The sequence below is a fragment of the Delphinapterus leucas genome, chromosome 13 (genome assembly GCF_059928025.1).
Source record: "Delphinapterus leucas isolate spDelLeu-1000000601 "Yukka" chromosome 13, BTC_Dleu_Yukka2, whole genome shotgun sequence".
Lineage (NCBI taxonomy): Eukaryota > Metazoa > Chordata > Mammalia > Artiodactyla > Monodontidae > Delphinapterus > Delphinapterus leucas.
This window is the reverse complement of record NC_143141.1, coordinates 63,817,709-63,961,887: the sequence shown is the minus strand read 5'-3', so window position 1 is coordinate 63,961,887 and position 144,179 is coordinate 63,817,709. Positions and strand designations below refer to the sequence as shown.

General features: G+C 40.9%; 1 protein-coding gene and 1 pseudogene across 4 annotated transcripts; one reads left to right on the top strand and one right to left on the bottom strand.

Moving 5' to 3' along the window:
- Positions 1-48,533: 48,533 nt before the first annotated feature.
- On the top strand, positions 48,534-62,320 carry LOC111174727 (DNA polymerase subunit gamma-1 pseudogene; annotated as a pseudogene).
- Positions 62,321-68,067: 5,747 nt separating this feature from the next.
- ATL2 (atlastin GTPase 2) lies at positions 68,068-129,134 on the bottom strand. Of its 4 annotated transcripts, none has more exons than XM_022574051.3 (14): positions 129,001-129,134; positions 98,904-99,148; positions 82,736-82,870; positions 82,338-82,442; positions 78,963-79,013; positions 78,607-78,663; positions 77,060-77,152; positions 74,833-74,971; positions 73,925-74,052; positions 72,584-72,640; positions 71,587-71,658; positions 70,473-70,904; positions 68,867-68,881; positions 68,170-68,769 (listed from the first exon to the last, which is right to left on the bottom strand). In XM_022574051.3, the coding sequence occupies exons 1-14, from the start codon at positions 129,116-129,118 to the stop codon at positions 68,662-68,664; spliced, it is 1,755 nt and encodes a 584-aa protein (XP_022429759.1). In that variant the 5' UTR covers positions 129,119-129,134; the 3' UTR covers positions 68,170-68,661. The 4 variants fall into 4 exon arrangements, with proteins under 4 accessions (XP_022429760.1, XP_089779391.1, XP_022429759.1 ...); XM_089923266.1 differs by lacking the exon at positions 129,001-129,134 and adding an exon at positions 128,359-128,620; XM_022574052.2 differs by lacking the exon at positions 68,867-68,881 and having other exon boundaries at positions 68,068-68,280; positions 129,001-129,133.
- Between the last annotated feature and the right edge of the window lie 15,045 nt (positions 129,135-144,179).

Sequence of the window (144,179 nt, the reverse complement as noted above, 5' to 3'; positions counted from 1 at the left end):
TTTAATATTTTTTAAAACAATACCTACATATTCTAATATACTCTTCTATTCACCTTTCTTTTATAACTATATTTTTATGCATGTATTATTTTGGAGCATTATTATGAACTCATAGCCTTTCACACACTCACCCTGTACCAATTTGCCATAACTGGTTTTATTAGTTGATGTTCACATCTGCACATCTAGGCTAATAGAAACTCCTCAAGCATTGCTCTGATAGTCTTGAAAGATCCTTGTTTTTAGACCACAGCAATGAGATGTTTCAAGCCTGACTGTTTTTCCTGTCCCAAAACTGGAATCAACTAACTTCCAAGAAATTCTGATTGCTTTGAGCATTCATAAAAGAATAGTATTAGAAATGACAATCCAAGCTTCTCGCTGGTGCGTTGTAGAGGGGAGAAGTGCTAGGCCCTTGGCCATTGCTGCTTGGGGCCTGTTTTGTGACAGAGGCAAAGAAGATGTTTTTTAGGGTAGGAATTCATACTGATTTTCCTGATACAATGTGTTATGTTGCTATTCCTTGTTCTAGAAAAATAGAGTGAATATTCCTAGAAAGCCTAAAGGTAGGTCATTTCCCAGCCGGGCAGTGAGGCGGAGGCCCCCAGAGACACTGGCTCCTCAGGACAAGGTTACACAGCTTTGTCCTCAGGAGAGGAGAGCTGTGGGGCTCACAGCTTCCTTGGTGGCACCGCCTGGCTACCTGGTTCCTTCCCAGAGCTGCGTTTCTTTTTATCAGGATTAACGCTTCATCTCCAATTTGCTTCTTTACTCCTCCAAGTTCTTTCTTTGACTCCAAGCAGCCCCACTGCACCACTATACAGTGCCAACTGCCCAGTTTGCTCAAGACTGAGAGGGTTTCCAGGAGGCAGGACTTTCCGTTTTCAAACCAGAATAGTCCGGGGCCAACCAGGATGAGTTGGTCTTCCCATCGCCTGTGGGCAAAGGACCTTATCACTTCTGTACAGAGTGAGAAAAAGATGCTTCGAACTCTGCTCAGTAGAATCTTAAAGGATGGAATAAAACCATGTTTAGGATTTCCATGTAAGGCAATATTCATGTGAATTTAAGAGTCAGGCTGCAGTATTCCTCAGCACATACAGCCAAAATAATTACATGAAAACCTGGAAGAAGCTGAGCTGGTTAAGCTGGTAAACACACAGCTGTGAACAATCTTCTTATTCAAAAAGCCCTGGTCTTCGGGCTGCAGAGCCTGGTTTTCCTTCCCAATCTCAGAGGGCCCTATAGAAGGTAGGTGTGAAAAAACCAGTGGGACAGAGCAGATGCTCAAGGGGGGAAAGGTGTAGAGAGTAAAGGCTTTGTAAGCCCGTACTCTGAAATTGGGCCCCATATCAGTGGTCAAGAGTTTAAGTGAAGGTATATTCCACTGTACTCTCATGAATATTGGTCTTACAAACAACACTGCACTCAGAGCCTTGGCCTGCCCAAGAGCTGAGTGTGTTAATTAACTCTGAGAAGCTCCTAAAAGGGCCAGAGGACAGCTCCTGGGGCCTTGTATGAAGCACAGATAGCTTGAGTTGGAAGAGCCCCACCCTCTCCCACCCCTGGGATAACCTGGTCCAACCTCCCCTTACAGATGAGTAAACTGAAGCCTAGAGAGGTAAAGAGACTTACCCAAAAGACATAGCTGGACACTGTTAAAGTTGGAATTTAGAATCCAGATTTCCTGACTCTTTCCACTAAATAAATCCCACTGCCCTCCTGCTGCTCCAAATGTGTGTCTCGTCTGTCAGAGAATTCCAATAAAGGAACCAAAGAGAGTTTGAATACTGAGAGAGAGCTACTCTTCTGGACTTCTAATCTCTGAAGAACACATTTTACCAAAGGAAGAGAATTGTGAAATCATTTGGTCTATTACATGGGGCTTCAGTAAGATTCAAATAATTTCAGCTGAATTCTTGCTAATCAACAGTACAGCCTTGACCTTAGCAAACACATCAGGCAAATTGAGCGGATTCAGTTACACAATTATCTCCTCTTTGGTTTCTTTAGGCGTAAATGAAAGGAAATTGCTTTACCACCATTTCTAGTGAGGAAATTCACATCACAGAGAAACAGAAGCTGCCATTCTTTCTAAACACTGCACCTATTCTCATCTTAGGATCTGTGCTCTTGCTGTCCCTTCTGCTTGTTTATCCCAGAGCTTCAGATAGCTTCCTCCTCATCTTTGGGTCTCAACTCAAATACTCTTTCTCCAATAAGCCTTCTCTTGTTGCCTCAATTAAAGCAGATCTAGGGCTTCCCTGGTGGCGCAGTGGTTGAGAATCTGCCTGCCAATGCAGGGGACACGGGTTCGAGCCCGGGTCTGGGAAGAGCCCACATGCCGCGGAGCGGCTAGGCCCATGAGCCACAACTACTGAGCCTGCGCGTCTCAGCCTTTGCTCCGCAACAAGAGAGGCCGCGATAGTGAGAGGCCCGCGCACCACGATGAAGAGTGGCCCCCACTTGCCACAGCTAGAGAAAGCCCTCGCACAGAAACGAAGACCCAACACAGCCAAAAATAAATAAATTAATTAATTAATTAACTTTTTAAAAAGCAGTTCTATGCTCAGCCCCAGTCACACATCATCTGTAGTAGGTTGAAAGTGTCCCCCCAGAATTCATGTCTAACCAGAATCTCAGAATGTGACCTTGTTTGGAACAGATGTAATTAAGGTAACTATTGAGATAAGATCAGACTGACTAAGATGAGCCTTAAATCCAATGAGTGTATCCTTGTAGGAGACAGAAAAGTATACACAGAGACACAGAGAGAAGGTCATGTAAAGATGGAGGCAGAGACTGGAGTGATGCTGCCACAGACCAAGGAACACCAGGAGCCACCAGGAGCTAGAAGGGGCAAGGAGAGAGTCTCTCCTAGAGCTTTTTGATAGAGTGTGACCCTGTCGACATCTTGATTTCAGACTTCTGGCCTCCTGAAATATGAGAGAACATCCTATGGTTTTAAGCCACCAAGCTTGTGATAATTTATTACAGCAGCCCTAGGAAACTAATCCACCGTCATTCTACCACCCACATTATCTTCTCCACAGCCCTTAACCACTTGTGGTTTCTTCACAGCTGTTCCCGTCTTCCATCTCTTTCTTCTTCATAGAGACTCCTGCTTGTTTGGGGTGTTTATCCATCCTGTGTGTTCAGAGAAAATGAGCCCACCCCTGACCTGGGGGCAGAAGAATGACTAGTCTAAATCCAGTATAGTCATTTCACTCCTCTGACCCATGATTGATTTCAACATGGGCGTAAAATAAACCCCCGGACAAGCAGTAAGAGGAAGTCTGTGGTGAGGCCTCTGATTGTCTTAGTCTGCTGGGGCTGCCATGACAAACTACCATGGATCAGGTGGCTTACATAACAGAAATTTATTTTCTCAAGATTCTAACAGCTGAGAAGTCCAAGATCAAGGTGCCAGCCGGTTTGGTTCCCAGTGAGGCTTCTCAGCCACCATCTCACTGTGTGCTCACTTGACCTCTTCTCTGCACACATGAAGGGAGACAGAGAAAGCAAGCTCTCTGGTGTTTATTCTTATAAGGGCACTAATCCCATCCTGAGGGCCACAGCCTCATGACCTCATCTAACCCTAAGTACCTCCCAAAGTTCCCGTCTCCAAATACCACCCCCATTAGGGTTAGGGCATCAACATACGAATTTGGTGAGGACATAATTCAATCCATAGCAATGGTCATAAGAGATGCAATGAGGAGAAGCAACCATTCCTGTTTTGGGACACAACTATGTGAAGAGGTGGTACGTGGAGCTACAGGAACCAAACTGGTTTATGAGAGATAACCTCAAGGAGGAAGCCAACATCCTAAGGGTGGCCGTGCAGTGGATGGAAGAGCTAGGTCTTCAGTTACACTGTTGGGTCTATGGATTAACCATCTCTGGAATGGCCCTCTCTGGGTTGTTTCTTGTTTGGGAACGTGTGTGTATGTGTGTGTGTGTGTGTGTGTGTGTGTGTGTGTGTGTGAGTGATTATCCTTTAGGCCACTTGTAGTTGGATATTTTGTAACTTGAAAGCATCCTAAGTGATTCCTTGGTATCTATAGTTATGGAATATTATCTATTTCATTTCTTTGTGTGTTTCTGTGTTCCACATGTTGGGGTGTAGGCTCCTCAACAGCATGGTTTATCCGCCTTGCTCCTAGGACTCTCTAGTTTTTAGTCTATGCTTAGCACATAGCAGATGTTCAGAAAATATTTGCTGAATGGTCTTACTTTGACAATTCTTCCTAAATATGTTCCCTTATATTCCACTATCACCTTAGCATATCTTTATTAGCCCACACCTGGACTATTGCTAAAGGCTTCTAACTCATCACCCTCCCAACTTCTTCCCACATAAGAGCATATTAAACTCCTCTATTAGATTAACTTTATTAAAATCTCCAGTGGATATATCTCTTGCCTTTTTGAAAACATTTGGTGGCTCCCCAGTGCCTGCAGAATAAAATCCCAAATCCTTCTACCTTCCTTTAAACCCTCCATAACATGACTCTCATCTACCTTGCCAGTCTTAGCTTTGTGGATTGTCTACACTGACCGTCCACTCCTGGCAAACTGATCTTTCTACTGTCCCCAGACTTGGCTTTCACTTTTCCTCATGCATGTCTCTGTCACATCCATTTCTCTGCTAGGGAGCTTCTCCTCGCAATTGAACTTGTCCACATTTTACTCATCCTTCAAAGTATGGTTCCCATCACAAAAATTTCACCTCTTCCATGGAGTCGTTCCTGACATGGCCCCACAGGACGTAATGTCAGAGAGACTCTAGCACCATTATTTGCACACATACTCATGTTGCCCTGGTGTGTGTGTGTGTGTGTGTGTGTGTGTCTCCCCGTTGGGATTATGTGCTCCTGGAGAACAGGAGCCATGTTTCAAAGTTGTTGGTTTTTGTTTTGTTTCGCTTTTTAAATTTATTTATTTATTATTTTTGGCTGCATTGGATCTTTGTTGCTGTGCATGGGCTTTCTCTAGTTGTGGCGAGCGGGGGTTACTCTTCGTTGTGGTGCACGGGCTTCTCATTGCGGTGGCTTCTCTTGTTGCAGGACACAGGCTCTAGGTGCGCAGGCTTCAGTAGTTGTGGCACTCGGGCTCAGTAGTCACGGCACACGGGCTCTAGAGCGCAGGCTCAGTAGTTGTGGTGCACGGGCTTAGTTGCTCCACAGCATGTGGGATCTTCCCGGACCAGGGCTCGAAGCCGTGTCCCCTGCATTGGCAGGCAGATTCTTAACCACTGCACCATGAGGGAAGTCCCTGGTTTGTTTGTTTGTTTTATTTTATTGAAATATAGTTGATTTACAATGTCATGTTAGTTTCAGGTGTACAGCACAGTGATTCAGTCATATATACGTGTGTGTATGTGTATATATATATATATATATATATATATATATTCTTTTTCAGATTCTTCTCCCTTATAGGTTATTACAAAATCAAAGTTTTTGTTTTGTTTGTCTCTTTATTTTAGTTTTGTTGTTAGTGTCGTTTTCCGATTTATCCTTCCGGGGCCTTGAATGACATATAGAATAAGTGACAATATGTGAAATAAGTGACAGATTGCCTGTGTTACACAAACAGATGCACAGCATGATTCTTTGCTGGCTCTGACCCTAAAGCTTCCCCAAGTCCCCCTGGGAGTCTCCCCTGGAACTTAGGTGTGTTCTTACACAAGTACTCTCAGCCACCACCCACTGGAATGCAGTCTTCATGTGGCTTCTTGGACAACATTACCAAATGGATTCAGAGGTAGAGAAAAGGTCAGAAGGTGGGACCAGGTAGGACTGAGATAATTTGAGAAGACTCAGGAAATACCTCTTTGGGACTCCCAGAAACAACTGGGGAAACATTTGGATTGTCCCACACAATCAAGTGAGAAGAGTCAGAAGAATATGCTTTCTTACTTTGGGGTCCCCACTACTGCCACCCTCACTCCAGGACTTGCTTCCTGCTGTTGGCTGCCTGGAGTCACAGGGAACCCAAACCATATGTCACCGACCTACCTCTGCAGACAGAGAGCATACACTTTCTACACACACACAAACACCTAGATCATTCTCTGAATCAATAATCCTAAGCAGGGCTTAGGTCCTCCCAAAGTCTCAGAGATTTTGCATAACCACGAATTCAGTTCTGTGAGCTGCACCTCTGCCCCAGGACTCAGATGAAGCCAACAAGTGCTGACTCAGAATGAAATCTAGCCCAGACGCCTTAGTGTCCTGCATTCCTCTGCCCGTCCCTTAGAAGTTATCTTCTTTACCCCCAAACAACCTCCCTCCTTGCCCCAAACACCCTACTTTCTCTCACCTTTGCATGCTCACAGGCCCTTTAGATTCCACAATCAGTCATTTCAATACAAGATTTATTTTTCACTTTGAAACTTTAAAACTTGAAACCCAGGGATCAAATGTTTACCCACTGTCAGGTTGGATCTGTTCACTGCGAGATGCTGCACCACTGAATTTTGCCCGTGCAACCATCTGGTTGAAATACAAGTGAATGTGAACGTTCTATCTAAAATACTTCTTCAGGGCTTCCCTGGTGGTGCAGTGGTTAAGAATCCGCCTGCCAGTATAGGAAACAGGGGTTTGAGCCCTCGTCCGGGAAGATCCCACATGCCGCGGAGCATCTAACCCCATGCGCCACAACTACTGAGCCTGTGCTCTAGAGCCCGCGAGCCACAACTACTGAGCCCGTGTGCCACAACTACTGAAGCCTGGGCACTTAGAGCCCGTGCTCTGTAACAAGAGAAGCCACCGCAATGAGAAGGCTGCTCACCGCAACGAAGAGTAGCCCCCACTCACCACAACCAAAGAAAAGCCACACACAGCAACAAAGACCCAATGCAGCCAAATAAATAAATAATTTTTTTAAGTGGGTAGGTTTAAAAAAAATAAAATAAAATACTTCTTCATGAAATACTCAAGTCTTCAAATAATTGAAAGCCTAGACTGCTGATCAGGTTGTAAAACTGTGAAATTCTCTCAGTCGTCAGAAGTAGTTTGAAATTAAACTGAAAAACGTCTTATGGTCTCTAAAGAACAGATGTTAATTGTGGGAAGAGCTACAGAGAAAATGATGTCCTCCTGTAAGGTGCCAGCATTCTTCCTTAGAGTTCTTCCAAGGTCAGAGGGCTGATCACCTCTTTGCTGCCATCCATGGTCCCCGTGTGGCTGTGAAGAGCTCATTCACCACCGAGTTTATTTCCAAATAGTAGTTTACCATAACATACATAATTTTATTTTCTGAAAAAATACTTCAACCTTGTATATTGACCCAAGCTAACTATAAACATACCAAAGAAAAAGGTCCCATATAATTTGGCCATTTATGGACATAGTACCTGGGGGGTAACTTTAAATTCTCTGTGTCATAAATTAAGAAATTTCTCTAGAAGAGCTCTTGTTGAATTACAGCTGACAACAGTATGAGTAGCACAGGCACGCCACTGAATTCTTTCCAGCTCCAGCTCCGTAATTCACCCCCTCCCACATGTCCTCTCTTCTTGAACTTAGAAATTTTTTCTTAATAAGTGTCACTTATGTGATCCTAATGGGAGATATAAGAGGGGAAAATTTCAATAGCTATTCCAAGACTTACAACATTGTAGGGAACAAATGCTGGATTTAAAGACTAAAAATATAGGATTGAGTGCAGCTTCCACCAGATACTGGGTGTGTTACCCTGGGAAAGTCACTTGCCTTCTTTGAGCTTCAGTTTTCTCATCTGTTAATTGTTCATAGGTTCAGTCATTCGCAATCATTTTTATTATCTTCTCAAGTCCCCTTTAGCTATTGTGATAGAGAGAGAGATGACTGTATAGATAGATAGATAGATAGATAGATAATGGGTGGAAGAGATGGGAAGGTAGATGGAGGGATAGAAAGCATTATGAGCTGAATTGTGTCCCCTCAAAATGCATATGTTGGAGTCTTAACCCCAGTACCTTAGAATATGACTGCATTTGGAGATAGGATCTTTAAAGAGGTAATTAGCTTACAATGAGGTCCTTCGGGCAAGCCCTAATCTAAAATGACTAGTGTCCTTATAAGAATAAGAGGTTGAGACACAGATACACACAGAGAGAAAGCGGCCACTTACAAGCCAAGGAGAGAGTCCTGAGAAGAAATCAACCTTGATCTCAGACTTCTGGCCTCCAGAACTGTGAGAAAATAAGTTTCTGTTGTTTAGGCCACTTGGTCTGTGGTAATTTGCTATGGCAGCCCTAGCAAACTAGGATAGATGATGGCTAGATTGATAATGATGATAATGATAGATGATAGATAGATAGGTAAGTAGGTAGATACATAGCTAGATAGATAGATAGATAGATAATCTGGACCAGATAGAACAATCGTAATTAAGACTCTGGTGTTCAAAGTGAGCAAACCCAAGTAAGGAGCATCCCTTCTTGTAATGCTGTTCTGACAGAGTCAATAGTCTCTGTGTGGATGCGCGATAAATTACAAAGACTTGGGTTGCATTTTCAAAATGCAAAGAGCTAGAGAGTCAGAGGAGAACTCCAAATCCACATTTTTTTTAATCCATCAACTGCTTCCAAAGGCTCATGGGGGAATTATGAAGACAGATGGCTCCAAAATGATGTAAATTCCTTGTTGCCAACTGGACCTAGGGCCTGAGCCCTAGCCGTGCTGATGTGGGCCAGACATGTAAACAGGGAGGACTTCTGTTGCCCAGAAGGCTTGAACAGCCCAGATCAACAGCAGCATAGTAGCCAACTTGGCCTCTTCCCTATGGCTCACACTCTCACCTTGGCGGGGGTGGGGCAGTGCGCTATGGTCTTAACAACTTGGAAAAGGAAGGAAGGATGAACCCAGGAAACGAGAGGAAAGAGAGCTCTTCTCCCTGAGGCTGACAGCAGCTGCTCCAAATCATCATTCCCTGTGCCCTATCCTATTCCTGCCTGGCCTTCCCAGAACAAGACGCTCCACCATGTGAGGCAGCTCCGTGCCCTTTGTACTGCTCCAGAGGCCTGGGGAGTAGGACTCCAAGTGGGAGGAAAACGATGCAAGAAAGAAAATCCAAAGAGTCAACAACATAAATACATAAGCGCCTTTAAACTCCCCTAAAATCTCAATTGTATCCTGTCCCTGGATGTGGGTCACACGCCAATTTCCCAACAATGGAGTTGTGATGGGGGGATGGGCAACAGAGAAAGTAGACTGGAAAAAGCACTTTATGAATGCAAATAAGAAGGCATAGGGCTTCCCTGGTGGCGAAGTGGTTGAGAGTCCGCCTGCCGATGCAGGGGACGCGGGTTCATGCCCCGGTCCGGGAGGATCCCACGTGCCGCGGAGCGGCTGGGCCCGTGAGCCATGGCCGCTGAGCCTGCGCGTCCGGAACCTGTGCTCCGCAACGGGAGAGGCCGCAACGGGGAGAGGCCCGCATATCGCAAAAAAGAGTGTGATAATAAGGTATAGGACCTCAGAGCCTGGCACTAACTCGTACTCTTACCTCTCTTCTGGTATCTTATTGTCCTGTCCATTCTTTGTATCATTCTTTCTGTGTTGCCTTAAGTTGGCACCCTCAGTCCATTTTTCCCATTTGAAGTCCTCTGGGAATAAGGCTATGCTTCATTCACTAGTGATTGTCAACAGCTCCCAGCCCAACACCTACTCATAGAACAAGCAGGTTAAATGTTTGTGGAAGGAAAGAAGGAAGAAAGGAAAAAAAGGAAGATAGCTTCTTCTGGCTTTCTTCTGGAGACTTCTTATTATACTTATTCAAGGAAGAATTAAGTTTCAGTTATTATTGGTCATACATTTTGAACTCTTCACCTCACAACTGCCATACGTTTATACTGTGGACCAATCCAACTGAAACAAACTTACATTTTAAATGTGTCATTTTTCAGAGCAAAGAATAAATCAGCAAGGGGCTCTCAGACCATACTGCTGCATCACCAAGAGTGGTTATTTCAGCAGCAGGCCCTAGGGTCTCTGACATTGCATGTCCTTAATTTATTGGAGGGGCTTTCCCAAATGTTATTTTCGTAAACAGTCAGATTAATATAGGGGCTTTTTCTTGCATTCATTTGGAAAAATCTTATCCTGATGTAAAACATTCAAGCTCCACTGCCTACAAAGAAGCTAAAATCTTTCTTCTGAGTTGTTGCCGCTGAGACTTCAGTCTCATCTTGTCTGAAGCATAAAATGCGGGCTTAATTTTGTTTTGTTTTCCTTAAAATGTAGAAAGCACTTCAGGTCAAAGAACTGGAGAGAATGTGAATGCTGACTCTATATTATGCTTTTAGTTATTTTTGGTTTCCTTCTGTCCCTACTCTACTGTGGACTTTTTCCCCATTCATCCCCTTACCCCCTGGGTATCGTTCTGACCTTGAAGGAACAGCTTCTTAACCTACCTACAGCCATGAGAGGCCCACCAGATTCTCACTACCGTGGAATTCCATCAGGAGTCAAGATTTCCCAGTCACAAGTCCGAGGGGCCTTCCTGGGTAACTTGGGCTCCATGCTGCCTCCTCAGAGGCCCCATGAACCACCCAAGATGGCTGGTTGTCAGTGTCACCCTTTTCCTTTTCCAGCCAACTATCTTTGAAAGAAAGGAAAAAAAAAAAGGCCTCTTTGAACGCACCCATTTCTTTCCCAAATAATTCTGTTTAATGAATTCCCTATTAGGCCAAATCCAATGCGCTGAAATTTCTGCCACACGTGTCATTCTGCACAAAAGGGGTTTGAAAATAGCCAGAAGCTAGTTCGAGGAGAGAACATGTGAAGGGACTCGACGAGGAGTTTCCCATCCACGGTCGGAGGTCCACCACTGCCTCGCTGTGTGCAGATTTGGGCTGAGCTAAGCATCACATTGTTCACGTAAAGAAAAAGCAACTGTTCTCCCCTAGCACCCCTTCCCTGCTCCGAATGGCTGCGATCAACAGCCCCAAGACCCTAATTGCCACAGCCTATTAGAAATAATGAGACTTACATGGCAGAAGCCAAAGGTAAAAGCGACATCTCACAACACAAAAGGTTAATATCAACATATACTGCTAGTGAGTGCAAAGGGCACATCAACTGGTGACTCATTACTGGGGGTTGACCCATGGGGAACGTGTCATTCAGCAGAGAGGCTTTCTCAGGATGTGGCAGCAAAAGTTACAAAAGATAAGGACTTGCCTGTGGAACACGCTCAACTAATGAGAGCTGAAAATTGTTTGAAATATCCCGATGACCTCACAGATGGGGGATGCTGATTAAGGTGGCTACATGAGGCTCCTTTCTTGTCTGACAGCCCATTGAGAAGCTTTGGTGAGATGTGACTAACAGGCCGTGAAGGTGTCTCCATCTTCTCCGACATGGTCCAGGCTTTGGGCAAAACAAACACGAAAAATAAGTCCAAATTGACACACATGTTTGAGTTTAGTTTCCAGAGACGTGTTTTGGGAAAAGAGCACTGGTGGGGCCGTCAGCTAGGATTTCTTTATGGCCAAGGGGTTTTGTGACTCCTTGCGTGACTAATCGCATGACTGCGCTGGGGGTGAGCCAACGGCAAATTTAGGTCTTGAACACTCGACAAAACAACCCCACTGTTATGTGGGTGAAATTCTATGGAGCTTCATGTGTAATTAAATGAAAGTCTCACAAGGGTCTACACCTTAATCATTCTCAATGCTGATATGTGGCACAAAGGAAGGATTTTTTTTGCCACATCAGAACGCTTCCATGGAACAATGGAGAAATGGAATCAGATTTTTGTTTGCTTTGTCCAACATTTTCTGAGACAGAGACATGAAACCCTGAAGTTCTCTGGGTCTTCATTTAGTGCCTGGGACTTTGAAAAGAGACCACTTTTGTGGATGCCCTGGCCCTATCTCCTAATAGAGATGAGGATGAGGGCGCATCTCAGACTGTTCATCTCAACTCTTTCTCCAGCAAAACTAGAAGTAATACCTGCTCATTTGCCACCTCATTTAAAATGACAAGAATCACTCATGTCTTGCAAAAATAGTCACATCATCTCATAAAAAGAACTTACCACTGGGTTAAATAAGATTATACAAGGGTATTTTTGTTTTTTGGGGTTTTTTTTGGCTGTACGCGGGCCTCTCACTGTTGTGGCCTCTCCCGTTGTGGAGCACAGGCTCCGGACGCACAGGCTCAGTGGCCATGGCTCACGGGCCCAGCCGCTCCACAGCATGTGGGATCCTCCCAGACTGGGGCACGAACCCGTGTCCCCTGCATTGGCAGGCAGACTCTCAACCACTGTGCCACCAGGGAAGCCCTATACAAGGGTTTTTATAATAACATTTAGGAAAAAATTTCTCAAGCTTTCCTAACTAGTTGTACTAGTTATCAATTGCCTCTTAACAAATTATCACAAAGCACAGTGGCTCAAACAACAATTAACTTTTATTATCCCACATAGTCTCTGTGGGCAACCTCATGAGGTTGCAGTCAAGATGACGACCAAGGCTGTGATATCATGTGGAGGCTTGTCTGGGGCTGGAGGATTCACTTTCAAGCTGGCTCACTCACATGTCTGGCAAATTAGTGCCTGCTGTATTACAGAGGCCACAGTTCCTTGCCGCTCAGCCTCTCCGTAGAGCTGAGTGAGTGTCTTCAGGACATGGCAGCTGGCTTCCCCTAGAGCAATAATCCAAGAGAGAGAAAGATGGAACTTTCATGTCGTAGCCTCAGAAGTCATGTACCATCATATCCACAATATCCTAGTGATTACACAGGTCAGCCCAATTCGATGTGGGAGGGGACTACCTATGGGTATGACTCTCAGGAGGCAAGAATCTTTGGGTACTGTCTTGCCTCGATATTTAAAATATTAAAAGTATACCAGCCTGGGGCTTCCCTGGTGGGGCAGTGGTTGAGAATCTGCCTGCCAATGCAGGGAACAAGGGTTCGAGCCCTGGTCCGGGAAGATCCCACATGCCACGGAGCAACTAGTGCAGTGGTTGAGAATCTGCCTGCCAATGCAGGGAACAAGGGTTCGAGCCCTGGTCCGGGAAGATCCCACATGCCACGGAGCAACTAAGCCCATGCACCACAACTACTGAGCCTGAGCTCTAGATCCCGTGAGCCACAACTACTGAGCCTGCGCGCCTAGAGCCCACGCTCCACAACAAGAGAAGCCACCGCAGTGAGAAGCCCGGGCACCGCAACGAAGAGTAGCCCCCGCTCGCCACAACTAGAGAAAGACTGCTCGCAGCAACGAAGACCCAAAACAGCCAAAAATAAATAAATTTATTTTTTAAAAAATGATATGAACTGACTCCTCACCAAAGAGTAGATGTAAATAGCCAATAAATACATGAAAAGATGTTCAACATTGTTAGTCATCAGTTGTGACATATGTATAACAATGCAGATTAAAACCACAGTGTGATACCACTACACACCCATTAGTTTGGCTAAGATTAAAAAGATTGAATGTATCACCAAATGAATGAATATGAAATGAGTGAATATGTTAAGGGATTGAAACTCTTATACCCTGATGATAGGAATATAAAATGATATGAGCACTGCCAAAACAATTTGGCATCTTCTTAAAAGTTGAATATACACCTATCATGTGACAAAGCCATTTCACTCCTAGGTATTTAACCAAAAGAAATAAAAACATATATTTGCACAAAGATTATGCATGAATGTGCTTAGCAGGTTTATTTGTAAAAGCGAAAAATTGGAAACAATCCAAATATCTATCAACAGGTTAACGGGTTAGTAAATTATAGTCTCTCCATAGAGTGGAGTGCTACTCATCAGTTAAAGGGATGAATTATCAATACATATGACAACATGGCTGCATCTCAAAATCAGTATGCTGAATAAAAGAAACTGGGCAAAAGTAGACAGCTGGGCTCAAGTCCCAACTCCACTTGGCTATGCAGCATTGAGCAAGTGACTTAATACCTACCTGCTTAATTTTCTCACCCATTAAATAGGAATAAGAATAATAATAATTGCTACCACTTACTGAGTTCTTACTATGTTTCAAGGTCTTTACTTTCAATATCTCATTTAATCCTCTAAACTCCATCATATTTGAGATAATGCATGTTTAGTACTTACCATTATATGCAATAAATTGTAGTCATTATTATTACTTTCTTACTAATTTCTTATTAATAATAAATAAATGAATCAATATATGTTGATATATGTTTAACACAATAGATTAGTTTTTTCTGTTTTTGAACGTAAATGGAATCATATTTATGTATTTTGTGACTGCCTTTTTTCATTCATTATGTGAAAGACCCAGTGGAATGCCCTGTAGAGAGATAAGAAGATGAATAAGACAGAGTCCCTATCCTCCAGAATCTTATACTCTAGAATTGGAAACAAAACATACACAGATAACTATAGCACAAGATAGCAATAACTAGAAGCAAATATGGTATTATAAGAGAGGGTCGTGGAAAAATCTCATAGAGAAAATAGTGCTTAAGCTGAGCCTAGAAGGATGGTGGCATCTCACCAGGAAAAGCTGCTGGGGATAAAGAAACTCTGGATATAATAGCACAGAGAAAGAAAGCAGGAGCATTGAGAACAACAGCAAATAGTGCATCATTAGTGGAGCACAGGTTGTGTGAAAGCACGTGTGAGCAAGGAAGGTCAGATCCTGGAAGGTCTTGGATAGCAGGCAAGGAGTTTGGACTTCATTCTGGATACATTAGGGTACTTTGGTGTGTCTTGAGCCAAGGAGTGATATCGTGTTGTGTGTAAGCAGGATTACTATGGCAGCGATATGGCCAAAGGAGAGCTGAGAGGTGGGAAGAATGACTTAGAAGCTTTTGTGATGAGCTAAGTGGGGCCTGAACAGAGATGGTGGCTGAAAGAATGACAGGTCTGTAAGAATTGATTTTAAGGTAGCATCAAATTAATATAGTGACTAATTAAATTGGACCAGAGGAGAGAAACAAATCAAAGGGACTCCAAAATGGCAAACTTGCTTGACTGTAGAAATGGAAAGACCATTATTAGAAATACAGAAGTCAAGAATAAAAGGACATTTGAACAGGATAAAAGGAGTGATAACAAGAAACGGGGAAAATGAATATTTGGATTACATTAAAATTAACAGTTCTGTTCATCCAAAAAACACCATTAAGAGAATGGAAAGCAAACCACAGAGTGGCTGAAGTATCTAACAAAGGAATCATCTCCAGGATATATAAAGGACTGGTACAAATTAATATGAAAAAAACAAACAACCCAATAGAAAAATGGACAGAAAGACATGAATAGGTACTTCACAGGATGCTCTGCAAATGGGCAATAAACATATGAAAAGTTGCTTAACTTCATTAGTCACTGGGGAGATATAAATTAAAGCCTTAATGAGATAACATTGCACACCTACCAGAAATAACTAAAATTAAAAAGAAAAAAAACAGCCAATACCAAATGTTGGCAAAAGTGTGGACCAATTGGATTTTCATACATTGCCGGTAGAAAGGTCAGTTGGTATTGGTATAGCCACTTTGGAAAACTGTTCAGCAATATCTACTAAAAATGAACACGTATCCAGAGACCCAGCAATTCCACTCCTAAGCAGAACAGAAGAGAAAAGCATATGTCCACCAAAAAAACTTACAAGAATGTTTAAAGCAGCATTATTCATATAACAGCCTGAAACTGGAAACTACCCAAATGCCTTTTAACAACAGAATGGATTTTAAGAAATACGGTATATTTGCATAATGGAATATTATTTATTAATGAGAATGTAACATGTAACAACTTGGAATGATATTAAAAAGATGATGCTGAATGAAAAAAGACAGTCACAAAATACATAAATATGATTCCATTTAAGTTCAAAAACAGAAAAAACTAATCTATTGTGTTAAAAATCAGGATAGTGGTTATTTGGGGGTGTTTATTTGGGGTAGTGACTAGAAGGGGGCAGGAGGGGCATATCTGGGGGTGCTGGTAATGTTCTGTTTCCTGATCTTGGTGCTGGTTACAATGGTGTGTTCCCTCTGTGAAAATTCCTTGAATGTGAATAAACTTCTGTTATACATTAATAAAAAATGTATTCCTACAGAAAGCAAGTTTGGGGGTTAGATGATGCAGTCAGAATTAGAAATGATAATTTTTGTGGAAATACAGATATTAAACAAGGAGGAAATGTGGATCTATGTTAGGAGTTGACAGGATGTTACTGGAGATAAATGCATTTGTCACTCATTACAATAGTCATAGATAATGATAAAGAGAAAGGAGAGAGAAAACTAAAGAAAGAATCTTGGGGAATGTTTACCCATAGGTGTTGGAAAAAGAAAAATAGAGAAGAAAACAGATAGAAAAGGATCAAGAAATGAATGCACATAAGCCAACCCAGAAGAATGCTTCATAGAGAGAAGAGGGGCAGCTGATCAGCAACTGCAGGTGCAGGACAGGGAATTCCCTGGCGGTCCAGGGGTTAGGACTTGGTGCTTTCACTGCTGTGGGCCCAGGTTCGATCCCTGGTCAGGGAACTAAGATCCCACAAGCCACGTGGTACGGCCAAAAAAATTTTTTTAATAAAATAAAATTTTTTAAAAAACGCAGCACAGTGGTTAAGAGCATGGGCTTTGGAGTCAGAGTTTCTGGGTTCGAATCCTCCATTTCCTTGTCTGTAAAATGGGGCTACAAATGGACATTACCTCATTGGGTTAATGCATCTGAACAGTGGCTAACGGCTAGTGATCCGGAGAGCTCCAGGAGAATGAGAAAAGTGTGAGAAAAGGCTGTTTGATTTAGTAGTTAGGACTTAAGATGTTAGCAGAGTAATGGCAGGGGGAGGGCAGAAGCAAGATTCCAAAGTATGGTGAGAAAATAGATTTCAGAAAGAGTGAACCAGTTATGAGCTACCAGTGCCCAAAAGGCCACAAGTGGATCCTCCAGCTTTCTAGCACAACATTACTGTCAACCTCTCCAGTTCCCAAGTGTTCATTCACTCACATTCCAGCCAGGAGGGTGGAGGCCAGAGGTTGGCCAGGTTTCCCATTAGGCAGAGACCTCCAGGCATGTGGCCCAGAGAGAATCATTGGTTTTCTCAGTTGCCTAGAAGTTTGAAAGCAGCCATAACTATCCTACAGAAATGATGCTTGGGAAGAGTTCCTGTTTCTCAGATTAAGAAGCCTCCCCAACAAAACCCACCCAGGAAGGAGAGAAGAGCCCTAGACGATTGTCCACAAAACACCAACTCAGCGGTTCCATCTCAAGTTTCTTTTCCAGTGGGCCACTGAGTGGCTGCCCAAGGGATAAAATGCATATGATTTGGCAAAAGACACAAACCCACTTCTGACAAAAAAAACAACCTTAAAAGCAGCCAGAGAAAACTGACATTTTATCTATAGGGAGGAAATAATTAGGATGACAGCACACATTTCTCTCTTCAAAAATCATGGAGGCCAAAAGAAAGTGTTACAATATATTTCAAGTGTAGAAAGAAAAGAATTGTCGACACAGAATCCTATATCCAATGAAGATGTCTTTCAGGAATGAAGGGAAAAATAAGACACTCTCAGATGAAGGAAAACAGAATTTGTTGCTCAAAGACCTATACTAATGGATAGATAAAGGAAGTCTTCTAAACAAAAGGGAAATGGGGAAAAAAAGGAAACTTGGAACATCAGGAAGGCAGGAAGAACTCAGTAAGTAAAAATGTGGGTAAATATAATAGATTTTCCTTCTTTTGAGTTTTCTAAATTGTTTGATATTTGGAGAAAAATCATAACACTGTCTGATGAAGTTCTAGATGTACATACAGAAAATATTTAAGGCAATTATATTATAAGAAGGTAAAGGGACATAAATGGAAGTAAAGTTTCATTACTTCACTCAAACTGGTAAGATGACACTAGTAGCCTGTGATGCGTTATATATACATAATGGAACACCTAGAACAAGCCACTTTAAAAGACAGATACTTTAAAATACTACATATAGGGCTTCCCTGGTGGCGCAGTGGTTGAGGGTCCGCCTGCCGATGCAGGGGACGTGGGTTCGTGCCCCGGTCCGGGAAGATCCCACATGCCGCGGAGCGGCTGGGCCCGTGAGCCATGGCCGCTGAGCCTGCGCGTCCGGAGCCTGTGCTCCGCAACGGGAGAGGCCACAACAGTGAGAGGCCCGCGTACCACAAGAAACAAAAACAAAAACAACAACAACAACAAAAAAATACTACATATAAATCAATATAGAATTCTTTAGAATATTCAAGCATTTCATAATGCAAGAAAATGAAAACAAAGACATGAAAAACAGAGAATAAGCAGAAAACAAAATGGCACATTTAAGCCCTAAAACATCAATAATCCCATGAAATGTAAATGGTTTAAATACACCGATTAAAAGAGATTGGCAGAGTAGATTAAAAAACATGACCCAACTCTAATCTGTCTACAAGAAACTCACTTCAAACATCCTATAGACGGGTTGAAAGTAAGTCACACATGGGGTGTCACTACACGCCTATCAGAATGGCTAACATAAAAAACAGCAGTGATGCCAAACGCTGGCAAGCACGTGGAGAAACTAGATGACTCAGACACTCGTGGTGGGAACGTAAAATGGTACAGCCACTCTGGAAGACAACTGGATGGTTTCTAAGAAGCTAAACACTTAGTTTTCTTGTAAAACTAATCTATCATAAACCTCAGCAATCGCACTCTTGGGCGTTTATCCCAAAGAAATGAAGGCTTATGTTCACACAAAGGCCTGTATACAAGTGTTTATAGTAGCTTTATTCATAATAGCTCCAAACTGGAAACAACTCAGATATCCTTCAATGGATGACTGCTTTAAAAAACAACAACAACTGTGGTACATCCATATGATGGAATACTACTCAGAAATAAAAAAAAGAATACACTACTGATAGCCACAACAACCTGGACGAATCTCCAGAGAATCATGTTGAGTGGAAAAAGCCAATCCCTAAAAGTTACATACTGTGTGATTCCATTTATATACCATTCTGAAACTACAAAATTATAGAAATGGTGAACAAATTAGTGGTGGCCTGGGACTAAGGAGGGGGTGAGGGTGAGAGGGAAGTGTGTGTGGCTATAAAGGGGCAACATGAGGGATCCTCGTGGTGATGGAAATGTTCTGCATCTTGACTGTATCACTGTCAGTGTCCTGGTAATAGGATTGCATTATAGTTTTCAAGATGTTACCTTTGGGAGAAACTGAGGAAAGGGCACATGGGATCTCTCAGTATTATTTCTTACAAGTGCATGTGAATCAATAATTGTCTTAAAAAGCATTTCTTATGTCACACTCTTTTTTGTAACAAACACTTGATACTAAGAATAACATATCCAAAGCTTCAAGAATCCCCAAATATCAGAAAATGGATGTGCACCTACAGGCCTGCTCCCATATCACACTTCCTCTGGAATCACAGGTCCGCTGGAACATCTTCAGTTCACCTCACTACATTTTCAACTTTTGCTGGAGTTTTACCCTTCTCTTTATGTTTATTTGCACAGAGCCATCCTTATTTCCCAGAGTCGCTGCACGCAAGGACGAATCAAGAGCCATGGATCTGCTTCAGGGGGCAGCAGATGCCAGGTCTTGGGATGCTCAAATCTTGGCAGAAAAATTCCAAATTGCTGCACACATTAGTGAGGACCATAGTGCCAAATCTGGAGATGTCTAGGGCATGCCACGCCACTTCCTTTTTTCTGCATGAAAAAGAGGGGTCGTTAATATCTATTCAGAAGTGCCAAAAACATATATGATGGCAGAGAGCAATTATTCAAAAGTGAAGATAATGAAGGCCTTCTGTTTATGGCATGATTCTCTCAACCTGAAGTTTGAATATTTCAAGGTAGTGCTACATCCTAGACCTTCATCTCACACCATTCAACCTGCAAGTTAAACGTTAATCACACCCCGCTGAAAACATTTATGTAAGGTGTTGTCTTAGTCAGCTCGGGCTGCTGTAGAACAAAAATACCACAGACTTGCCATCTTATCCACAAGAGAAATTTATTTCTCACAGTTCTAGAGACTGGAATTCCAAGATCACGGTGCCAGCATGGTTTGGTTCCAGTGAGAGCCCATTTCCTGGGTTATAAACAGCTGTCTTCTCACTGTAGCTTCACATGGTAGAAGAGGCTAGAGAACTCTCTGGGGTCTCTTTTATAAGGGCACTAATCTCAGCCGCTTTCTAGATATTTATTTTTATACGAGAAAAACCAGGATCTGTGCCTTGCTGCTGTCAGAACCTCACCATAGCATCCAGAGGGGTGATACTTGCTGGTGGCAATAGGGAAAAAATGAATGGTTCTCCCCCCTGACTCACACTGACTGGGGGTGGGGTTCTCAGCAGGAGCAGGCTCAGAAAGACTGCTTAGCGGGCACCCGGGGCAGCTGTTCATGGGGCCCCATGGCTGTTTCTGAAGGCCCTCGGAGCACCTCCCCAGCTGAAGTCCCAGCTGGACGCCAGAGCTGTTTTTTTAACCCTAACAAGATCTGTCATTAAACGTTACTGGAGCCTGACTTTGCCTCTTTCCCTCCGGGCCTTGCTAGTGGAGGTCAAAGATCACATCATCCTTCCACACAGGCTCCTGGGAATCCGGCTTTTGTTTGCCAGACCTCATAGTGATGATGAGCAAGCATCTTGGTCCTTGGAAGACACACAAGAAACCAGCGAACCATGGTCTTTAACGAACGGGGCCCCTCGGAAGCCAGCCGGTAACAACCACTTATGATATTTACAGCTTTCTGTCCGTGCAGATTAAACATAGGGAACGAAAAATGGAACTCTTTTGTCTGGTAAACTTACGTCATTCCTTGTTAAGACAAATTGCGAACAAACCTAGATTTTGTTGGGAAACAACTTTTGCTTCCAAAGGCAGTCTTGGATGATGATGGGAGTGTTTCTGGGGACAAGGACATCCTGTACAATATTATTCTTAAGTGACAGTGTTTTTTGATAATTTCATAAACGCTTTAGCTGTATTGTTTTCTAGCAACAGACTATATTTTGGCCAAGAGCAATATTTCTCACTCGTTCATTGGCAATTATTGTTGAAACAGATACCTTGTGGGTGCATTCCTCAGCAGAGAAACACCACCAAAGCAACAAGAGCTTGGCAGCCTGAGTTATCACTTTTTGTTTGAATTATGGACATTTTTCTAAATATAAATGAGCACTTTGGGCGCTGAGGTCGAGGAAAGTGTTCGGTTTACTGTCTTTGCAATCTGAGAACCACGGAGTTAAGGGCAATGGATTTTGGCAGAGAAACTTCTTTTTTTTCAAAGAAGGCATATGTGCAAGCCCAATATGTCAATTTAAACCCAGAAGTGCTTTGATTCAAACCAGGTAGGAGACGAGAGCTCACCTGATCAGCAGCCCTACTCCTCATGTCCACCCTAACCCACTGCCCCCACCAATGGGGTCCCCTAAAGAGGCTCTGTAGAGTATGGCTTGAAAACCACAGGTCTGTCAAATGTGCCTGCACTGGTCGCTTAAAGACCTTGATGCCTAATAGACCTTCTGCAAAGCTGTTGTGAGCTTGGGGAAGCTCCATGGTCTCACTGTGTCTGGCTTTCTCACCTGGTAAATATGGATCCCTTATTCCACCTGCCCAATGGGGCTGGAATGGATTTGGAATAGAGAGGAAAATCCTCCCATAAGCCCATGGCACCCCACCACTGCCCATAAGGGTTGTTTCTTTTTTTTCTTTTTTTGGCCACAGCGCTCGAACCCATGCCCCCTGCAGTGAAAGCACGGAGTCCCAACCACTGGACCGCCAGGGAAGTCCCTTAATGGTTGTTTCTTAAAATAACTTTATATAAGTCACCCATTGAAAGAATACAACTCAATGGTTTTAATATATTCACAGAGGTTTACAACTATCACCACAGTCAATATTAAAACATTTTCATCTTTGCTGTGCAAAAGCTTTTAAGTTTCATTAGGTCCCATTTGTTTATTTTTGGTTTTATTTCCATTTCTCTAGGAGGTGGGTCAAAAAGGATCTTGCTGTGATTTATGTCATAGAGTGTTCTGCCTGTGTTCTCCCCTAAGAGATTTATAGTGTCTGGCCTTACATTTAGGTCTTTAATCCATTTTGAGTTTATTTTTGTCTATGGTGTTAGGGAGTGTTCTAATTTCATTCTTTTACGTGTAGCTGTCCAGTTTTCCCAGCACCACTTATTGAAGAGGCTGTCTTTTCTCCATTGTATATTCTTGCCTCCTTGGAATCTAAAAAAATAAACGGCTCTGAAGAATCTAGGGGCAGGACAGGAATAAAGACGCAGACATAGAGAATGGACTTGAGGACACGGGGAGGGGGAAGGGTAAACTGGGACGAAGTGAGAGAGTAGCAGTGACATATATACACTGGCAAATGTAAAATAGATAGCTAGTGGGAAGCAGCCGCATAGCACAGGGAGATCAGCTCGGTGCTTTGTGACCACCTAGAGGGGTGGGATAGGGAGGGTGGGAGGGAGATACAAGAGGCAGGGGATATGGGGATATATGTATACGTATAGCTGATTCACCGTGTCATACAGCAGAAACTAACACAACATTGTAAACCAATTATACTCCAATAAAGATGTTTAAAAAAAGAAAATATTTTTAAAGGAAAAACTAAATACATTTAAAAAAATAAAACATTTTCATCGTCCCCAAAAGAAACCCTGTTCTCATTAGCAGTCACTCCCCATTTCTCCCCACCTCACATGCAGCCTCAGGCAACCTCCAATCTAATTTCTGTCTGCACAGATTTACCTGTTCTGGACATTTCATATAAATGGAATCACATAATGTAGAATCCTTTGCGACTAGCTTTTTCCACTTAGCATGCTTTCAGGGTTCATCATTAGTTCATTTGTTTTTATTGAAGAACAATATTCCATTGTATAGATGCACCACGTTTTGTTTAGCCATTCATCAGTTGAAGGACACTTAGATTGTGCCCATGTTTCAGCTATTTTGAATAATGCTGCTCCGAACATAATTGAACACTAAAAACATGTACAAGTTTTTTGTTTTTTGTTTTTTTTTGTGGACATGTATTTTCATTTCTTCTGGATATGTACCTGGGAGTAGTTCTATGTTTAACCTATGGTAACTCTATATATAACCTTTTGAGGAGCTGCCAGACTTTTTCAAAACAGCTACACCATTTCACATTCCCACCAGCAGTATATGAAGGTTCCAATCTCTCCACATTTTTACCAACACTTGTTATTATTTGTCTTTTTGATCATAGCAGTCCTAGTGGATACAAAGTAGTACCTCATTGTGATTTTGATTTGCCTTTCCCTGACGGCTAGTAATGTTGAACATCTTTTCATGTGATCACAATGAGTCTTTATTTTTTAAGATAGTGGCAGGAAATTTAATAGTGTAAGATGTCAAGATAGATGAAACTCTGTAAGCATCAATTGTTTTCTATGTCTGTCAAGTGTACTTCTCATTTGAAGACTGAAAATGTTTTTACTTAAGTTATGGGAACTATCTCCCCCAGCGCTCCCCGCAATTCACCTAACTTCATTACTATGCCCTGAACTGAGCCAAACTCTATTGCAAAACACGTATTTCTACAAAACTCTGAAAAACAGATGAACTCCAAAATCGTGCCAATAATTCACTTTCTCAATAAATCCTAGCATGCCAGGTGACTTGAATTTCACAAGGCTGACACTCTGCAAAGCCCTAGAGTGCCATTCACAATGTCAGCTATGTGCCTGGAGCCCCCTGGAGCTGGGCAGTGCCCACTTTGTGAGGCAGCCTTTCCCAACACACCTCTAACAGGAAATGTCCTTGAGAGTTGCTCTTTAGTCAAACACGGGAGTGATTTGCACTGACCTAAGGGGCATCTGCAAAATGGCCAAGTCGGGTGAAAGGCGGAGTGAGATCTGTTTTGTTCATCTAACTGTTGATTTCACAGCCTTGCTTGGAGCAATGGCCACCCCAGCATCCTCAGAAAGCTCTTTCTCAGCCACAGCCAGTTTCTAAAGGCAGCTCTGTACAGAGGTTAGGAGAGAGCACTGGCTCTGGTACCCAACGAGTCTTGATGAAAGCCTCTACCACCACCCGTCAGCTCTGCGATCTTACAACGATTCCTTCATCATTCTGAATCTCAGTTTCTTTATCTGTACGCCTAATAATACATTGCTTAAAGAGCTGTGAGAATTAATAACACAGTGTATATACAGAATTTTGCAGCATGCTTAGGACACAGTAGGTCCACAACAAATGTTGCTATTATTGTTATTTTTATTACCAACAGTCCATTAATGCATAAGGATTTCTCACTTCCAGGTACTTACACTTATGGTTTCTTCTGTCCAATATACTGTCCCATACACTTGGCCCAAGTAATTCGTGTTAATCCTCTGACCTAGGTTTATAGGTACCTTCCCTGTACCACCAAGAGTAGGTGCCCCTTCCATGACCTCACAAGCACCCAATCTTACTCATAGTATGGTCACTATTACCCTGTCTCTAATTGCCTGTGTGCTCGTCTGCATCCTCCACCAGACCCTGGGCTCCTGTACTTGCTGGAAATTTCATAAATATTTGTCCAGTTTCTGCCTGTGCCCGACTCTGAGTTACGGTCTCTTTGCCATCCTCAGTACCTCCATGAAAGGAAAAGAAAATAACAGTGATTGAGTTCACCACGTGCCAGTACTGTCCATATAATCCTAACAGAAGGCTAGGTGAGGCAGGTGTTCCCTCCTCTAAGGATAAGGAACGGTTGGCATGGGAGTTTAATTAACTTGATTCACTCACCTTAACTTGCCTAAGGTCCCACAGGCACTGGGCTGGGGTTGGCATCCAGAGTAGGTGCTTCCTGCCCTATCCCCACAAAGATTCTCCCTGTCTTCTTTAAGATCTAGTTCCCAGTACTCCACAGGGCTCAACTCAGCTACTGCTGGTTTGGTGCTGAGGAACCAGGAACCATGTTGTGGGGTGGGTGGAAGAACACATTTTTTCCCTTTATCCTTTATTACAAAAACACTCAGTTATTTACTAATATCTGTTCCATTTGTTTAACTGATTTTGAACATTTAGAAGGAGGTGGAGCAAACCCTCTCTGGGGCCCTTTCTCAGGGAGGAGAGATCGGGTAGGTTTAGAAAGGGGGCTGAGGTCCGGAGATCAGGGATGGCTGCCTGGGGGCCAAAGATGGGGTGGACTGGCCAGAGGAAGGCAAAGGTTTTGTAGGAGACTGAAGACAAAAGCTCTGGTTGTGCATCTGACCAAGCCTGCAAACCCCACACCCATTTTCTGAGAGGCTTCGTGGTTTGAGACGATCGCACATCTGTGGGTCTGCATGCCACAGCATCCTGGGACCTTCTCTGTGCTGTCCCAGCCCTGCTCAGCAGACAGGACTGTGCATGCAAAACTGCATGGAATTGTAAAAGCCTGGGGTTCAGGGGCAACCTCCCCTCCTTATCTGGAGATGCTTGTAGAGGTGGCTCATCCCAGGGAAAAACTGTGGATATAAACAAGGACCCTTTTTTTTTTTTTTTGGTCAAAATGAAGGACTCCAGAAGCAGCACATCAACGCATCTGTATTGGAAGCACATCTGCTACGAGCCAGCATCTGCTTTGTGCGATGTGGTTGTTAACGAACTGAAAAGGATCCTGCTGCTCTTAGTTCCAGGGCACAGGAAGCAAAGTGAGGAATTTATTCGTTCCTTAGTTATTTTTTCAACAAATCCATATTGAGCACCTCCTCTGTGCAAAGTAGAGAAGAAAACTGGAATTAAGTTATGGTCTGTACTCTCTAGACCACGTGGGAGGAAAGGCCATGTGGTTGAGGAATTATACCGTTGATGTGTCTCATGTATGTTGAGCACTCAGCAGGGGAACTTATATTCTGCAAACTATAAGACATTGTTGAGAGAATTTATAAGATCTAAATCAATGAGAAAACATCCATGTTTATGGACTGGAAGACTTAATATGGTTTAGTCCCCAAAGTGATCTACAGATTCAATGCAATCTCTATCAGAAACCCAGCTGAATGCTAAAAATTCACATGGAAACAAAGGAAACCAGAACAGCCAAGACAAACTTAACAGAGAACAAATTTGGAGGACTTACACATCCTGATTTTTAAATTCATGATCAACAGTAATCAATACAGTGTGTTACTGGCAGAAGGACAGCTATATAGACGAATGAAATACAATTGAGAATCCAGAATTAAACCCATGTATCTACACAAAAACTTGTACATAAATGTTTATAGTGGCATTATTTACAATAGCCAAAAGGTGGAAACAACCCAAATGTCCACCAAGTGATGAATGGATAAACAAAATGAGTTATATCCATACAATGGAATTTTATTTGGCCATACAGAAGAATGAAGTACTGATACATATTATAACATAGATGAACCTTGAAAACAATACGCTAAGTGAAAGGGAGCAGTCACACATAACAAAACACATATTATAATATTCCATTTATATGAATTGTCCAGAATAAGTAAATATAGAGGGACAAAAGTAAATTAGCTTAGTGTCACATTTAGCTTAGCAAGAGGAATGGAGAAACTGAAGTATGACAGCTAGCGGATATGGAATTTAGTTTTGAGTTGATGAAATGCTCAAAAATTGATTGTGGTGATGCACAACTCTGAATATACTAAAACCATTGAATTGTACACTTTAATCGAGTCTGTGAATTATATCTCAATAAAGCTGTAACAAAAAAAGCCAGAAATGAACATTGCCTTAGAGCGCTTTATGCCCTTTTTAAAAAATGTCTTCAAATCGCATCTAGCTAAATTGTACATTAGGACCCTTACATCCCACAGAAGGACAGAAGCGCACAACTGACTTCTCCTGGCTTCTGTACCTGTAAAAGGGGTGAGAAGAACGTCTGCACTACACTGACTTCACTACCCAGAGTCTTCCTCACGGTTTATCCATCACACACAGTGTACTTCTGAGAGTCCCTGTTGTCTTGGGTGAAAAATGTAACAGGGTATTTTTGTGGCATCACAAGGACTGCTGTTCCCAAAGCACACTGCTTGGTACAGAGCTCTGGGGGAAGGAGATGGGAAATGTTAACGGGCCCAAGATACTTCTAAGGAGGAAACTGACCAAGACTTAACACCTGTTCCCTCGAGAAGATCAATGATATTAGACCTGTGTAACACAATGGGTTTTAACAGAGGTTCTCAGGCAAGAAAGGACACCAAAAAGAATCTCAACAAGAAGAAAAGAGAGTCTAGAACAGAGACTGCCTCAAGAGCAGGCTCTTGGTTAGGGTAGGGGTAGGGGTGCTTGTAGAGCCCATCCAGGTATCCCTCACGGCCCCAAGACAGGAGCAGGCAGAATGATAAAGAACACCCAGGGTCATGGGCCTATAAGGTAGAGGGAGAGTCTGAAATTCCTTGAGAGGGAGAGTCTGGAATTCCTGCCCAGAATACACATAAGTATATTGTACAAAATGGTATAACTGGATTAGGATATGGTATTGCTGGTTTAGGATATTGAGATCTCACACTTAAGGAAAACTCTGTCAGCAGGCAACTCTCCAATGCTGATTTTAATAAGGTGTTACCTGCTAATTATGTAAAGATGATTGTCTTCCATTGAAGACAAATTAGCATTGTGATATTACTGGAAGCAGCATGAAATGGATATCAACTTCATTATTTCTGGGACAGAAATTAGAAATGGAATTAAAAGGGTTTTTTAATGTGGTCATTGCCATGACCACTACAGTTGTCGTTATTGAGCTGCAGCAAGTCAGCACATACACAGACACACACATGGGCCCCCAACATGAATCCGGTTCTGTCTACTTCAGGGCAGGTTCTTTTGCACGTTGCATGATTTGTTCTCAAATTTCTCATGTGCTTATCCAATTCACTCTCCAATTTTTTACTTTCAAATTCCAAAAAAACCTAATTTGAAATCTTCATTTGACCTCATGAGCATAGACACAAGCACTGATGCTGATATCATGTGATCATAATCAACTAAAGATCTTCTAGAGCAAAGGTAGTGAACTCTTTCTGCAAAGTACCAGATGGTAAATATTTTAGGCATCGTGGGCCATACACTTTCTCCACTATTTTCAGCTCCACCATTGTAGCATGAAAACAGCCAGAAACATTACATAAACAAATGAGCATAGCTGTGCTTCAATAAAACTTGCTATACAGGGACTTCCCTGGTGGCGCAGTGGATAAGACTCCGCGCTCCCAATGCAGGGGGCCTGGGTTCGATCCCTGGTCAGGAAACTAGATCCCACATGTGTGCCTCAACTAATAGTTCGCATGCCACAACTAAGAAACCCACATGCCACAGCTAAGGAACCCGCCTGCTGCAACTAAGGAGCCCACATGTTGCAACTAAGACCTGGTGCAACCAAATAAGTAAATATTTTTTTAAATAAATAAAAATAAAACTTGTTATACAAATAAACAGGTAGAGGGCCAGATTTAGTCCATAGGCCATAATTTGCCAACCCCTGTTCTAGAATATCCTTAAACTATCCTAAATTTTATGTTATAATTAAAATGGTAACATGAAATTTTAAAGTGTTCTTGGAGAACTGTTGAGCTCTTGAGAATGTAGATCTATGGACTTGTTTGAGAAAAACTTGCCTGAGGAAGCCAGAATATAAACACACAGACCAGGAATGGGGAACCTTGGCCCAGTTTGAGAGACAAAGTATACACCATGAAAATAACCTCAGGGACTTCTCTGGTGGCGCAGTGATTAAGAATCTGTCTGCCAGTGCAGGGGACGCAGGTTCGACCCCTGGTCTGGGAAGATCCCACGTGCCGAGGAGCAGCTAAGCCCCTGCACCACAACTACTGAGCCTGCGCTCTAGAGCCCACGAGCCACAACTACTGAAGCCCACGTGCCTAGAGCCCGTGCTCCGCAACAAGAGGAGCCACTGCAATGAGAAGCCCACGCACCGCAACGAAGAGTAGCCCCCCGCTCACCGCAACTAGAGAAAGCACACGCGTGGCAATGAAGACCCAATGCAGCCAATAAAATAAAATAATAAATAAATAAATTTATTAAAAAAGAAAGAAAATAACCTCAGATGGTCCCTGAGGCTAGAGGCTCGGACTGGCTATGCCTGTGTCCCACACTAGATTAAGTATAATGTCCTAGCAACAGATAGTGCTCAATAAATGACCATTAAGTGAATCAAGTGAAAATCTAGAGGACCTTCTGGTTCAAACTCTGACATTTAAAGAGCTTGAAAGTCATCAGTCCTGTACTCACAACAAGAAAAAAAAAACTAAGCAAATTGAAAACCAACAACTTTTCTTAGGAACATCAGAGAATTTAAATCACAGGACAAACTACCATCTTGAAATCTGGAGAGACAGGTGCATATGGAAAATGAAAGCTGAGATCAGCTTACCTGAAGCAGAAGCCACTAGAAGCAGTGACCAGTAGGAACACTTTAATGGTAATTTCGAGGAATTAATGGAGGCTGAGTGTGGACAATTTTAGATTTAGAAACCCTGGTGTGGGTTGGGGGCAGATTTTGGGGGAAGGAGGTTAGGCTACCTTTTCATGGTTTTTACCTCAAAGATTCCTACCAGGTTCTCACAGTGAAGATTGGAGGACAATTCCCTCCTGTTTCCAGCAGAGGGAGGAGGGAAGTAACAATTTTTAATTATACCAGGGGAAAAGTAACCCTTGTGACATAAGTCCAGAGCATTCTCCATAAGTAAGACCTGTACTCTAACAGAAATTGACCTAAGAGGGCTTCCCTCGTGACGCAGTAGTTAAGAATCTGCCTGCCAATGCGGGGGACACGGGTTCAAGCCCTAGTCCGTGAAGATCCCACATGCCGTGGAGCAACTAAGCCCGTGCGCCACAACTACTGAGCCTGCACTCTAGAGCCCGTGAGCCACAACTACTGAGCCCACATACCACAACTACTGAAGCCCACGTGCCTAGAGCCCTTGCTCCGCAACAAGAGAAGCCACCGCAATGAGAAGCCCACACACTGCAACAAAGAGTAGCCCCAGTCACCACAACTAGAGAAAGCCCACACGCAGTAACGAAGACCCAATGCAGCCAAAAATAAATAAAAATAAATTAATAATAATAAAAAAAGAAATCAACCTAAGAAAAGGGAAATTAGCCACCTCTAACCCCCTCTAGTCTTCTTGTCTCAAATAAGGGGAGGGAGAAGGCTAAGGAACATTTCTGAAGGCCACAGCCCAGGGACTCAGGCCCACTAAAAACCTGACATTTAATCATAAAATTATAAAACACCTCCCCCCACCCACATCCAATCACTACACCAGCAGGGCTCCACTACAATTACAGTGGCATACAACCGAGAGCTGCAAGACACAGATTCTATTTAAGAAGTGCTTAGGGAGACATAAAGACAACACGAGAAGGAAAAACAACAAGGAAACCAGAAGAAAATAGAGCCTCTGGCACCTACAGCGGCAGAAGACATTAAACATAGCACAGCTCATGCTAAAAGCCTAATTATCTCAGTTTCTTTACCCAATATATCATGTCCAGCTTTCAGCAAAAAAAGGAGATGACATTCTAGAAAACAAGGAAAACCACAGTCTGAAGAGACAAAAGAAGCATAAGAGACTCAGGCATAACACAGTTTTTGGAATTATCAGACAGGGAGTTTAAAACAACTATGATTAATATGTTAAGGGCTCTCAAGGAAAATGAGACAACATGCAAGAACAGATGGGTAATGTAAACAGAGCAATGGAAACTCTAAAAGGAATCAGTGAGCTTGAAGATATGTCATCTCTAAAAAGAAAGGCAAAGAGAAAGAATGATTTTTTTAAATGGAACAGAATATCAAGGAACTGTGGAACAAGTACAAAAGGTAGAACAAATGTGAAGTGGAAATACTAGAAGAAGAAGAAAGAGAGAAAGGAACAGAAGATACATTTGAAGTAGTAATGGCTGAAAAAGTCTCAAAATTAATGACAGAGACCAAACCACAGATCCAGAGAAGCTCAGAGAATACCAAGGAGAATAAATAGCCAAAAAAATCTGTATCAAACTACAGAAAGCCAAAGAGAAAAAATTTTTTTAAGAAAAAAAGAAACCTGATCTGTAGAAGATCAAAGATAAAAATTACATTGGGGGCTTCCCTGGTGGCGCAGTGGTTGAGAGTCCGCCTGCCGATACAGGGGACACGGGTTCGTGCCCTGGTCCGGGAGGATCCCACATGCGGCGGAGCGGCTGGGCCCGTGAGCCATGGCCGCTGAGCCTGTGCGTCCGGAGCCTGTGCTCCGCAACGGGAGGGGCCACAACAGTGAGAGGCCCACGTACCGCAAAAAAAAAAAAAAAAAAATTACATTGGACTTCTCTTCAGAATACATGCAGGCAAGAAAAGAATGGAGTGAAATATTTAAAGTATTGAAGGAAAAGCCACCAACCTGGAGTTCTGTATCCAGTGAAATTATCACTGGATATACAAAGAACACATAAAACTCAACAATAAGAAATGAACAACCCGGTTAAAAAATAGGCAAAATATCTGAACACACCCCTCACTGAATAAAAATACAGACTTTAAATAATACATGAAAAGATGACGTCATATATCATTAGGGAATTGCAACAGTGAGCTACTAATACACATCTATTAGAGTGGTTCAAAACAAAACAAAACAAAAAAAAACTGACAGTACCAAATGTTCCACACTAATGCGAGATGTTAATAATAGGGAAACGGTTTTGGTGGGGAGGGACTGCATATGGGGACTCTCTGTATTATCTGCCCAATTTTTGTGTAAATTGAAAACTGTTCTAAAAACTGAAGTCTCCTAATTTTTAAAAAACCAGTACAGGGTAAATTGAGGATGCATGGAAGATTCACAGAGTAAAAGAATGACAAAGATCAAACGGGTTCAGAGCTAGAAGAGACCTTAGGATTGGTCATTCGTTCATCACATATTTATGGGACGCTTGCAGAGTGTCACTTTCTGTGTGAGGCATGGCAAGTTCAATGAGAAGAAGACGGCCCCATCGCAGTAGAGTACTAAGTGAACAAGGTCAAATTATCCCATTTTGATACGTGTGTGTGTGTGTGTGTGTGTGTGTGTGTGTGTGTGTATGTGTCAGGGGTGGAGGAGAGCTTTGAGAGGATGGTCACTAAGACAGTAACAGTAGTTATTTCTGGATGGGCTTTATTTCCTTTTACTGGTTCATCTCATTTCGTAGTGTTTCTATGATATGCATGCTTTGCCGTTGTAATAAGAAAATAAAATAATAAAAGTAATTTTTCTTTTATTCTAAAGATGCCACTTTAGAGAATACTCCCAGGCAAAGGTGAATTTGGAGCCAGGATTGTGAAAACATACGAATTGGAGTGGGGTGAGTGGGTGGGTGGAGAAAGGTCATTTCTTGCAGGGAAAGTACACAGCGAGAGCCCTGGTACTGCACAGAACTGTCTTTGGTGGCCCCAGAGGACAAGCCCAGTGGCTTCTGCAGTGGATTTCACTCAGTGGCAGCAACCCTTGACCACCACTAACCACAGCCAGCTTTGTGATCCTGAGAGTTTTTAACACTTGCTAATTTCCACTGAGTTTCCTCTACCCGTGTTTTCCAAAGGGTGTTTCACAGAAAACTAGTCCCCCAGGTATCAGTAGGTGGATTTCCATGGTTAGAGGCTTTTGATAAATGCTAGATCAAACAAAGAAGAGCACAGTTATTGAGAGCAGAACCTATCAAAGCCCTTTTTATTCTATGATACAATATGTAACTCCAAAACAGAGTATACAGTATTTCCCAAATTTATTTGAGAAAAAAATCACCCTCTCTACTTTGTTTGTTTGGGTGGGGGCAAGAGAATTTTACGGAATGGGCATCATCATTTGTTACACGCTTTGAGAAGTGTTACCCTGCCATACGTCACATCAGTGATTCATGCGCCATGATTTATCTTCTTTGTCTCTATATCCCCTAGTACCTTCAGCACCAAGCACAGCAGCTAGTACACAGAAGACTCTCAAATATTTGTTAAGTAAGTGAATGAATGAACTTCATTAAGAAAAATTGACTTAACAAAACTCTACACCTTCTGTTTCCCTTCCAGATTTTACTTACACTTCCCTACAGAGACCATCCCAACTGGAGCAATCCACATAGGCGTGGAAGAATTAAAAATCTAGACCCTTTCATCAGGACTGTCTTTCCCAAGGGTTTCTGTCCCTGACAAAAGAAATTCTCTTCCCAGCTGAGAGTTACGGACAAATCAAGGAAGATGGGTCTGTCGTTCATCTTACTGCTCCCCCTTCAACAAATTCAACTTGCTTCACAAGAGTCAGCTGGGAATGGCCTCCAAAGAAAACAACCAGTTGGATTATATGAATTCATGACTGTCAGAGCAATAAAGCCTTGCTCTTTCCCCTTCTCCTTCAAAAGTTTAGCAAGGACACGCTTTCCCCACATAGCCTGCATAGCCTCATAACAGCTGTCCCAGAGGATGGATTGCACATGGATTACAACTAATTGGGGTCAAGAAGAGATTGCCTACAGTTTTGCCCAGAGCTCTTCTTGGGCTGAGAAAGTGTGTGCTCCCTCAGATATTTTCCTACCCCCTATGGTACTAGTTCCTACCTTCTATGGATTTCTGTCATTGAACAACTAAGAAGCTATTAATTTTATTTCTTCTAAGGACTGAAGGAGCTCCTTAGTCCCTCAAAATACAACAGAGGAAAACTCTGTTCAGCCAAAATTCAAGCCTAAGTTTAAAATCCAAATATTTGAAGTGATCATGATGTCCACATGCTACAAAATACAACTTTATTTTGAAAAGAAAATCCTGGTGATTGTACTATTTTATGTAGAATGCTGTTCAGTCTAGAGCCATTTCAAACTCTCAAAACTTTATACATGCAAGGAAAGCAAACTGAAAGTGAAAGTCACTCAGTTTACTCTTATTTCTAAGATTAGTTTCAACCTCCCTGGTTTTCAACACTCATGACAGTGTCCAGACTACTAGATGCAGCCACAGCAAGGGATTTCCTCAGTCACAAGAGAACCTGGAATAAATTACTCTGGAGGAATGGGTGCCATTTCTAAGTTTGTGGTCGGCTTCACTGTATTTAAAGTAAAGGTTATTAGACACTAATGCTGCACAGATTTCCTAAATACTTTGTATTGCCAGTGGCAGAGCCAGATGTGAACCATATCAGGAGAGACATGCATGACAGCGTTTTCCTAAATGCCCGTGATGAATTATAATTTGCAAAGGGGAAAATTGCAGCTGTGTGGTGCCAGGGTAATTTCCTCCAAATACCACTCCCATCAGGTCATTTTCTCATCAGGGAGAGCTAGGGCTCTCTTTTGTGTGAAATCTAAAGGCTGGTATTAAAGACCTCAGTCGTCTGCCTGCCCTACCTTGAGACCAACCAAAAGGATCCCTACACCCCAGGACGACCTCTTTATTCTCCTCCTATATACTTTGCTTGGGTGGCTCCCTCGGGAATCCATAGCTCCAATGTCCATCAAAACCTGGCTCAAACCTCATTAATGTCAAGGCGCCTTCCCTATCCAGCCCATCTCCGTGCTGATCCTTCTCCTGTACTTGGCATTCCCTGTAGTTATCTGTAAGTTGTCACTATGACTATTGGTGGGGCCACTGGAAAGCTTAGCATGGAATATGTGCCCCCTTAAGGCAAGCGTGTGGAATGGACTCTCTGGTGTGCATTTTTCTGCACTTCCTCCTTACCACCTTCACTGTAAGCCTCACCCTTGATCTTGCTTTGCTTTTTCATCACTTTTAAGTTGTTACTTTGCTTTCATTTATCTATTTTATATGGCATCTCCAATCTTTTCTGGATCAAAGCAGAGTGTCAACGTGATTTTTTGGACCTTATTAGCATGTGCTTTTCCCTTAGTACATGTCCTCTTGGAGGGTCTTACCTCCCACTACTTCATATGCTCCTCTGAAGAAAAAATGATCTCAGAAACAATTTATCATCTTTTGTTCTAGTTTTTTGTTTGCATGTTAAACACGAGGTTTATTTTAAGTACGAGTGCACTATGTGCTATACTGACAGTAGATACAGGGCCAGAATAAGTTTGTAAATATTCATAAACGTGTAAAAAAGACTACAACTTACACATACTTTATTTACTTGATTGAAAGCCTTATTGGTACGTAAAATGCTTTCTATAGTTGATCTCAGCTTTGTTCCCACGGAAGTGAGTTGCGTCTGGGTGTTCCGTGCTCAAGGCTGCTCAATTGCTGCTGCTGCCGCTGTTGTTTTCTTTCAGGATCAAGGTGGGTACTTTCATATAAAATCTTGTTTTTAATTCCTTCTCTGGCAAGTCTTTCCTGGATTCTTAGCTTTGCATAATTATACCTACAATGGAACCAGCGTCCTAAAGTCACCAAGATAAATCCTCCTACTCCAATGTCACATGACGTAACTCTACCTTCCCCGTCCGGGGCTCCCCGGGCTCCGGCGCAGCCGCCATGGGGATAGTTGGCGCCTCCGCCCCACCCTGGCACCGCAGCTCTGTTCTAGTTTTTTGAAACTAACATTTTTTTTTTGTTCTTCCTTTGATTAAAATATTATATGTACATGGGCTTCCCTGGTGGCGCAGTGGTTGAGAGTCCACCTGCCGATGCAGGGGACGCGGGTTCGTGCCCCAGTCCGGGAAGATCCCACATGCCACGGAGCGGCTGGGCCCGTGAGCCATGGCCGCTGAGCCTGCGCGTCCAGAGCCTGTGCTCCGCAATGGGAGAGGCCACAACAGTGAGAGGCCCGCGTACCGCAAAAAAAAAAAAAAAAAAAAAATTATATGTACAAGAGCCTTTAAATATATTATCTGAACCCAGAATTATCATCTTTTGTTATACCCGAAGAACCACGTAATCAGGAAAATTAAATGGTTGGCCCAAGTCACCCAGCTAATAAAGACCCAAGACTCAAACCCAGGTCTGCCTGACCCCATATCCCTTGGCTCTGCATGCCCTGAAACTGCCTAGCCCCACAATAGGCACTCAGGGCTCTGTACTAATTGATTTTTGACGTACCACCAGGAAAACATGGTCTAGAAGGCAAAGCTATGGAAAGTTGAACTTGTAAAACTGAGTTGTAAAACAAATCGGCTTCATAAAAAGACTGAAGAGACCCTAAGCAGGTCTCTCTGGGAAAGACAAGTCAGACCTATGAAGGTAACCAACACGCAGGCTGTGGGGTGAACATAATACTGAAAGAGATACCATGTGCTGATGTCCAGGTTTGGATACAGAGAAAAGAAGGGATGGGGCATACTCGTTTGGGTTTAAGTCCAGGGCAAACTGATCCCACTGTGCAACCATCACAAAATTTCTAGGGTTTCAATGAGGGTAACCTTGGTGGTTATCTCCTGAGGGGGTCTGACAAAATGGGATAGACAGACTTTTTACATCTGAAGCCAGAATACAGAATCTTTGTTCACTGAGAGCCTTCACATATGTTATCTTCTCTATAACACTTTCCCTAGCTCCTCCTCTGGTTCATGCTTATATAATATTTACCACATGGTATTATACCAATGTGTCTATGTCTGTCTTCCCCACTAGACCATCAGCTATTCAAGGACCATAATATAATCTTTTGGAAACCTCATACATATGCACTTCTCCCCAAACTGCTCTAATGATTGGATACAATGCCTGTAAAAAAATTCAAATAGAATTGTTGAGGAATTTGACCAGTAATTCTCAAATTTATGTGGAGAAGCCAAGATCTAAGCGTAAACAAGGCACTCCTGAAGAGAAATATCAAGACTTATTACAAAGCTGAAGTAATGAAGACAGTGTTTGCTGGCACAGATATAGACAAACTGCTCACTGGAATAGACTAGAGAACCCAGAAACAGTGACAGAAAGAGGAGATGGGGGTGGGTGCTTGAGATATGATGGAGAAGGCACTGCAGATCACTAAGGAAACAACAAATTCTTCAGTAAATGGTACAGGATCCACTGGTTACTATATGGAAAAAAAAAAACCTGTAATCAGATCCTGCTTCACACCATACAGAAAAATCAAATCCTGGTGGGTCTTCAGACTCAGATGTAAAAGGCAAAACTCTAAAATATTTGAAGAAAATGTAGGAGAGTATCTTTAGGACCTCACGGTGGCAAAGATTTCTTAAAACATGAAGGTACAAACTACAAAAGAAAAAAAATTATAAATTTGGCCTCTTTCAAATTAAGAATTTCTGTTTCACAATGGATTCGTGATGAAAGTGATCAGAAAAGCCACAAACCAGGAAAAGATATTTGCAATATGTATGACCAATAAAACATATGTAAAGAGGATTTCTTTTAATCTTCAAAGTCCAATAATTAAATGAATAAATACAAAGCCAACAGCCCAGTAGAAAAATGGGCAAAAGACAGAAACAGGTAGTTCACAGAGTAGTAAACTTGAGTCATCCATAAATACATCAAAGAACACTCAATCTCATTAGTAGTCAGGGAGACAAATTAAGACACCAGTGAGATACCACTTTTCGCCCACTGGGTTGGCAAAAATTAAGAAGTCGGACACTGTCAAAATCTTGGAGAGGGTGTGAGTCAATCGGAATTTTTATACGCTGTTGACAGGAGTCTAAACTAGACCAACTCCTTTGGAAAACATAAATTGAACGTTCACATACTTTATAGCCTAGTAATTCTACCCTAGAGAAACTCTTGCACACGTGCCTAAGGTTCGTTTGATTCTACTTCTTTCTCAGTATAAACTCTGGAGAAGCTTTTGCACGGCATTTATGTATAGGAACATTCACAGCAATATTGTAATAACAACCAGACAACCCTTGTCCAAAGTATCTGGAGAATGAGAACAATTATTTATTCATACTTGTGCAATAAAATGTTACATACCATAGCGAAAATAATGAACTCCTTGCCACATGGATGAACCTTAGAAACATTAATACTGACTGAAAAAAAGCAAGTGAAAAGAAGCCTGGGTATGGTATAGTATAATATCATTTTTATAAAGCAAGCAAAATTAAATAGTATATTATTTGATGTTGTATATGTATGGGCTTATTTTTTAAAACCAGGAGTTTATAGAAATAAAATTCAGAATGCTGGTCACTTCTTGGGGTAGGCAGGGCGTGGTACAGGAAAGGAGCCCACAAGCTGAAGCAATGGTATTGGCTGTGATCTCTAAGGCCCACAGATCTTCCTGTTGCTATTCTTGTTCATCATTACCTGTGTGACAGTTACGTTCTTTTGCCAATATCAACTATGACATAATAATTATAAAAGGAAAAATCAGGTGGCCAGGCTTTTCTGAGAACACGGAAACAAGATTCTTCCAGTAGGGCTCCCCTGGTGGTGCAGTGGTTGAAAGTCCGCCTGCCGATGCAGGGGACACGGGTTCATGCCCCGGTCCGGGAAGATCCCACATGCCGCGGAGCGGCTGGGCCCGTGAGCCATGGCTGCTGAACCCGCGCGTCCGGAGCCTGTGCTCCGCAACAGGAGAGGCCACAACAGTGAGAGGCCCGCGTGCCGCAAAAAAAAAAAAGATTCTTCCAGTAACTGATGATTTTGCCGGTGCCCACAGGCTTGCCAACATATAATGTTAGAGGTGGACAGGGCAGCAAGGTCATCTAGGCCCATCACTAACTTTACAGATGAGGAAACTGAGGCTCAACAACCATAAGCGACTGTTCCGTGATCACCTGGCAGAGGCAGGAGCCACATCCAGCTGTTCTGACACTTCCTGCCTTGCACCAAGTCCCCAGGCCATTCCTTTGGTCTGGTGGATAATAAAAAGAAAAGGAAGCTCTAATCTTCTTTATCTTTGCCTCTCTAAGACCTGAAACAAGGCCTGACAATTTGTTGGCTCTCAAAATATCTGTTCACTGGATATTACGGAATTCTTGATGGATTGTCCACAAGGTGTCTCTCAAGTGGTAAAAGGTAATTCTCTCTCCTGGTTCAAGAGCTTCAAACCAAAAAAAAATTCCTGGAAGCAAAACAGAAGAAACTCTCAGTCCCGTCATTAGCAGGCATTCCCGGAACTCACATGTGTGGGCACACGGGAGGAGGCATCTGAGGGAAGGGAGGCCAGAGATCTCAGCAGTAGCCATGGATGGATTTCCCAGCTGGTCCCAGCAGGCTAGCCTCGCGTGACTGACTTCTGTAGCTTGAGGTGTAGATTTCAGAAGAAAGAAGCCAAGCCCTGTGAATGTGTCTTTGTTGCCTCAGAGGCAAGGAGTTGCCAGGATCTGTGGTTTGGCTGCGGAATGAGCAGTGGAAGCACTTTCTCTTCCATTAGATCTGCAATAACAGCCTGGCTGATCGCAGTCCTGTTAAGTTCCTGGCAAGGCAAGCGTTTTCCATCTTACTTCACTGATGGCTTCCCTGAACCTCGGGTTTCCCCAGTCCCAGAAGTCTGTGTGGTGAAAGTCCCCTCAGGTATCATCATCATTATACTTTTTTTTTGGAAAAGGTTTATTGAATACTCACCTTTTATTCATTCACTTAAAATATTGTTGGAGCCCTACTATGTTCTATATGTTTTAAACGTTCAGTTATTAACATGATTACAACCTCAAGTTGATTTTACCCACACATTACAGATGAAAAGGCTGAAGCCATGTGAGTTTTGATAAGAAGTCCGCAGTTGCAGAATTGAATCAGTTACTCTTGCTGTGGAATAAACTGCCCCGAAATACAGAGTGTTAAGATAATAGAAACACGTTAAGCTTAAAATTCTGTGCATCAACAACTTAGGATGGTTTCACAGTGTTGGCTAAGTTATGTTGTACATTGGTGGTCAGCTCTGGGTTGGTTAGGCAAGAAGCTGAATGGTTGGCTGGTAACTGGAGTCCCTCGGGTCTCCTCCACAGGATCACCTATCTTCCAGGAGACTGACGTGGCCTTGTTTTCACTGTGGATGCAAGAATCCAAAAGCAAATCAGCCTAATTCAAGTATCATTATTCTTCCTCCCCTGGTTTTCCCAGACCTTTCCTATCACCAGAAGGCTGAGACAGGATCCTCGTTTGTGGGGACTTGGCAGCCTCCTGCTCTAACTCAGCAAAGGCTCTTAAAGGCTCTAACTTCCCGTGAATTTTATTTGGTCACTTACACCTGTTTACATTTCAGCAACTTTTGTCATTGCAGCATATTTCCCCCGATCTTTTGTATCTCTACCTTGGGCTCTCGATTACTCTTGAAATTAATTCCAAAATGTTTTGTCATAATTGTTTAAAATAGACTCTATTTTTTAGAGAAGTTTTAGGTCCACAGCAAAATCGAGTGGAAAGTACAGAGAGTTCCCTTATACCCACTGCGCTCACACATGCGTGGCCTCCCCACTGTCAACATCCACAACCAGAGTGGCACATTTGTTACAGTTGATGAACCCACCCTGACACATCATTATCACTCAACGTCCTTAGTTTACATTAGGGGTCACTGTTGGTGTTGTACATCCTATGTGTTTTGACAAATGAATGATGGCATGTATCCACCATAATAGTATCATACAGAATAGTTCCACCACCCTAGAAAATCCACTGTGTTCCATCTATTCATCCCTCCCTCCTCACTAGCCCCTGGCAACCACAGATCTATTTTTTACTCTCACCACAGTTCTGCATTTTCCAGAATGTCATAGTTGGAATCATACAATATGTAGCCTTTTCAGATTGACTTCTTTCACTAAGTAATAATATGCATTTAAGGTTCCTCTAAATCTCTTCATAGCTTAATTGTCCATTTCCTTTTAGCACTGAATAACATTCCATTGTTGGGATGTACCACATCCATTCACCTACTGAAGGATGTCTTCATTGCTCCCAAGTTTTGGCAATTATGAAAAAATCTTCTATAAACATCAGTGTGCAGGTTTTTGTGTAGACATGCGTTTTCAACTCATTTGGGTAAATACCAAGGAGCACAATTGCTGAATCGTGTGAAACTGACAAACTGTCTTCCAAAGTGGCTGTAGCTAACTGAGTCACCTTGCTGTAGAGCAGAAATTAGCACAACATTGTAAATCAACTATACTTCAATTAAAAAAAAAAAAAAGGCTGTACCACTTTGCATTCCCATCAGCAATGAATGAGAGTTCCTGTTGCTCCACACCCTGTTCAGCATTCTGTACTGTCAGTGTTTCGAATTTGGGCCATTCTAATGAGTGTGTAATGTTGTTTTAATGTCATGATTTTATCAGCTAGACTGTAACATTTTTCTGGAGCTTGTACTTTCCTTGATATTTGTTTTTCCTGTTCCTTTCTTTCTTTCCTCTTATAATATCTTTGTACATTACAAGATGTTATGGTGGTTCCTTTTTAATTTCTTTTTATAGAAGCAGGTGATATTTTCCTGTATTAGATTTTTGCTTTCTTATGTTACTTGCCTGTGTTAGTCCACCATTTACGCTGAAAATGGTGACGCAGAAGGAAGGGGAGAGATAAGGCACTTCCATAGTTCTTTTCCTTTCAGTCCTTCCTTACTCATCAGGAAGTTGAGAGTGTAGGTAGAATGTGTGCATATCAGAAGTAAAGTGGGGTACTTCCCTGGTGGCGCAATGGTTAAGAATCCACCTGCCAGTGCAGGGGACACGGGTTCGAGCCCTGGTCCGGGAAGATCCCACATGCCACAGAGCAACTAAGCCCGTGTGCCACAACTACTGAGCCTGCGCTCTAGGGCCCGTGAGCCACAACTACTTAAGTCCACGTGCCTAGAGCCCGTGTTCCACAACAAGAGAAGCCACCGCAATGAGAAGCCCGCGCACCGCAACAAAGAGTAGCCCCTGCTCACCACAACTAGAGAATGCCCGCGTGCAGCAACTAAGACCTAATGCAGCCAAAAATAAATAAATAGATAAATAAATTTATTTTAAAAAAAAGAAGAAGTAAAGTGAAAAGAGCTGAGCTCATTGTGTGCAGTGTTTCTACTGTTCTGGTAAAGACCAAATATATCTGCACGTGTGAGCTACAAAATATGAATTGTGTAATTTCAGTGATTGTGCATATAAGTTAAATGCTCTTATATTTAATAACTTAAAAACAGGCATTGCACAATATAAGGATGAATGGTAAAATTCACGCTAATAATCTTAAATTTTAACTTTACTTACAAAAACATTAACTAGTAAATAAAAAAATCATAAGTCGAAAGAGAACACAGGAGAAAGGAAAAGCTTTATATTTTAGGACCTTTAATGGCACTTTTCCCCTCATTTTTGAACAAGGGTCTTGCATTTTCACTGTGCACTTGGCCCAACAAATTAGGTAGCCAGCCCTGCATAGGAGGTTAGTGCTGAAAAGACCCTACAGATTATCTAGCTCAATCCCTTCACTGGACAAGGAAGATGAGGCCCAGAGAAGTGAAGTGACATCTTGCTCAGGAAATGAAAAGAGAAGGGTAGGTTGGGAGGAACTTCATCCATCTTCAGACCTTGAGGAGTGAGCTAGGGGTTTACTGAAACGCGCTAAATCCAGAGGGACCCACATCTCCCGATCTGTCCTTGTCCAGGTTTCCTGGCGCCCACCGGCTCCCACATGATCCGAGGGTTTCCAGAGCCAGCCTTGTCTCCAGGGTTCAAGGGCAGTGGAGCCAAGCTCCCAGCATTCTTTGCAGCTCTGCGTATTTTGGCCACATTCTGACCATCCTTGATTCCCCCGCTAGGCATCACTCCCACACATCTAATGGCCAGACAATATCTTACACCACCAATTATGTCCCGCCAGCCCTGGGCGCCTGGGGACTTTCAACAGACACGTGTTCTGTTCTTGGGAATGCTAGGCTTCTAGTAAGTCCATAAGGCTTTTAAAAGTTTGGGAAATGCTGTATAGCACAAGGAACTCTTCTCGATGCTCTGTAATGACCTATGTGGGAAAAGAAGCTTTAAAAAGAGTGGATGTATGTATATGTATAACTGCTTCACTTTGCTGTACAGCAGAAACCAACACAACGTTGTAAATCAACTATATTCCAATAAATATTTTTAACATCTTTATTGGAGTAAAATTGCTTTACAATAGTGTGTTGGTTTCTGCTGTAGAACAAAGTGAATCAGCTATACATATACATATATCCGCATATCTCCTTGCTCTTGTGTCTCCTTCCCACCCTCCCTATCCCACCCCTCTAGATGGTCACAAAGCACCGAGCTGATCTACCTGTGCTATGTGGCTGCTTCCCACTAGCTATCAATAAATTTAAAACAATAAAATAAAATGGATACTTAAGAAATGAATTGTTCAAGGTGGGGTTTAGGGGAGAACAGGAAGTCCTGATGCAGTGTCCTGAATCCTCCTCCCTTGGACAAATGTCTTCTTTTCTATGAAGAAAAAACGGTAGGGGAATGAAGAGAGTGCTAGGAGGACTGAATTGGGAAAGATGTGAAGTCTTTTCCTGTTTTTCTGGTAAAATCCTTGCTGTGAGGCTCGGAAATGCTGATTTTGAAAGATTTAACAATTACTTTGCTGGCAACTGATTGAATAACACATGTAACAGGAGTCTTTTATCAGATGTCATGTCATATGATATTCCAGCCGGCACCACACACACACACACACACACACATACACACACACACACACACATTTTGTTTTCACTTCTACAGGGAATAAGAAGAAAATGGACACTTTCCCTCAAATTACAGTGAGATATTTTTACCCTCCCCTACATCCCTAGAGCCCACGTCATTCCCAAAACACAGCAATGTTTGAAAGGACACCATGTACCATTTCATTCCTTTGGGGGGAAACATGGTTTTGAACTCCACCCGGCCTTCCCTCCACCTTCATTAAAACTCTAGAAGTACATTTTCTTCGAATGATATGTTTTCTGGGCTTTCTTGATGTTGCCTGAAAACTACTTCTTTCAAAACGTTTTGGCCCAGGCCACGGCTAGCATGCAGTGACAAAGCCAGTTGGGACCGGGGTTGCGCAGAAGGGAAAAGGGCCTCCTCAGGGGCCATCACACGCTCTCTCAGCTTTCAGGCTGCTCACACTTTCTTGGGGAACGTCCTTTCCAGCCACCACCAGCCACAGGGTTTACAAACAAGCTCACAGCCTCTGGCTTCCATGCTGGGGGGATAGCTTCAGGCTCCACCCCTGACCCTCTGGCCCTGCCCAGATCGCACCTCTGCCACGCAGCCCTCCCACCAGACCCCTCGCTCTGGTCGGGCTCTTTCTGTCCACCGGCTCCTGTGTGCTGGACTTCAGGATTCTCACTCACTTCCTGAGCTTCCTCACCAGGACTCAGAATTCAGTCCTCCGCCCAGTTCTCCTCATGCTCTTGCAAGAACCAGTTCAAGGGAATTCCCTGGCTGTCCAGTAATTAGGACTTGGCGCTTTCACTGAAGGGGGCCCAGGTTCGATCCTGGTTGGGGAACTAACATCCCGAAAGCTGCCCAGCATGGCCAAAAAAACCCACAAAGGAACCAGTTCAAATGCAATGGCCCCTCCAGGCCTCCCTCATTGCTCCCAGAACCATCCTAGAGCATCTAAGCAAGGCCAGGATTCTAGCAATTATCTTCGCCTCATCTTTGCTTCTCCCACTCAGGCACAAGGACGTATTTTTCTCTGCCTCCCCGTCCACCCCAATGCCTAGCTCAGAATATGTATGTAGGTGCTCAATAAAGACTAGCTGTACACTACCAAATGTAAAATAGCTAGTGGGAAGCAGCTGCATCGCACGGGGAGATCAGCTCGGTGCTCTGTGACCACCTAGAGGGGTGGGATAGGGAGGGTGGGAGACGCAAGAGGGAAGAGGTATGGGGATATATGTATACGTATAGCTGATTCACTTTGTTATACAGCAGAAAGTAACACACCATTGTAAAGCAATTATACTCCAATAAAGATGTTAAAAAAATATATTAAAAAGATAAAATAAAATAAAATTAAAAGATTAGCTGTACAAATTAAAAGTTCTCCACTGCAAGCGCAGAGTTCTTTAACATACCTGCACAAAAACTCAGTAAACGTGCGTGGTGGGAACTTCGATTTCAGTTCGATAAACTGTCTCTCAGTTGTGTTCTCAAACGCGCCCACCCACTCCCCCCAGCATCACTGCAAAGGCCATCAGGGAGGTTGTCACACCTCTGAGATCTGAAAAGTCACATGGGCCGCTCTGCCCAGCTGTAGGGCGCTCAGGGCTGCTGGTGAGCTTTGAACAAATCCTGGGATTATTTATAATTGAACATCAGTCTCGGCGAGCCTCCAGAGCCATGAAGGAGTTTATTATTCTCCACCCCACAGGCTTCCCTCTGTCCTCTGGCCTCCCCCTCCGGCCTGACATCCTGCCGCACTCACAGCAGGCTCTCTGGCTTGCGGGGGCCTCAGGGCACCTGGGCTGGCCAGCGGCCACCTTCCCACCGGATTGTTCCAGGAGTCCGGAATCGCAGACCACCCGGGACGCCCACACATACCCTTCCGACTGGGATGCGGCATCCAAGGATGAGAATGGCCAGCTGAGGCGGAAACTCCACAAGACTGACTTACTCCAGGTTTATCTCGGCGGGGCCTGCAGAGTCGGGACAGAAACGGACGCCGCTGGGAGGGCCTGGGTGGGACCTCGCATCCCCTGGGCCTGGGCCTACCCCGCCCGTGAACATAGCAAGCTCTTAGGCCTGTAACGTGAATCATGCCCAGGCCAGGAGACTAGGAAAGTGAAACCATAAAGAACATTAGCCCTGGAGAGGCAGGTAAAGATCCTCTAAGAGGGTGAACGTAAAACTATTCTAGCTGCAGAGCCCTTTCTTCAAAAGAATCTTACCAGAAAACCCAATGAGCAAAACGGAAGAAACCCCAGGAAGAAAAGCCCTCCGCTTTCGCATCTATGGAGCCCAGGTGTTTTGATTTTATCTCCCTTCCATCTTGACCAGCTGGGGCCCCTGACATCTTGGAGCCCACCTACGGTGTGCCCTCAGAGACTCTAAAGCCAGGCCGGCAGGCAGCCTTCTCTTGCCCGTGCAGGAATGGTGTTTAAGGAAAGCCGTGGAAGATGGGCACATTGATGAAAGCGTTAGAATGTTCTCTCTTGAGAGTGGTAGAAGCCCAGTACAAACAAGCTTAATTAAGACGCAGCTTCGTTGTAAAGATCCTGGAGCGTCCAGACACATGTCTGGGCTCTCAGTGCCTAGAATTGGGCCTCGACGCCATGAAGACCCCTCTGTCTCCGCCTCCCCTCTCTCCCCGCCTCCCCTCTCTCTCCGCCTCCCCGCTCTCCTTACCTCTACTCAGCTTTATTACTCCAGTGAAGATGGATTTTCTCTACGTGACTGAAAACATAGCCTGGGGGGCTCTAGATTCCCAAACATCCCTCCAACCTCCCTGAGTTAGGATGACTTCACCACTAGCTCTTAGAACAGGGCCTCCGATTGGCCCAGATTCTGCCATCCCTGAACCAATCACTGTGGCCCAAGGGATGGGTACATGCCTAAGCCCTGGCCAAGAGCGTGGAGTTCTGGGATTGGCAGCCCCTCAGAACCACAGGGAAGGGGGACTGGGAGAAATAGTTCCCCAAAGAAAGTGGGGGCCCCTGTTAGGTTAATGATCGTGAACAGCCCAGATTCTCAACATTTGTGGCAAAGACTCTCTTGGAAACAGGGCCCTAACCCCAAGGAATGATCCCCATGAGTTGAACTTCAAGCATTAGAGACCGGGGCAAAGAGAGCCTTGCAGAGCCCCCGGGACCACCCACAGAGGGAGCCCTCTACCCTCTCTGCCCACACCACCAGAGCTAAACCCAAGCATTAGCTGGGAGCATGTGTGTTACTTTTCCATTTAAACTTAATTCAACTTGAAAGGACTCTCCATCATATCTTGTGCAAGTGAGCAAGGGAGAGTGTTGGTTCAGTGGTGCAATTAGTAACCTCTCGTTATGAGAAACATGATGCCTCAGTCCCTAAGCCATTTGGTAACCATAATCTGATATTACAGAAGCTTTTCTTGTGAGACCAGAGATATCTGAGCCACTTCCCTTTTCAAACAACTTCAGCTAATGGCTTTCCATGCTATTAGTGGAATGAGTCCAAGCTCTCTTTGATTTGTGGTCACTTGTTTGGATCCTGAAAGGGGAGGCTCAGATCTGCGAGCAGGAATAATTGCCTGGGAACACTGCAGAGTTATACAATTCCTGTGGAGTTGGAGGAACCACTCGTTTGGAGAAACTTGACTCCTCTACAGAGATGAAAATATTTGTCAAGGTTTCTCACTCCCATGCTGGCCCCTTCCTCTCTCTGACAGCTCACTTCAGCCCTCTCTCTCTCCCCAATGCTCCTGATGCTGAGAATGTTTTCTTAGAAAGGAGGGGGCTCTTCTTGGATCCTACTACGCAACGCCAGAAGCCATTTAGAAAGTGATGCAGCGGCACAGCCTGGCTGGCAGGTCCAACCACCGTACCCTTAGGCAAATGTCAGTCCTGGGAGTGCACCTAGAACTCTGCCTCTGAATTTCAAACTCCAGTCACTGTAGGGCAGGTAGAGTGGGAGCACAGCAGTGTGTGTGGCCATTAAACAGAGTTTCTCTTTCTAGTGGAAAGAGACGCCATTTTGTAAAGTTGCCTGACCACCTGCATGCTTCTGGGCTAACTCATTTTAGGAGTCCTTGTTCCCATTTGATCTGAAAGAAAATGATAGGAGAACTTGACACTGTACTAAGTACACTTCGCAGGGCGGGAGGGAGAACACCAGTGGGACAGCATTTGTTTTGACATTAGAAACCTGGCTTCATTTTCTGAACCATAACAACCGGAGGTTATCTCAGGCCTGGAAGGGACTTTTTCTTTTTAATAAGCTTTTGATTTTGGAATAAATTTAGATTTACAGAAAAGTTGCAAACGTAGTGCCAACATTTCCCATATACCCTAAGCCCAGTGTCCACTAATGATAAAATCTTTCCTGACCGCGCTGCATTTGTCCAAGTTAAGAAATTAACATTGGTACCCTGACATCAGCTACACTCCAGACATTAGTCAGATTTCACCCATTTCTCCATTAACGTTCCAGAATCCCACATGGCATGCAGTCATCATGTCTTCTTCGTCTCTTCCAATCTGTGACCGTTTTTCTGTGTTTCCTTGTTTATCATGACCTTGACCATTGTGAGAATTACTGGTCAGGTATGTCATACACTGTCCCTCGATTCAGGTTGTCTGATATTGTCTCAGAATAGACTAAAATTATGGATTTTGAGGAAGAGACCCAGAGGTGAAATACCTGGGAGGAATTCTTTTAAAGAACAGGTAGCTCAGAAGTTACAAACGAACCCGCCTTCAAATCAAATCATGTTTTGCTCGTTCTATCTGTATCTTTGAGAAATGTTCTGCCAATTTTGTGCCGAAGTTTTTCAATTTAGATTTTCAGCTCCTCTTAAAAAAATAGAAAGAGCTGGTGACTGCAGGCTTCCATGACGGTTAGAGGTGGGTGCCAGGAAGCTACGGCCCGCCGCGGGATGCGTCCTCTTCAGGAGCCATCGGTCCCGTGGCCTCCCCAGCTCTGAGCCTCGGCATCAGCTGCCATTGGTCGTCATGTCCACGGGGTTGATCTTCTTACGGTAAAGAGGAGGCGCCTGTGTTTCCACCACAGCAGAAATGAACCCCGATGGCCCCATGCTTCAAGAGAAAGAAGGCAAGGGCAAGAAACGTGGTGAGTCGAATCTCAAAGAAACTGCATGCTTCCTAATGACAGGAAAGGGTGTGAATGCACACCCCGAAAACTGCCTGTGATCCTCTGTGACTATCGTCACAGCCCTCACCACTCGTTTGGCAGCAAAAAGCAAGGGTGTGGGTCAAGAGGGAAGCCAGGGCTTCCCTGGTGGCGCAGTGGTTGAGAGTCCGCCTGCCGATGCAGGGGACACGGGTTCGTGCCCCGGTCCGGGAGGATCCCACATGCCGCGGAGCGGCTGGGCCCGTGAGCCATGGCCGCTGAGCCTGCGCGTCCGGAGCCTGTGCTACGCAACGGGAGAGGCCACAACAGTGAGAGGCCCACGTACCGCAAAAAAAAAAGAGGGAGGCCAGTCAAAAGGGAAGTAGATGTATGAAGGGAAAGGATGCTGCCCTGGGTTCCCTTCCCCAAGGTCAAATTCATGTCACTGCCCAGGGATGGCCCTGTTACCTACTGGACACGGCCATGCAGTAGGGTCTACGCAGCTGGGCCTACCCTGGGCAGGAATTTCCAGCACTGCCAATTCCACCTCAGAAGAGGTCCTGCTAGCAGAGAGAGGATCTTCCACATCTTTTGTACCCTCCCTAAACTATGGGCCTGCTGGAAGCACAGTGAGGGCCTGTCTGGTTATCCTCTACACCCCACCCTGCTGTCTGTGAGTCAGACATCCTCTGGCACATCATCTAGAGTTCTGAGCCCCAGCCTTTCCTGCCCCCTGACAGGTCCCCCAATCCCTCCTGCTTCTCCTCCTCCCCTTTCCTGTCCCACCCCGTCACCCCAGCCTTGAAAGGCTTTAGGATCTGAAGAGTGTGACCACACCAGGTGTTGAGGTGGTGACCAAACCAAGTCTCCAAGCGCTCCACTAATGTGCTGAGTCCTACCTGCTGCATCACCAAAGCAAACCTGGGGGGAGCAGGACCTTGAGTGAAAGGAGTGAGCACTGGACCAGGAGTCAGAGGATCTGGATCCAGTCTTGATTCCAGTGCTGTGCAGTGTTGGGCAAATCACCTAACCCCTCTGAGCCTGAGCTATCTCAGCTATCAAGTCCAGTGACATTTCTGTGATGTATAAATATGATCCAGGAACTTCCCTGGTAGTCCAGTGGTTAAGACTCTGTGCTCCCAATGCAGGGGGCCCGGGTTCGATCCCTGGCCAGGGACCTAGATCCTGCATGCCACAACTAAGAGCCCTCATGCCACAGCTAAAGATTCCACATGCCACAACTAAAAAAGATCTTGCATGCTGCAACTAAGACCCAGCGCAGCCAAATACATAAATAAACAAATAAATAAAGATGATCGAGCCACAGAGTCAGTTTCATGACTTGTTTCCTTTGCTCTCAAGCCCAAGTTATACCTTTCTCTACATGTCCAGAGCAGCCCAACTTTCTCCACCAGTGCCCCAACCTCACATTCCCTGCACCCCTACTCCTAATAGAACTGCCTGAGGACAACATACTCAGATTGGAACATGGGGCCCAGCTCATACATGAGGACTTGCCTGAGGCAGGGGTAGGTCTGAGGGCTCTTTTGTGGCCCAGGACAGACCCTAAATCCCAGAGTTGACAGTGGGAGTGGTGTCTCCCTAAGCTGACTCAAAGATACTTCTCTCAGATGAGCACAGAAGGCTGAGCCATAGGCTTTAAAAATGTTCCAGAGAAATAAACCTTCATTGTTATCGCTAGAGATGAGGCCCAGTAGTTAGTGGCCAGATCAGGAGGCCTCCCAGGACTCTCCGTGGACATGGGCTGCCTCTGAAGTGCTGGGAACTTACCAAACCAGGAGATGGCCAAGCTCACAATAGGCAAAAGGGCAAACAAATCATATGAGCAAAGTGACAAAACCAAGAGAGGGAGACAAAGCCCACTTTGGGACTGGCCAGTGGGATCCTGGTAAGAAAAGATTCCTCGTCCAGGAACTCGGATGGTGTTTGTCATAAGATTATGAAACACTGTGGAACTTGTTGTTCCTGTAATTTGTCTGCTTCAGAGGAGCTAATGTTTATTGATTTTCTTCTGTAAGAGGCAGAATCATCAATTTGGGTTGCCACTGTTGAAAGTTCTCAGGTTTCTGGAAGAAGCTTGAACAAAAAGAATTAGGCATCTCTATACTGGTTTTATTCTGAATCACAGAGGTTGCTATCGTGACAGGCTTCGCAGACATCCAAATCCTTATTCTTTTTCAAATTCTCAGAGGTTGAAAGTGTCAGAAGGAATGAACATTTGTGGAACACCGAACATGTGTCAGGCACTGAGCTGGGCCCTTTAACAATACCGCAGGAGGACTTCCCTGGTGGTCCAGTGGGTAAGAATCCGCACTCCCAATGCAGGGGGCCTGGGTTCGATCCCTGGTCAGGGGCCTAGATCCTGAGTGCCACAACTAAGACTGGCACAGCCTAAATAAATAAATATTTAGGCACTCGGGATCTTCGCTGAGACATGTTTAGTTGCGGCATGCGGACTCTTAGCTGCAGCATGCATGTGGGATCTAGTTCTCCAAACAGGGATCGAAACCAGGCCCCCTGCATTGGGAGTGCAGAGTCTTACCCACTGGACCACCAGGGAAGTCCCAGTAAATAAATATTTTTAAAAAAGCAAGACAGCAGGGAATTTAATCCGTGCAGGATCTCCAAAAATTATTATTATGCCTATTTCACTGAAGAGAAAATTGAATTGTAAAAGTTAAATAGCTTGCCCAAAGTTCCACAGATAAAATGGAGCCAAAGTGAGATTCTGATCCACGTCTGTGCGTCTCAAGTTCCTAATCTTTCCTTGGCTCATACCGCCTCTTTGTGACTGGTTTTTCTCTGACGTTTTACATATTTTATTGTCCTACTGCATTATTTGAAACTTCCAAAACAATACTAAATAACGATACAAGTGGTCAATGCTATTTGTTCCAGATTTTAAAATGGCTTCTCTATTTCATAGTTTGATACAGTCATCAGCATGTCTAAAAAGTTGTATTCTATCCCTAACTTACATGGAATTTTTATTAGTAATTGTTGCTAGATTTTATCAAATGCTTTTACTTTCTACTGCTATAATAATACAGGTTTCTTCTCTTTCAATCTAACACAGTAAATTTTTTTGATGAATTTCCAAATTTCAAACTATCTTTATAAACCTGAAATAAACATGGGCTTAATTTCCTTTCATTCTTTTTGTAACTTTCACTGGATTGTGCCTACTAATTTTTGTTTAGTATCTTAGCTTCTACATTCATACGTGAAATTTTCTAGTTTTCTTTTTCTATCCTCATCAAGTTTTAATATTGATATTACTTGGGAGCTATTTCCACCTGTTTCTCTGGCCTATGATGGTTTAAATAGTGACCTACAACAGTTTCATGGATGCTGGCACGAAACTCCTGGATCAGAGACAAAAGGCATCTTGTTACTCACAGCAATAGCAGTAGTGACAGATCAGCATTTTGGTGCCAGTTTCCTAAGGGCAATGTGAAGAGGACCAGATGACACCTGCACATGCAGTGGTTGGACTACAGGAGAGAAGAACCCTGGGTTTAAGGAACCTGATAATTTCACAATGGGCACTAAGCATACCTGCCATTTGCTCCATTGCGAGACACACTCTGTCTTCCAAGGTCATAAATAACCTGCCCTTTATTCTGAAGGGAGCCACCATCTCTACCTTCCACAGTCGTTCACCATCCAAACACCCTGGAAAAGATGGCCCAGTAGTTCACTCGCAAATGCACAAAAAGGTGAGAGACCCATGGAGAACTATATCCCAACAGTGGACAGCTGAGACCAAAAGGACAAAACATTAGTACTTGTTTATTCTTAGACAGTGGGCATGTGAAAGTCATTACATTCTTTTCTATATTTTTTAAACACCCCTTGCCAAAAAAATAAATAAATAAATAAGGAAAGAAAGAAAGAAAGAAAAAGAAAAAGGAAGAAGAGCTTTCTCGTAATGGAATCACTACTTCAAGATTTGGTGAGTGTTCCAGCAGAATAAGGTGACTTCCCTTTAGGGACATTGCAGAGTTCCTGAACTGGATGGGTGGGGCAGGGTAAGGCCCTTCTAATTCAAGGAACCTACAATATTAGGTCAACTTCGAAGGCATTTCAGAACTCCTTAGCTATTCTTACTCAGTACCTCTGCATTTCATCATACTCACAGGTGAACAGGGACAGGTGATTGGAAATCTCACACACACACAATTTCCAAATAACTCATGGCTGGGATTATCCACACTTCTTAATCTCTTTAGTCTTTTCTTAATGAGGTCAGTGGGAGGGCTGTTATTTTTGCTCCTAAGGCACTGGTGTATGAAAAATGTCATGGTCACAGGAAAGTCAGTGGTGAACAAGATAAACATGACCCTGTTCCACAGAACTTACTATGTACAGGAGAAGAGAAATAATTCAACAGAATAATAAGATTTGACTGGCTCTCAGATTCACTAGAAATTGATTTAGCCCTCTCCCCTCCCACCTCTACCCACCCACTGGCTCTCTAAGGAGCCTTTGCCAGAGGGAGTTGCTGTAGTTTTCCTGTGTTTGTCCCGTAGAAAGTAATAGAACAGGAGGCCCAGGAAAACCATAGATTAATAAAAGATCCAGTAAGGTGCTGGTTGATTAAAGGTATCTGCTCAGGTAACTCTCTTCTCTTTAGCTCAGATTTTCCTTTTCATAGGAAATTCCAATGTCTAGCTTCACAGCTCAGTTGAATACTTATTGCTTTAAAGGACCCAGCAAACCTAACATACCATTAAAAAGTCCAAAATTAGGATATTCTCTTGACATCTTTGCCCAAAATGCAACACCCCACATCCTTGGTCCTCTCCTTTCTTCTGCCCCTCTGATGCCATTCTTGTGGCCATAACAGTATGTCAAACACACACACATGCGCGCGCGCGCGCACGCGCGTGTGCATCTGCTTTCTCTACATTTCTAACATTTCCTCTTAATTCACTCCAAAAGGATGTAGGAGTGGCTACTATTTCTGAAATAGGAATAAGATTAGCTAATGAGGATGGTCTTTTTACCCATCCTCTCAGCAAAAATCAAAACACAGCTACAGTTCAACTTAAGCAAATACTTAAATGAAAATTCAGATTTATAGAAAATATTAAATTGAATTAATGTTAAATCCATTGAATAGTCTTTATTTTTGAAAGCATTCAGAGTAGAATTCCTTTACTTAGCAAGCGTCCCTCACAGCTATTTCCCAAAAATATTTACTCTGAAAGAGAAAATGTACCTGCAGTTTGGCTTTTTCCCAGATTTGATACCAGAGATACCGAAAGTCGGATAAGCAATGAGCAAAATGCAAAACCAGATTCTAGTTTCCTTCAAAAACTGAAGTGACAATTCTAATGGGCTGCCATTTAAATGCTGGGCTGCCGCAAATGATTTTGAAAGATGGACTTTATCTGCCCCCTGCTGTATTCTGGGTAAATGACAGGACATCCTAATTTAGCAGCAGGAGACAGAGCCAGACGTGGTGTGTACTAGCACCCCTTACTAGAATAGAAAGGCTATGGCAAAAAGACCGTGCCTGGGCTTCACCACTGTGTCTCCAGAACGGAGTGTCGCTGGAATGTAGCAGGCATGACATTAATATGTGCCGAATGCCTGCACATACAAGAAAGGAAGTTGTGCTTACATACTCTGTTTGCATAAGCATAATACCAAGCGCGTATAGGCCCAAGGGGAAAAAAAGATATTTTGCAATTCTCTGTTCATAAGTGTTTGAAATAAACTGGTGGCAACTGGGCATGACTGACGTCCTCTAATAATTCCACTGGGCTAAACAAAATAATAAATTGGAATATTCAGACTTAACAACAAAGATAGATTTTCTAAATGTTGCTTACTGCCAAGAAATAAGTCTTTGAGAGCTTAGGATCTAAAAGCCACAAGGTTAAAAGACCATATTATTGGGCTTCCCTGGTGGCTCAGTGGTTGAGAGTCCGCCTGCCGATGCAGGTGACACAGGTTCGTGCCCTGGTCCGGGAATATCCCACGTGCCGCGGAGCAGCTAGGCCCGTGAGCCATGGCCGCTGAGCCTGCGCGTCCGGAGCCTGTGCTCCGCAATGGGAGAGGCCACAACAGTGAGAGGCCCGCGAACCACAAAAAATAAAATAAAAAAAAAGACCATATGATTATTTCCAAGGTGGAGGACTGGTTGAGATATCATAAAATTCGCTGTGTTATCTCATTCATCCCTTTCTCCAGAGACGCCTGCTGCTACCAGCCCTCTAGTCATTATCCGTATATCTCTCAAACACTAGTGAAGGCAAGGACAAAAATAATAGGCATCTTCCTTAGTTGGGGGTGGATTTATTGAATACGAAAGAAGTCACGTTAGGGCTAAGATTTAGACATTTGATATACCTCCATACCTACCCTGAAGGTTAGGCTTCTCTGATGACTCAAAAAATCAGTGTATGCAGAACAGTTCTAAAGGGAAGATAATTAAGTGTCAATGGATGTGATATAGAAAATGTCGAAAGAGAAATGTTTCCACCAGGGGAATCTTACTACCAGTTGAGACTGGCACTTGGCCATTTCAGGTTCCTTGCACCACACCACTAAACCAGCAAATAAGATGGGGTGCAGTGGGGAGTGCTGACCATTTCAGCTGAGGCCGTTGATCTTGGGTGTTAGGGAAAATAGGAGTGCTTCCTTAGACAGGACGGAGCAATGTTCACAAACTGAGGGGTCCTCCTGGTACCTCCCCACAGAATGCTGCAAGTTAGCAGGACTAGAGCAACCTTAGAGAAGTAGAGGGCCACCAAGAACTCAGATGCTCAGGAATAAAGGTTAGGGTCACTCCGCCAGGTAAAGGCAGACCAAGTTGTGGCTGAGGGCAAAGGTAACATGGAGTGGGTAAATATCAACTCTAGCCTTATATTTCCCCTTGCAGGTGAGTTACGTTATATAAGAATATATGTTAAATTTTTCCCCTCTCCCTTCCCCAGATATATAGTGTATATAGCCTCTGTGGATTTATTCTACAATTTATCCATGACTAACAGGGCATTAAGAAAAGAGTGTGTTTAAATTAGAAGAATGAACATCAAAATTCTGAATATGGAGCTGAATGCAATCAACTGAAATTTGGGGCTTCCCCTTTTGAGGAAAGAGTAGCATATTTTGTATAAGGGATTGTTGCATTGTGTTCTGCAGGCTAGAGATTTAAGGATGGAGGGAGGGTGTACATTGATGTTGGGCCTCCAGAGGGTGACTGCGGTGGACATCTGTCCCTACCCCGAATCTTTCAAACAGCTTCTTCTCGCTTGGATAATTCTCCAAGTATAAATCCTACCTCCCTCATCTGGAATAACTTTAAAAATACATTGAAATTTTGAAATTAACACAACAGGTGTGTTAGAGTCTACCAATCAGATATACATGTGTAAGACTTTGTTTTGAAAGTGAATTTTCTGAGAAAACAGAGAAGGTCCAGGCCAGCAAAGGCAGCCAGTTCTGAAGTCAAGTGGTGACGGGACTGTCTCCAGCGTCCACAGCAGAGTCCATGTGTTTTGGCTGGGCTCCGTTACATGGTCAAATCTGAGGTGTGGTTCTGAGAGTTGTTCTGAGAAGCTCAACCTAGCTCCTCCAGAAATTCCACAAATTTCTAATAGCCTTTGTGAATCCCTTCCCACGTAGACTAGCTAGAGAGGATTCTATCTTAGAACTAAGACGTCTGATTAGAATAGAAAAAAGTTAGTAGCTATGTGCCCAAGGCAGTTTGCTTTGCCTCTCTCAGCCTCAGCTTTGTCATCCTTGAAAACTTTCAAGCACTGTTGTAAAGACCAGAAATAATACAAAATGTCTTATATGTAAAAAAACTCTATGGAGAACAGTATGGAGGTTCCTTAAAAAACTAAAAATAGAACTACCATGTGACCCAGCAATCCCACTCCCGTGCTTAATTCAAAAAGACACATGCACTCCAAAGTTCCTTGCAGCAGTATTTACAATAGCCAGGACATGGAAGCAACCTAAATGCCCATGAACAGAGGAATGGATAAAGAAGATGTGGCACATATATACAATGGAATATTACTCAGCCATAAAAAGAAATGGAGTTATTTGTAGTGAGGTGGATGGACCTAGAGTCTGTCACACAGAGTGAAGTAAGTCAGAAAGAGAAAAACGAATACCGTATGCTAACACATATATATGGAATCTAAAAAAAAAAAAAAGTTCTGAAGAACGTAGGGGCAGGACAGGAATAAAGACGCAGACGTAGAGAATGGACTTGAGGACACGGGGAGGGGGAAGAGTAAGCTGGGATGAAGTGAGAGAGTAGCAGCTGCATAGCACAGGGAGATAAGCTTGGTGCTCTGTGACCACCTAGAGGGGTGGGATACGGAGGGTGGGAGGGAGAGGCAAGAGGGAGGGGATATGGGGATATATGTATACGTATAGCTGACTCACTGTGTTATACAGCAGAAACTAACACAACATTGTAAAGCAATTATACTGCAATAAAGATGTTAAAAAAAGAGAAAAAGAAAATGGGGTTAGACTAGGTAGCGGTTCTCAGTCCTAAGTGCACAATAGAATCACCTGGGGAACTTTTAGAAAATGAATAACCGGGCTTCCCTGGTGGCGCAGTGGTTGAGAGTCCACCTGCCGATGCAGGGGACACGGGTTCGTGCCCCGGTCCTGGAAGATCCCACATGCCGCGGAGCGGCTGGGCCCGTGAGCCATGGCCGCTGGGCCTGCGCGTCCGGAGCCTGTGCTCTGCAACGGGAGAGGCCACAACAGTGAGAGGCCTGCGTACAAAAACAAACAAACAAACAAACAAAAAAAAAAAAAGAAAATGAATAACCAACAAGGACCTACTGTATAGCACAGGGAACTCTTCTCAATGTTATGTGGCAGCCTGGATGGGAGGGGAGTTTGGGGGTGAACGGATACATGTGTATGTATGGCTGAGTCCCTTTGCTGTGCACCTGAAACTATCACAACGTTGTTAATTGGCGATACTCCAATATAAAATAAAAAGTTAAAAAAAGGAAGAAGGTATCAGTGTTTATCTCCAAGAAGTTCAAAGTATTCAAGATAATTGGTTTTTATATCTTCTAAATTTCTTGCATTTTATAATGAAAGGAAAAAAAGATGTTTTTATTTAGGGGGATTGTTTAAAGAACTGAGTTTACAATATAGTCCCAATTCCCACTGTTTACAAGTGGAATTTGGTCTGTCTGACCCAGTCTGTTTCTGGTGACAGGAGCATGACATAGGCCTTGAAGTATTAAGAAAAATCATCCAAAACTTGGAAATAACCAAAAGACAGTTACAGCATGTCCTTTCAAGGTCATACTGGTGCTTTGTTTAACATGCCTGCCAGGGTATTTCTTAATCCAGGGCAGTGGTTCTCAAAGTGTAATCTAAGGACTGCTGAGGGTTCCCAAGACACTTTAGGGATTTTGTAAGGTCCTCCCTTTCCAACTACATAACTCTGTGAGGCCAAATTTTCCTCATATACTTCAACCAAAAACAACATATTGCAACATATGAACGCAGAAATTGATATAAGGATTCAGCTGTCTTCTGATAAGCCAATTAAGTGTTCTATTTGCAAAAGTGTAAAACAATGCCTTTTTTCTCAAAATATATCTGAAGTTATTTTTCATTAAAAAATGTTAACATATAATGGGCTTGTTATTTTTATTTTTAAAATACAGTTGACCCTTGAACACACGGGTTTGAACTGCGCAGGTCAACTTATAAACGGATATTTTCCCTTAGATACCAACTGCTGTGCTACATGATCCATGGTTGGTTGGACCCAGAGATGTAGAACCCAAGACAAAGGGTGGACTGTAAAGCTATTCCTGGATTTTTGACTGTGGGAAGGATGGGTAACCCTAACCCTCACCTTGTTCAAGGGTCCACTATAACTAATACTTAAACATTTGTGTTTTAGTTTCTAATAAGGTTAATATTGATAGATCATTGGGATCCTCAGTTTTTAAGAGTATTAAGGGATACTGAGAACAAAACTTTGAGTCTCGCTGAGCTACATGCTTGACTTTGCTATTCACTTTGGAGGGCTCAGATCACTCAGCACACTCATTTCAAAACACCCTTCCTGGTAGACCGCACAATTCCTGTTCCTCCGATTCTGCTTCAAACCAGCTTTGCCATCTTATCAGTTTCCTCATTAAGGAGGTGAATAAATTTGACTAATACTCATTATGTATGTATAACAGTCAAGTTTGATCTTTTGAAGATTATACTTCGATAGGAGGTGTAATCTCTGCTGATTCATAAAGACATTTACGATTTAGCCCTGGAGTTCTTTTCTTTGCATTCAAAGGTGGATGAAGCAAGGAACACTATGAAAATCTTACTCTTAAACATTTCCCTAATGAAATGAAATAAGACAACTGTGATGATCAGCTGTGCCTAAAACTACTTTGTTCCTCGAGGAAAGTGTTGAAGAGAGAACCAGTCCAAAGCTTGGGAAGCAGAGCAGCAGGGTTTTTTTTGTTTGTTTTTAATTTTATTTATTTATTTATGGCTGTGTTGGGTCTTCGTCTCTGTGCGAGGGCTTTCTCTAGTTGCGGCAAGTTGGGGCCACTCTTCATCGCGGTGCGCGGGCCTCTCACTGTCGCGGCCTCTCTTGTTGCAGAGCACGGGCTCCAGATGCGCAGGCTCAGTAATTGTGGCTCACGGGCCCAGTTGCTCCGCGGCATGTGGGATCCTCCCAGACCAGGGCTCGAACCTGTGTCCCCTGCATTGGCAGGCAGATTCTCAACCACTGCGCCACCAGGGAAGTCCAGAGCAGCAGTTTTAAAAGAATGTCTAAAGTTAAAAATGGGTCTGTAATTTGGGAGAGACAATATTCACTTTAATATGGAAGAATATACTTTTTTAAAAATTTATTTTATTTTTGGCTGTGTTGGGTCTTTGTTGCTGCGTGTGGGCTTTCTCTAGTCGTGGTGAGCGGGGGCTACTCTTCATTGCTGTGCATGGACTTCTCATTGTGGTGGCTTCTCTTGTTGTGGAGCACAGGCTCTTGGTGCGCGGGCTTCAGTAGTTGTGGCTCATGGGCTCTAGAGCGCAGGCTCCATAGTTGTGGTGCATGGGCTTAGTTGCTCCGCAGCATGTGGGATCTTCGCGGACCAGGGCTCGAACCCGTGTCCCCTGCATTGGCAGGCAGATTCTTAACCACTGCGCCACCAGGGAAGCCCTGGAAGAATATACTTTTAATCTACTGTTAATAGCTGTCCTTTCCAACACAGGCTCCACCTCCCTCTTAGGTAAACAACATAAGAACATAATTTCAGCTGTCTGCAGAACTTTCCTAGTCAGTATAAAATCAGCAGAAATTGATCACCCTACTACCCATTAGGAAACACTTCTCAAATCCTTCAGCTCCAGTGTGCATCAGAATGATCTGAGAGGCCTATTAGACATACAGATTTGAGTTCATCGTACAGTGTGGGGCGGGGCAATACTGTGCATTTAAAACAAGCACGCCGGGTGATTGATTTAAAAATACATAAAACCACACTTTGAGAAATTATCTAGACAATTAAAACCTGCTGAACTTCCATTTTTCTAAGAATCACCGTGTATGCTTAACATCTACATGCCAAGTCTGTCTACAGGGTCCGTAAGGCACTTCACAATCTGACTGGTGTCTCACAACTTCCTCTCCCACCACTCCATCCATCTCTGCCCTACAACCCCCTCCCATCCTGGAGCCCAACTGGCCCACTGCTGCAGTCCTCCTTGCTGTTGACCTCTTTCCCTCTCCCTTCCCCTGCCTGTGCAGGACTGTTTATTTTTCACAGCAGTGCAATAGCGTGGACAGTTCCTGGCTATTTGGACTCTGAAGCCAGTAGACTTGGCTTCCAATCCCAGAACCCTTTGGTAAAAGTGGCCGACCCTGGGGGCGCCTGCCCCTACATAGCCATCGAGTTCCTGTACAGGAAGCACTGTCTTGAACAGGGGAAGCAGCAGCTGGAGCCGCAGGAGGCAGACCTGGCTGAGGAGTTCCTGCTCACTGACAGCAGCGCCATGTGGCAGACGGTGGGAGAAATGGGCCGCTTAGAAGTGGAGGCCGAGGCCAGGATGGAGAACTTGCGAGTGGCAGTTCCAGGTCAGTCCCTAGCTCTGACTGCTGCTGGTGGCCCAAAAGCCAGCCAGCCAGCCAGCTTATCACCATGACAACGGACCCTACAATGATGTGGATATCCCTGGCTGCTGGTTCTTCAAGCTGCCTCACAAGGATGGTAACAGCTGCAATGCTGGCAGCCCCTTTGCCAAAGACTTCCTGCCCAAGATGGCGGACGGCACCCTGCAGGCTGGCCCAGGAGGTGCCAGTGGGCCCCGTGCCTTGGAAATCAACAAAATGATTTCTTTTTGTAGGAATGCCCATAAATGTATCAGGTCCCAGATGGTGGTGTGGCTGCCCAGGTCAGCTCTGACCCGTGCTGTGACCAGGCACCCAAATTATGATGAGGAAGGCCGCTATGGGGCCATCCTGCCCCAGGGGGTGACCGCTGGCACCATCACCATCTACAGCCCATCACGTGGTCTGTAGAGCCCACCTGGCTCATTGCCAGCAACGCCCGAACTGACCGAGTAGGCAGTGAGTTGAAGGCCATGGTGCAGGCCCCACCCGGCTACGCCCTCGTGGGTGCTGACGTGGGCTCACAGGCGCTGTGGATTGCAGCTGTGCTTGGAGACGCCCACTTTGCTGGCGTGCATGGCTGCACGGCCTTTGGGTGGATGACACTGCAGGGCAGGAAGAGCAGGGGCACCAATCTACACAGCAAGAGAGCTGCCACAGTGGGCAACACCCATGAGCACACCAAGGTCTTCAACTATGGCTGCATCTATGGGGGGGGCAGCCCTTCGCTGAGCGCCTCCTAATGCAGTTCAACCACTGGCTCACGCGGCAGGAGGCAGCTGAGAAGGCCCGACAGATGTATGCAGTCACCAAGGGCCACCGCAGGTATCGGCTGTTAGATGAGGGCGAGTGGCTGGTGAGGGAGTTGGACCTCCCTGTGGACAGGATGGAGGACGGCTTGGTTTCCCTGCTGGATCTACGCAAGATCCAGAGAAGCTTCTAGGAAATCACAATGGAAGAAGTGGGAGGAGGTTGCTGAATAAGCCTGGATGGGGGACACAGAGTCAGAAATGTTCAATAAGCTGGAGAGCATTGCGATGTCTGACACACCAGTACCCCGGTGCTGGGCCGCTGCAGCAGCCGAGCCCTGGAGCCCTCTGCTGTCCAGGGGGAGTTTATGACCAGCTGTGTGAATCGAGCGGTGCAAAGCTCCGCTGCGGACTACTTACACCTCGTGCTTGTGGCCATGAAGTGGCTGTTTGAGGTGTTTGCCATCGACGGGTGCTTCTGCATCAGCATCCATGATGAGGTTCGCTACCTGGTGCGGGAGGAGGACCGCTACTGTGCTGCCCTCGCCCTGCAGATCGCCAGCCTCTTGACCAGGTGCATGTTCGCCTACAAGCTGGGTCTGAATGACTTGCCCCCAGTCAGTAGCCTTCTTCAGTACAGCCGATATTGACCAGTGCCTCAGGAAGGAAGTGACCATGGATTGTAAAACCCCTTCCAACCCAACTAGGGTGGAAAGCAGATACGGGATTCCCGAGGGGGAAGCACTGGATATTTACCAGATAATTGAACTCACCAAAGGCTCCCTGGAAAAATGAAGCCAGCCTGGATGGTAGCTCTGCCTGGAGGCTCTGTATTTGCTCCTGTGGAGTTTCATCGGGGCGGTGCAGGCTCCTAAACTCAGGCTTTCAGCCGTGCTTTTTACAAAAGGGCTTGCCTAAGGCCAGCCATTTTTCAGTAGCAGGACCTGCCAAGAATGATTGCCTCTAATTGACGGTGCAATTGAGTTCAGAACCAAGATGCCAACGTTGGTGCAGGCTGTAGGACAAGGGGGCATTGTTGCTTGTTGGGTAAAAAGAAAGCAGAAGCCCCAAAGTTCACATTAACTCAGGCATTTCACTTCTTTTTCCTTTTCTTCTTGGCTGGTTCTTTGTTCTGTCCCTCATGCTCTGATGCAGTGCCCTAGAAGGGGAGAGAAGTAATGCTCTAAATGGAATAAGCCTGCTCGGAGGCAGTGGAAATAAAAACAAAGATCCTTTATCTTCTCACCAAAAAAAAAAAAGTGGCTAACCTCTGTGAGCCTCAGATGACTCCTCTATCAAAACGGAGATTAAAATACCCACCCCAAGGTTATTATTACACCAGCATTGGCGGTATTTCGTTTAGATGCTAAATGTGTTAGTTTGGGGGTTTTGCCTCCTGTGAAACCTTCAATCCTCCCTGGAAGAACTGCTCTCTCCTCTATTCTAAGCAGTGCTAGCATTTCTAGAGATACTCGATGTATATAAAAACCCTTATCTCCTTACTGCACAGGTCTATAAACCCAATTCTGTTAAGGACTTAAGAGCAGATACTTAAGCTGCATTAGATCAAATCAGTATACTAAAGTTCTAAAGATAATCCAAATCCTTAAGGGTAACCTAACCTCACTCTACCCCAAAGTTATTATACCAGATACTTTTTACTTAATGATCATGTTCCTTCGCATCTTGAGGCCAAGGGGAAATAATGCAAAACATTGATACTTTCGGGCCCATAGCTGCCACGTAACCACCTCGCTCATGTATAGCGGACGGTATATGTTTAAATACAGAAGGTGTGTGAAGGGGATGAAGTTGAACAGTCCAGCCCATGTTAAAATACTCTGAGGGCTTCCCTTGTGGTGCAGTGGTTGGGAATCTGCCTGCCAACGCAGGGGACACGGGTTCGAGCCCTGGTCAGGGAAGATCCCACGTGCCATGGAGCAACTGGGCCCGTGAGCCACAACTACTGAGCCTGCGCATCTGGAGCTTGTGTTCCGCAACGGGAGAGGCCGCGACAGTGAGAGGCCCAGGCACCGCGATGAAGAGTGGTCCCCGCTCACCACAGCTAGAGAAAGCCCCTGCACAGAAACTAAGACCCAACACAGCCATAAAGAAAGAAGCTTTCATTAAAAAAAAAAAAACAAAACTGAGCATTTACCATATACAAAAATACTAGATAATATGAAAGATTAAAAGATGCATGAAGTATGGTTTCTTCTTTCCAAGGAGCTTAATCCAGTTGAGGAAAAAAGAACTTACTGATACTGCTTTTCTCCATAGACAAAATAACAATGACCACCACCCTCCAAGATTCATCATGTTTTTTCTCTTCAAGAAGCAAAGGGTGTAAAATTAAGTACGTATGGTTTGGAAGGATAGATGCACGTTTCACAAATATCATCCCCATAAAAGGGATTCAGAAGAATGTCTACCAGGATTTTGATATATGTTTTCATCTCATCCTCCTCACAACCCTGAGAGGTAGGTATTATCTCCATTTTATAGATGAAGAAGGTGAGGCTCAGCTGTTACCTAAGTGTTTGCCCAAGTTCACAAAGCTTGGAAGTGGTGGTGCTGGGAACAAAGTTCCGTTTTAACTCCAAGGTCCATCTCCTTTTCCTGGAGTTGAAATTCAAGTATTCTTCCAGTTCTAGGTTACATAAGTGTTTACGGAGCCTTCACGTTTTGTGTTTGGGAAATCTAAACTATGCCATTTTAGATGACCTTTCTTGCTTGCTCTGTCAGTAGCTATAGACCCATTTTCCTCCACAATGACCGTGTTGTTTGCCATATAAACGTATTTGTCAGAAAGCTTAAAAATAACTGTTATTTAAATAACAGCCCAAATTACTCCCATGCCCCACCAAAAAAAAAAAAAAAAATCGTTATGGACAAGCTTCAGGAAGTAGTTATCAGACAGACTATTGGCCAAATAGAGCCAGCAGATGGAGACTTAAGACAAGCAAAACTGAGTACAAATTTTCTATGCTACCTGCTTCTTTTCATATTCGATTCTCTCACCAATCCTGTGAGAGGGCAGGAATTGTCATAAAAAGTAAGGAAACTGTTAGCAGAGATCCAAGGTCTAGTGCTCTCTCCTCAAAACCCCTCTTACCCTCAGAAGGGTCAAAGCAACCATGTGAGCATTAAAGAATTACTTAATGGCCTAGAATGTCAGTTATATGAAAAAAATATATCACGTACAGGGTAATTCTATTTTTGTGTAAAATAAAAATTGAGTATGTTTTATGCAGTATAGTGACGTGTCAATAAGCACAGGGAAAGATTTCCACAGCACACACACCAAATATACGGTTACCTCTGGGGTGTATCAAAAGGACCGGAAGATTTTCACTTCTTGCCTCATGTGACTTGTGTTTTTAATGTAGTATTATGGGTACTTTTCACCTTGTTTCAGTATTAACAGAATCTTTTTTCTCCACATTTAGTACTTTTCAGAATGCAGCTAAGACACAGCTTTGAGTTAGGAATGTTACTCATCTGTGTCTGAAACCTTCCACTGACTCAAACCCTTGGAGGTGTGGAGTTGCAGAATCCTGGTTTGCAAGCCTGAGATACCCGAGACACCTTTTTCGATAAAGTGGTTTCCTACCACACGACTGTTGTACAAAAAGTGCTAATGTATATTTAAGTGCTTGATTGAGCTATGCAAAGGCTATGATCCCCTCTTCTCCTAAGCTTTTTTACAATCTTTAGGCACTTCTGACCTGGTCAACTGCTAGCTTTGGCACTGAAGAATCGAAAACGTCACAAACCTAAAGAGAACATAATAGGAGCTGTATCACACTCAAGTATGTCAAGGGTAGATCAATTCTTCAGCCTAAATTCCAGCAAACTGCAAATCTGGAGAGAAAAATTCCTAGGATCTGATAGAAGACTTAGGTAGAGAAGGTGGCATTTCTCTGTCCTGCTTGGGAAAGCTCTGATGTAGCTTTGTTTGCCCAAAAGCCAAGTGGAAGGATTCTCTCTGACAGAGGCTCCAGACTGAATCCAAGTAAGACAGTCATTTGATTAGTAAACTCTGGCCAAGTAAGATGGCTGCCTGGAACAGCTGCCAGCTCTCCAAGCTGGTTCTCACCATCACCCCACAACCAGAACACAAATGGAAAAACACTTAGGTGCACAGATCAATTATGGTCAAAGTACGGGAAAATTCAAGCCAGGAATGGAGCTGCTGAAACCTAAAAGTGTGTGCAGCAGACCCAAGCAACCCCCACTAGCAGAGAAGCAGCTCATCAGAAAGCTTTCCATAAGGCCGTTTGACCTCAGTGGACCACTAACAGCAACGTCAGTGTTTTCTGAAATTTCATGGTATATTTTAATAGGTTCTTAACCAAGTTAAGACCAAAAAACAATTTTTTAAATCCCACAAAAATGAAACAATGTAACTAACACCAGCAGCACTCACGCCTACGGCAAGGTCAAGTCCCTAGTAGCTAGCCCAATTGTGGGAGTAAAATAACTAAAGGAAGTCCTGCTCAAAGTTCACCGAAAATATAAACCCTCAAAAATTAAATACTGCTCTTCAGCTTCACAAGTAGAATATGTTCAGTGAAGCAAGGATGACTAGCTATCTTCATGAGAGACATACAAGGCATACTCAATAGTAGGGTCACAAATGACTGTCCCTTCCACAAAAGTAAAGATAGACTGTTGGTTATTGGGTTTCTTTTTTAAAAACCTACCTTATAATATAAATTACTAAAAAATTATACCACAGAAAATATACTAACACAAAACTTATTTCAGCAAACAGTTTTGAGTTTGTCTTTATTCCCTTTTATTGCTTCTTGTGTAGCAATATTCAGAGTCTTCCAGCTGAAACCAAAGTACTTTCTTAGAATCCTTTATAGAATTGTATCTTTGGGGAAAACACTCTTTCCAACAAGAAATACTAAGAAATCCAATGGTTTAGATTTCACAGCACTTTTGCTTAAAAATAAATAAATAAATAACCAACCTGTCTTTAATTTCAGAAGAATTGCTATTATACAACAAACTTTTTATTTTTTCCATTCATAAAACAGGGTGGTAAAAGAAATAAAAAGAGACACATTTCAGGTGGATTCTGTTTAAGAACAGATGAGTTGGTAGCAGTTTAATACAGATGGAAACAAATACAATCCATATAAAAACAGGATTTGAAGCAGGAGGCAGATATATCAACCAAAGTAAATTTAGAGCTTTCGGCCATGCAACTCAACATCTGAGTTCTCTTCACTTAAAAACCAAACTAGACGCTTTAATAGGTGTTCATAGAGAAGGCTACAAAAGTATTACAGAATGTTAGCCTTACGTACACCACAAAAAAGAGAGAAACAAAATTAATAAATCCCCTAGGCTAATCACAACAAGTTTTCCATAACAGAGACAGACACAGAAAAATAACTTTTTACAAGCTTAGATTCGAGGTATGAGGTACGATACCTTACAGCTCTCACTTGGGTGTTTCCCACTCATGCTCTTTTCAGTATAAACAAATAGGTTTATGTAATGGAATACATATTTGAAGAATTCCTTAAAAAAAATCACAAGTTCCATTTTATATATACAAATTTTTAATTATGTACTGAAAATAAATTACAGGAAGGAACTTTAAAATGCAACAGAGGACAAAGTCACGATAAACATTCCCATTGAATTCCCCTGGGGGGAGGGGGTGGGGGGAGGGTGGTGAGACTGCAGTGCTCAAGAAGATAAATATCACAAATATATCAAAAACTTCAAATTGTCTATGCATTCACACACTGACATGAGCCACAAACATTCCTTCACAGGGACTGTGCTCCTTAGCCTACCACAGAACCAGGTTTTGTCATAAACTACAAAACTTTTAATACAAAATCGTATTTATATATTTATAATCCATATACATGCCCTACCTGTGATTTTAGAAAATAAAAGCTACACACTGTATAGACACTCTTAACTCATAGCTGTAGGCAACATTTTTGGATGGAATTTCTCCCCCAATAAATTAACGGCATGTTTTATGTACATGAAGGCTAAACTGCATAAAGACAGTTCAGTTTCCCAGATATGCATCTCCTTTTAGGGCAGGTTTATAAATTTAAAAAGGCAAGACAAATGTACACCTCAGAATCACTTTCTTAGCTACAAGAGTTGTCATGTAATTTCTGTGAAGTTTCTGATACATGCATTTATGTAATACTGGTATTGAAGGCAGTAAAGCAATATATACTTTTAATGTCGTGGCTCAATAAAGGCTTCTTTGTCATTCCAATCTGATTCTTGATACAATGATTCAAAACTTCTCTAAAAATTAAAATTTCAATGGGACACTGTGTTAAAGAGACTCTAAATAGATTTCTTAAAATATTTCCCTGAAATATCCTTTACATAAGACAAATTTCACTAACATTAGATTATGTAAAAAGGGGGAAAAAAGAATTAAACATGGTACAAGTGTGCATGAAAACTAATGCTCCTCAGCCAGTCTTCATACCTTAGGAGCCATGAACAGAATGCTTAAAACCAACAAACAATTTCACACTCTGTGGCAGCCATCTGTGAAGCCAGTTATCTAAACTACTTCTACAGTTGATTGTAAACTTTGGTTTATTTTTATTTGAGTTCTCATTGTACAGCAAGCATGAAAAAAAGAAAGAGTGGAGTCCATGAGGAGATGAACTGTCAGTCTGTCTTTAATCTGGCATGATGAGACACCTGGTCAGTCAGGCCTGCTTTGATAGAGTTTGTTACAGACTGCCTTATGTTTTCCTCCATCAAATTATCACCCAGGGGCTTCAATACCTGTGGTATGAGAAATGTGCAAAACAAATAAAAACATGAGGTAAAAAAAGAGTTACATATAAAAATAGATATAAAAATTCAATTCAAAGCAATGAAGAAAATAACCAGGAATGTGGGAAATAAAAAGGTGCTTCTCCCAAAAAAAGTTATGATGCTACAAATAATGCAGTTAGACATTTTATAATGCAACAAAAATTACTTTCCTCCTATTCAAACCATTTACAATTCCTATGAGATGGATGTGCAATTCCATACCCTATATGCAGCATCAAATCTGGTATGTATACAGCATTTATGCAGACCGGCCCAGACGGTCCTGCTTATTGTCCTACATGTGTAAGTGTGAACACTTCGGATAGAGAAAAAAGTTAAAAATACTGTCTAATTTTTCTTCTTGTTATTGTTGGATGACAGTCTCTGTCGCTGTGCTGATGAAAGAGCACGATGAACCATTCGACGTCTAGTAACTTCAAACAGTTTGGAAAACACCTAAAACATGGAGTGATTCGTTAGGAGAACGACTCAGAGTGCCTTGAAGTTAAAGAACTTAAGACTACAAGAATTTGAGACTTTGTAGGTTTCTCACCTTCCTGGGACTCCTCTGAAGCAAAAGAAAAGAGAAATGCAAAAAAATTTAGACAAGTGTTGACACAGCACAGATCTTCTGACTAGTGATCATCTTACCTCAACTATACTGAAAATAATTTTACACACTTTAGATTCTTCCATTTACTTGTTTTGTAATAATGGCACTTCTAAACTCCTAAAATCAATGCTGCATGGGAGATGAGTGGTTTTCAAAAGAAGACAATGTACAACTATCGAAATTCATGCTGCACAAAATTAGTAATGGTCCAACATTTTTAAAGTAGGTAATATTTTAAGTGACATTGTGATAGCTTTTTTTTTCTGAGGTTGTGATAGCTTTTAATCCATCTTCGGTCAGAAGATATCAAAGGAATATATGAATATTGAAATATATGAAATATATGAAAATATATTATATTTATGTGAATATAAAGAATGAGATTATTTTTGATATAAAAATTTAAATTTTACAAATATCCAGACACAAGCTTCCAAATCAGATCTGAATAAATAGAACATTTCTATAAAGAAGAAATATAAAATCCAAATTAATATAGTGGGTCACTGTATAAAATAATAACATTATTAATAGAAAAGTCAACATCCAATCAACTTCAGTCTTTGAATTTAAAGCCAAACCAACATGGACCTGCATATCTTAGATCTTCAAATAAGCCCAATACACTTCATCAGCCCAGAAATGGTATCTGAAAACACCTTTTATAACTGTCCATCGGTAATAACTGTAGTTTTCATTCTGGTCCTTGACATGATGCTCAAGTATTTCACGATGATCATTTTAATGACAACATCCTTAAATGAAATTTTCTGAACACAGGCAATTCCAGACAACAGTTGGCTGATATACAACAAGGCTTTCCTTAGTAGATACTTGTCAGGCCCAACTTTGAATTCTGGTTTGAGGTAAAAAATCATGATTTGAATTCTGGTTGAGATAACGGATTATGATTAAGAAAAGCTGGTTCTCTGTTTGTGGTGCTTTGCTTTGTTCATTAGTATTTCCACAGTATAGAGGTCAAACAAAGTTTCTTTGATGTAAGAATTCCCTATAAGATTGTTCCTTGCAGTACATCAGTAAATCACTACTAACTTCATGGAAGGCAATGAAGACACAATATTTTTCCTGGAATATAAGCATGCCTTGGTTCTTGCCAATATTAGTAAGAAACTTCTTTTGCTTTCCTAAAGCAAAAGAATTACACTTCCAAACTTCTTTCCTGACCTTCATAACTCTTGCACTAATTATATTTTCTTTTCTTAAAAAAAAAATCCTTAAAGACTCTGGCCCTGCCCACTTGTCTGGTATAATCAGGCCTATGACTAAGAATCTATCCAAAGGATATTACAGATGTAAGCCAACCAAAGCACACTATAATTACAACTTTAAAGGGGAGAAAAAACAGTTCATACTTTATATTCAAATTATGCATCTAAACAAAAAGGAAAATATCCTTTTACCATTCTCCAGATAAAGGAAAAGTAGGTGTGCAAATACTGGGGGTGGGGAATGGGGGACTGGAAGGAGGGGTGGGGAGTCACAGGGATAAGATTAGTCACTGAAAAACCAAAAGACAGATACCAACCTGTTCCCATAGTGTTTCAGCAATCTGATCAATCATTGTTCCAATTTCTCTGAACTCCCCAGAGTATTTAACATATGCCCAAGTACAAAGAGACGTCAGTGCTAACCCCATGACAAGGTTACACAAGACGGCTATAGAGTTTAGGCCAACGAAGCCAGTCAGTCCTGAGATTATATACATAGCAAACATGACTGCAAATAGTGTGGCAGGGGTACGAGCAGCATAGAAGATATTTTTGCCATCATTGTGCTTTATAAAATTTGCATAGGTTTCTTCTATTTCAGCCTCAAGCTGGTCCTGATAACGACGGCAGAATTCATCTCCACCCATTTTTTTTACTGAACGAAACTGTTTAATCGCCACTTCCTTGAGATCCAGGTGTCTTCGCTCCAGATCTGAAGGTGCAATGTAAGGCTTGTCCCCACCACATACCTGTACAGGCAGGGTTACATTAGGACAGATTACATGCTGGAAATAATTCACACTTGAAAGAAATTCCCTGATCATAATTTTTAATCTCAAAAAGTCAAACCACCTACATGGTTTAGTTTTACATCTGTTCATAATACGTCACACATTATCATAACCTACTTATTTCTTATATGTTTAACTGACTCAAGCAAAATAAACTTTCCAAAATTAATTATATTGGTATTAATTATATACCAATAAAGACAAAAAGAATTACACTGCAATCTGTACCTGACTTCACCTGACCCAGCAATACACCAAAAGAGTACAAAACACTGCTGGCAAGAAAGTGGGTAAAAGATAACATAAAAAAGGTACTTTAATGTTTGAGTTAGCAAGCTTAGCAAAGAAGCTGCTATTGCCCTTAAGCTGATGTTGCTTGCATCAGAAGCTACTAATAACAGCACTCTGAATCATGTGTCAGAAAAGATTTCAGTGTGGTCTATGTAATAACTTACTACCCATATCCTGCACTCTAACCATGGGAATTATATTCTTAGTTTATTTCCAGCAGAGATGATAAAGGGAAATTTGGGAATGATGTAACATGACAATGTAAAAGGAGCACAAATTGGTTCAATTATTTTAAATACAAAAATCTTCTATCTTACTCTAGTGTCAAATTTAAATTTTAGTTACAAACCTGCTCCATACTTTTGCAATAGATCTCTCTTGCCCCTGCTACTGCAGCAAGGTTATTAGCTTCAGCTGTTGCCTAAGAAATAAAATAAAATGTGCCAATTTTATGTGAAATACCTGATAACTATAAATTCTGATTAAGACAATAAATTATGTACAATGACCAAGTCTGAAAATGAATCAGAGAAAATATTATCAACTTCCAGTTTCCCTTTCTAATTGAAGGAAACACCAGTATAAAGGACATAATAATTGCTTCTAATAGGACTACCTGCTTAATCTTGTTTTGCTTAGGTTTGTTAAAGTGGGTTTGTAGAAAATACCACATATGCCCAGGAAATTATAGAAAATTAAACATATACAACCCTAAAATGTGTCAAGTCCCCAGGTGCAAAGAATCAAGAATTACTCATATGGTCCTCTCTCTCATAATCAGTATTACACACAAGATACATTTTTAAATCCACAAAACTGCTTATTGTATGGGTTTTATGAAAAAACAGTTTAATCTACTATAAAACTGAGAAATGCCCAAAGTAGCAAATTAAAAAAAAAATGAATTAGGTTAAAATAACATTGTCCCTAAAGAACACCTTTTTAAAAAAAATAAAAACAAAATCTATATTCACTAGAACCAGACGTGAATCATTAATATCAAGAGAAAATAAGCCTTATTTCAAACAACATTCGTTGTCAAAGACTCAGAAAGCAGAAGCAAGGCTCTTGGTTTGGCAAGGCCCATATGAAGCTATCTTCTGAAGCAGAAATTCTCCTACACTTTTTGAGCAACTGAAGAGAAGGCACCCAGGACCCTCATTTCTGGTGTGCAAGGTGTGCAACCTATAGTTACAAAAACTCATTAAAACTTCAGGACCCATGCCTTAGGTATCTAAAATGTATTTGCATGGAAAGAAACACTACCCCATTTCCAGCATTTATCTCTAAAGCAAAGATTTTTTTTTCTCCTTCGTAAATAAATGTATGTACAACACACACACTACCTGAAGCATGGACTTTGGATGTGGAAGTTCCTCTCCTTGATAAATTTTAATGTAAGCCTAAAAATACAGAAGACTCATTATATTCATAGGTTATGCAAGTTGGCTCCACATCCCCAAAGAAAGAAAAATCATTAAATAGAAAAATGATTCACACTATTATAAGGAAAGTCTAGGCTTTAAAAATCATATACTCTCATTCCAACAGAGTTAACCCTATTCTCAACATTATTAAGTGTGTATGTTGCTAAATAATATCCTAGAGAAATGTCTCTAAATGTAACTCCAACTTGGCATAAAAATTATGTCTCATATTTAAAAGTTATATATAAAATGTCATCTACTTATGAAAAGAAATCCATAATTCTCCCCTAATGCCAACATTTCAAATAAATATGTAAGAAAATATTTTAACTCAGTATTTTACTTTGACCAGCTTAAAATACACTTCAGTTCAAGGGAAAAAAAATTACTGAATTTGTGGTTTAAGAGTAAGAAAGAAAGATGAACGTTTTTAAGTAAGTTCTATATAGGAATCTTTCACCTCAACTTTCTACTGACTCTAAATTAATTCATAACTGAACAAAGATAGTATGAAAGTGATCAAGTGTCCATTAAATAATACAAAAATACACTCTTAGTTAACTGTATTTCCCTTCTGTCTATTTACAACTACAATGAATAAATACAAACCTCTACAATAGTCTTGCTCTGGCAAGCAAGCTATAAAGACTAGAGAACAGGGCTTCCCTGGTGGCGCAGTGGTTGAGAGTCCGCCTGCCGATGCAGGGGACACGGGTTTGTGCCCCAGTCCGGGAAGATCCCACATGCCACGGAGCAGCTGGGCCCGTGAACCACGGCCACTGAGCCTGCGCATCCGGAGACTGTGCCCCGCAGCGGGAGAGGCCACAACGGTGAGAGGCCCGCACTCGAGCTCAAACCCAGTCTGGATACTTTCAGCTGCTCTTATCAAGTCCCAGACTCTGAGAGAAGGCTTTTGTGAGAACTCAGGATACAGAATTATGCTCCCAATACCTATTATCATTCTCAAATGATAGAGTGGTATTGTAATACTATGGTGAATGGTTCTTCTTTCCATATCAGAGCTGGAGAAAAAGTAGGATAACTCTACAAAGAATAAAATCACTGTCTAGAAGATACATGTTGTCTGCTACAATGTTAAATATTCTTAAACACTGATACATCCAATTCAAGGCAAAAAAATATAAATTTTACTTTTTTGCTTTAAAATAAAGGTAAGAAATTTCTTGTACATACAAATGAGTTTTAAGTCAGCTATATTTCTAACTTAGACAAAGCCATTTAATGTAAGAATTTTCCTACCTTAAAGTATTCTACAAGATCTCTACAAGTGACTTTAGATCCACTTATCTCTTTTTCTACCAAATTTTCTGGGGCAAGCAGCAATGGAACCAGATTTCGAAGCTCTCGTTTAAACTCTTCATCAATATCTAGTGGACATGAAATTAGTCAATATGTCAGTAAAAAAAAAAAAAAAAAAAAAAAAGTAAAGTCCCCATTGGTAAGAGTTAATAAAATTCTATTTCATAAAATAAAAATATGCTACTTAAGTGTAGATTCATTTCAAAAAACTCATCCAAACACGTCACACTGTCACATCTCCTAGGAAAAAATATAACCACCCCTCCACTCTACCCCACTTCCTTCATCTCCCAATAATTCTTTCAGCCCAAATAACAAATAAAACTGTGGCCTACCAGAACAAATTCCACATCAAGTATTTTAACTAAACTATCCTTTCCAAATGGCAAGCAATTCATGAAATTGTATTACATTTTAATACTAAATTTTGTTTCTCCAGCCATACTGTTAAAAGTTTCGTCAATCCTCAAGCCTTTTGCCATCATGCTCAAAATAATCCTAAAACATACACAAAAAATTACACCATCACCCCCGAACAGACTTAAATCTAATTACATCAATATAATATATTAGTGATGCTTTTTAGCAGAGTGCAATCAGATGAAATACTGAAATGTTCTCAGCCTTCAGTATTTTTAGGACATCAGTGCTGAGCAACAGACCACCTTATAAAATGTTAATCAATATGCCAGGTGTTTGCAAGAAACCAATACATTACAATCACACCATTAATAATGCATCAAAACGTCCTCCAGTATAAAAGAAAAAACTTAAGGAACCATGTATTTTTTTTAACTTTCAGCCTCTAAAACTTAAGTTCTGATTTTAGCAAGAATGGGAATTCCCACCTTTCAATCTCCCATCAAAACTAGGATTAGTTGCAACTTTAAGACCAGGATGTGGCAAAAGGAAGCAACCAAGATTTGAGAAACAATTGTGAATGTGCTTCCTTACATTCTGTAGCTCTTCATGTTGATTTTGTTTTACCTGGGGACAGAAGGAGACAAGGTGAAGGTGCAAACAAGAGAAAAACACATTTTTTTAGGAAAACACACATACGTACTCACATGCACACACATTAACTCAGATGCTAGTCTAGGTGTGTGTTTCTTGACAATAAAATTTTACTAAAGGCCCATTTCTAACCATTTGATAAGACCCCACTCTGTCTTAAACCAAAAAAGACTTTTTTTCCCATGTTAGCTGCCAAGGATATAAATAAATACAAATAATAATTAATCATAATATCTAACACCAGAACAACAGGTGTGGTTGTGATTTATAAACCAGTAAGTAAATTAAGAATTTGCCTTTAAAGTACTTATAATGGCAAAGAGAAAAACAAAGTACTAATTTGCCTACAAATAAAAAGGTCAGCCCCTGAGCAAAACAACAGATAAGGCGAAAAGCGCCAATGCAGTCCAAAGAGCCTTAAAAATTTATTAGGATTTCGGCACTCACTCCAAATGATTATTTATGATTTATGCTAGTTTATCAGTGTTTTGCAGAAGAGAGACTGCTATGTATTTTCTGGAAGGAAATCCTAATGTTAGATTTTTAATAACTCCTTATCCCAATATAACTCACGTATTCTCCCAAACTCGTCTCAAAAACCATTCTAAAAAACATGCACCATTCGTAATCAGCAAAATCTGGAAACTACCTAAATCTCCATCAAGAGTAGAATGGAAAACCTGTTGCCTGTTCATACAATGGAAGACTGTATAGCAATGAGAATAAGTGAACTAAACTACATGCAACAATGGGGATTAATCTCAGAAATGTAATACTGGGCAAAAGAAGCTGGACACAAAAGAATACATACTGTATATGATTCCTTTCATAAAAAGTCCAAAAACCAAGCCTGTTGGAGGTCAAAAGAGTAATGAAGGGTTGGGGGGGGGTGGGGGTTAGTGGATACAGGCAGTTGCTTCTGGGTGGTTACATGGCTATGTTCAATTTGTACAAACTCCTCAAGCTGCACACTTATGATCTGAGTACTTTTCTGTATGGCTTCAATAATATATTTTAAAACCTCCTTATCTTTGAAGTACATAATTCTGAATTTAGTTAATATGCCTGATGTGCTGTGGGTTAATTTCTTCTGAACAAACCAGAGAAAACGCTGATGAATGAAATTATCTCTGACAAGTCTAGAAATGCCTTTCAAATAATCCAAGAAATGAGCAGTTGGTTTTGATCTTATTTTAGGATTAAGAAAAATTACATTATACCCTAAGTCTTTGAATGTGCCTGCGAAATTAAATGCATTTTTTCATAGGAAACAAACCAAATTTTATTACCCCAAAGAGCTAAACCTCCTACTTATGAATAAAGGTATTTTTATGTATCTTTTGTGGACGTCAGTAGGTAGGTAGTATCTGACCTGAGGGTTTCCCAAAGTACTTCCATGTTATTTTCCAGGAATGACTTGGTGTGGCATTTGCACAGGCCAGGCCAGGAGCTTGGACATTTGGGTCCTACTCCCAGTTATCTATAATTAATTAAGTGACCAAAGGCAAGTCACTTTTCTGGGTCCCAGTTTTGTGTGTGTGTGTGTGTGTGTGTGTGTGTGTGTGTAAAGGCTATACTAGATAATGTTTAAGATCCCTTTTTTCTCTATATGCTGCCACTCTACGAGATAGTATCCTTGGAAAGAGAGTCTCACATCATCTGTGTTCAATGCATCCACACTAGATTATCCAGCCTGTCCCAAATGCTCAGAAGCTCAGCTGGGCCAGAAAGAGAAATGCATGCAACCTGAGCAGATCAAAAAGTTAGTCTACTTCAAACTTTTATCCTTTGAATACTGATTTATTGAAGAGGCAGTTGGCTCTGGAGAGAAATATCCATTCCTTAACTTCTACTTGAGGGCATTTCTATTGTCCTCTTTCACAGGAGTGCTATACCAATTTACTTCTCATCAATTATGTATGCAGTTATCTGGGTTAACCTGGGATACTCAATGTGTTCCAATGACACTCAGAGGCTGGTAGTCTAAGCAGCAGTCCACAGTCCACACCTTCACCTGGGGCTTGGTGCTTATGCTCTCCTCTCTAAGAAATGGGGGCTTACCTGCAATCTCTTTTCAAGGAATTGTTTTCCACCTTCCAAACCATATGAATGTTCATAAGGATAACTCCAGTCTCGAATCAAAAACATTAGTGTCTACAGAAAGAAGGGGAAAAAATTGAAATCATTTCTTATAAAACTTTACCAAAAATTACTACTTTAATAACTGAAGCACCCCTTACTCCCCAAAAACAATCCTTATCAAAAGTTATAGTAACCAAATGGCTTAATACTACTCATAGTTATAACAAGAGCCTACATAAGCCAACAATACTCCCAGCTCCTATACCAAGAAACTACCTCCATCTGAGAACCTCACTGTGTATAAGAGTCACCACAAGCAATAATACAGGATATTTTAAAAAGAAACAAAAGACGTATCAGGGTATACAGATCATAATTTTAAGTCAAGATTGTATAACTAGAAGACCAACTAACCTAATTCTAGACCAATTAGTTCTTTTCATAGAATTTTTAATTCCTATATGCTTAAGTTCCTCAACTCAGCACTACTGACACTTCGGGTCAGATAATTCTTAGCTGTGCACGGCTGTCCTACATTTTGTAGGATGTTGAACAGCATGTCTGGCCTCTATAAACTAGATGCCAATGGCATGAACTTCCTCCCCAAAATTGTGACAACCAAAAATGTCTCCAGTCACTGGTAAATGCCCTCTGGGTGGCAAAATTACCCCAGTTCAGAAAAACTGATAGAGGCCAAATAGAGTATATTTCATCATATACACAAAATAACACCATAACCTGCCCAAATATTTCATAAAAGTGATCACCTGAGCCAGACAAGACTGAGGCAGAATCAATGTAACCCACTAACAGAATCACCAGTGATGCTATCACACAGGAAGGACTTCACACACTGATGAGCAAACAGGGTGGAGTCATTCTCACCTACTATAACACAACTAACCAAATAGTACAATGTCTACTTACAAATTACACTTGTTTCAAAAAAGAATCTATCTGAAATTAGCTCTGCTTTTTAAAAAATCTCTAATGATAAGACTCCACAGAAGCAAGCAGAGCATATGCTTCTCAAATCAAGGTTAATTTCTGACTTAATATTCTGTACCTAGCATTTAAAAGTAATGAAAAAACACATGGGGGAGAGATATAATAAATTCTGAAACTTTTCTATTTGAAACAAAAATAAAGAATAATAGGTCTAACCTCAACTTGTAATATACCACACACACACACACACGTACAACCAATAACATTTTCTAGTAGTTTATCACATATAAAAGAAATTTACATGACTATCTCAAGTTTTGGAAGTAATATCCAGTTAAAAGAAATGTTATTAACCTTTTAAGTAAAAGTATTAAGAACCAGCCTATATTCATTTGTTCTATTTCCTATCCTGTAAGCCGCTACTGATAAGATGGTGACGACATTACCATAAATTAGTTTCAATTCCACTAGATCTTTTGCTAAAAATGAGTTTCGCATAATGTCCTCATATCTCCAGAGATACAAGATGATAGCTTTCCATAGATAAAATTTTTTTTAATGATAAAATATTTATTTACCTGAAATGGCTTCTGGTAGATTTCTTCCATTGCAAGTCTGCCGTATTCTGTAAATAACTATTAAATCAAATTATTTAAAATAATGCCCCCGAAGAGGTTGAAAGAAGACCTCTGTAAAGCTATTCTATATCAGACGACTAGATGTCAGAGCCTTTAAAATCATTTGAAAGCCAAGCATTTAATTTTTTAAGACTGCATATACTTTAAAATTTCTTCTAGTTAAGAAGTCGTACATCTGTTTAAAACCATATAATAGTCAATCTTCTTACAATATTACAGGTTCTTGATGTAAAGTCACAACAAAGTGGGAATTAAATTTTCAATACTTTGGCATACATTCTTTGAGACATACATACTTGCAAGTGTTGAAGATCATCTTCTTGAATATTTTGAGACAAATTATACACCTGTTAAAACAAATTTTTGTTTTTATTAGTGTTTTACTTTGAATACCCAGCTGTGTATAACTTTACTTGTGGAAACGAAGGCTATTTTACACCTGAGCACAAATGAATGACTCAGTCACTATCTTAACCAGTGGTCCATGAAAAGAATTTTCTTTTTTCCTAACAGTTAGGATAAAACATTAAGGGGGAAGCAGTGGTGGTAAACTGTGTAAAAATCATGAATATACACATATGGGGCCAAGAAGGCAGCAGACATTAAAAAAAAAAACAGTATATTACATAGTAAGTTTCTTTAATGTTATGACATGATTTTTTTTTTTAAGTGAAGAGTTCCCCCAACTACCCAACTGTTTTTCTAAGTCAATGAATGTGAAGGGCATAGTTCTATTGGTTTGGCCAAAAAGTTCGTTCGGGTTTTTCTCTGTAAGATGTTACAGAAAACCCAAACAAACTTTTTGGCCAACCCAATACAAAGATAAATTCCTCCCTGGAGCATTCATAGTATATAGTTTATGGTTTATTCAGTGGGTGCCTCAACTAACTTGACTGTAATATTATGGTTATCGTTTTACTTAAGCAAAGTCAGTCTAAATAACTTAACATGAACATTTTACCACACACACACACACACACACACACACACACACACACACACACACACACACAGAGTAGGTAGCACTCTTCCACTTTCCAAGGCCCACACACCAGAGCTGGTAACGCAAACTTCACTACTCTCAAGAAACAGTAATTGGAGAAAAGATTCGCTAGGTCCAATCCTTCTGAGTCAGGTCTTTAAAAGATGACCTGGACCACCAAAGGACAAAAGTGGATGTCCATAGTTGTCACCTCTGCTAGGAAATAACTTATATCTAAGAAAATAGGGTTACTCCAAATATAGAACAATTTGTTCTAACAGCAAATAAGTGATAATCTAACTTAATCACTTGGAGGTCAAGAATATAAACAGCCAATATAGCCTGGCAAACCTAAAATGATATTCTCAGTTGACTAATTCCAAACAGGTTCTTAAAAAGTAATTAATGATGAGGTGATTAAACTCTAGATTTAAACTTAAAAACTGAAAGAATAACCAACCTATTCTCACTCATATGGGCCTTAGCTTTTAGAAAATAGGACCAGATCCCTACATTGTCAGGGCCAGGTTTTAAATAGCAAACAGAAAAGATTTGTTTATTGTAGATCATTAGTACTTAGCATATTGTGTTGTACTTAATATATGCTCAGTAATTATTTTTTGAAAGAATAAATGACAAAGGGATCAATTTGTTATTGATCTATCAGCCAGATAACTTATGTAAGGAAGGAGAGAAATCTAGCCTCAAGAATCAGGAAAGAAGCAATAATAAAAACTAATATTAGGGACTTCCCTGGTGGTCCCTGTGGTTAAGACCCTGCATTCCTGGGACTTCCCTGGTGGCGCAGTTGTTAAGAATCCGCCTGCCAACGCAGGAGACACAGGTTTGAGCCCTGGTCCGGGAAGATCCCACATGCCACGGAGCAACTAAGCCCGTGTGCCACAACTACTGAGCCTGTGCTCTAGAGCCCGTGCTCTGCAACGAGAAGCCAGAGAAAGAGAAGCCCGCACACCACAACGAAGAATAGCCCCCACTCACTGCAACTAGAGAAAAGCCCACGCACAGCAACACAGCCATAAATAAATAAATAAATAAATTTTAAAAAAGACTCCACACTTCCAATGCATGCAGGCATGGGTTCAATCCCTGGCTGGGAAACTAAGATCCCATATGCCGCACGGTTCGGCCTTAAAAAAGAAAAAAAAATTAATCTTCTTGATTATTTAGTTTACAAACCGCTTTCTTATGCATTATCTCATTTGTATCTCATTTCTGACTGCACACAAAACCACATGTGAGATAGGCAAGATGGGCAAAATCTTTGTTTTACGATAAGAAGGTGGCTGAATGGCTTTACGTGGTTGTCCAAAACCAGTTCTCTTGCTATCATAAAGTTGAATAAACAAGAGAACACCATGGTATAAGTTTTAGGACAGAGAACTTATAATTTAATGCAAGCCACAGAGCCAGCTAATCTGAAGGGCTATAATGCGATAATATAAATACAAAGATGTGGCTTCTGCTCGCCTCAAGAGAATGGCAGTTGTGCTGCCCTGCAAGATCAGTGAAGAAGAGGTAGGACAAACTGAAAACAAGAGACTCTGAGAGTCCCCAATAACATCACTTAGTTTGTAGTGACAGATATTCCCATCCCTATAATAAAAAGAAGCCACTTCTCTTTTATCTCATAATAATTCCAAAACTTGTTTCCACTCTGACAGCTAGATACTTCAAATTGAGGAAGAAAAGAAATGGGAAGTTTAATAGAAACTGGTCATACATTCCAGATATTAATGGAAAGCACAAAAATTCCAATACACTGTGACGGTATCACCTATAATCTACCATCCATAAGAAATATTTATCTCAGGAGAAGCACATACTTTTTAAAATATTTGCAAATATACATCTTGATACATCACCAGCTGGATCTAACCACCATACTTCAATAATTCATTTTTCAGCCAGAGAAGTATCAACCACAGATGAGCTCGGGAAACAGAAAGTAAAGAAATAAAAAATGACCTGTGGTGGTTTAATTCAGTGCAATTAGTCTAAATTATACAGAAAAGAGATGGCCTCGCCTGAAGAGACTAGAATTTGATAGAACACCAAACATGACTCTAGGGTACAGCATAAGCGAAAACATAGAAAGGATTTTACCCCTTTCTAAATGAAATAGGTGCTTTAAGTCCTTAGTTTATTATATAAACATCATTAAGGTTTCCTAAATAAGAATTATTATGCCTCTACCTCCATTAGTTCAAATAATCATGTACTAGTTGTCATACATATTGAGTAGAAAACTAAATTACTTGGTTTTGTTGTTTGTTTGGTTGGTTTAGCCAAAAAATAAAGAAACACCCTATACTTTACTGTATATGACTGAATTCAATTGAATTCAATATCAACTGAATATCCTTGAATTCAATTAAGGATAACATGCAATAATACATACTCCTTTTAAAAAAAAAAGCATAGATGCTATGATGAAATACCAAAGGGATTGGCTATTGGTTCACTGTTTCCCTGGTAAGCACTAAAAGTATGAAATTTCACATTGTAAGCCAGAACAGCAAGCATAGAAATGTTAAGTGACCAATACTAAATGTAAATAGTTTCTCTGATTTTAATCCTTTTTTTCCCTTCAATAAAAAGGCATTTTGAGGAAGAGCAAAGGTATTAGGATTGTCTGACCTGATCATACCGCGGCATCTCTGTATCTCACCTGGACAGAGCTAGTCATAGTGCTCAGAGCAAACACTGTTGCACAATCTTTGATAGTTGACTGGCTATCAAAGGCACCCTGGGTATCCATTAGCAGCACAGCCACCTAGGAATTTAAAAGTTTAAAATACTAAGTAAAAAATTCACCAATAGTGACTATAAAAGTCAAATATAAAATGGTTAATATCAAAATCAGTAATTAAGTCAAGAAAAGTCCTCTAACTTAAGTATCTCACACATTTTGACATAATAATCCACATATGTTAAAGTTATCAGATATTAATAGTTCTGTGTTGTTTTGCTCAAGACAGAATATGGAAGAAAAAAACTAGTTTTTTTAGTAAAAAACTATATATATATATTTTACTATATAGTAAAAAACTATAAAGAGAATCTCACTTTTGTTCCATTAGGTCTGTCGATCACAAACACTTCATTCCAGACTTGTATGCCTGTAGTTTCTCTTTCGCAACCACCTCTCCATGTAAAGCCAGTCAATGGTTCATTGTTTCCACCAATCCAACTTTGAGAATCCTGTTAAAGTTAAGAATAAACAGAAAATAAAACACACAAAAATAAGAACTCAAAAAGAATATAAGAAATCACCCACTCTTCACAACATTGTAAATCAACTACACTTGAATAAAAATTAAAAAAAAAAAAACAACTCAGCCACTCATTTTACAGATGAGGAAGGTACATCCAGGGAGATAAAATATACTGTAACATTACACAAGTAGTTACAAAAACAGTCCCAAATCCCATCTAGGATGTTTTGACTAAGAGAGATGTGGTCTTCCCCCAAACCTGAACCTTCTTGAATAGCTCACATTTTCATACTCTAGGCTTCTAGATAAGTGGGGTCACACCCACTTCCCCCATTTTGGAAAGATTTCCTATGTTTAAAAATCATAAAAAATAGATACTAGCTATTTCGATACCTCCTTGTACAAAACTAAGTTCCAGACAGAATGGCTGTCAAAACAGCATTGCTCTCTTAGAATAGCTTATACTAAAATGTTTTCACACTGCCTTAATTTTCTCTTTAAAAAATATCAACTTTAAAAATAACCACAAGACTTGTTTGAAACCTGATTCAAACAATCCAGCTATAAAACTCTTTTTCGAAACCAAAAGGGAAATCTGAATCCAGACTGGGTATTATATTAGATGGTGTTAAGTTGGGGTAAAGATGATTGCTTGGTGTGATAATGGTTTTGTGGTTGTATTAATAATAATAATAAAGTCCTTAACTGTTATATATTCGAGTATTTATGGTGAAAGAATATGCTTAGCATTTGCTTTAAAATATTTCAGCAAAAAAAAAAAAAAAAAAAGAGTAAAAGGGCAGAGAGAAAAACAGATGAAACAAGACCAGCAAAATGTTGACAGGTATACTGGGGTTCATTATACTCTAGTATTTTGGGGTATATTTAAATTTTTCCATAATCAAATGTTTTAACGTACCTCACAGGGCTAGACTGTTATAATTAAATATCATAAAATTTTATTAAAGTTACTATACCATAAGGTAATTTATCTAGAAAATTAAATCTGGAATATAATAAATGAGTTAACTTTGACATATATTAAGAGCCCTAGGGACTTCCCTGGTGGCACAGTGCTTAAGGTGCAGAGCAACTAAGCCCATGTGCCACAACTACTGAGCCTGTGCACTAAAGCCAGCGAGCCGCAACTTCTGAAGGCTGCACGCCTAGAGCCCGTGCTCCACAAGAGAAGCCACCGCAACGAGAAGCCCGTGCACCACAACGAAGAGTAGCCCCCGCTCGCCAAAACTAGAGAAAGCCCGCGTGCAGCAACCAAGACCCAACACAGCCAAAAATAAATAAATAAAATAAATAATTTTTTTAAAAGAGCCCTATACTTTAAATATACTTAAAGCCCATATACCCTTTTCTCAAAGTACCTCCCCCCACAGGAAAAATTTCTTTGTTTCAGAAATACTTCTAATAAGCTTTACTATATAGTCCAAAACAGATATCAAAGCTCAAATTAGGGGTGGAAAAAAGATGGGTATGGTAGGCTCAATGAGGGATGAAGCAATTTATGAAAACGAGATACAAGGTGGGGGAAAAAAGTGTTGTCCAGACCATAACTACCTAATGTGAAGATCCGTCTTAAACTTCAAACCATCTATAATTATTATTATCCCACAAAACTCCCATCCCCAGTAGGTTACCAATCCTATTAACCACAAAATTCTCTTGGATTCTCTTCTTCACTTTCAGTATCTTCAACTTTTGACCCTCATCCTTCTGTTGGTCACAAGGCTGCCTGCCACATGGCACAATTCTATTCACATTATATACTATGGACTTGTGCTTCAGGAGGCACCCTTACAGGGATTATGGTCTTGCCCCTAGGCTATACTTTAGATGCCCCAAATAGCCTGGAACCTCCCTGTCGTACTCTCCAACCCATCCTTCCCATAGTCACTTAATTTTCTCAACAAGAAATGTAATCTTGCCACTGTCCTACTAAAAAGTCATCTGTGGCTCCCCATTATTTACAGGACCATCTAGAGACCTGCTGCATACAATCCACCTTTAATTTACTTTTTCTATCTCTGCTCCTGATACTACTCATAAGTTCCCCCAACACACATACGCGCGCACACACACACACACACCCCTCTTCCAGTTTCTACCACTCCAAAAAGGTCACTATTCCCAAATATGTATGTTGTTTAGCATCTCTATACTTTTGTTCCACCCGCTGCCTGCCTAGACTGAGCCAGCTGTCAAGAAACTCCGACTTTTGTGGACTCTTAAAGCATATTACCGACACTGCAGGTGGTTATCTTTAAATAGCTTTGCACTGCAGTTCTTGTGTGAATACTGAGAGCACGGACTGTAAACTCCATTTTTGTTTACAAAACTGTTCCTACCAAAGTGCTTTGCCCTATTCTAGGCTCTCACATGTGGCATCTCATTCCCCAACAATGTCAAAGTGGTATTTAATGAACTGATTATTTTTAAAAGGTCCAACCTACAAAAGTAACTTAAAAAAATCTACCCTATTAGAGAAATCTGTTTTTATTCTACATCTTGTTTCCCTATCTCTCCTATGAGAATGTAAGTTCCATGAAGAAAGAAAGTTTTCTCTTTTTTTCCTCTCAAAACATAGAATAGTACTTCCAGAAGAGAGAATGGTGCCTGGCTTGCAGTAGGCACTCAAAATATTTGCTCAATAAATAAATACATTAAAAATTTTAATTATTAAGCTTCACTGTGTTCCCTTTTGAGCATGTGTAAGAGATACCTAAGAAATATGATCCTTTTAGGGACTTCCCTGGTGGCACAGTGGTTGGGAGTCTGCCTGCCAATGCAGGGGACACAGGTTCAAGCCCTGGTCCGGGAAGACCCCACATGCCTCAGAGCAACTAAGCCCGTGCACCACAACTAGCCCGTGTGCAGCAACAAAGACCCAATGCAGCCATACATACATACATAAATACGTTTACTAAAAAAAAAACGAATATGATCCTTTTAATTATTCCTAGAAACAATTACATGAACAAGAGAGTAAAAATAAATTTTAAAAAGTATAGATGACTGATATCATAGGCTAAGATGTTTGTTAACCTTACCCTCTCCAAAGAAACTTTAAAAAGAACTGGTGTCTCATTTAAAAAATCTATTGACTATATATCATCTCTTCTTAGTTTACCCTGTAAGGAAATGTCTACTAAACTGATTAGTCAATAAAAGGACGAAAGAAAAAGTAAGTCAGAGAACCTAGCTAATTAAAACCACTAAGTTTTGATACTTCAAAACATGAAATTAAGAAGTCTTGCTATTTCTCTAACATATTGAATACTGATAAATTTAATATATTCATATATACTCATTCAACAAATATTTATTGAACCCCTACCATGTGCCTGCCACTGTTTTAGGTTCTAGGGATACAGCAGTGAAAAAGAACAAACATTCCTGCCCTCAAGGGGCATTCTAATGAATTCTAGAAGCAGCCTTGCTGATAACAGATACTATTTGCTGCCATAAGTTAGTAAAAGCAAACTTAAGAACTTGAAAAACAGTAATCTGATACCATTTACTACTGTAGGGACAAAACAGGCCTTAAAACTCGAAACTTCTAAAATTTTAATCCTCCAGTAAAATAAAAAAATCTTATTGAATAAATCTCAGTTGCAAAAGGCAATATGAAAACACCTGAACTTTAAATGTAGTCAAATATTATAGTGAATAAACATAAACTCTTGCCAAGAAGACTTACCAGTGTAATATAATTATCAACAATAAAGAACCCGGGCTTCCCTGGTAGCACAGCGGTTAAGAAACCACCTGCCAATGCAGGGGACACAGGTTCGAGCCCTGGTCCAGGAAGATCCCACATGCCGCAGAGCAACTAAGCCCATGAGCCACAACTACTAAACCCGCATGCTGCAACTACTGAAGCCTGCGCGCCTAGAGCCCATGCTCCGCAACAAGGGAAGCCACTGCAATGAGAAGCCTGCACACTGCAACGAAGAGTAGTCCCCCTCGCTACAACTAGAGAAAGCCCACGTGCATCAACGAAGACAACGAAGACCCAACACAGCCAAAAATAAAATAAACAAATAAATTTTTAAAAAATTAAAAAAAAACAATAAAGAACCCCTACCTACTCTGAATAATAAGAAACAAATTCTTATTTCACCATAGGAAAGATAACATTCTCTAGCAACAAAGTGAAACAACAGCTGGTAAACTTGAAACACAGACTTGGTGGTCCAACCAGGTCTACATGTATCAGACCATACACCCTGTTCCCAGTCTTACTGACTCCAACAATGGGCAGGCCAGAAGAATAAAGGCCCATTCAAAAGCCATAGTAACTCATCACAGTGAGGAGGAAAAGGGACAAAAAGGATGAAATTAAAGACCCAAGTAACTGTACAATGAAAGAGCAGATCCTTCCTAGTTATGAAACATTCCCCATAAAAACATAACAGATGGGACTTCCCTGGTGGCGCAATGGTTAAGAATCTGCCTGCCAACGCAGGGGACACAGGTTCGAGTCCTGGTCTGGGAAGATCCCACATGCCGCGGAGCAACTAAGCCCGTGTGCCACACCTACTGAGCCTGCACTCTAGAGCCCATGAGCCACAACTATGGAAGGCTGTGTGCCTAGAGCCCGTGCTCCGCAACAAGGGAAGCCACCGCAATGAGAAGTCCGCGCACCGCAACGAAGAGTAGCCCCCGCTCAACGCAACTAGAGAAAGCCTGCACGCAGCAACAAAGACCCAACACAGCCAAAAATAAAATAAATTTAAAAAACATAACAGGGCTTCCCTGGTGGCGCAGTGGCTGAGAGTCCGCCTGCCAATGCAGGGGACACGGGTTCATGCCCCGGTCCGGGAGGATCCCACATGCCGCGGAGCGGCTGGGCCCATGAGCCATGGCCGCTGGGCCTGCGCGTCCAGAGCCTGTGCTCCGCAACGGGAGAGGCCACAACAGTGAGAGGCCCGCGTACCGCAAAAAAATAAAATAAAATAAAATAACAGATGAAAATCTTAATCTGTATAAAACTAGTACCTAATTCTGGAGATAGGTTATTAACATTAAACACACAAATCAGTGGATAGAATGAGTTAATATAAACATTCTGACCACCAAACATAATTTACAGTTTTCATTTGAATATGTAAGAATACTCTACAGGTCCTGGAACAAATTAAGCAACATTAGACTCTTAAAACAGTTTTAAAACTGTCTAACATCTTAACCACCCCCATGTCCAACTCCTCCCTTTTGGGGCTGGACAAACTGATAACATTATGACTGACCCAAGGCACTAGCTCAAACAAGGACAACTATATCAACTTAGGTACACACCAAAGAAATGTAAATAACCTTTTTTTTAAGTCTCTGGTTAAAAGGTGACCTTGACCTGGAAGACATTATGCTAAGTAAAATAAGCCAGATATAAAATAACAAAATTTTATGATTCTACTTATATGAGGTACCTACAGTAGTCAAACTCAAACAGAAAGTAGAAAAGTGGTTATCAGGGGCTGGGGGAAGGGGAGGAATGAGGAGTTTAATGTGTACAGAGTTTCAGTTTGGGAAGGAAAAAGTTCTGGAGATGCACTGGTGATGACGATTGTACAATAATATGAATATACTTAATGCCACTAAACTGTACACTTAAAGATGATTAAAATGGTAAACTTTGTTATGCATTTTTTAACCACAGTTTTTTTAAGTGTACTTGAGTGCTACTAGAACAGAAAGGTGAAACACCTCTAGTTATTAAATTAAGGTTTGGCATGGAGATTTGACTTCACAGTCTTCCACTGGACTTCCAGCCTCAGTGCTCCCATATATAAAGCTAATGTAAAAAGCACAGTGGCCTCACAACAAGAAAAAAGCTCAATACGAAAATCAACAAACTTTCTTTCTTAGATCAGAGAATTGAGGTCACAGGGCAAATTGCACACCAAAATCTGAGAGACAGGCAAATACAAAGAATCACAAGCTGAGGTCAGTTACCAAGGAGCAGAAGCTGCTGGAGCAACTGGAAGAAACACTTAAATGGTAATTTGGACAAACTGCTGGAAGCTAAGAGTAGACTAGCTTGAGACCTAAGACCTCTCATGGAGGTTCAGGCTTCACAGGCCCCCACTTTCTTGCGTTTTACCTCAAGGAGCTCCCTGAGGTTTTCTTTTTTTTTTTTGGCCATGGCACACAGCTTGCAGGATCTTAGTTCCCTGAGCAGGGACTGAACTTGGGCCACAGCAGTGATAGCACTGAGTCCTAACCACTGGACTGCCAGGGAATTCCCTGCAACCATTTTCAAATACACTCAGGAAAGTAAGCACTGATAGCAGTCCCCATTAACAAAGACCTGCCCTCCAAGACAAACTACCTTATCAGGGCTTTATCTAAGCCTGGAAAGGGCAATTCATCGACTCCAGCCCCCTCTATCCTTCCTGTCTCAAGTAAGGGGAGAAAAAAAATTGTTAAGGCTAAGAAACACTTCTGAAGGTCACAGCCCAGGGACTCAGGCCCACTTACAAAACTGAGATTTAATCATAAAATGATATAGCTTTCCTCTCCCACACCTTACCACCACATCAACCAGGCTCCACTACGATGACAGTGGATTACAAATGAGAGAGCTGCAAGACACATTCTATTTAAGGAGTTCTTAGAGAAACCCAAGGATAATGGGGGAGGGGGAGAAAACTGAAGTCTCTGGGACCTAAAGCAGCAGAAAACATTGAACACATCTCTGAGCTAAAGCAAGATTAACATAACACCTCACACTAAAAACTTAACTGTCAGTTCCTATTTTCTGATATTTCATGCCTAACTTTCAACAAAAAAATTACAAGCCATACCAAAAGGTAAGGAAAAACAGACTGGTGAGACAAAGCAACCATCAGAACCAAACTCAGATATGATGCAGATTTTGAAATATGAGGTAGTAAATTTAAAATAACTAGGATTAATATCTTATGGGCTCTAATGAGAAAAGTAGAAAATGTGCAAAAACAAGTAATGTAAGCAGAGAGATGGAAACTCAAAGAATTAAAAGAAAATGGTAGATATAAAAAACACTGTAATAGAAGTAAAGAATGCCTTTAATATACTTATCCACAGACTGGACACAGCCAAGGAAAGAATCAGTGAACATGAATATATATCAATAGAAACTTCCCAAACTGAAATGCATAGACAAAAAAGGATAAGAATAACAGAACAGACCACTCAAGGACTGTGGGACAACCGCAAAAGGTGTAATCTAGGTGTAATGGAAATACCAGAAGGAGAAGGGAGAAAAGCGTAAAAGAAACATCAGAAGTAATAATGGCTGAGAATTTTCTAAAATTAATGACAGATACTAAAAATCAGATCCAATAAAGTCAGAGAACACCAAATAGGATAAATACCAAAAGATCTATACCAGGCATATCACAGTCTAACTGCAAAATAACAAAGACAAAAAGGAAATCCTGAAAGAAAACAGAGACAAAAAACACTTTACCTGTAGAGGAACAAGGAAGGATAAGAATCACTTTGGACTTCTCACACACAAACAGGAAGAGAATAGAGTGAAATATTTCAAGTGCTGAAAGAAAAAAGCCACCAACCTAGAATTCTGTATCCAGCAAAGTTATCCTACAAAAGTGAAGGAGAAATAGTCTTCCTTAGACAAAAACTGAGGGAGATTGTTACTAGTACACCTGCCTTGAAAGAAGTGTTCAAAGTTCTTCCAAGGGAAAGAAAATAATATAGGTCAGAAACTCAGACATATATATAAAAGAATGTCAAAGAAAGACAAGAAAGTAAATCTTTTATTCTTCTTTCTCTTAATTCATCTAATAGACAACTATGTGTATGAAGTGCTAATAGTAACAATGTATTGGGTGATTGTGTACATAACACAGAGGAAATTAACAACATCATAAGGCACAGGAGGGAGGAATTGGGAATACTCTTTCATAATGTACCTGCTCTACCGATGAAGCAGTATAGTAATATTCTAAAGCAGACTTAGACTAGTTGTAAATGTATATTGCAAACTCCAGGCAACCAGTTTTTTTTTTTTTAATGTTCAGAGAAGTATAATAGATATACTAAGGAAGAACAGAATGTAGAATCATATAAAATAGTCAATTAAAGCTAGAGAAGGCAGAAAAAAATAAAAAAGAACAAACAAGTACAACAAATAGAAAATTACAAACATAAGAAATAACAGTCCAATCCTATCAAAAATCACTTTAGATGTGCATGATTGAAATAAACCAATTAAATGACAGAAACTGTCACTGTGGATTAAAAAAAAAGACCCAAATATTTGTTGTCCACAAAAAACCCAGTTTAAACATAAAGAAAAGGAATGGAGGAAGATATACCATACTGACACTAATCAAACAAAAGCTAGAGTAGCTATACTAATTTCCGACCAAGCTGACTTAAGGACAAGGAAATTATCAGGATAAAGAGTGGTATTACATAATAATAAAGGGGTCAATTCTCCAGAAAAACTTAACAGTTATCTTTAATGTGTATGCACTTAACAACAAAGCATCAAAATACGTGAGGCAAGAACTGAACTGTAAGAAACAAGACAAGTCCACTATTACACTTGGAGACTTCAACACCCCTCCATCAGTAATTGACAGACCCAGAAGACAGAATATCAGTAAGGATGTAGCTGAACTGAACAGCACCAACAATCAGGTGGATCTAATTGACATTATATTGGGTTGGCCAAAAGGTTCATTTGGTTTTTTCCATAAGATGGCTCTAGTAGTGCTTAGTTGTCTTTAACTTCATTCGAAACAATTTTGTTAGATTGTATTGTGACAGCTGTCATACCAGCATGCCTTTAAAAAAAAATTTATCAAAGTTGGTGAATTTTTGTGTAGCCATTTTAATACTGAAGATGGAAGAAAAAAAGCCACATTTTTGGCATGTTATGCTTTATTATTTCAAGAAACGTAAGAATGCAACTGAAACGCAAAAAAAGATTTGCGCAGTGTATGGAGAAGGTGCTGTGACTGATCCGACGTGTCAAAAGTGGTTTGCGAAGTTTCATGCTGGAGATTTCTCTCTGGATGATGCTCCACGTTCGGGTAGACCAGCTGAAGTTGATGGTGATCGAATTGAGACATTAATTGAGAACCATCAACGTTATACCACGCGGGAGATAGCTGACATACTCAAAATATCCAAATCAAGCAATGAAATTCATTTGCACCACCCTAGTTATGTTCATCTCTTTGATGTTTATGTTCCACATAAGAAGCAAAAAAAACCTTCTTGACCATATTTCTGACGTGATTCTCTACTTAAACATAAGGAAAATGTTCCATTTTTAAAACAAATTGTGACAGGTGATGAAAAGTGGATACTGTACAATAATGTGGAACAGAAGACATTGTGGGGCAAGCGAAATGAACCACCACCAACCACACCAAACACCATTCTTCATCCAAAGAAGGTGATGTTGTGTATATGGTGGGATTGGAAGAGAGTCCTCTATTATGAGCTCCTTCCGGAAAACCAAACGAAAATTCCAAAAAGTACTGCTCCCAATTAGACCAAATGAAAGCAGCACTCGACAAAAAAAGCATCTGGAATTAGTCAACAGAAAATGCATATTTTTCCATCAGGATAATAACCAAGACTGCATGTTTCTTTGACGACCAGGCAAAAACTGTTACAGCTTGGCTGGGAGGTTCTGATTCATCCGCCATATTCACCAGACATTGCACCTTCAAATTTCCATTTATTTTGGTCTTTACAAAATTCTCTTAATGGAAAAAATTTCAATTCCCTGGAAGACTGTAAAAGGCACCTGGAACAGTTCTTTGCTCAAAAAGATAAAACGTTTTGGGTGGATGGAATTGTGAAGTTGCCTGAAAAATGGCAGAAGGTAGTGGAACAAAACGGGGAATACGCTGTTCAATAAAGTTCCTGGTGAAAACGAAAAATGTGTCTTTTATTTTTACTTAAAAACCGAAGGAACTTTTCGGCCAACCCAATAGAATCCTTCATCCAACAACAACAGAATACACATTCCTCTCAAACTCATACAGAACATTCCCCAAAATAGGACATACACTGGGCCTTAAAACACACCTTAAAATAAATTTTAAAGAACAGATCACACAAAGTATGCTCTCAGACCACAACTGAATTAAACTAGAAACCAGTAATAGAAACACAGCTGGAAAATCCCATAATACTTGGAGTTTACACAACACACTTCTAAATAACACACGGGTCAAAAAAGTCTCAACAGAAATTTTAAAATATTTTGAACTAAATGAAAATGAAAATACAACCCATGAAAATATGTAAAATGCAGTGAAAGCAATATTTACGAGGAGAATTTATAGCACTGGGTGCATATATTAGGAAAAAAGATCTAAAATCAATCATCTAAACTTCTACCTTAGGAAACTAGATATAACCTAAAGAAGCAGAATAAAAATACAGCAGACACCAATAAAGCTGAACACAAGAAAACAGGATAACAACACAACAGGGAAAAAAAATTAATGGAACGAAAGCTGGTCCTTTGAAAAGATCAATAAAATTGATTTGACAGAGAAAAGACAAATAATAATATCAGAAATCAAAGAGGAGTCAAAACTACTAATTTCATGGACATTAGAAAGATAGTAAAAGAATATTAAGAACAATTCTATGCCCACAATTTTGATAACTTAGTTGAAATGGACCAATTATTTGAAAGACACAACCTACCAAACCCACACGAGAAAAAAATGGATCATCTGAATAGACCTGTATCTACTAAAGAAATTTAATCAATAATTAATAACCTTCAAAAGAGAATGAACCAAATTCAGACAGTTTCACTGGTAAGTTCTACCAAACATTTAAGAAAGAAATGATGTCAGTTCTCTCTAAGCTCTTCCAGGAAATAGAAGCAGAGGGAACACTTCCTAACTCATTCTATGAGACCAGTGTTATCTTAATACCAAAACCAAATAGAGGCATAACAAGAAAGGAAAACTAAAGATCAATATATCTCATGAACATAGATATAAAAACACTCAACAAAATATTAGCAAATTAAATCCAACATTGTATAAAAAGAATTATATACACCACAACTAACTATTCCAGGGACACAAGGCTAACTCAACATTCAAAAAATTAATAATGTGATCCATCACATCACCAGGCTAAATAAAAATCATATGATCACATCAACAGATGCAGAAAAAGCATCTGAAAAAATCCAACATCCACTCATGATTAAGAAAACAAAAACCCTCTCAGCATGCTAGAAACAGAGAACTTCCTGAACTTGATTGAAAAACATATACAGAACTATTCTACAGCTAACAACATACATAGTGTGAAAACCTAGATGCTTCTCCCTAAAGATTAGGAAAGAGATAAGGATATTTGCTCTTATCACTTTGTACTCAACACTGTACTGCAGACTCTAGCCAGGAAAATTTGCTAAGAAAGAGAGAGATAAGAGGTACTCAGATTGGAAAGGAAAAAGGAAAACTGTATTTACAGGTGACATGATCTTATATATAGAAAACATTAAAAAGTCCACTAAAAAACTATCGGAACGGGGACTTCCTTGGGGTGCAGTGGTTAAGAATCCGCCTGCCAATGCAGGGACACAGGTTTGAGCCCTGGTCGAGGAAGACCCCACATGCCTCGGAGCAACTAAGCCCTAGAGCCCTTGCTCCGCAACGAGAGAAGCCACCGCAATGAGAAACCTGCGCAACAAAGAGTAGCCCCTGCTCGAGGCAACTAGAGAAAGCCCGTGCACAGCAACGAAGACAAAATGCAGCCAACAATAAATAAATAAATAAATTTAAATAAATAAATAAAATTGTTCACTTAAAATGATTAAAAAAAAACTATTGGAATGAATAAATGAGTTGAACAAGGTTGCAGGATACAAGACCAATATAAAACAATCAATTGTATTTCTGTAAACTTGCAACAAACAATCTGAAAATGAAATTAAGAAAACAATTCTGGGGGGCTTCCCTGGTGGCGCAGTGGTTGAGAGTCCACCTGCCGATGCAGGGGACACGGGTTCGTGCCCTGGTCCAGGAAGATCCCACATGCTGCGGAGCGGCTGGGCCCGTGAGCCGTGGCTGCTGAGCCTGCGCGTCCGGAGCCTGTGCTCCGCAACGGGAGAGGCCACAACAGTGAGAGGCCCGCGTATCGCAAAAAAAAAAAAAAAAAAAAAAAAAAAAGAAAGAAAACAATTCTGTTTATAACATCAACAAAAAATGAATAAATTTAACAAAAGAAGTGTAAAACATACTCTGCAAACTACAAAACATTTTTGGAAGAAATTAAAGAAGATCCACATAAGTGGGAAAACATCCCATGTTCAAAGATTGAAATGCTTAATATTAAGATGGCAACACTACCCAAACTGACCTTTTAGATTCAATCCAATCACCAACAGAATCCCAGCTAACCTCCCATAGAAGCTGATAGACTAAGTCCAAAAATCATATGGAATTCCAAGAGACTTAGAACAGACAATCTTGAAAAAAGAACAAAATAAGAGAACTCACTTCCTGTTTTGAAAACTTACTACAAAGCAAAGGTAATCAAGACAGTCTAGTACTGGCATGAGAACAGACATACAGACCAATGCAACAGAACTGAGGGTTCAGAAATAAAGCCACATGTCTATGGCCAACTAGCTGTCAACAAGGGTGCCAAGATCATTCAATGGGGAAAGAATAGCCTTTCTAACAAACGGTGCTGGGACAACTGGATAGGCATATACAAAAAAAATGAAGCTGAACCCTTACCTCATACCATTATCATTCATTATTATATATTAATGTATTATATATAATTAGTGAATATATGTTATATTAACATATTCATAGAATTATAGCATTATTCATAAGCCAAAAGGTGGAAACAACCCAAATGCCCACTAACGATGAGGGGATAAATAAAATGTGACATATGTATACAATAGAATATTATTCAGTCTTGGGCTTCCTGGTGGCACAGTGGTTAAGAATCCGCCTGCCAATGCAGGGGACACGGGTTCGAGCCCTGGTCCGGGAAGATCCCACATGCCACAAAGCAACTAAACCCGTGCACCACAACTACTGAGCCCATGTGCCACAACTACTGAAGCCCACATGCCTAGAGCCCGTGCCCCACAACAAGAGGAGCCACTGCAATGAGAAGCCCACGCACCACAACAAAGAGTAGTCCCCACTCGCCACAACTAGAGAAAGCCCATACACAGCAACGAAGAGCCAATGCTGCCAAAAATAAATAAATAAAATAAATTTATCTTAAAAATAAATAACCGATTAATTCGAACATGACATGAAGGAATTTTATTCTAGAAAAACTTTTAATTCACTTCTCAAGTTTACAAAAGACTGATTTCTTTCCTTCTATATTTCAAGCAAAAACAACCTATTTTCATAATACAAGTAGCAGCTTAAGGAAAAAAAAAAACTGTGTAGGAAGCTATTTACTTTGCAAGAAAATGAGACCTAAAAATCAGAATTTCCCCTGTAATCTGGAAATGTTTGGTAACAATCTCAGAAAATTCTTGGTTTTAAGAACTTAGCTACTGGAGTTTTTGTTTTTATCCAAGAGAAAAGAGCTCACATTCAGCTTTGTTATGATTCCTTTACTAACTAATCAAAATTAAAACACATATCTATTTCTAAATCATGAAGTAAAATATTTACATTTGGCTCCTTTAGTGAACTGCTTTACATAAACTGACTCAAGTCAATACCGAAGACATACGAAATCAGTACAGTAGGTCCTCCCGATGTGAAACCCACAGATACAGTGGGCTGACTGTACTACGCCATTTTACATAAGGAACCTGGACATCCAGGGATTTTGGCATCCACTGGAGGTCTTGGAATCAATAGCCCCCCCAATCCTGCCCCCACTCTGGGATACCTAGGGACGACTGTATAAAGCCACTGTTATCTCCTACCTTCAACTACCATCCCATCTTTGCAGGCATATAGGTTAATGAAATATTCCAAAACCATCCCACTGTTTTTTCTCCTTTACTTTCATCTCCTAGGAAAAGCATGACCCACCGCTAAGTCAGTATAAGTAGAATCCTGTTATTCCTCCAAATCAAACACTGTTTAATGTGATTTTCAATTGACAGAATAAGATTATTTACATCAGGAATCCTATATGGAAACTTTATGAATGAAAATTAATAAAGACATTTAGCTTAGAAACCACTAACTAGTTGTGTAGCCTGAGGTCCTCCTTACCATTCTGTGCCTTCAGTATCTTTACCCACAAAGGAGGAAATTCTATTAGTTCAGAGATTACAAATATACGACACATGTGGGCTGCTACTCGCCCTCTGAACAGCCACTACTAATTGATAAGAGATCAAATAAGAAATGGCACCTAAGGTGAAACTTGCTAGACAAGTGATCTAAGCTTCCTTCCCCTTCTAACATTCTGTCTGTGACCTACTTGGAATCAAATACATTTGCAGTGAACAGCTCAGACACAGATAGAAACAATATACACAAGCTAACTTAAGGAGTCAGAGCCTCAAAATACAGAAATTCTTTATCATCTTTAAACGTACAGACTTTTTTTTTTTAAAGAATAAGTCACAAAAAAGAAGAATAAGTCACTATTTATACATTTCTCTATTTCAGATGTATATTTCTGGAAAATAATCAAGTCTAAGTGGAAAAACCTTAAAATACTATATCTTTCTCAATTTCCAACTTGTGTAAAATAGTGTTCTTTATCATGAACTACATTTTTGATACTCAGGCATGCTTGAACATGCCTGAAGAGATCCCTATGGAAAGAATATTGAAAAGCTTCCTGAAAACCAACTAGGAATGTTTGCCTTATTACTTATCTCAAGTAGGATGCATATCCAGTTACAGATTTACACAGAAAACGTAAAGGTGAACACCCTGACAGATGTTTAGACAATTATGTAATTCTGTCAAAGTGTTATTTCTAGCACCGTCATGTGGCCTTCTGAATGTCTAAAGCCTACTCCTATAAAGCCCTTCCCCTTAAGTGCTCCGCTACAAATTTCCAATTCCTCCTTGGTTCCTATCAAACTCTCATTCCCTCAGCCCAACTTTCAACTGTTAGAAAACTACTCTGACTCAAGCGGGAAAAAAAAAATTTTTTTCTTGCTTTTGTTCAGGGGAGAAAGTCAAAGTCAGGGAGGGGGAGGGAAATAATTGTCTGGTACCACCAAAAAGTGAAAATGTATAGAGAAAGGGTGATGCATCAGTCAAAATAGAAAATAAGTTCTTACTATGGGCCAATTATCGTGCCAGGCATGGGAGATATGGTAACCAAGATAAAGCCCACTCCTGACAGTAAACTAGCCAGGAAAAATTAGTAACTAAAGTAGTATCAATGAAACATAGGACCTGTGCCATATGGTCATAACACAGCCTTAGAAACCAAGGAAGGCTTCCTATGAAAAAAGATTAGCCAACAGTACAGCAACATTTGAGAGATAACATGACATACTCGAGGAACTGCAAAAACTATAGTATGCCTGACATACAGAGACAAGGGATGAGGCTCAGAGATCATGGAAGACCAAGGAAGTCACTTTAAGGAACTGAACCTTATCTCAAAAAGTAAGTCTCTGAAGGAGACTTATCTGAGGAGCATAAGTATACCTTTACAGAAGTCTCTATCAGCCTACTTCACCCACTGTTGTAAAGGCGACTGAGAAGGGGAAGGAAATAACAAAAAGCGAGAGACTGAACAGTGCTTCAGAGACTTTAGAGTCTACTCAGACATCTTAGGTTAGAGCTACAATGCTTGGAACACAGGTGCTCAATCATGTGCCTCAATATGTACTACATGCAAAAAGGAATTATGGAGATGAAGAAGAATCAAGAGCTCAAACTTACATTACTGTCTTAACTGAGAAGTCTTATCAAGAACTGTATTTTCGTAAAATTAAAGATACAGCTCTTACTGTTTTTTGTCTATTATTTTTAAACAATATTGGTTGGTAATTTTTGTTTTTAACTCAGTTCAATTTAAAAGACACTATTCACCTTGTTATACATATATCTAAGCATGAAGTCCAGTAGAAATGATTTCCCTTTACGAAAAGCTCCTGCCACGGATACCACTACTATGTTAAGATCTCGTATGTGCTCCTGTAGCAGTATCTGCTCCAAAGCTTCTTCATCAAGCTCAAAGTTATGGTCATCTTCATGTGCAAGAACAATCTGTACTGGACATGGTTTCTTCATAACCTCATCAGAGTTTACTAGGTCATCATCTTCATAATTCTCACCTAGAGTTAAAAAAGAGAGAAACAGGTTACCTTAATTCCTGCATTCTAAACTTTTCCTAAAGGATCACAACTAAAGCAAAATTTCAAATAACTTCTCCTCCATTATAGGTCATTTGGAAATAGTTACAAAAAGTGATGCTCAAACACACACTGGATTTCTCACTCCCTCTATAATAGGACCAAGAATACCAGTCCGTTTCTTACTATATATAGAGATAAGCAGGAATACTAAGTAAGGCCTCTATCTCAATCAGGTCTTAACAGCTAAACGTGCACAGCAGCTGTTCTTGAACACTGTATGATTCTATAAACAACTTTTGCTACTGTATGCACACACAAACCAGATGTAGTGAGTGGAAAATCAATTTCACCTAATAATTCAGATTCCAATTTCCCTATAGGCATCACCTGAAAATTACTCCAAGTTACAAAGATTAAAATATACATATAAATTGTAAACATTATTTTTCATTCTGAAACTTCAAGGGTTAAGGTCCTAAGAAATTTCCAAAAATGACAAGTGATAAAGCTAATGGTTCCCTAATTTAATAAGAGTTACCTAAAAGTATAGCATTCCTTATTAAAACAAAGCCCAGGATTAATGTTTTAGTGGAAGACATAAGAAGAACAGTCAACGAGATGCAGAGATTCATCTGTCTCTAGGGCCCTTTTTCACCAAACACCACAGACACCCCTTCAAAATTATATAGCTCCTAAAAAACAGCTATATAAACTCTTTTGTTCACCCAGCACACCAAAAGAAGTTAACCTTTGCAGAAGAACTTTACTGAATAGTGATGAAGAAATAACTACAGAATATATGTAATAGGTGAGAGAGTTTTTTAAAGTTTAGGTTTGTGTTTTGTTTTCTGTTTTTTGTTTGTTTGTTTGCAGTACACGGGCCTCTCACTGTTGTGGCCTCTCCTGTTGCGGAGCACAGGCTCCGGATGCGCAGGCTCAGCGGCCATGGCTCACGGGCCCAGCCACTCCGCAGCATGTGGGATCCTCCCGGACCGGGGCACGAACCCGTGTCCCCTGCATCGGCAGGCGGACTCTCAACCACTGCGCCACCAGGGAAGCCCTGTTTGTTTGTTTTTAAACCCACTTAATAGCTAGTTTCAGAGACTATGTACCTTGTCTGCCTTTCTTCCCTATCAATTGCTTGATCCCACTAGCAACACTCCTGGGGATCTTATCCTCTCCCACATCAACATTTTTAAGACTCTCCCCTTGAGACTGTCTACTAAGTGCCAGTTTCCAATCTAAGGAGACATACAGTATCTACTGTGTTCAGTGCAATGACAGCCCCTCCTCACCGAGGAGACAGCCAGTCCACTGAGGAGTGGCACATTATTAGTGCACCAATACCTTATCCACACAAACACTATTCTCAGCCTGAAGATTATATACTTACATTAATGAATTTTTAATTTCTTTACAGAAAGAAACATCTAGCTTATTTGATTTGCAAAGACTATTAGAGTCTTTACCTTCACATCACAAGGCACATTTAACTGTACAAAGCAAAATCAACACTATTTCAAAAGCTGTTGCAAACAGTAACAATATAATGTAATATAAAGAGCAGTCAGTTTCAAAGGAGAATTTTTTAAAGTAAAAGCAAACAGTATTTAATTAAAAAGGATATTATCACTGCTTGTTTCAATGCTATACAGATATAGCCAGGTATGCTACTTGAATGCACAAAAAGTAAACCTTCCAGGAAAAGTACAACATAGTTAAATTCCAATTTAATATATTACCAAACGGTATGCAAATTGTGTGATTAAAACCTTCCAAACCTGTTAGTGGTTAAGAATGAACCAGGAGGGGCTTCCCTGGTGGTGCAGCTTCCCTGGTGGTGCAGCGGTTGAGAATCCGCCTGCCAGTGCAGGGGACATGGGTTCGATTCCCAGTCCGGGAAAATCCCGCATGCCGCAGAGCAGCTAAGCCTGTGTGCCACAACTACTAAGCCTGTGTTCTAGAGCCCACAAGCCACAACTACTGAGCCCACGTGCCACAACTACTGAAGCCCGCAGGCCTAGAGCCCGTGCTCCGCAACAAGAGAAGCCACCGCAATGAGAAGCCCGCGCGCTGCAACGAAGAGTAGCCCTCGCTCACCGCAACCAGAGAAAAGCCCGCATGTAGCAATGAAGACCCAACGCTGCCAGAAGCAATAAATAAATAAAATAATAAAATAAATAAATTTTTTAAAAAAAGAATGAACCAAGAAGCAAAACTGCCTAGATGCGTGTCATTTAACTTCTCTATGCCTGCTTCCTCATCTGTAACATGGGGATAATAATAGCACCTACCACATTAAGTTGTCATCAGGATTAAATGATTTGAAATATGCTTGATACATCGTAAGCATTACAGGTGCTTGTCATTAAGGTGACAGTAATTTTAAAATAATCAATCCTACAGAAAAGCTTTTATTTACACCTTAAAATGCTAAAACTCTACAGTGACCTTCAATTGACCTGTGTAGCTGTGTAACAACATCACCATCTACCCATTTGCAGGCACAAACCTGAGGGCTGTCCATGATACATCCCTCCTTTTCCTTACCCCTAAATCTAACCAATAACGAAGGTCTTAAATTTGTCTTCATTCAAAATCTTCTGATGCCATCCCTATTCTCATCATCACCACCATCTTATCTCACTTGAGGTGGTATCGAACTGGTCTCCCTTCTTGCCCCTCCTCCAAACCAATCCTCACAGAGTAGAAACTGAATAATACGGTTAAATGTAAATGTGATTAAGTTACTCTCCTTAAAATCACTGCTACAGAGCATTAACTACTAAACTCCTACACGTGCCTCATAAAATCCTGTACTCACTGCCAAATCTCTCCTGCCCCATTTGGTGCTATTTTCCCCTGTGTAAACTACCAATAGTAGACAAGCTAACCTTTTTTCAGATCCTTATGCTATTAAGCTCTTTCTAGACCCTTATTTCACCCATGATATTTCTCTGCCTGGAATACTCTTTCCCATGTTGTTCCCCTAATTAATTCCTTAAATCTCAGTTTAAACGTCATGTTCTCAGGAATATCTTCCCCCAAGGTTCCTAACCAAATTCAGTCCTCCTACACTCCCCCAATTTTAATCCACCCATCATTTGAATATTTATGTAAGTACTTATTTATTACATGTTTCCCCTCCTAGACTGCCAATCCTCTACTTAAAACCCTCAATTAGTTCCCCACCATAACCAGAAAATAGAGGGAAAAAAAAAAAAATCTTCTAAATCCCTTACCATAGTCTCCCCAGTTCTGTGTGATCCGGCCCCTGCAATCTGCCCTTCTTGCTGTTCCTTGAACAGGCCAAACCTGTTTCCCACCCCAGAATCTTTGTCCTGTGTTCTCCCCTGTCTGGAACGCTCTGTCCCTAGAAATTTACGTGGCTTGCTTCTCCATCATCTAGGTCTCAGTGCGAATGTTATCTCCTCCATGTGGCTTTCCTCAACCACTCAGTCTAAGTTACAGACCCCTCTCCACCACTTTAACAAAACAGGGTTTTTTCCCACAGCCCTTTCCAGTATTTAAAATAACTTTTTTCATTTGTTTACATGTGTGCCTTATATCTCCCCCTCCATACAAAGTATGTGCCACAAAAATAAGGATCCCAGTCACCCTACTGACCACTCTCTTAGAACACGCTTGGCACCTAGCAGGTGCTTAATAAATATTTCTTGAATGAATGAAATTTACATATTTTACTGAGGCGTTTTACACATGTCCCTACCTGTTTTATAAGCAAATTTGACATTCACATAATTAGTTTGGGGAAATACTTCTAGCAACTCAGGAGTAGTATATTTATCACAAAATTACAATTAAAAGTATGAAGTTCTACCAAGTAACACATTTTAATTAAAAAGAACTCAAAATTAGTAAGTGCTAAAGTATCATAATGACCAAATTTGGAGATTGCTGATTTTGTTAAAACCAACAAGTAGTCTTATTCTTAATGTAAAGAAAGCATTAGTTGGTTTCTTAAAAATAAAAATAAACCATTTGGCAGGAAATCTTTGCTACCTTAAAATTTCACCTAAATTAATTGACTACAGTGGCCAGTTTTCTTTTATTAGCACGAATAAAGATAGATACTGCAGATATACAGGCAGCATATTTGTCACTATTAACTAGTCAACAGACCTCTAAAGGGAAGTGTAGCGAATATGTTTCACAGGTATCATGGAGTACAATGACATGATTCAGCTAAATTTACTCCCCCATCATAATTTCCCTACTAAATTTGGACGAACTACAGATAAAGTACTTCATTCATCAAACACTGATATAGGCCACCATATAAAAGAGAATTACATGCAAATTTCTTTAGAATACCTATAAATATTAATACTCTGTGATCACCTACAATTGGAAGTCTTTTTAAATTTAGCACTAAGATCTTAAACTGAAGTTAAATTCTATGTAGAGAATAGTGATTTTATTTCCACTCTTTAATGCCAAGAGATTGCTGGAAAAAGAGATTTCAGCCCTCCAATAGATTTTCCTAATTCACTGTTCCAAGTCAGTTCTCCCCGACGTGGATCTTTCAGGGTCAAAGCTGAAAGACACATACAGACAATCAACTCAAATATTTCTCCATACCTTAACACTAAGTATACTTAACCTATTTACCACAAGGCCTACAAAAAGACACCGTCTTGGTAAAAAAGTGGGGAAAGAGAGATGACTAGGTGGAACACAAGAGGATTTTTAGGGCCATGAAACTATTCTCTATGATGCTAATGGTAGAGCTGTATCATCATACATTTGTCAAAACCCATAGAATATACAACCCCCAAAGTGAACCCTAATGTAAACTACAGACTTTGGGTGATAATCAGGTGTCAATGAAAGTTCACTGATTGTGACAAGTGTACCACTCTGGTGTGGGATGCTGACAGGGCGAGAGGCTGCAGGTGTGTGAGGACCGGGGGTGGGGGGTCAGGGGTTGGGGGGTGCGCATGCGTGCGGCCAGACTTTACTTTGTGCTCAATTTTGCTGTGAACTTAAAACGGCTCTAAAAAATAAGTATTAAAAAAAAGAAAAAGACATCTGTCTTTTTTTATTGCTATTTAATCATACTTTATCTTAATTCATACATTCAACACACATTCCAACAGGAAAATTTACACTTCAGGACCAACCTAGGTATATTTGCAAATTTCAATCTTAATCATAAACTATGACAATAAAAAGGTGCTACAAATCTGCATTACAATGTTACTAACATTAGATTACATCAACCCAAAACTAAACTTGTAGAAAGAGAAACAAAAGTATTTCACTTTTATTATTCACATTCCAAATAAAAACTTGTAACAAATTTTTATGGATAGTAGCCTGGACTCAGTGCACTCAGTCTATCTATAAAAATTAGCTATTCAGTGCTTCCCTGGTGGCGCAGTGGTTGAGAGTCCGCCTGCCGATGCAGGAGACACGGGTTCGTGCCCTGGTCCGGGAAGATCCCACATGCCGCGGAGCGGCTGGGCCCATGGGCCATGGCCGCTGAGCCTGCGCGTCCGGAGCCTGTGCTCTGCAATGGGAGAGGCCACGGCAGTGAGAGGCCCACGTACCGCAAAAAAAAAAAAAAAAAATTAGCTATTCAACAAAAGCAAAGTGATATTTTGATGTCTGGTACTTGGACCTCAACATTTATACTCCATAACAAAATGAAAATAGTATCTAAGTATTCAAAAGTTTAATCCAGCACATATTTTAAAAAGCCTTAAAAAGGTTATACCATGGTAAACCTATTTGTAGATATTTATTATAAGAAACAAAGATGCTAACACAGATATATAAGTTGGTTTATCAGTGTTATTTATGGTAGTGGAAATTAATGTTAAATGTCTTTTTTAATATTTATTCATTTATTTATTTGCCTGTGCCGGGTCTCAGTTGTGGCATGTGGGATCTTCACTGCAGCATACGGGATCTTTTGTTTTTTTTTTTAGTTGTAGCATGTGGGATCTAGTTGCCTGACCAGGGATAGAACCCAGGCCCCCTGCATTGGGAGTGCGGAGTCTTAACCACTGGACCACCAGGGAAGTCCCTAATGTTAAACTTCTTAAAACTGGAAATTGGCCTAATATATTTTTTTTAAATAAATTTATTTATTTTTGGCTGCATTGGGTCTTCGCTGATGAGCGCGGGCTTTCTCTAGTTGCAGTGAGCAGGGGCTACTCTTCATTGCGGTGTGTGGGCTTCTCATTGCGTTAGCTTCTCTTGTTGCAGAGCATGGGCTCTAGGTGTGTGGGATTCAGTAGCTGTGGCCCACGGGCTCTAGAGCGCAGGCTCAGTAGTTGTGGCGCACGGGCTTACTTGCTCCGCGGCATGAGGGATCTTGCTGGAGCAGGGCTCAAACCCATGTCCCCTGCATTGGCAGGCGGATTCTTAACCACTGCAACACCAGGGAAGTCCCGGCCTAATATCTTAACTACATGTTGACATACTATGCAGCTTTAAACCACATACACACATTTAAAAAATCAAAGATAGTCTTCAACTCAGTATAAAATAAGTGGGGAAAAGGCAAATCACAAAGTAGTACAAATCTTCCCCAATTCTGTTTTGCCTTGTTTTTAAAAACACAGGTACACTTGGGAGTTGGAGGGGGAGAGAGAAACAATATTTGAGGCTTGTTCTTCCAGTCATTAGAGTAACTGCTACCAGACTGGTCCTGTGCCACAAACTATAAATCTAAACAAAATATACGAGGCACCTTTTTTCAAGCACTGGACAACAGGCAGAAGAGAGTAATCCTTGAGAAAAGGTCACACACACACACGCCTCCCATCCACTGCCACACTCTGCTAAGAACAATTTCCTAAACAGCGTGGGGAACCAAAGCACAAGCAAAGATCTGAGTTCAGGACTACTAAAAGCAGTTGGAAGCTGTGCAGCAGGACAGAGAAAAAGGAACTATGCAGAGGTAGAGCCCAGAAGTCCTTGGCCAAGGGCGATAAGCTTCACAGGTGCAGAGGAACACACTATGCAAGGCTTACCAAAAAGCAGCAACTACAGGGTTGTAAGAGGAACAGAGATACCAGAAGTCAAACAGTACTGGGACACTGTGGCATTTTGGCCCAGCCATGATGAATAGATGAACACTTCAGGCATCAAGCTGAAACACCAGAAAGGCCACATCTACAAATCAAAGACGATGTTCTAGAGTAAGGCCTACTGAAGATCCACCCAAACAAAGCCTAATACTAAGAATTGAAAAGAGGGGAGACAGTTTGGAGATTTAGTCCCCCCCAAGTTAGGAGGATTGCCTCTAAGCTTCCCACAGATCCACACTAAAAAGTATAAAGCCAAGCCTCCAAAAGCTCAAGAGCAATTAGTAACTGAACTGCAAGTAACAACAAAAACTAGATAACAAAATCCAGAATCTCCACACTGTGTAACATAAAGTATATGAACAGAAATTATTAGAAATGCAAAGAAAGAAGAAAATGTGGCCCACAGTAAAGAAAAAAAAGCAGTTGATAGGGCTTCCCTGGTGGCGCAGTGGTTGAGAGTCCGCCTGCCGATGCAGGGGACACAGGTTCATGCCCAGGTCCGGGAGGATCCCACATGCCGCGGAGCAGCTGGGCCCGTGAGCCATGGCTGCTGAGCCTGCGCATCCGGAGCCTGTGCTCCGCAACGGGAGAGGCCACAACAGTGAGAGGCCCATATACCACACACACAAAAAAAAAGCAGTTGATAGAAAGCAATCCTGGGACTTCCCTGGTGGTGAAGTCGTTAAGAATCCACCTGCCAACGCAGGGTACAAGGGTTCAATCCCTGATCTGGGAAGATCCCACATTCTGCGGAGCAACTAAGGCCACGCACCACAACTACTGAGCCTGAGCTCTAGAGCCCGCAAGCCACAACTACTGAGCCTGCGTGCCACAACTACTGAAGTCCGCGTGCCTAGAGCTTGTGTTCCACAACAAGAGAAGCCACTGCAATGAGAAGCTCACGCACCACAACAACGAGTTGCGCCCACTCACCACAACTACAGAAAGCCTGCACACAGCAACGAAGACACACACAGCCATAAATAAATATATAGATAAATAAATAAATGCAATCCTGCAATGGCCCAGATGTTCAACTTAGCAGATAAAAGCATTTAAGACATTATAAATATGTTCAAGGATTTAAAGGAAAATAAGTTCTTAATAAGTGAATACTTAGGAAGCCTCAGCCAATAAACCGACTACTAAAAAACAAGTGAATATTCTAGAACTGAAAAGTACAATAATTAAAATGAAATATTCACTGGATAGACTTAACAGCAGATTGTAAACAGCAGAACAAAGGGTCAGTGAACTTGAAATCAGACCAAAGTTCTCTAATTCAAAGAAGAAAAAGAAAAAAGAATGAAGAAAAACTAACAGAGTCTCAGGGACCTGTAGAGCTACATCCAAGAGTCCCAGAAGGAGAACAAAGAGAAAAAATACTGAAAAAATATTTGAAGATATAATAGTCAAAATGTTACTAAATTTGATGACAGAGACTTACAGATCCAAGAAGCTCAGCAAACCTCAAGTAGGGTAAACACAAAGAAAACCACATCAGTCAGACTGCTAAAAACCAAAGGTAAAGGGAAAATTTTTAAAGTGGTGTGGTGGGGACTTCCCTGGTGGCACAGTGGTTAAGAATCCACCTGCCAATGCAGGAGACATGGGTTCGAGCCCTGGTCTGGGAAGATCCCACATGCCACGAAGCAACTAAGTCCATGCACCACAACTACTGAGGCTGCGCTCTAGAGCCTGCGCTCTAGAGCCTGCGAGCCACAACTACTGAGCCCGCATGCTCCAACTACTGAAGCCCGCGTACCTAGAGCCCGTGCTCCGCAACAAGAGAAGCCACCACAATGAGAAGCCCGTGCACCACAGCAAAGAGTAGCCCCCACTCGCTGCAACTAGAGAAAGCTCAGGCACAGCAACGAAGACCCAATGCAGCCAAAAATAAATAAATAAATTTATATTTTTTTAAAAAAGTGGTGTGGTGGAGGGAATAATTCAAATGACTGCTTCTCATCAGAAGCAATGGAAGCCAGAAGACAATACAATGATATCCTTAGAGTTCTTAAAGAAAAAAAGAATGTCAACTCAGACTTGTATATTCAGTGAAAGTATTATTGAAAAATGAAAGCAAAATAAAGACAATGAGCAAAAGAGCTAAGCAAATTTGTCACCAGCAGATGTGTACTACATGAGATGCTAAATGATGTTCTTCATTCTTCAGGCTGAAAAGAAATGATACCAAATGGAAAGCCTCTTCATTCCCTCCTATAGTATGCAAAGTAGTAAATAAATGGGTACAAAAATAAAAGACTGGTTGTTTCCCCCAAGTAATTTCCTTAAAAGATAACTGATCATTTAGAAGAAAAATAATAGATTGTAAGGTGGGGTTTTTAAAAATTAAGACAAATGTCGTGGGGACAAGTAATTAAATTCATTCTAAGGTTATTATGATTTTGAAGTGGAAAGCGGTAAAAACACTGATTCTAAATGGACTTTGATACATTAAAGATACATACTGTTAGCTCTAGAGCAATAACTAAAAAAATAAAGAGGTATAGCTAAATAAGCCAATGAGGAACCAAAATGAAATATTAAAAAATATCCAATTAACCCAAAGAAAAAACAAGACAAAAGGAACAAATGGAAAAAAAATAGGAAGACGGCAAACTTAAACCCAACTAAATCAATGATTACATTAAATGTAAATACACTAAACATTCAAAAAAGACAGAGATTGTCAGACTGGATAACAGAAGCAAAACTATATACTGGGACTTCCCTGGTGGCACAGTGGTTGAGAGTCTGCCTGCCGATGCAGGGGACGCGGGTTCGTGCCCCGGTCCGGGAGGATCCCACATGCCGCCGAGTGGCTGAGCCGGTGAGCCGTGGCCGCTGGGCCTGCGCTCCGCTGCGGGAGAGGCCACAGAGGTGAGAGGCCCGCGTACCGCAAAAAAAAAAAAAAACCTACATACTGTGTATAGTAGGGGTACTTTTTTTTTTTTTGCGGTACGCGGGCCTCGCACCATTGTGGCCTCTCCCGTTGCGGAGCAAAGGCTCCGGACGCGCAGGCTCAGCGGCCACAGCTCACGGGCCCAGCCACTCCGCGGCATGTGGGATCCTCCCAGACCGGGGCACGAACCCGCGTACCCTGCATCGGCAGGTGGACTCTCAACCACTGCGCCACCAGGGAAGCCCGAGCAGGGGCACTTTTAATATAAAGACAGAGATAGGTTGAAAGTAAAAGGTAGGAAAAAAGATACATATGCAAATAACCATAGGAAAAATGGTGCTGCTATATGAATGTCAAAGTAGACTTCAAGAGTAAAAGTATTTCTAGATATAAAATGGGTCAACATCAGAAAACCATAGTAACCCTAAATAAGAGATTTAAAATACATGAAGCAAAAATTTAGACAATTAAAGAGAAAAATAGACATGCATAATCATACTTGGAGATATTAACAACCCTCTCTCAGTAACTGCTATAAGGAGACAAAAAATTACCACTAAGACTATAGAACAGATAGCCCTGTCCACATGATAGATGAGCCACGTGTAACTTTGTTTTCCTTAGTCACTAAAAAGTAAAAGAAGAAAACAATTTTAATATTAGTTTATTTATTAACCCAATATATCCAACATACTCTCATTTGGACTCAAAATCAATATTTTAAAATTAAGATATTTACATTCTTCTTTCATACTGTCTTTGAAATCTACTGTGTATTTACACTTACAGCACCTTTCAATTCAGACACTAAATGCTTATCAAAAACACATGATCACTTAGGTTTCATAAAATTTACAACTGAAGAGGTAGATTCACATACACAAGTTGTTCCAAACATACTTAAGTTTTCCAATAATTGAATCAAACACCTAAAAATCATTTTCCATTGATATGTGCATCCATACTGACAAAATTACTTCTGTTTTTTAAATATAAACTAAAATTAAATTTAAAATTCATTTAATTAATTTATTTTTGGCTGCATCGGGTCTTCGTTGCTGCGCACGGGCTTGTTGTGGCGAGCGGGGGCTACTCTTCATTGCGGTGCGCGGGCTTCTCACTGCGGTGGCTTCTCTTGCTGCAGAGCGCAGGCTCTAGGCACGCCGACTTCAGTAGTTGTGGCGCATGGGCTTAGCTGCTCCGTGGCATGTGGGATCTTCCTGGACCAGGGATTGAACCTGTGTCCCCTGCACTGGCAGATGGATTCTCAACCACTGCGCCACCAGGGAAGGCCCCATTTTGCTTTAACATGCATATAATTGACCGAGGCTGACCATTTTCCCATGTATAATGTTTGTTTCCTCTTGTATGAACTGTCTATTCATAATCTAGGCAGCTTTAAGAAAAGAAAGAGTGTAGTCCCTTTAGTCCCAGAAGACCCTTTAATTCTATAATAGCAAATTATTAAGTGCTTAAACAGTGAATTTTGCAGATAGTTTTCAAAAAAAAATGATGTGCTGCTTGCATATTTTGGAGTACAGTGGGGTACCTTGTATACAATACATAATTTAATGCTGGAAACTAATCAAAAAGGTTTATAGTTCCTATATATTTGCTTACATAATATATCTATGATATACTTCTTAGAGAATGCTCAGTCAAGAACGTTTTGTTTAAGTTTAACATTATAAAGCAAATTGTGTTTTTCCTATAGGAATAATGTGGTTCTCTCAACCGAATGGGGGTAAAAAAGCTGGAACTGCCTATAAACACACAACAGATAGCAAAACTGGTTAAAGCCCCATTGCTGCCTCTCTTATAAGCACAAACAGGCAAAGCCTCAAATTGAAATGGCTTTACTTTCAATAACCCTACCCTGCTTTCATGACCTTTATTACAATTAAGATTCCCACAATAAAGGTCAAAATTCAAATTTATAACTATAAACACTATGACCAACTCGAAATTAAGGATCATTGGCTAATGAGCTGACATTAATAATCGAGCAAAAAAATCTGGAGTCAGTGCTTAGCACAAAAAAATGTATTCTGCTCTCTACTTTTTTTATATTTTCTTCAAATTTTGGAATTTTCCTTTAACTATGATCTCAAAAAAAAGTATATCATCAAAAGTCAAAAAAAATTTTAAGTAAAAAAATTATCACTCTAGAAATAAAGCATGGCATTTTAAATCTAGAGAAGTGAGGAATAAAAGAGTACGGGTTATATTCCAGGTTCAATCTATCATGTTCAACGAAGTACAGTTGTGAAAGACAAGAAAATATAACTGAAAGAAGCATAGATCTCTAGGTCAATACAATTATCCGTCATTTTTGTTAAAAGGGACAGATTGATTAACAATGTGGGAAAACTCTGATAGAATGTATGTATCAGCAAATCCATAAAACTCTGAACCAAAGAGAACATTTTCTTAAAGGCACTATGTACAGTCTTCAAAATGCTTAAAAACTGGGTAAGTGAGCTATCAAAGGAATAGGTTTTTAGCTTCAAAGATGATTTGAGAGGTTTAGAAAGAAAATTGATCAGCACTGAAAATTCAGTGGGAACTGTTAAATGCCATTACAGATGGACTGAAAAATTTTCCAGTAGTGTTTGTTACCTGGAAGTTAAGGAGGAATTCACTATTTGAAATCACTATCAACAAAACAAAGTTTTTCAGGAAGTGAATGCATAAGTAAAGCCAAGAAAGAGACAGCAATGCATAGTTTCAAGGCAAACTTGACCTAATTGTTAGAATCTCACTCAAAATAGTTCAGCAACAAGGCACTTTCAAAGTGGAAAAAGCAAGGAATCACTGAAGACAGCATTTGCTATTCAAAGTTTTAAAGTATCACCAAGCAAAATATGAACCAGATGATAATAACTTTGGATATAAGGTCTTTGGAATATTGTAGACCTCTTAAACTTGCTAAAGCAAATTCTACCAGGGAAAGAGGGTCTCCTGACTTGCATTTTTATCTTGCTCTTAAGAAGAGGCTCTAGGGAATTCCCTGGTGGTTCAGTGGTTAGGACTCCGAGCTTCCACTGCAGGGGGCACAGGTTCAACCTGGTCAGGGAACCAAGATCCCACAAGCCCTGTGGCATGGCCAAAAAAAAAAAAAAAAGTCAATCAATTAATTCAGCCAATCTAGTTCAAGAAAAAAAAAGTCCTTAAAAGGTTGTGTTAGTATTAAGTATATAATCATTACTAAGTAATAATATATTTATATTTATGCTAGATATCTAATTTATGCTCAATAAATGCCTGAAATTATCTTGTCCAATTTTCTCTTCATTTATTTTCAAGATCAAGCATGATATAGAATGAAATAGATCCCCTAAAACAAAACTCAATTAGAAACAATGCAAACTTACAGGAACTAATGATCTGACTTAACACTGTTTACCCAGGAACCAATTAAGTAGTAAGGTCTAAGGTCATGCATAAAGAGAATCCAGGTGGTCTTCACTCCCTAGAAATGGGGACTTCAAAAAGGCAGCAATGCACAATGACTACTAAGACTACTGAGCGAAAAGCTGATGGGATAGATTATAATGGCTAGATTAACGCCTAACCTCCTGAATCAGTCTTAACATTACGAGACAACCAAAAGTTTTGTGGCTCCTGATGTGATGCATCAGGAAGCACAAGACACCATCAAAGATGTATGTCTGAGGAAAAATTTTTAAAAACATGAAACTGATCAAGCCTCTAGATCTAACTATGGGAAAGGAAAGATAAGAGACACGTTCACCACCACCACCACCACCACAGAGATGGAGTCAGAAAACTCTAGAACATAGGAAATTCCACTGGACAAACAAACCTGGACAAATAAATTGCAAGAGCAAAGGGGGGAAAGCAGGTAAAGAAGGGGGGAAAGAGACTCAAGAGCCGTATCAACCAAATGCAGTGTGTGGGCCTTGTTCAAGAAAATCAACTATTAACAAATTTGAAACAATCAGGGAAATACGAAGTCCGGATATTTGGTATTAAGGAATTATTTTTCTAGCATGATAACAGTACCACGGCTATGTTTTTTAAAAATCTTTCATCTTTTAAAGACACAAAACATTCATACAATCTGTTATTTGCTTCAAAATAGTCTGGTAGGGAGGCTGGCTATGGAAAATAGATAAAACAAAGTGGCCATTATATTCATAATTGTTTAATTTGGGAGATGTATATACATACACAGGTTCTTTATGTTGTTCTCTTTACTTCTGTACATATTTGAAAATTCCATAAGAGTAAGTGTGTTTTTTTTTTAAGTGGTGAAGCTAACAAAGGCTTTATTAGGAAATGTAGATCTAAGTTCAAAAGATAGAGATACAGGCTACAGCTATTAGAAGCGAGAAAAAGTCTCTCAAATATTCTAGAACACTGCTTCTCAATCTTCCTTCTGCTTCCACAGCATTTTAGTGATTGGGAGGGGCAGGAGGGTGCTGTGAAGGAGCAAAACAAAATGTTTTCAAAATATACAAGGTCAAGTGACTATAAAATTCTGAACCCACCCCATCACTCCCCTCACCCCACTTCTCCAGAAATACAGTTCTAAACACATATCAATTCTTGCCTCCTAAAAGCTGGAAGAAAAAACCCTATTCTAAGAAATGTATTACTAGTTGGCTAACTAAAAGAATATACTCAGTCTTTAGAAAGGAGAACTGAAAAGAATCAGGTTTAAAATCAAATGCATTAAACCCCTAAAAAGAAAACTTTAGGCCCAGATGGCTTCACTGGAAATTTGGTGAACTACCAACCATTTAAGAATGAAATTATACAAATTCTACACATACTTTTACAGGAAAAAAAAGGAAAGGAACATTTTCCAACTCATTTTATGAAGCCAATATAATTATGCCAATATCAAAACCAGACAAAGACATTACAAGAAAACAAAACTACCGACCAACATCCCTCATGAACAGACATAAAAACCCTTAATCAAAATCCAGTATTCAGAATACATAAAGAACTCTTACAACTCAAGAAGAACAATTTTTAAATGGGCAAGAGATGCTTCAAAGAAGATACATGAATGATCAATAAGCACACGAAAATATACTCACACCATTAGATGCTAAGGAAATACAAATTAATACCACAATGATATACCACTACATACTCACTGAAATAGCTAAAATTTACAAGACTGACAAAAATAGAATTGGTGGGAAACAACTAGCACTCACATATATTTCTGGTGAGAGTATAAAACGATACAATCAGTTGAAAAAACTTTCTGGCAATACATTATATAAAGTTAAACACATACCATACAACCAGCAATCATGCTCCTAGGTACTTAAAAGAGAAATTAAACATATGACAACAAATAACTCAAACACATATGTCTGTATATTGGAGAAGGGGACATTTTTTAACTCCTACAAGAGTTTTAAGTTTTAAGCATCAAGAGACTATGCATACACTCCTTAGAATGTCAAGAAATTTTAGGACATTCAAGTTCTAGTACAGATGCTTGAAAATTAGCCTCAATAGAGCTGGAAGAACTGAGGCCTGGATATTGCCCCACACCACCAAGGTGGCCCAGCAGATCTGTGACAATGTGCATGCTGTGAGCCACAATAGTGCTTGAGTCTCAGCCAGTCTTCCCAGCGTAAACATGGCTGCTGCTTCCCTTTCCACCTTCTAAATCTCGAATACCTTTCTCTTTCAGCCAATTCCAACTCAAATCATTCAAGGAAACATGTTTCTGGCTCAGCTGATCTCACACAACCCCAAGTCACCATAGTAAGTAGCAGACGTTACAAAATCCTATAATCCATACAGTCATAAATGTATATTTCTTTGAAGCTCATTGATTCCAGATAAACCTGGGTACTAATTTAGACTTTACCTCCAAACAGCATGTCAACTTTAGGAAGTCACTTAAACACCTTGACTTTAAGATATTGCACTGGCTAATTAAGGACATTTCAATGATATCTCTAAATTGCTTTCCAACTCCATTATGTCCTGACTCTAAGATCTACCTTCTTATTTTTTAATTTAAAAGAACTGAGTAAAGAAAATTCAACCAATAAACATGATCTTTGATCGTTGTGCATACCTGTATGTTAGTTCTAAATGTATGAAGTTTTACAATACTTATTTTTTAGAGATACATACTGAACTCTTTGTGGAGGAAGACATGATGTGTGGGATTTGCTTCAAAATAATAAGGGAAAGAAGGAAGTGCCAGGGAAGAAAGGGAGGAAACATGAAACACAATAGGCCATAGGGACTTCCCTGGTGGTCCAGTGGTTAAGACTCCACACTTGCACTGCACAGGGAGCAGGTTTCATCCCTGATCGGGAACTAAGATCCTACATGCCACACGGTGCGACCAAAATAAACAACAACCAAAAAAAGGCAAAACAATATAAAAGGTGAATTCTAAAGGGCTTCCCTGGTGGTGCAGTGGTTAAGAATCCGCCTGCCAACGCAGGGGACGTGGGTTCGAGCCCTGATCCGGGAAGTTCCCACATGCCATGGAGCAACTAAGCCCGTGCACCACAACTATTGAGCCTGCACTCTAGAGCCTGTGAGCCACAACTACTGAGCACACATGCCACAACTACTGAAGCCCGCGAGCCTAGAGCCCGTGCTCCGCAAGAAGAGAAGCCACCGCAGTGAGAAGCCGTGCACCACAACGAAGAGTAGCCCCTGCTCACCACAACTAGAGAATGCCTGCGCACAGCAACAAAGACCCAACACAGCCAAAAATAAATTTTAAAAAAATCAATAGGCCATAAATTAATAATTGCTGAAGTTCATAATTGTTGAATGTGGGTAATGGGTTCATTACACTATTCTCTCTACTTCTGTGTTTGAAATTCTCCATAGTAAAGTGTTTATAAAAAAAAAATTAGCCTCAATACTTAAAATTAAATCTAATATATCACTCACAGGGGCTTCAGAGATTATGCAGCCAAATTCACTCTTTTTAAAGATAAGGAAAACACAAGACTAGACCACTGTTTGGAGGGAGAACTGGGCGTGGTCTTATTAATTTAATGTTATTTCCTCTACATTAGTGCTTCTCAAACTTTTAAAATGCATATGAATCACCTGGGGATCTTGTTAAAATGAATATTCTGATTCAGGAAATGTGGGATGGAGCCTGAAACTGCATTTCTAAATAACTTCATGGTGATGCCAATGTCCTCTGTCCTCTGAACAGAGTACCAAGGATCATGATATTTTACAGGTATTTAGTACATAAAGATCGTTCAGTTTATTTTACTTCATGTAGTTTCTAGTGATGCTACTGTTTTCACTGAAGGAAAAAAAAGTTTTCAAGCTAAACTATAATCCTCCATTTTTCCTAGGAGACTGCTAATACTCTGACAAAGCTAACCACTCCAGTCGAAGTACTGTGGATTCTACATAAAGTGAAAAGAGGCAGTGTACATAGACATCCCTACTTTAAGAATATAAACGTACAAATTTGGTCTGGCGTCATCATCGGTCACCTGGGTGAGCTTTTAATAGCAGGCTTCCCTCTCCCTGCCCAAAAAGATGCCACCTGGAATAAGAATACTGACAAAGACACAAACTTGGACTTCAAAAAAATTTAAGGAGAGAAGCAGCTACTACAAGAAAGGGTTTAACTATTTGCTCCTATAAAATAATGTTATTAATAACTTATAAAGTTAAATTTCTCTCATATAAAACTGGAACTATGATGCAAACTGCAAAAATAAAAACTATAAAGACTCCAGAAGACCTACTAATAACGTCAGATATCAGATACTTTCCCCCATCAGCTTTGCCCACTTGACCAACAAGACCATCCTGAATAACCAAGCTTTAAAAATACGTTTAAAGAGCATATAATGTAGTTCATATTTCCTTCCTCCATTACTATCAAATCAGGAGATAAACAAAAAGTTGTTTTCCTATAAGATTCAAACATTTTTCACTTGAAATCTACTCTGTTTCCACAGTAACCAGCACTGATGTCACAGAATCTTTGCTGTTCCCATTTAAAAAATACTGAAGATAAAAATGCTTTTATGCATTTATCTAAACAGATGAAGAAAATTGTAAAACAGATTACAAAATATTTTTCCCAAAGTTTATCATCAAGTATTAACCAGCTCTTAAAGCATACATTGAAATAAGAAGTAAGTATACTCCATAGAATAAATAATGGCTCAGGAGACTCTAAGCAACAAGACAGAAATTCAGAAAAATTATATTTAGGTTCTGCAACTTAGAGTCCTCAGTAAGGTTCTTCTCTATTTTCTTCTAAAGGAAAGTCTTGCAGAAAATCTCACCCAAGTCACCCAAAGGGTCCGACATCTTTTGTACCTTTTTTCAAAGGGTGGGGAGACACACTCTTGTTCTGTGGTCCAGATTTTTAAAGAATTAGAGTACACAATACTGAAACTTTTTAAATTTAATTTTTAGACAAGTTATTTATATGCTAGAGGAATTCCTACACAAATGCACAGAAGAGACAAGGTTCCTTGTTCACTGAAGTATTGTTTGTAACTGCAAAAAAAAAAAAATTGGAACCTAAATATCCACAGATAAATAAACCATGAAATAGAGAATTAAAATTAATGAATACGATTAAATGTGTACACATAGATAAAACTCAAAACCAATGTTGAATGAAAAAACAAATCAAGCCACAAATACATAGTTTGAGTCACTTTCTAAAAATTTTTAAATATAGCACTATACCATATATTGTTTATGGAAAAAAATAAATATATATATTATAGGACTATTAAAAAATCAGGAAACATACATACTTACTTCAAGATAGGTGTATATCTAAGGAGGGAGGGAAGAGGAAAAAAGAGAGATGTCAGGAGAACACTAACTGTACAGTAACATTTTATTTCTTTTAAAAAAAGGATTCAAAACAAATATAGCAAATATTATGTATTAGATCTATGCAATGGGCACTTGGGCATCTATTATATTTTCCTCTGTCATTTTTGTAAGTTTGAAATACATTACAATTGTTTCTAATGAAGTATTTTAAGTTGCTTAAGAATTTACTTCCATAGGAAAGGAACTTATTTATTGAATGACTCTGTAACTTTATGCTGGGCACTGTGAAAGGAATCCTCTCAACAACACTGTGACTTAGCAATTATCCCCATTTCAGAGAAGAAATTCAAAGAAGTTTAAAAAAAAAAATTCTTCCAAAATTCTACAGCTAAAAAGTAGTAAAGGAATCAAGATTTCTATTTAAGTCTTTTTATTAAGCCCATGCTGTTTCCTCTATACCAAACTGCCTTTCAACGTTACAGGATAATTCTTATAAAGATCAATCTTTGTTCCCCAGTGGTATAGCCATAGAAAGAAGATGCAAATCAGTCCATATTTTTAAATGATGCTTATCACTTAAAGTAAATCCCTGATATTAGCTCATCTATTCTTATGAGTAAAAAATAACAAGTACAGATTATGTATGGGTTTAAAGGGTTTGGTTTTGTTTGGGAAAGGTGGACTGATAAGCATCGCGTATTTGAGATTTTAAGGTCTGGATTAAACTGGATTTCTGGACAAAAACTAGAGTAACCAAAATAATCAAAACTACAAAAATACATAACTATTCCTTGACATAGCAACAGGAAAAAAAAATGTTTGCTACAGAATAGTCGATTCATCTGAAATTTAATTATACATGGGTCTGAAACCAAGTTATACTGTCAATATTTAATAAGCCCCAGTCACACCGTAAAACAGTGAGTCCCATGCACTAAAGCTTAAAAGAACCACCTGGGTGGCTTGTTTGGAATACAGACTCTTGATTCTCATCTCCAAAGTTGATACAGCTCAGATATGGGGTCCAGGAATCTACATCTGTAACAAGCACCCCACTAACAACCACCAAGGCAATTCTGGTGCAGGGGTGAAAGGACTAGAGGTGGGGATGCATAAGCCTTTATTCCTTCAATATTCACTGAACACCTATAACATGGTTCTAAGAACTGCAGATTCGGTATCAAACAAAATAAACAACAAAGAAAATCCTTCCCTTCGGAATTTATTACATCCAAAAGGTGAGGAGATAGAAAACAAATATATGACATCAGCTGGTGTTAAGTGCTACAGAGAAAAATAAAACAGGTTAAGGGAAATGAAAGCCGGGGTTGCCATTTTACAAAAGAACATTCAGGCAAGCCTTCTCTAATAAGGAGACATTTGAACAGAGAACTGAAAGAAGTGGCTATCTAGGAGAAGAGGTGAAAACATTATTAGGAACTTTCTCATTCCTTGAAATAATTTAAGGTGTTGTTCCTTTTACTATAGAAGAGAGAAAAACACTTAGAGTGCTTACTCTATACTAATGACTATATAATCCTCAAAATCACTTTGTGGGATTAGCTAAGAGTTTCCTTATTTGTATAAAGGAGGACACTGAGGTTTAGATTAAGCAGTTTGCTTAAACAAAATTTAACATTTTGTAAGTAATCAGATCACGACGTACACCCAGGTCTTTGTAATTGTCAGATTCATCATTTTCCAACTATGCACGTTCGTTAAACAAACTCAGAAGTGAATTCTTATGTGCTCAAGATTTTTAGAAAGCTTAAAAAAAGTTAACAAAAATACAGTTTGTTTAAAAGCAGAGAAGTTTATTTCACGTCTTTATAACAAATCTTGGCAACAGCTATTTTTCTCTTTATTTTTTCCAAAAATCTCCTTGTCAAAACTTAATGATTTATAGTCAGCAAATCATTTATACAGTCCCCCAATATTTGGGAAACCATTTTTTCTTCATAAGCTATGTAGAAGGGCAGGTTTTAAAACTGCAGACTTTTAAAACATAAGATGCAATAAAATTATACTTTCCCATATTTAGTAAGATATGCATATATATGTAAATAAATGTGCAACTCATTGTTTCATATTCACTGATTCCAACAAGGCTCAGTACACCTATACAATGTGTCATGAATTGAGGAAGGTTCCCCACAGTACCTACTTCAAACTAGTAATCAGAGGGCAAGGCACTATGCTAGATACTAAAGTAGTACAATTTGCTACTAATAGTCCTTACTCTCAAAGTTCTGACACAAACAAGTATAAAAGGACAGTACAAAGAAAAAGAGCTATACTGGATTATTTAAACTAGGATTATCAGTGAAGACACCCTGGAGAAGGCTGTATCCATGAGACTCAGATTAAGCTAACCTTAAAAGTTTAGGCTAAGAATGCTAGGCATTATCCTGAGGAGCCATGGAAAATTCTGGCAGAGTGATAGGATCAAAGCTGTGCTGCAGAGATAAACTGAAAGTGATGAGTGAGTAAGAAGTATAATGAGAGTCTAAAAACAGGGAAATCAGATATAAGGCAAATGGAAGAGCCTGAATGTAAGGTGAAAAGCCCAAAGTCAAGATGTGACAGTAAAAATAGAAAGCGATGCATGCAAGAGCTAGCTAGTTCTTCAACATCCTTCTTTGGAGTAGGCAACAGATAACACTAAATTATTCCGTATACATTCTATTTTCTATAGGCCTTTATAAAGCGACAATGTACTAAATTTCCACCTCCAAAAGTATTGTTGGTACTGACTCCAAGGTTTTGTAACACAGCAATGGGGAATCCAACAAAACCAGAGTACATACGTTGCCTCGATTTAGGCAAATAGTTTAACCATTCTCTTTGTGGCCCCCAAATTAACTCTGTAGTAAGTTAAAAGATATTAAACTCATAGAAGAGCTATTGAAATTTGGGATAACCAGTTAACAAAGGAGTTATTTTTTTAAAAAATACATACAAGTTTAAATTTAGAATAGCATTTTCATGACAAATCTCAAATAGGTATCTGCCAAGACTCTGGAAATAAGACACTAAGTTCCACTTTGCTCCAGCTCTCAACCTCAAATGACTTGTTACAGCTGCAGTTTAAAAAAAAGGAAAGGAAAGTAGAGCATATACTCAAATCCCAACCTTGGCTCAATACAGGCAAAATTCTACTAAGAGAGCAGTTGTAAAAAAAGAAATAGTGCCAAAAAGAAACAAATAAACATCCTTCCAGCTAGATAAAATGTGACTAATTTGAAAAAAACAAATGGGATAAGAGAGTCAGAGGTTCTCACTATACTCTCCTTTTGTCCTTTCCTAAGTTTGGCAATTTTAGAGTACGTGTCAGGATTCCTTGTGGCAGAGAAATACACATGCTCAAAAATAGGGGCAGGGAACACACATCTTTACCGTTTTTAGTCACATTTGGGGGACTATTCAGTTTTTCTAGGAATTATTCAGTTATTTAAATCAATTCTTTGCTCTACTTGGCTACAGGAAAACTCATATTCCTTTTTTTAGTAAACATGCTCTAACACATTTGATTTTTCAATTGTTTCATCTAATTGCTTTCAAATACTTTTTAAGCATCCCTTTTAGAAATATTCTTAGAAAGCAGGAACAAGGGCTTTAACTAAAGCTTCCCAACATACTGCCTATCTTTCTATCTTCAAACAAGTGGTATATCCTACAACTCTGCTAAGACCCACCCATTCTTCAAGGATTGATAAGCCCAACCTCCCCCATGAAGTCTTGCTCAACAATATTAACACACATTACTTTCTACTTCTGAAATTATAAACTTAATGATAAACTTTACTCACAAATATGCATAAGGTCTATCTGATCTCCCATCTACATAAAAGCTTAGAAACAGGGATCTGTTCTACACTTTTCTATGTAGGTATTAATTACAAGCAACAGAGAAGAAGCCCTTTTACAAGGTAGGTGCTCAATACAGCAACATAACATCAAGGGGACAAAAAAGGTAGTTCTTTGTCCAAGTATGGTCCTCCATCTGCCTGTCCTACTCCATCTCTTTACTCCCAAAAGAAAACTAATCTCAGCCCCTTCACGTTCTCCTTTACCCTTGAGAAGGAATAACTAACTTCCTTTGTACGCTCAATACACGTCAGATGTTTTAAGACATTATTTTAACCTTAAATTTCTAAAGTAGATTTTTTTGTTAAGGAAGCCAAAGCTTGGTGGTGGTGGTGATTTGAACCCAGCTCCTCAGCTTGGAAACTTCTACCACACTACTGGGCACTGAAGCAGATGCCCATACTCTGGCATTATAAAGAGACAGGAATAAATATTCAACATCTCACAAAGAATTTAAAACAATAAAAACAGAAAAAGAGAAAAGAAACTCCCAACAGCATACCTAAATATTCAAAAGAGACTAGCACTAAGTTAATAAGTTGAGAGTTGCCAATTTATTTAAGAAAAACACCCATATGGAACCATTTTAAATATTTTTTAAAACAAACTATTCTATTTTTTATATACTAGTATACTATTTTTAAAATAATAATATACAAATAATAAATATAATAAATATACCATTTTTAAAACATACTATTCATATGTTTGTTAAAAAACAGACATAAAAAAGAATTTCTTGTATACAAAAGAGTTTTCACAAAGATAAAAGAAACACTGAGAGCTGGTCAAAGAATACAAAAATGCAATTTAAAAAAGAATTCACGTTCAATTACCATATTAAAATTTCAACATCAACTGTAATTGAAGAAATGCAAATGAAACAAACAGTGAGATCCCCATTTTTCCTATGTGTTGGCATTTATTTTTAATTAACACCCACTTGTGAACAAGCACAAATCTAACCTTAATGGAGACAGAATAAATGGATACAACCTTTTTGAATGGATTTGCTGATGCGTGTCTTCAATTTTGAAAATGTACAGGCCATCTGACACAGAAATCTACTTTTAAGACCTTACCCTATAGGTCAAGGTTTATCTATAAAGATGCTTAGCTAGCATTATTCACGAGAAACAATTCCATAACCAAAAGGAAGATTAGTTAAGTAGTAGAATAATGCCATTTAAAAAATCATGTTGTAGAGATTTAATCATATAGAGAAATACAATATGAAATGAAAAAGTAAATTACAAAATTACAGTAAGATCCTAATCTAGGAAAAATTAAACTATGCATTTTAAAAAGGATGTATAAAATGTTAGCAGTGGTTACCACTAGTTGGTATGATTTCTACTCTCTTCTTTTTTCCTTTATTTGTATTTTCCAAAGTGTCTACAAAGATTTACTGCTTTTGGAATTAAATTTTAAACTTTTATAACAAAGCATAAATTACCGTATTACTCAATTAGGTTAGGAGCTGTGATCACAAGTCCTGTTAAATCACAAGTTTAGCTGTAACTTAAAAGGCAGTAAATTTCTGTCTTAATATCCAGTTGTAAGACATTTGTTATCTGGTACATTGCTCAACCTTCACAAGAACTTTTAGCCTACTTCAGAATTTTTTGAGAAACAATATCCAAGTGTATGCAATAAAAAGCTTCTTGACTCTAAACAAAAATTCCACATAGCCTGCTCACATTGTCAAATCTATCTTAAAATTAAAGGGCTATAAAACAGCATTTTCTGATGATTAATAACTGTTTTTGTCAAAAAAACTAAGAAGAGGGGTGATTTTCGTGTCAAAATTTCTCTCCAACTTATCATTCAAAATTCAACTTCCCCCCCACCATTTCAATAAAAGTGAACTTAATCCAGCTTTTAATATCTCATAAACCCATTCATTCAAATACAAAAAGAGCAGCTCGCTGAATGTGCCAATTTCACCCCCTTTACAGAGTTTCTTTGTAGAAGGCTTTAAAGTTTCTAAAGTGCCTTCATAGATTATTATCTATTTAATAACCCAAAAAAAGACCTACAAGCTTGCTAGGGTAGATATTAACCATCAGGAAGGAAAAAATGTTATTCCATTCTGAAGGCCATAGGAAGTTTACAGTACTCAAAATTAAGTCTTCAGTTAAAATAAGTACGTTCTTATCACTACCCATGACTCTTCTATAAATGACTATTACATGAAGGGGAAAAAAAGCTTTTTATGGGATTCACGATTAGTGTGGTTTCAAGTCAATCACTTTTTTAGGCATTCTTGTGCATAAGAGACGTAAATTAGATTTTGTACCTTTACTGTTTGAAAACCCAATGTGCTCTACTGGAAAACTGCCATGACCTTAACTAAGAAATTAATTCACATTGAATCCTGTAACTGAAAGACTATTTTGCCACATGATTAAATGATTCTCTAAAATGAAAGTTTATTAAAATAAAGATAGCTGACAAGCATGAATGCTTGTTTTTATCTTATAAAAACTGAACAAAACGGGCTTCCCTGGTGGCGCAGTGGTTGAGAATCTGCCTGCTAATGCAGGGGACACGGGTTCGAGCCCTGGTCTGGGAGGATCCCACATGCCGCGGAGCAGCTAGGCCTGTGAGCCACAACTACTGAGCCTGCACGTCTGGAGCCTGTGCTCCGCAACAAGAGAGGCCGCGATAGTGAGAGGCCCCCGCACCGCGATGAAGAGTGGCCCCCCCCCTTGTCACAACTAGAGAAAGCCCTCGCACAGAAACTAAGACCCAACACAGCAAAAAATAATTAATAAACTCCTACCCCCTACATCTTCTTTAAAAAAAAAAACAAAAACTGAACAGAGACCTTTTAAATCACTTATTCTAAAAATTAAATGTTTAGTTCAAAATCTCTTAAATAACCACATATTATAGTAATAAGTACCATCAAATAGAATGTTTGCCATTGGGTTAAGCATTTTAATCACATTTAATACAATAACTAATCATGAACACGTTATCAGCATTTTACAGATAAAGTTAAAAATTTACCCACCATCCTCACCCACATTAAACCTTTGTCCACATTATAGGGAAAAAAAATTAGAAGAGACTTTCTGATTGCAAATATACACATATATAATAGAACAAGTAGTCAAACTGGCACATTCTTACATACATATTACTGTGTCTTACAATTTACAATTTACAAAACACTTGTACCCTATCACCTCATTTGTTCCCCCTACAGCCCTTATGGGATTATCATCACTACTGTATGTGAGGGGTTTCAAGCTCAAAGAGTTTAAACCAAGTCACTCAGCTTTTGATTCCTCATTCTTTTTCCACTACACGATCTTGATTCCCTGTGATTAAAGAAACACTACCCCCACAATCAGAGTATTACACAATAAGCAGGTAAAATGCGCTACAGAGCATAGATAAATAACGTCAGTTACACATTTCCCCAAGTTATTAGTTACTGCTTATTTTGATGCCAATCACAGAAATACAAGTTATACAAAGAATTTTATTAAACTGGTACCTTAGCAAGGGAATCCCCTAGATTCTACTTGTATTGCCCAGATTAACCCCAAAGCCTCCTTTATTAATTCTTCTACTTCTTTCTACAGTATCCATCTTTTGCCTTCCTACTTTAAAATTTCCCACTCCACTGAGTGACCTGCCCTATCTTTACTTTTTAACTGTCCCATCTTCTCATTAGTATGATTTCAGACTTCATTCAACAAAGTTTTACCCAGTCATCTCTAATGATATGTAATAATTTGCAATGAAGAAAGGCCCCTACCCTCCTCCAAGTCTGGTGAGGAGCAGTAAGAGTACCTCTGAGTAGTTTCTGTGACTGTAGACCAGTCACAATCACTCCCTTCAATGGGAATAACTTAATTCCCTCACAGGAAGGTTTTAAGAATAAAATCAAAGCAAGGTGTTTAAAGTGCTTTATAAAGTATCAAGTATTATCCTACTGACATATTTTCAGGTTGGTCTTTTTTTCTGGATATCCACTTTTAAAGCTATGAAGAAAACCCTCAATAGTTCTTCTGTGGGTGGTGAAAAAGAGTAAAGGATAGGAAGAAACTTACATGAGTAATGAATTAATTGGGGGATCAAGTTTAGTTATTCTATATTCACATCTCTCTTCCTTAAGTTAAATAATACCCAAAAGAGTAAACAATACAACCATAAAATGGCTAGACAATCAGAATATGTTTACACTTAAAAAAAAAAAAAGAAAAAAAGAAAAACTGTTTCCCTGCACCCACTCTGGAAAAAACTCCTTCTGTAAAGCTATAAATCACTATTACAAAAAAGTTTAACTTCTATTCCCATCCCTTACATTTCTGGCTCTTTGACAGCCTGCCAAACAGTTTTGCTTACAATCCTGTGTGTCAAAAAGGTCTTCCAATTGAGCATAAACAACTTTTTAAAATGTATCTTACTACTAGGTCTCACAATTTTAAATATGTCTTGAACTCCAGCATCAAACTACATGACAGTCCTCCAGGTATACTCTTAGCAGCTGCTTAATAGCAGATGAATGGAAAAGACACAATTTTGGAAACAGTCTAACAATTTCAAAAACGTTACTTTCACTTGTGAATACTCAAAAACTTTATCCTAAAGTTAAAACACAGAGGTAAACTAAAAATGAATCCGAAAATAGGTGCCTTGGACTTAAGGCCAGAATCTCATTTTAACTCATGGTTTATTTGCCCTATAATAAGTACTGCTTTACTGTAAGGAACCTCTTTCTTCCCCAAATAAAGAATTTCAAAGGATTTCAAAACACTTTACTAAATACTTAATCACATCCACAGATTCTTAGCATCCGACAAAGTCATTAGAATAGAAGAGTTCATAAGTGCTTTATAAAGGTCTTACAATGTAACCCTAGAAAGCGTAAGCACTTCTCTTTAAGAGACACAAAGCATCTTCCTAAGACTAAACTACTAGAGTGGCACCTGACTCACCCCAACTCAACTCTTATGACTTTATCCAGAAAGCAGAGGGAGACAAAGAGTTTCTACAGCCAAAATCAGATGAGTCCCTACTCATTCACAGCCTGTTTGCTCTTACTTTAAACACAAATCTCAAAAAGTTCACTTGGTTTTTAATGTATTAATCGGTGACTCAGAGCAAATGAGCAGGGAGAGGGACTATTTTAGGCAGTCGTTTGATAGGAATGGCTATCAAGTGAAGGACTAACTCCACACACACACACAAAGACAAAAACCTGTGAGTAGCAGACGAAGCATTTAATAAATGATGACCCCTATTTATCAAGTCTTAAGAATAGCATCTCGGGGCTTCCCCGGTGGCTCAGTAGTTAAGAATCTGCTTGCCAATGCAGGGGACATGGGTTTGAGTCCTGGTCCGGGACGATCCCACATGCCGCAGAGCAACTAAGCCTGTGCGCCACAACTACTGAGGCTGCGCTCTAGAGCTCGTGCTCCACAACGAGAGAAGCCACCGCAATGAGAAGTCCACCACCACAATTAAGAGTAGCCCCCCTCGCCGCAACTAGAGAAAGCCCACATGCAGCAACAAAGACCCAACTCGGCCAATAAATTAATTAATTAAAAAAAAAAAAAGAATAGCATCTCTTCTCACTGTGCCACAGCCTAAAAACGATGTTCATAACCCTGAGTCATAAAGCAATGCTTTTCCTAATAAGGCAAACACGTAAAACGCTTTGAAACTACATCTAAAACGGCATAAGTAGATAAGTAAATAAATACGCACAACCCTCCCTCTCCAGGGTCCAAAAGAGCTAAATTAACCAATCCATCAGCATTCCAGAACAACTTATTACTTGAGAATTCCAACCAGAATAGGTCTAAGGCAAACCTCTCTCCTCTGGCAGCATTTTCTTCTGTGTAAACAGTTCTGTCAAGTGCTTTGGTTGGCAAGCAATAATAAAATCAGCTTTATTTCCTGTTCTTTTTCCCTTAGCAAAACTTACAGTTTGTCATCACCTCTGACATACGTTCCACACGTCCAAGGTCTACCATGAATGACGAAGTACATTTCACATAAACTTTTCTTTTAAAGTGAGTCTTTTATCAAAATGTTTTACATTTTACCTCACAAAACCTTTATCAGATTGTGGAGAGAAATTTGAAAAACACAGTTCACACTTAGTATAGTTAATAAACTCTTATCTATGCCATGACCATACTTACCTAACCGTAGGCTTTTACTATTTATAAGCCTTGGAAAAACTTTATGTCTTTAAGTAACATCAAAATTCTCAATCAGGATTTCAGGCGTTCAATTCACACCACAGTGAAGGATCAAATGCTAAACTCCTAAAAATAGGGCGTTGTGAGTGAGAGGGACACACAACACTCCGCCGCCAAGGCAAATGCGTCTTCCAGGGGGCAGGGGCGCTCCTTGTAAACGTACAGTAGGAGCTCACATTCAGCAGAACCGGGGAGCGAAGGATCAGGTGACTTCACACCACCGACACTTTCAGTCCGATCGGGCCTTACTGTGATCTCAATATTAGTAAACAGCTCATAACTCCAGTTTTGACAATTAAATCTGAACTTGCATCCTAAACACGCGCTATCCGCATGAATGGGTTCGGCAACCGAGGGTCCCCGGAATCCGAGCCCCCGGACACAACCCTGGCCTGCGGACCGCGGTTCCCTCCTGGAAGGGTGTCTGGAGAACCTTCCAACCTGGCAGCGAGGTGTCTCCTCCCCCCGCGAGCTGCGCGTCCTCCTCCTCTGCTGGGCCCATCACGACCTGGTTAACCCTTCCTCCCTTTCCGCGCGAAGGACAGAGAACAGCGAGTGCCGGCCGGGTGACAGGTCGCCCGGAGCTCCCTAGGACCTCCCCGCGCCGCCGCCAACCTCCCCGCGCCCCGGGTCTGCGACCCCTGCTCCAGGCCGCCCCCTCTGGGGGGGAGGACGCCGCTACAGCCACGCGGCGGGCGGGAAGGCAGGGGGCCGGGCCGGGCGCAGACGCGCGCGCCGCCCGTGCACCCGACAGCTGCGGGAGCTGCGGCCGGAGGACCGCCCTTTCAGGCCGCGCGCCGCGGGAGCTCGGGGGCGCGGCGGGGGCTAGGCGCGGCGGCCAGACGCGGCGGCTGGAGGAGAGCCGACCCAGCGGCGGACGACGACCCCACAGCCTGCGGCCGGTGCCAGCGAGCCCGAGCGGCCCGCGCCCTCTCCCCACCCGGGCCCTGCAGCCTACACCTCGCCGGCCCGTACCTAGGAGGGTTGTGGACGAGACGTGGTTAACCCCGGTGTTTGGGTCAATGGTTCGCCTCCGGCGCCGCAGCCCCTCGTGCGACTGCTGCCTCCGCGCTGCCTCGTCCCCCTCCGCCATCTTGTACCGATTTAAAATTAACTCCCCACTGACGTCAAACGCCGCCGCCGCTTTATCAACCTCCCGGGAGCCGGCGGGGCGCCGGCGGGTCCTAGTGCCGCCTTCACCAGGGCCTCCTTTTCCTCCCCACGCCCTCCCTTGTCCCGCCCCTCGGCGCCCTCGCTCCGCCTCCGCCCTGCTTGCCTTGCAGCCTGCCGCTCGGTTTTCCCAGGCTTCCACCTTGGGGAGAAATTGGGCGGCGCCTCCACCGCAATCGTCTCACACTCCTACCGCCGTAAGCCCAGGACCACACCCCCTTAGCGCTGAGCGGGTCTGTGTAAAAGCCGAAGGGCTCTCCAGAGAACCAAGTCCCTCCTTCCCAATCGAGTAACCCAATTCTCTTTGCAGCTCTTCTCCATAATCGTTGACTCGTGCACTGCACGTGAGGTTGCTTTCATGCTCCTTTCCTTCTCTCCTTTTTACCTCCTCCTCTGCTATTCTCCCCCCTCCCTCCTTCGCTCCCCCCCCCCCCGCCCCGCACTCCCAAGCTATTGCTGGTGCCCTGCTTTTCCTTTTGATCTTTCTTTGCACAGGTCTCTAATATTGTTTCCCATCTAGAGACCATCCTATGCTTTGTTTGGCATAGCTTCCTTCTACTTATGAGGCCCTCCTCCTGTCTTCTTACCGTGCATACCCTTCCTCTGCTGCTCCTAGCCCCTTACAGGTTCAAACCAGAAAGCACTCTAATCAGAAAATGAATTGTAGCTGGTCCTTTCCTAACTGTGATGAACCTTCTTGTGGGAATCCAGTGACATCCTATAGAAAGTTCAGGTCACTTTTAAAAATAAATATCTGCCTGTGGAAGCTTCTGTGAAACATGGCCCCTATTCTTTTGGATTTTTTCCATTATCACCAGCTGCACTAGAAATTCCTTCTCTCTGGTAAAGGCATGTGTCCAGGTGTCCAAATCGCTGCCTTGTGCAGGTCTTCTCACAGACTTTCATCCAGCATGACCTCTGGAAAAGCACTGTGTGTCACCAAAGCTTGCAAGGTGCCATTCTAGAGGGGTTTTGGAGGCTGTTTATTCATCTTTTTTCTGTATTCATGGAAAGGGATTTGGAGCTCCTCCCGGACTTCCTAAGTCCCTGCATCCTGGTTTGATGCCCCGGGACAACCTAAGCCCCAAGCCATAAGCCCTGCTTGATGATGGATTTCCTTTCATAATCTCCCTATGAGGCATCTATTTAATATTGCCACAGTCTGCTTTATGCAGGGTATCATCTAAGGTGTGAGACAAGATGCAAAGATGAGTATTTTTGCCATCAAAGAATAAACTTCCAGTTACAAGTTAGCAGTTAACTTAGCCCTGAGCACACCCCATTAGGGACCCCCAGAGGGTTAAGGCTGCACTACTAGTCAAGTGACCTCCTAACCAGTGTCCGTTCCACTATCAGACAGTTTATTCCATATGCTACTACAGTGCCCTGACAGGTCCAAATCTCCTGACTCCAAGGAGTGTAAAGAAGCCAAACGCAAATACAGTCAAGAGATTGAGCGTTGTCCCATGGTCACCTCAAATCCCTATGTTTAAAAGGCCTTCCTCCATTTTCCCCCGTCAGCCATCCCTCTTCAATTTCTTATCACAGTGAAACCTCAGTGTTACTGCAGACTTCTCCCTCCCTCTACACCCATCAAGTCCCAGTGAAGTCAATTCTGACCTCTAAATTTCCCTCCAGCTCACCTCCTCTCCATCCCCTCAGCTTCCCTCTTGATTCAGACCCCATTATCTCCCACTGGACTTATTACAACAACCTCCCTGCTGTTCCCCCTTCTCCTGTGGGTCCTCCACACAGACTGGCTTGAGTTTTCTTAGATGCAAATCTATTCATGTGATTTCTCTGCTCAGGATAAAGTCCAAGCTCTTCAAAATAGTTGACAAGACCTTTCATGATTTGGGCCCTACCTATGCATCAAGCCTCATTTTTCACTACTCTGTCATTTATTCCTTTATTCTTTCATTTAACAAATGAATTTTGACACTGTTGTGTGTGCTGAACAGACAAGGACAAACAAGACAGACAAAATTGGTTTCCTTGGTTTTTGTTTCTTTCCACACCCACACAGGCCGCCCCACCACAAAAAAGTGAGCATCCAAGAGCTCAAATATCTGTCTTGTTCAGGCTATATCTCCAGCACCTAAGCCAGTGCCTAGTACATAACAGGGTCGCAAAAAATAGTTGTGGAATAAATGAATGAATAAACGAATGAATGAATGGGTTACAACCTGATTCTACCACTGATTCACCTAATGTTTCTAAACTTCCAGGTCCTCATTTTTATAACTAACTATATAACAGGATTCTTATGGGATCAAATCAACATATTGAGAGCATGTTCTTGGCTCTAAAATAGCCAACATTTATGGAATGTTTACTGCTTAAAGTACTTTACATATGGTAAGTCATTTAATCCTAACAGTAATCCTAAGTGGTAAATGCTAATGCTATTCTCATCTTACAGATAGAGAAACTGAGGCACCAAGTGGTGAAAAACTTGCCTAAGTGGCAGGACTGGCATTTGAAGGCAGGCAATCTGGGTCCAGATATTATGCTCATATCCACCCTAATAGTGTTCAGCTTATAGACTGTGGTTTTTTTGTCTTTGTTCATTTTTTTCGGTACACGGGCCTCTCACTGTTGTGGCCTCTCCCGTTGTGGAGCACAGGCTCCGGACGCGCAGGCTCAGCGGCCATGGCTCACGGGCCTAGCCGCTCTGCGGCATGTGGGATCTTCCCAGACCGGGACACGAACCCACGTCCCCTGCATCAGCAGGCAGACTCTCAACCACTGCACCACCAGGGAAGCCCAGCTTATAGACTGTGAATTCCTGGAGGGCAGAATCCATAGCTTATCCAAAGCCAGGTCTTTGGGATTCTGCTTTCAGTTAATGTAAATTGTATTAAAAGCTATTTCTACCAAATAAACAACTTAAAAATTTTTTAAATCCTATTAATAATTGGGCAAAGACATCCACAGGCAATTCACCAAAAAGAATTATCAAAGTGGACCTTAAACATGAAAAAAGGTTCAGTTTTACTCATAATAAGAGAAATGCAAATTAAAACAACACTGAGACACCATTTCTCACCCGTCAGGTTGGCAAAAATTCAAAAGCTTACGATTACACTCTGTTGGCAAGGATATGGGGGAATGCAGGCACTCTCCTACATTGCATTCTCGCTGGGAATGCAAAATGGTATAACCCCTATGGAGAAGAACTTGGCAACATCCAACAAATTTCATTCCCATTTACACTTCGACATGCCAATCTCACTTCTGGGCATTAACCCTGAAGATACAACTCCAATAATCAAAAAAAATTTTTTTTGCATAAGGTTATTACTGCAGCATTATTTGCAGTTGCAAAATATTGGAAACTATCTAAATATCCAAGTGTAGGTGATTGGTTTTAAATAAACTATGATAATTTCTCATGATGAGCACTTTTTAACTGTAAAGAAAGAAGAGGAAGATCTCTATGAACTGATATACAGTGATTTCCAAGAGACATTCTTAAGTGAAAAAGCCAAACTGCAAAGAGCCTATGTAGAGCCTACCTTTTGTGTGAGAGGAATAAGGAAACATACAATATCTACTTGCCTATCCAAAAAGAAACTCGGCGAGGTTAAATAGTAAAGTTCGTGGCCTCCAAGGAGTTGGGAGTGGGGGGAATAAGATAGAAGTAACACAGAACACAGTACACCTTTTTATGTAGTGTTGACTTTTGGAAACATGTTCTACATGATAAAAAAATAAAATTAAATCAACAAGAAAGGGAAGGGGGTACTAAAACTGAAAGCAAACCAAATAAATGTTAACAGTATTTAAATGAATAACAGAACCAAACTGAAGAGGGAAGAAAAGAAAGCCAACTAATCCAAGTAACCTACAAACATAGTATTGAACTACAAATATTTCTTGGTCCTGGTCAGGGTGGAGGGAGAACAGCAAACAAGTCCTGAACTCTTTTTAGTAGGCTTGTTTTTGTAGAGGTATGGGCAAAGCAATTCTGAACCTATTTTCAACGTTTTATAGAAGTAAACAAATGAGTAAGTGTGTTTTACTGTTGAGAGCCAGCGTTCTTGATGGGAAAGAAGGGACATACAAATAACAAAAGGGGGAGGTAAGATAAACTATATGGGATGGACTAAATTGGAGGTATTGATACTGACCAAAGGTTTCTAAAATATGTATAAATATGTGTGTGTATGCAAGTGTAAACATTCACGTATATGTGTTGCATATGTACAGATGTGTATATACATGCATATATTTCCTAGCTCTGTCCACAAAAAAGGCCTAAGCAAAGACACCCGGGTAGTAATGATCATACCTAGTGCCCACTCTTGATCTCTAATACTATTCCCTTCTAAAAAGAAGTGGAGTCATTGGAGAAAGGGCTAGTTCCAGAGCTGGGGTAGGGTGGGTACAAGGCAAACCATGAGCATCATCTCTGTGGCAGAAATTAAGGAGGTAGTCCAAAATATGATCGAGCCTACCTCAGAGAGACTTTCTTTCTGAGTCTTCTAGGGAAGGAAAGCACAGGGTACTGGGGATATGAGATGTGACTGGAACAAACCCTAGGATCTTTTTCACCTTCATGGAAATGGTGTAATATAGAAGGAATCTTCTCCCCTGTAAGAGCTAGAGATTTGAGTATCTATTAATGGAAACTATTACCTTGATTTAGGGGCATCAGATGGATAGGGCAGGGTGAGAGTAGGGGAACAGGTAAACAAATATAAAACAGTGACCACCATAGAAAAGACGTTGAATATTGCTGTGGCTAAAAGATAAAATGCTCTCTGAGGATGAAAAAGGTTGTGTTAGGGGCAAACTGCATCTTTGTAGACCTTAACCTTTCAGTGATGTGTTTACTGGAAGTATAATTTAAGGTAACCACCATGTTTGCATACCATTGCTCCTTTGTGTGAAGAGATGTGCTTTTTTGTCCAAGAATGGTTGACAGAAGATGAATGAGCCATTTCCAGAAGGCTATGTGAGACCAGATCTGGGCACAGGCAGGACTGCTTCAGGGGCCAGTAGACAAAAAGAAGAACAAAGCTGGGAAATTCCCTGGCAGCATTGAGAGCACTAGTGAGCTTAATCCAATCATAGGCATCTCTTGGTGGACTTTGCAGGCTCCTTTCATTGACCTCGGGGGCAGTGGCCACTGATTGATCCCAGAAGTTGTACAGTGACTGTGGCTAACAAACCGATTTGCCACATTGGCTTTGGCTTTCTTTGGGATTACCATTTTGAGGGAGGGGCCAAAGAGGAAATTTTTTTGCAAGGAAGGAGGGAAATCAAAGTTCTTGCTGGATTAGCTGTGAACAAGAAGAGGGACACTGGGGCTTCCCTGGTGGCGCAGTGGTTGAGAGTCCGCCTGCCAATGCAGGGGACACGGGTTCGTGCCCCGGTCCGGGAAGATCCCACATGCCGCGGAGCGACTGGGCCCGTGAGCCATGGCAGCTGAGCCTGCGAGTCCGGAGCCTGTGCTGCGCAACGGGGGAGGCCACGACGGTGAGAGGCCCGCGTATCCCAAAAAAAAAAAAGAAGAGGGACTCTGAATTATTGATTGGCAGGGAAATTTTATTTATATACAAAGCTGATATGCCAGGGTCATTGAATTACATCTTATAAAGGAGATCAAATCATGAACATCAAGGGTTCCTTGAGGCTAATACTAGTAGCACCCCGGACGTGGGTGCATGCCTCTCTGACACAGCCGTGCTGAACTCATGTTGAAAATTGTGGACATCTTGAAAGGCACTTGCTCCATATGGAACACTGTGGGCAGATGGGTTTCCATCCAGCGTGCTGCTTAATATTAGGTGTCCATTGTTCTCTGAAGCAAGGGACAGCTGTCCCTCATGAATGTGAGAGGGAAATAATAACCCTTCCAATCCATATTCATCCTCAGATGTAATTATCTGAACTGGGTACATGAGCATCAGTGTCACTTAGTGAAAAGAACACCAACTCTGGAGTTCAAACCCCAGCTATGCCACTTGGTTTTACGACCCTGAGAAAGTTAAGTAACCTCTTCGATCCTCAGTTTCCTCTGCTGTAAAGTAAAGGTCTCTTCCTAGCATTTTTTCATGATTACAGATAATATAGATAAAGTATTTAGCCCAGGGGCTGGCACATGGCAATAAATGATAACCATCATGATTATTACTCCAATCAAGTCTAAGAAGAAACTGAAGAACGAGAGCATAATTAAAAATGATAATACCTGTTCATAATTTCATTTAATCTATAAAATACCTCTATGAGGCAAGCATTATTGGTACCATCAGCCTTTTACAGAACAAGAAACTGGGGCTTTAAAAGGTGGCATAATTTGTTCAAGCCCACATGATTAGTAAATTGAGGAGTTGAGATCTAAATGCAGCTCTGTCTGCCTCCAGAGTCTATTTTCTTAACTGTCTAGCTCCGGATAACACATGGTCTAGGGGCTAGATGCTGGAAACGTTATAATCATAAGAACCATTTATGCTGACCACTAAGTAGCTAGAAACAGCTTCTGGATATCCAGGAAGCTGTTTCAGGTAGCTGGAGTGGAGGTAAACATCACTCAAAGTCCAACCCAAGAGACTTCCCTGGTGGTGCAGTGGTTAAGAATCCGCCTGCCAATGCAGGGGACACGGGTTCAAGCCCTGGTCTGGGAAGATCCCACATGCCACGGAGCAACTAAGCCCGTGCACCACAACTACTGAGCCTGCGCTCTAGAGCCCACGAGCCACAACTACTGAAGCCCATGCGCCTAGAGCCCGTGCTCCACAACAAGAGAAGCCACTGCAATGAGAAGCCCGTGCACCACAACGAAGAGTAGCCCCTGCTCACCGCAACTAGAGAAAGCCCACGCGCAGCAATGAAGACCCAACACAGCCAAAAATATACATAAATACGTAAATAAATAAATTTATTTTAAGAAAAGTCCTGCACAAGTGTACCCATGAGCACCATGACAAGCACTCTCCTTGATGCAATGGAAACATTACTTGCTGACCGACTTCTATGGAATCCAAGGGTGTCTTGTGGTCACTAAAATAGTCTAGTAGTGGGAGTAACAAAAATCCCAATTCGTGAACTGAACTTGCTTGAGAACATTTTGAGAAGTAGATAGTGATTGGTTTTTAAATTAAGATCAGCATACAAAAGAACACTGGCGAGGGCTTCTCTGGTGGCGCAGTGGTTGAGAGTCCGCCTGCCGATGCAGGGGACACGGGTTCGTGCCCCGGTCCGGGAAGATCCCACATGCCGCGGAGCGGCTGGGCCATGAACCATGGCCACTGAGCCTGCGCGTCCGGAGCCTGTGCTCTGCAACGGGAGAGGCCACAGCAGTGAGAGGCCTGCGTACTGCAATGAACACTGGCGAGAACTCTTTAGGAACTATACTATATTCAATAACACCTTTTCAAAAATAACGATGAGGGAGTGAATGTAGCCACTAGGATACCGAAAATGTGCTAGAAGCTTGAAGCAAACACTGCCATGTGCTTTCAACTCCTCTGAGAACAGGGCAGTGAATGATATCCACCCCAGACAGCCCATCCAGACACACCTAACAGCCCCCTGTATTACAGCCCCCCGCATTACTCCCGCCCTCAGGAATGCCTTTGAAGTCAGTGGGAAAACCATGTTTCACAGAAGGAACTACACATCTTAGCCTCTTTTAAGATTAAGACAATATCCACTTTGGCCTTGTTAAAATCAATATATTGTATTTGTAACTGGAGAGCAGCGAAATCTTTCTTTCTATCTCACACCCAAGCTTAATTCCAAACTCCCCAAAACTAGCTGGCTAGTTGGCAGGCAAAATACTCCACCTTGATGATACCCTTAGAATTAATTGTCCCTGTTGTAACCTACTTAATCCTTGGATTCACTGCCACCAGTGTAGTTTCATCGTCGTATTTTGACTGTTAAAGCTGCACCTCACCTCAAACACTTACCCCCAGCCCAGTGCCATTTCTCCACACCCCCAATCTTCTTGAGGTCTGTCTTCAGGTATAAACACTCAGAAAGTGAGTTCCTTCTTTCTTTTCCCATGACAGTTCCTTGCTCAAGCTGATATATCTGCAGGTGATACCACTGCCACCTGGTCTGACTGGTGAATATTTATCTTTCAAGCTTGTCCTGATCACCCTCTAAGAAGGTGAGCTATTATAAGACATAATGAAATGATTGTTATTTTAACATTCAGTTTTGGGGTAATTTGTTATAAAGCAATAGATAACCAGACCACATGCCCAGAGCGTACTACCGATGTGTGAACATGAACATATATACATAGAAAAGTATAAACTAATATCAATACATAACAATAATAAACATTGAATTCAGGACAGTGGTTACCACTCTGGTATAGTTACTTGTTTGCTTTTGCTGTCTTGAGCAGTGGGTTTGTTTTTTAATAGATCTTTATTGGAGTATAATTGCTTCACAATACTGTGTTAGTTTCTGTTGTACAACAAAGTGAATCAGCCATATGCATACATATGTCCCCATATCCCCTCCCTCTTGAGCCTCCCTCCCACCCTCCCTATCCCACCCCTCTAGGTCATCGCAAAGCACGGAGCTGATCTCCCTGTGCTATGTGGCTGCTTCCCACTAGGTAACTGTTTTACATTAGGTAGTGTATATATGCCAATGCTACTCTCACTTCGCCCCAGCTTCCTCCCCCTCCACGGTGTCCTCAAGTCCATCCTCTATGTCTGCGTCTTTATTCCTGTCCTGCCACTAGGTTCATCAGTACCATTTTTTTTTTTTTTTAGATTCCATATATATGTGTTCGCATACGGTATTTGTTTTTCTCTTTCTGACTTACTTCACTCTGCATTACAGACTCTAAGTCCATCCACCTCACTACAAATAACTCAATTTTGTTTCTTTTTATGGCTGAGTAATATTCCATTGTATATATGTGCCACACCTTCTTTATCCATTCATCCATCGATGGACATTTAAGTTAGAGCAGTGGTTCTTAATTTGTTGTTGTTGTTTTGTTTTATTTGACAGTGATACAGATAACAAGTGGCATTCATTTACAGGTCGTGTTCCCGTAGGCATGCACAAATATCCCCTGTTGGCCACTGTCAATTAGACTACTGGCTGTGCAACTCCCAACAGGAGCAGATCCAGGATCTGTGGGGTCTAAAGCATCTACAAATTTGGGGAACTTCTTTAAGAAAACAAATTATGAATCAAAAGTAGATTTGAAAGTAAATATTTAGAATAAGAAAAGAAATCCCAAGAAATCACAAATTTTATAAAGTTAACATTCCACAAATGTACAGAAAATTTATATTTTTATTGATTAAGCTCATGGCATACATCTCATACTTTTTTTCTGACTTTTTTGGCTACACGGTCTTTGATTGGCTTTTCATATTATGTGAATTGGGATATCATTTTCTGAAGAGAAAATAAAGACAATTTAGTTTTTCCTCCAACATAGTTAATAAAATTTTCATTTATTGATAGCTTAGAAAAGTCTCTTTTAGCTTCATAACATTTTATTATTGATATGTAAATTTTTAGGATTATTGTCAAATTTGGGAAAATATCAGGTCTCTTTCATGTAGGAGCTTCAGATTTCAGGGCATATCAAGTTTTCTTTTCAGTGACTAATCTCACATGCTCTTTTTTTTTTTTTTTTTTTTTTTTGCTGTACGCGGGCCTCTCACTGCTGTGGCCTCTCCCGTTGTGGAGCACAGGCTCCGGATGCGCAGGCTCAGTGGCCATGGCTCACGGGCCCAGCCGCTCCGCGGCATGTGGGATCTTCCTGGACCGGGGCACGAACCCGCGTCCCCTGCATCGGCAGGCGGACTCTCAACCACTGCGCCACCAGGGAAGCCCTCACATACTCTTTGAATTGAAAATGCATGGGGCGTTTATAATTGTATGTGCTGCATTTCGCAGTAGAGGTTTAACAGGAGAGAAATTCCATTTTTCATCATCACTGATGAGTACAAAATCCTCTTTTTACATTTTTACCCATCTAGTGGTTGGAAGAATTTTCCAGAGGCTAGTTTCTGGCTACATACTTTTCAAACATTATTTTCCCTCCACTCCCCACATATACACTGTCGACACTTTTACTCCTGACCTTGCACACGTTCCTATCTCCTCTGAGTCTGAGAGCAGGAAGAGAGACAAAGGGGACATGTGATCTGGTCTGCCCCGCTAGGGCTTATATCAGGAAGTCGATGTTAAACAGAAAGCAGAAAGAGTTTGTGCCCTCTCCCCCATTTAGTACTCAGGGAGCAAACTGCTCCACTAAGTGTCCTTGCTCCTTCAAGAAATGGTCATAGCAGATTAAAAACGATGGTGCGGGACTTCCCTGGGGGTCCAGTGGTTAAGACTCCACGCTTCCATTGCAGGGGGCTCAGGTTTGATCCCTGGTCAGAGAAGAAGATCCTGCAGGCCGAGTGGTACAGCCAAAAAAATAAAAACGATGGTGCACGGAGGTTAAGTGGAAACAGGCCTTATTTATCCCTTCTGAGCTTCCCTTGGCTGGGGCCTAGAGGCCACCACACACACCATGGAGGACTAGGAAGGTAGCTGATTTGGGAACCAGAGGTCATCGTTGTGAGTACAGAGTGTTCACCCTAAGCTAGGAGTAAGATGGAGGTTGTAGGCGAGATTCATACAGGTATGCCACTCCAAGGTGCCCTGAACCAGCAAAAAAGAGCACTGGGTCCTGGACACACCAAAGAACAAAGCACAGGCAGGTCAGCTCCAGCTCTGCAGATGAGCGCAAGGTGCCTAGGGACCAGACTAGCCAAGCCACCTCACAGCAGAGTCCAGCAAGGCCCCGAACAAGACCACTGGGATCCAGATGTGTATCTGGGACCCTCCCCTTGCCAAGTGGTCAACCGAATAAGCTCTCCACTCTGTCTGCAACCCTCTGTGTTCCTTTAGCTAGTGCTTTAGGAGCAAGTAGAAACAATGGAACCTAACATACTAGAATTGGATTTTCAAGTCACAGGGGAAGATTCCTGGAATCCTCTACTAAGACTTATAAGAGCACAAGGAAAAAAAATTTCTTCTATTTCTTTAATTCTGTATCTATATGAGATGATAGATGTTCACTAAACTTATTGTGACAATTATTTCATGATGTCTGTAAGTCAAATCATTATGCTGTACATCTTAAACTTATACAGTGATGTATGTCAATTATATCTCAATAAAATTGGAAGAAAAAAAATAAAGTGCATTTCTTGTACACAGCACCAAAAAAAGTAACATTTATCAGGTACTTGTATTTGTCTGGTAATTCATGTTACCATAATAAGTATATTTATATTATATTACTTTTTATTTTTAGTTAAGTTTCACAATAACTCCAAAGCAGAGGTACTATTACTATTTCCATTTTATACCAAGAAGCCTGAAGCCAAGAGAAATTAAATAATTTGCCCAAGGTTACCCAGCTTATAAAATAGTGGAGCTAGGCTTTGAACCCACTGGTAGAACTCAGGAGTTCACACTTGGAACTACTAAATTCTGTTCTCCTGTAGCAACTTGAGGAATTCCAGGTGTATGATACCACTAGCTCCTTGGGGTTGGCCTGACTATCCCCCACTACATGTCACCACGTGACATCAATGGCGGATCTCAGAATATAAGATTGCTGCTCCAATGTATCAGGTGTAGTCTGCTTCTCAAATCCAGAGCCCAGACTGCTTTGGAGGAGGGTCCCCTGTTGCTGGAGAAGAACTACATATCAGCTGTCACCACCCTGTGGATACCACACTGGGGCATGCTGGCAGTGGCTGACCACGCCTTCCATTCCAGAAGCCTATGGTGCCTTTTAAAGACACGCTCACTTCCAGCACAACCATGTTTTAATCCATGGAAATTCATCCTTAAAAATAACCACACTTGCTAAGGATAACCCAGAAAATGGAGCAGCAAGGGGTCTAGATTGCAATTCTGACTCCGTGATAAGAACCCTTGAAAACATATTTAACCTTTATGGACTTTCATTTCCACCAAACTGAAGGGGGTGCAACATACTACTATCATTTACAGGCTGGTTGATTTGTTTTTTCTTGAGCAAGTATTCGTGTTCAGGGTTCTTCTCTGCCCAGCCTTGCCACCTCCTCCAACACCCGTCAGCACCTGCTTTCTTCAGAGCTCTTGAGGACAAAGCCATATCCTTGCTGGCAGAGAGAGCTAGGATCTGTGCCAGGCCTGCAGACTACTGATGCTCCTAGAGCCTCTGGTCTACTGGGTACCATGGCTGAAAGATTCCATACAGACACAGTGAGATCAGCCTCCAACCAGCCCTGCTATGCTTTGCTCTAAGCAGTTCTGCGTGTGCCTAAAGATTCCCAAAGTCTTTCCTGAAGGGAGACTTTGCAGTTTTTTCCTCCCACCTCTTGCTGCCTCAAAGTGCCATGAAGCCATTTCCTCAGTTTCTGGTCTCACCCCTCTAACCAAGGTCTCCAGCAGCTTCCAAGAAGACAGGCAGGGAGCATATGCTGTGCCTCTCCTCTACCTCCTGCCCCTCAGGCCCTACTCTCAACTAATCCGACCTGTCCTCCCATCAAGGGCACCGGATATTTGACCAACCCAGCACAAAACGATGCACATTAGTGATGACAATGGGTGCAAAGCTGAAAAGGATTTGAAGGAGAAATACTGTCCTCACTAACTGTATTTTGGCCCCAGCTCTGTACGGCAAAATTGTCCTGTAACAGACGTTAAAAATAAACATACTTAGGAATTTCAGCATGGATTAGATACTTTCCTCCTGTTCTTGTATTACTGATACAGAACCAAAAAAGGGTATGTCCATCTGGGAAACATCATTTAAAAATTTTAGATCATGGACGTATTTAAATCTGGAGGTCATGACCAACAGCACCCTGGATCCCATGCTGGGACTCTCTCCTCGAATACATTCATGTTTTCTTTTATTCCATCCTTCACTGATGATGACTGATAGGATTTATCAAATTCAGGTCAATGGAAAAAACCATGGGAAGCTCACCATGACTGGAGGTAGGGTACTCGTTCTTTACAAGATAAGCAGGTTATTTCCCACAATAAAACTTGTGGTTGTAGAAGAGAACACAAAGCCTCTCAGTGTAATACTTTAACAAGGAAAATGATTACAGAGTGGTTTTAATATCTTTCATGATGCTTACTTGAGGCCTGAGGAGCTGGTAGTCATTCTGGGGGGAGGTTAAGTAGTATGTGCAGAAGACTAATACATGGCTATTTTCCGAATTAAGTCAGGAGAAATTCCACATGCACACACAGATGCTTTGGGGAGAGTGGAAGGAAAATAACGGGCCTCTGGTGAAGAGAAAGGAAAAGGGATATTAGGGGATAAAAGAGCTAGTTGTAAGCAGTCAAGAATGGGAAAGTGAGGCTAAGAGGAAGTTAGACTTATAAAGGTGAGAAAAAGCCCATTGTGGGTCAAGAGTGAAGAAGGAGAAATTAGGCAACAAAAATTCAGGAACCAGAAAAGAAAAGAGAGAGTATAAGTGGGATATACTGGAGTCCCATGTGAGTCTGGTCGATCTGCACCTGCTCACTAAATGATGGTGCTCCCAAGCCCCACAAGCAAGGAAATGAAGAATAAGAAGATCTTGGTTTCTAGTCTATCCTCTCCAACGCCCACGAAAGTCTCCAACATCCACCAAAGCAATCTGGCCAGCTATTCTCTCTTGGGTGGCAGGGGAAAGGAGAAGGATGCAGACCGCAAAGGTGGGAAGGAAATATAAAGGACAACAGGCAGCAAATATCTTAATAAGAGAGACTTGGGAGGTGCTGCTGGGGAAACACGGAGAGACGAGTGCAGGATCTACAGTGAGCTAGGATCTGGGAGACAGCCTCAGGGCGGCTTGCACTGGGCTTGCAAATGGAGATCGCAGCCAAAAGGCAACTTCCTAGGCTCATCGATCCTTTGATCATTTATAGATCATTTGCAGTTCAATGAGTGAGGGGGATTTAAATCTAGGACAAAAATTTCCCTTAGGCTTTCTCTCAATCTCAATGCTCAGAATTGCTACCCATGCTGATTTCTAAAACTAATCTCTGACAAGGAAAATGGACTTACCATGACTGGTTTGAGGTAATTAAGATCCACCCTGCTTTGGGCTGGGAGCAGATTTCTCTGAAGCCCATAAATTGCCGGATACCTGAACAAAGTTGGGATATTGTTAGCAAGGATGAAAGGAGGCGTGGTCAATGGAGAAGCAGCTCTGTCTGTCATAGATCAGAACATGGGGCATGACTTCCAAATACACCCTGAGCAGCAGCTCCTCCTCCTCTGCTCCAACAATCCACTTGCCACAAGGAAAATAAACTTAGCCCCACACCCCCCAAATTTGGGCATAACTGAAGTAATGAAGCTAGGAGCAGCCTGGAAGCCCTGAGACTCACTCAAGAAGTCTACAATTACCAGAGAAATTAATGTAGTCATAGGCAGCTTATATTGAAACGTGCCACCAATTGAGAAGCGTAAGTTACACCACTGATGGTGACAAAGAACCATCCAATTCTCAGTAAGTACCAGTTATGTGCTGTTCCTATTCAGCCCTTGACCTGGCATGTTTATAGAGTTCTTGGCTTTCTACGAGACCCTGCCGTGTGGTTGAAAATCCTGTTTATCTTATTGTCACACGTATCCTTATAATACAGATCTTCTTCCACTCACGATGGAATAAATCCACGATAAACCCATAAACCTATCTTAATTTGAAAGTATCATTAAATTGTAAAGGCATTTAATACACCTAACCTACAGGACATCACCGCTTAGCCTAGCCTCCCTTAAACGTGCTCAGAATCCTTATATCAGCCTACAGTCAGGCAGGATCATCTAACGCAAAGCCTATTTTATAAGAAAGTGTTGAATATTCATATAATTTATTAAATACTGGAAGTGAAAAATAGAACGGTTGCCTGGGAACAGAACAGTTGTAAGTGTATCGGTTGTTTACCATCATGATGGTGTGGCTGCTTGGGAATTGCAGCTCACTGCCACTACCCAG

Excerpts from the sequence above, each read along its gene's own strand:
- ATL2 (XM_089923266.1), bottom strand. The coding sequence starts at position 128,527 with ATGGGCCCAGCAGAGGAGGAGGACGCGCAGCTCGCGGGGGGAGGAGAC. Across the intron at positions 82,443-82,735 it reads ACAGACCTAATGGAACAAAA|GTGGCTGTGCTGCTAATGGA; the intron begins GTGAGATTCTCT and ends TTAAATTCCTAG. Across the intron at positions 74,972-77,059 it reads TCCTTGAAAAGAGATTGCAG|GTAAAACAAAATCAACATGA; the intron begins GTAAGCCCCCAT and ends TTCTGTCCCCAG.